General features: G+C 34.9%; 5 protein-coding genes, 1 long non-coding RNA gene and 1 other non-coding gene across 7 annotated transcripts; 3 read left to right on the forward strand and 4 right to left on the reverse strand.

The window, feature by feature from the left end:
- Positions 1 to 13,423: 13,423 nt before the first annotated feature.
- On the forward strand, positions 13,424 to 15,832 carry LOC145014159 (trihelix transcription factor GT-3b-like). The gene is made up of 2 exons (XM_078972529.1): positions 13,424 to 13,861; positions 15,143 to 15,832. Exons 1-2 carry the CDS (start codon positions 13,586 to 13,588, stop codon positions 15,698 to 15,700), a joined length of 834 nt encoding a protein of 277 aa, XP_078828655.1. The 5' UTR covers positions 13,424 to 13,585; the 3' UTR covers positions 15,701 to 15,832.
- A 34,572-nt stretch (positions 15,833 to 50,404) lies between these two features.
- On the forward strand, positions 50,405 to 52,513 carry LOC145018142 (uncharacterized). The gene is made up of 2 exons (XM_078976053.1): positions 50,405 to 50,495; positions 50,817 to 52,513. Exon 2 carries the CDS (start codon positions 50,819 to 50,821, stop codon positions 52,421 to 52,423), a length of 1,605 nt encoding a protein of 534 aa, XP_078832179.1. The 5' UTR covers positions 50,405 to 50,495; positions 50,817 to 50,818; the 3' UTR covers positions 52,424 to 52,513.
- A 5,452-nt stretch (positions 52,514 to 57,965) lies between these two features.
- On the reverse strand, positions 57,966 to 60,615 carry LOC145014438 (sn-2 acyl-lipid omega-3 desaturase (ferredoxin), chloroplastic-like). Its single transcript, XM_078972802.1, has 8 exons — positions 59,948 to 60,615; positions 59,591 to 59,680; positions 59,345 to 59,411; positions 59,171 to 59,263; positions 58,896 to 59,081; positions 58,726 to 58,806; positions 58,483 to 58,620; positions 57,966 to 58,386 (listed from the first exon to the last, which is right to left on the reverse strand). The coding sequence occupies exons 1-8, from the start codon at positions 60,469 to 60,471 to the stop codon at positions 58,204 to 58,206; spliced, it is 1,362 nt and encodes a 453-aa protein (XP_078828928.1). The 5' UTR covers positions 60,472 to 60,615; the 3' UTR covers positions 57,966 to 58,203.
- Positions 60,616 to 81,217: 20,602 nt separating this feature from the next.
- Positions 81,218 to 87,598, reverse strand: LOC145014925 (transducin family protein / WD-40 repeat family protein). The gene is made up of 23 exons (XM_078973370.1): positions 87,405 to 87,598; positions 86,645 to 86,769; positions 86,460 to 86,544; positions 86,324 to 86,377; positions 86,020 to 86,111; positions 85,803 to 85,903; positions 85,589 to 85,664; positions 85,034 to 85,466; positions 84,621 to 84,950; positions 84,341 to 84,547; positions 84,170 to 84,274; positions 83,991 to 84,063; positions 83,793 to 83,920; positions 83,391 to 83,691; positions 83,137 to 83,321; positions 82,945 to 83,069; positions 82,743 to 82,860; positions 82,610 to 82,665; positions 82,255 to 82,535; positions 82,094 to 82,174; positions 81,827 to 81,930; positions 81,684 to 81,746; positions 81,218 to 81,592 (listed from the first exon to the last, which is right to left on the reverse strand). Exons 1-23 carry the CDS (start codon positions 87,465 to 87,467, stop codon positions 81,485 to 81,487), a joined length of 3,294 nt encoding a protein of 1,097 aa, XP_078829496.1. The 5' UTR covers positions 87,468 to 87,598; the 3' UTR covers positions 81,218 to 81,484.
- Positions 87,599 to 87,807: 209 nt separating this feature from the next.
- TRNAA-AGC (transfer RNA alanine (anticodon AGC)) lies at positions 87,808 to 87,880 on the forward strand. Its single transcript has one exon. It is a non-coding gene; the product is annotated as a tRNA-Ala (tRNA).
- A 14,286-nt stretch (positions 87,881 to 102,166) lies between these two features.
- LOC145013950 (uncharacterized) lies at positions 102,167 to 104,107 on the reverse strand. Its single transcript, XR_013665322.1, has 3 exons — positions 103,996 to 104,107; positions 102,708 to 102,778; positions 102,167 to 102,281 (listed from the first exon to the last, which is right to left on the reverse strand). It is a non-coding gene; the product is annotated as an uncharacterized LOC145013950 (long non-coding RNA).
- A 2,841-nt stretch (positions 104,108 to 106,948) lies between these two features.
- LOC145016126 (uncharacterized) lies at positions 106,949 to 108,966 on the reverse strand. The gene is made up of 3 exons (XM_078974538.1): positions 107,835 to 108,966; positions 107,148 to 107,745; positions 106,949 to 107,057 (listed from the first exon to the last, which is right to left on the reverse strand). The coding sequence occupies exons 1-3, from the start codon at positions 108,964 to 108,966 to the stop codon at positions 106,949 to 106,951; spliced, it is 1,839 nt and encodes a 612-aa protein (XP_078830664.1).
- Between the last annotated feature and the right edge of the window lie 11,559 nt (positions 108,967 to 120,525).

Raw genomic sequence — 120,525 nt, forward strand, 5'->3', positions numbered from 1 at the left:
TGAATTCGTTTTCGTTCAGGTCAATGAAAATGTTCTTAATATAATCGTTAATAGGTATGAATTTTCACTAGAAACTTCTACAATTAGGGCACCATCTAGCTTTTCTATAGGCAATGCTAGTCTTTTACCAAATTTATGTGATATAAAGGAGTAATTCACTCCGGAATCAAACAATAAATTGGCAGGAAATCTATTTACTAGAAAGGTACCTGATGCGACATCCATTGCATCTTTTGCGGCTTCCAAAGTCATTTGGAAAGCTCTGGCTTTTGGCTTTGGCAGAAGATTAGGCTTTGCTACACCCTTATTCTTTGGGCAATCCTTCAAAATATGCCCATCTTCATGGCACCTATAGCACACCCTTTTACTTATTGTATAGTTGCTGGTATAGTGCCCTGGCTTCCCACACTTAAAACAAGTTACTTCTACGTCACATTTTCCATAGTGCTTTTTCTTTCATTTGTCGCACCATTTGGCTTCACCTCCTCCAGAATTCTTTGTACTAGATTTCAAGAACTTTCTCTTCATGTTGGAATTTGATGACCCATCAAATTTCCTTTTCTCATCAACCTCCCCTCTTGGTTCTCCACATTCTTAGCAGCCCAAATGGCGGCTTTCAGATTGTTTGATTTCTTGACCATTGGACCAAAGTCTGTTGCTAATCCGTGCGCAAACTTGTTAACCTTGGAGAGTTCGGTTGGAACTAGATATAGAACAAGCTTCATTTTCTCCATAAAACTTACAGCATATTTAGTAACGCTCATTTTTTCCTTCTTCAAATTCTGGAATTCATTGATGATTTCCAGAAGATCCTAATCCGAGTAGTATTGCATCTTCAGCTGTACCAGAAAATCTTCCCATGACATCTTAATAGCTTCTCCCTTGGGCATCGAATCAACTAGTAGCTTCCACCAATTCAGTACTCCTGATTTTAATAGAGGAATTGCGAGAGCGGTTTTTTGCTTGTTACTACACTCGCAACTTTCAAACATTGTCTCCATTTCGAAGATCCAATTCATAACTTCCACCGGTGTCGGGCTTCTAGATAGGCACGGTGGTTTGGATGCCATAAAATCCTTGTATTTACATCCACGTCCGTCATTTCCTTCATTCTGATGGTTTCGTCTAACTATCGGTGGGTTGGCTTGACCAATAGCCCCACTATAGTTTCCTTCTTCTGACTGCCCTTCATTCAACTCGGGTTGTTCAACAGGCACCGAAAGTTCCTCTTGGTTCCATTGAAGTAAACGCCTTGTTTGTTCCATTTGGTGATCCAACATCATCTGCATCATTGCTTGTACCCTAGTCATCATCATTGGCTCAGGTGTAGCTGCTACAATAGGTGCCCGCTCCCTCTCTTGGGGTTGAGGTTGTTGATTTCTATTTGCATTTCCGGCTCCACTCCGGGTTTTCGCTATTATGATATATATACCAAATAAGGTGAATTTAGATCTTCATTACTCCGAAAAATTATATGTTAGTTCTAATATCGTAGTCGTAAACTTAGAATCCTTAACATATAAGGTTTCCAGATCAGGTCGGCAACAGACCATATATCCGATCAGGTAATGGCATATATGGCAAACATATAGCATTTAGCACATAAAAGTATTTTAGACATCTTTCCTAAAATATATCAGTGCTCGTGTCTAAAATATGGTAGACACTCATCTCACGATCATTACTTAGCATTCTAATTTTAAGTCTAGAAATCCTACAAATTCCTAGTTCGCTTAAACTAATGCTCCGATACCAACTGTGACATCCCTAATTTTCTCAGCCAAAAAAGACCGATTTAGTTTATGCTTTTAAAATAACATCAGAGTAATTTTCCAAAAGATGTTGCAGAATTTGTTCCCAAAACAGAATATAATAAAAAATTTAACCAAACATTTTTTAAAGAAATAAATATTTACATTATATATCAAAAACCTCGGGATGTCATGTTCTGAAACAGACCAAAAGTATAAATAGTAAATTATAAGCCTTACACTAAATATTTACAACTATTGGCTTATAATTTAAAAATCACTCTTCAACCTCGAAACTACGCTCGGGGTCCACTAACTGTAATACAGAAAACTGAGTGGGTTAGGCTTGGAAGCCTGGTGAGCATATAGGGTTTCCAACCCACAAATAAATAAATTTATTAATTTCATTAACAAAAATAAATTTATTAATTTCATCACCCAACAATAAATTTGTCAATCCAAAATAAATTTATTAATTTTATCAACCAACAATAAACCTAATTACTCATTCCCGTTATCCTCACTTTACGTCCCTAAACACCTATCACAAGGGACCTAGTATAAGGATTTTCATCGGGGGACAACACTGATTTAGGGAATTCCTCAGCAATTTATGTCAAATAAGGAAACCATGTGGGGGATGGAGTATACCATTGAACACTAAGTTCACAAACACCTACAGGTTGCGAGCCTACTAGCGTTCCACTGGAGTGTCTAGAAAAGTCTGTGGTCGTCATCTATACTCCATTAGATGACTAAAACAAAAACAATATCGAGATCTCTCATCATTTTAACACACACTAGCTATTTCATCTACCCATGTTATACCCAACATATTTGTAGATAAAAATACATATACAGTTTAAATCATTTTAAAACATGTATAAAACATTCATTCAACACCCATCTCAAATAAACAAACAATATAATTACACATAACACATATTTTAAATAAACTACTTCATATTTATGTGTAAGGTGAAAGTGACTACACACTCACTTGATAAGACAATAATCGGGCAGATCGTTTTCGATAAAAACTGTGATGTTTTCTAAAAAACCGGGCTCCACAGGGGCAGAGTTTCAGCTCAAAAACTCTTTTTCTCGGGAGCTTTGGGGCTCTCGGACTTGCTTCGGGTGTCGGGATGATACCGGGATTTCGGGGGTATTTCTTGCAATTTAAGAGAGAGTTTAGGGGTGAAAGATGTAAAGAAAGTAAACCAAATCCGGCTGCCCTCGAGCTCTATTTATAGGGGCTGGAACCTGGAATTACGTTGGGCGTAATATCTTCGTACGTTGGGCGTACTGCGATGCGGTCCAATACGTTGGGCATACACCGAGTATGTATGGCGTACTAAGTGGATCAGATCGGATACGTTAAGGCTTCAGACTCGATGCACTCACGTGATGGAGTAGGGTGACGTGGCCCAACTCAGTCCATGAACACGGGTATGTTGGGCGTACTCTTGTACGATAGGCGTACTCGAATTTCCAAACTTCTAAAATTTGTATCATCCGCATACGAGCTACGTTTTTACGTTCTTTATATCCACACGTAGGTGAGACTATGCTCTACAACTTTTTTTTAAACTCGATCGACTAATTTTGACTTTACTTTTGAAGTTATATTTTTAACAGGCCGGGACAGAAAAAGTCCATTAAAACTTCATAACTTCTTCATCAGACGTCTGTTTTCGTCTGTCTTTTTACCGTTAGACTACAATCACCAAGATCTTTGATTCTCGTTTAGATTGTTTCGGCTAAAAGTCACTGAATCTAAATTTTGAGTTTTTATCTGTTTACTGCTAAGTTGAAACTTAGAAAAATCATAACTTCCTCATATGAAGTCAAATTTGAGCGTTCTTCCTATTCACGCTCTCGGTTTAACGAACTCTATGACTTTCCTTTAGATCGCTAAAGCTAAAAATCACTTTATCGTAAATTCACTTTTTACGTCATATAGCGTTTTGCCGCTTTTATCGCGAAACTTCGACATGTCATAAATTCTTCGTCATAACTTGAATTTCGGTATTCTTTATATCACCAAAATCCTTATTTCAACCACTACAACTTTCTACATAGATATCAGCTTTATCTAATATTTATTTTCGACGTTCATTTTTATTCTTAATTCATTAAATTATAATAATTAAGCAAATAAACACATAATTCACATAATATTTACATAATTCCTCTTTATTACTTCAAAATGAGTTACAAAGGTTGAACTAGACTAATACACCATCATTAATGTTTTAGCCCAGAAACACGGGCGTTACAATTCTCTCCCCTTATGATGATTCCGTCCCCGGAATCACACATCAGCAAATAAATGCGGGTAGCGACTCATCATGTCACTCTCCGTTTCCGAGGTGAGATTTGGCTCATTCGCATGTTTCAATCGCAGGCGTTACAAAGGTTGACCTAGACTATTACACCATCATTAATGCTTTAGCCCAAAAATGCGGGCGTTACATCCGTATTCATGGATCTCATGAACCGTGTATGTAGGCCAATGCTAGATCGGTCTGTGATTGTATCCATTGATGATATCTTGGTCTATTCTAAGACCTAGGAGTAGCACAAAGAGCACTTGAGGGATGTGCTAGAGACTTTGAGGTGGGAGATACTTTTCACAAAGTTTTCTAAGTGTGATTTTTGGTTGCGCAAGGTGCAATTTCTGGGACACCTTTTCAACCATAATGGTATTCTGGTCGATTCAGCTAATGTCAAGGCCATGATGCGATGGGATGTCTGGAGGTCTCCATTTGAGATTCAGAGTTTTCATGGTCTGGTAGGTTATTATCGAAGGTTTATCTAGGATTTATCCAAGATAGTTGTTCCTTTGACTCAGTTGACAAAGAATACGGTTACACTTCATTAGGGGGCTTGATCAACAGACAACTTTTGAGACATTGAGACAACGGTTATGCGAGGCACCGATTTTGACCCTACCGGAGGGTGTTGAGTATTTTGTGGTTTATTTTGATGCGTCGATCACATATTTTGGGGCAATGCTGATATAGAGCGGTCACGTGATCGCTTACGGTTTGAGGCAGCTGAAGCCTCATGAGGCAAATTATCCGAAGCATGATTTGGAGCTGAGGGACGTAGTTTTTGCCCTCAAGATTTGGAGACATCAACTTTATAGGGTCCACTTTACCATTTACACTGATCACAAGAGCCTGAGCTACCTGATGGATCTGCCAAATTTGAGTATGAGGCAGCACCGATGGTTGGATGTGGTGAAGGATTATGATTACGAGTTCCTTTATCACCCAGGGAAGGCCAATGTGATGGCCGATGCTCTCATCTGCAAGGCGGTCGCATCTCCGATCAGGGATATATGTTTGAGGATGACAGTGATTACTCCGCTATTGGAGCGGATTCGGGAGGCTAAGATCGAGGTTATAAAGGTAAAGCACTGGAAAAGTGAGCATATTTTGGGCCCAGTGGCTTCCTTCGATTATGATAGCTGAGGGTTGTTGAATCTTCATCGACGGGTTTGGGTTATGTATTAGGGTGGTGTGCGTCATGTTTTGATGGAGGAGGCGCACAAGACTAGGTTCTTGATTCATCCCGGGGTGACGAATATATATATATATATATATATATATATATATATATATATAGAGAGAGAGAGAGAGAGAGATATTCGTCCTGATTATTGGTGGCCGTGCGTGAAGCAGGATGTGGCTTGGTATGTGGAGCGGTGCTTGATTTGTAGAAAAGTCAAGGTCGAGCATTAGCAACCTCACGACAAGATGAAGCCATTGGAGAATCCCATATGGAAATGGGAGGATATTACCATGGATTTCATCATGAACTTATCTCGGACTACGCACGAGGCTGACTCGATTTAGGTCATCGTGGATCAGTTGACCAAGAGCGCACATTTCATCCCGATTCAGGAGAGGATTTCTATGGAGAAATTGGTTGAGTTATATATTAGGGAGGTTGTCGAACGATATAGGGTGCCAGTTTTTCGGTGGTTTCAGACAGGGATGTCAGGTTTACTTCCAGGTTTTAGAAGAGGTTCCATGACGTGTTGGGTACTCATTTCCATTTCAGCACAACATTCCATCCGCAGACCGATGGCTAGAGCAAAGGGCTATTCAGACTTTAGAGGATATGCTTCGGGAATGTTTTTTGGACTTTGGTGGGAGTTGGGATACATATCTTCCTTTAATGGATTTTTCGTATAACAATAGCTATCATGCTCTATAGGAGAAAATTCAGGACCTTGATTTGTTGGGGTGAGGTCGGTTAGCAGGTTATGGGGAGTACCAAGGTGGTACTTAAGACCATTGATTTGATCTAACAGGTTCTGAGCATCCTCCAGATAGCTCATAGTCGGCATAAAATTTATGCTAAAAGATGTCGATCAGATCTAGAGTTCTAGATGGGGGATATGGTTGTCCTGAAGGTGTCACCTTGGAAAGGTGTCATCCGATTCAGGAAGAGGATTCCTTTCAGGGTTTTGGTCCGGGTGGGCTGGGTTGCATAGGATCTTCCAGATGAGCCAATCTAGATCCATAACACGTTCCATCTCTCTCAACTACGTAAGTGCTTAGTGGATGATTCCACAGTGGTACCGTTGGAGAATATTCAAGTGGATGACCGTAGGGCTAGCAATTCTCGACACGACCCACAACACGACCCATGACACGACACAAAATAAATGGGTTTGGGTTGAGTTTTTTAATCCGCCAACCCGCAAACCCATCAATCCGCCAACCCATTTATTAAACGGGTCATATATAGGTTTCTCAAAAAATAAACGGGCTGACTCACCAACCCGTTTATATTTTTAATTAAAAACATTATTTTATTTTTAAATGTATTTATGTATCAAATATTAATATTTAATAAGTATTATATAATATATATACCATTAATTCATAGACCATTTGACGATTTCGACATTTTGACTCGTGGTGGATGGTCTAAAGTCGTAAGTCGTAACCTATAAGGCTAAGTCTGTAACATGTTTCTATGAATGTTTTTAATTTTTATTTGGATGTTTAACACTTATATGTCTAAAATTCGGACCCACGAACCCAAATTTGACTTACGAACCCGCCAACCTGTAAACCTGTATAAATAAATGGGTTGGCGGGTCATATATGGGTTTATGTTCCAAACCCGCGAACCTGTGACCTGCCAACCCGTGACCTGTATATTTAAATGGGCCATGTTTGGGTTGACATATTTTGATCCACCAATCCGCCAACCCGCGACACATCAACCCGAACACGACACGATTGTCAGGCCTAGATGACCGCCTGAATTATATTAAGATATCAGTGGCAATTCTTAACCGTAAGACGAAAACTTTGAGGAACAAGGTTGTTGAGTTGGTGAAAGTTTAATGGCAGTATCGCAAGGGTTCTGAATGGACGTAGGAGCTGGAAGATGAGATGAGGGAGCACTATCCACAATTCTTTGGAGCAACGGACTTTGAGGACGAAGTCTGATTCAAGTGGGGAAGAGTTGTAACACTTGAATTTGGTAAGTTTCATATTTAATCTATGTTCTAAGAAGTTTGCAAAATTGGTACTTAAGCTAGTACACGGGGGATAGTGAGTGGTACACTTATCGTACTAGCCTATTATGGCCGCAGAGCTCATCCACATATGTTGGGCGTACGTTGAGTACACATGGTGTACGTGAGCAATTATGAAACCCTAATTTTAGGGCTTACACCCTATATAAACCATATGATAGCCTCATTTTGTCATGTTTACGCAACCTCCATATCTTAAAAACCCTAATTTCATCCCTTAGCCCTTATGTGGTGCTTTTGAGCTCTTGTAAAGATCTTTGGTGTGTGTTTGTGCATCTTGAAGTGGTAGAAGGAGAAGATTGATGACTCATCCTTTGGAGAAGATCTTAGAGATCCAGATTTAGCTTCTCCATTTTGTGACTTTTGAGCGCAGAAGTTTTGGGCCAACAGCCAGAGATTTATCTATGAGAATCAACAGTTTGAGGTGAGTCTTCCTCACTGTGTTTATTGGGTCGACGACACCAATTCCAACGCATGGTTTTTTTTATATTAGGGTGCTAGATGTCTAAATGACTCTTGCATGTGTATGTTCGTATGATTAGTAAGTGGGCCCCATTGGATAATCAGTATGTTATTACTTGTTATACTTGTATGTTGTATGTTGGGTGGGGTCCATTGAAGGAGTTAGGGTGAGGCCTGCTATACTTAGTGGGCGGGGCCCGTTATACGAGTTAAAGCGGGGCCCTACCCAAATCAGTCTTCAGCAATCTCGACCTCTAAACGACAATCAAACATCCCTAATGACTCAGAAAACCTCTTGCTAAGAGCAAGAGAGACAAATGATCGAGTAGCCTCCGAGTCAAATAACACATGTACTAGAATGTCGTTTACATGGAACGATCCTAAACAAAAAACATAAACATAGAACATAAATATCATAAACGACATGTAATAAGAGTTAGGGAGGAGAAAACATACCCGTTACCACATCCGGTGTAGCATGCGCCTCCTCGACGGTTAGCTGGAAGGCTCGACTCCTCACCACTGGAGCATTTGTCTTGCCTTGTCGGCCATCCGTGATTTGCAGGGTCGCTGGAGCTGGCGCCGCTACTGGTGCTCCTGATGCCAGTCTTGGGCAGTTGGCCTTCTTGTGGCCCTTCTTATTGCATTGAAAGAAAATCAGGTCTGATGTCTGGAGAGTGGGGGTAGGGGCAGTACAATCCGTACCAAAATGCCCAAGCTTTCCGTACTTATAGTAGCCCGATGACCCTAGTCTACAAACCCCCTCATGTGCCTTGTCGCACTTCCCACATCATCTCAGGCCCTGCTGGCCCTTCGACCTAGTGTCGGATCCCTTAGGTTTCTTCCCAAAACCCTAGTCACCTGCCCAGCCTATGCCGTCCTCTTCAGGATGTTCTCTATATCAATCTCCCCTCTCTCTCTCTCTCTCTCTCTCTCTCTTTCTCTCTCTCTCTCTCTCTCTCTCTCTAGCTATCATGTCCTCCAAATTTGGGCATGCTGAGTAGCTGACATGTTTCCTGATGTCAGCTCTCAACATGTTATAGTGTCGTGTCTTCCTTATCTCCTTGTCCCCCGAGTACTTAGGCACCAGTAAGGCCCTTTCCCTAAACTTTGTAGTAATATTTACCACCGACTCAGTCGACTGTCTCATCTCAAGAAACACCTTGGACAGCTGCTGAATCTCCACAGTTGGCGCAAACTCAGCCCTAAAGTTGGTCACAAAGTTCGACCAGCTAATAGTCTCAATGACTGGGGCTCCCAACGAATCACTGACCGCCTCCCACCAGACTCTAGCTCTGTCCCTCAAACACCCTGCAACATACCAGACCTTCGACCCCTCAGGATAGAAGCTCGTCAACTGTGCAGACTCGATGTATGCAATTGACCTCCTGGCTAGAATACGGTCCTTCACCCCGTGGAATTCTGGCGCACCACATCCCCTGATATCCTTAAAAGAGAGTGTGCGTGTCTCTGACTGGCTAGATGCCATGTCACTCCTGAATGCCCTGTGACACTCCTCTATCAGCTCGATGATCCCTTCCTTGATCGACCCAGTACGGAACCCAGACCCTCCCATGCTAGGTCAGCAGCCCACGACTATTATACTTAAACAAGGCCACCTGGCCTATGGTCCACTCACACATCTAGCACTCCTCCTTCATACCCTCAACTTGGGCCTCTTGGATCCGCTCCAAAAGTGGAGTCACTGTCGTCATCCTCAAGTAAATGTATCTGATCGGGGCTGCCTTGCGGCTAAGCGCATCGTCCATAACATTAGCCTTCCCCGGGTGGTAGAGGATCTCACAGTCATAATCCTTCACCACATCTAGCCACCGACGCTGCCTCATGTTCAGATTTGGCTGATCCATGAGGTATCTCAAGTTCTTGTGGTCCGTGTAAATGGTACAGCGTACCCCATAAAAGTAGTGTCGTCAAATCTTGAGGGTGAAAACAACCTCCCCCAACTCCAGATCGTGCGTTGGGTAGTTCGCCTCGTGAGGCTTCAGCTGCCTCATGAGGCTTCGCCTAGTGAAAGTCAATATCCTGGTTGACTCTACTCGCCGAGTTGGTCCATCAACTCCTTGAGTTCCATAATCCATAAAACCCTGAAATCTCAATCCTACGCGTCGATTTCTTTCATGAACTCGTTGAGTTCCATGATTCATAAAACTCTGGAAACCTTGATCCTACTCGTCGATTTCTTTCACGAACTCGTCGAGTTCTTCCTCATAACATAGTCGTGACCATTTACTCACAACTCGCCGAGTTCCTCCTTGAACTCGTTGATTTCTCCTTTATAAAGAGTCGAGACATTTTTCACACAACTCACCGAGTTCTTCCTTGAACTCGTCGTGTTCTTCAATCTTCAAGCCTAAAACATGTCCAACTCGCCAAGTCATCTCCTAGACTCGACAAGTTTGGCCAGTAATAGAAAAAGGTTGGGGAACCATGACCTAACTTACCGAGTTGTATGAACAACTCGTCGAGTCCCCTATAGCCTAATTTCATACAATCAGTTCTAGTTAGGTTCAATGCTTCCAAACTATAGATCTGGTTCCCTAGGGTCGATATATCACATAAAGTTTCTAACTTTACATTCATGCGTGGGTTTTTTAGCTCAGAAAGCCCTAAAAAGTGTTTCACAAGTTGCATGGGACTCCCATGGCCATAAAGTTGGCACCTTTATGCCATGGAGTCCCTCAAAGGCTCTAGATCTAAAGTCATGACTCGAAAACATGCTTGCATCCATGAATGGTCCCAAAATAGGCTCCTTAAAGCCCTAAACTACTCCATGATATCTAGTAAATGAATAGTCAACGTATATACTTTATACCTCAATAAGGCTGCTTTGACAACGAAATCTCTGGATCAAAGGCTTCTTCCTTCAACCAAGCACTTCTAGCTTCCACTCCTTCAAGGAAATACCAAAGAATCACTCCCTTTTCACACACACACACACACACACTCAAAAGGCTCAAGATCATGAATTAGGGTTTTACTGGATTGAGGGAGGCGATGAGGGAGGCCATAATAAAGTGTTAAGGTGCATAAATAAGGTGCAAACCCTGAAAATTAGGGTTTCACTCTGGCAGCCCTACTCGTCGAGTTGAGGCTGCTCAACTCGTTGAGTAGACTTCAAGTCCCGCGTCCAACATCCGTTCCTACTCGATGTGTTTAGAGCCTCCAACTTGTCGAGTCCCTTTGCAAAAATGAATGATTTAGTTTAAAATATACACCAAGATCCGGACGTTACATAAACACACTACAAGAATACCTTTTTCTATATGCATTCATTCCTACAAACAATGTGCTATTTCATGATTCATGGTGTTCTTATTACAAAACATATATGTAAACATAGAAAAAAAAACATTTCACAAGTATTCTCATTCAAAAGCATTTATATTCACAAAATAAATCATTTTTCATTAATCATATAAGTGTGACATGTATCCAAGTAAAAGATGCATATATACTCACCTTAGTACCTAGGTATGTCTAACTATAATATATTTCGCTTGCCCTTTGTCTTGATCACCCGCACTTACTCCTTTAATTCCTATAGATTTAATTCATTCAAGATTAACAATTCAACATCACATATGATTCATACACATAGCAAGTTCTTACTTGTTTTTGTATTCAAAATTTTGGTAACATTTTACAATATATCTTATGTTGTTGAAACTATTTTCAAACTCTTCATCATTCCATGGTTTACTTGAATTTACCAATCCAAATACTTAACATACAACAACACAATATTCAATATCAACTATATAGACACTATCGTTAAAATCGATATCTATTATATGCAACGTTTCGCCTACATAATTGTCATTTATGTAAAACTTCCCGTAATTATCACACTACAACCTTACCATTCACATCCAAATCTTCCTAATGCTTATAAAACAAGACACAAATCTAGAAAGCACTAAATCCATTTTATTCTATCATTGTGCACAAAAGTCTTATCAATTATATACATGGTTCTTGCATGTTTAAACATATACAAATGCTTACACGAGGATCATACATATGACATTAACAATACAAAACAAACAAGTGAGCCATAAATACCATTCATTCAAACGATTTCAAACTCAATGACCATTTCTATAAGAAATTCCTCACAAGCATTTGTTGTATATTTTTGTAAAGCACATGGACTATATGTAAAATTTTGTCTTTAATAAACAAACAAACATTAACAAGATTGTATATTTGTTTTGTTAATAAGATATTCATTAACAATGATCGCATTTGTTTATTTATGTCTGTCGATGTTCATTTGTGTTTGTTAATTTATATTCATTCATTAATTTTTGTATGTTTATGGTTGTTTATTATAATCATAAAATTGGAAAAAAAGAATTCAAAAATTATTAAATACTATCGATCGTGTATCACAAATGATATGTGGACATCATATCAAAATATTCATGGTAGTGTAGATCTTGGTTTTAAGCTTTACAATTTCTTATTGAGTTTTGTTGATCTGCCTCCACTGTATTCTTATATCTATGAATTTAAGTGTCTAAAAAATAGGAACATTTACGTTAGTTTGTACTGTTCATTTATGTTCGTTTATTATTTGTTGTTTAACATCCTAATTAACAAACACAAAAATAATAACTTTTAAACAACCAAACACAATCACAAACTTGTGTTTGTTTATATGCATGCATTTGTTTTTTTTTTTTGAATTACAATTAGTTTGTTAATTTGGTTAAACTTAAACAAACAACCCTAATTTTTTTTTGTTTGTATTTGTTTTACAGCTCTATTAATAGGTATTATCCAAAATCCGATTTCCCAAAAGAATTTGAAAATTTTCATGATTAATTAGAAAAAAAATTAACAAAAAAGCTTAAAGCTGATATTTTTAATGTGTCTTGTTGAATTAGTTTATTTTAAGTATTTGACATGTAGATATATATAATAAAACAATTAAACTAGAAAGTACTATTTAATTTAATTCATTCGTAAGCATGACGACGAGTAGGGTAATGTGAACAAATGTGTATGTATTAAGAATAAAAAGAAAAAGGAAGTGAACAAATATTTAGAGAGAGAAAGAGTACTGGTTTAAGTTTCCGCGTAGAAGGATGAGAAGCGTTTGTTTTGTCCAGGTCTTTTCCACTCATTTCATTTTTATTATTCCATATAATTTAAATTTAGACAAAATAAAAATATATTTCATTTATAAATTTACAATACTTACTTTGATATAGAGTTCTACAAACATTTCAGTTAAAAACTGAACTAGATGGCAAAGCATAAAAATGTCGGCCAAGATCTCTTGTAGGCCTATTCATAGTACACCAAAATCTAAATTGGTTTTACATGTAAGTTTTTTAATATTTAATATAAAAATTAAATAATGATTATTTTTTCTTACAATTATTATCTTGTAATGAGATCATAAAATAATAGAAGTATGTTATTTTATTATGAAAAATAATAATTTCTTCAGTATGATTGAAATGAAAAAAAAAAAAAAAAAAAAAAAAAAAAAGTTGATGCTAAAACAAATAAACAATCATCAACTTTTTTTTTAATTATGTGAGAGTTGAAGATGCACTTCTTACTCCTATATAACATTATGTATTTTTAGTGTAAAGGTCATTGGGTCATACTGTTTGACCATTTTAGCCACGTATAAAGCTTTCTACTTCTCCATCGATTCATTCTTCTTTCTCTCTTTCATACGCAGGAAAGATCTTTTTCTTCCTTCCCAATTCATCTACCAAACTACCCACAGTTTTTATCTTAAAGATAAACCTTTTGCATATCTATATATATGGACCCTAGCCACCTTCATCATATGAGTGTAAGTGTGGATTCCGGTGGCCCCAGTGGTGGTGGCGGCGGCGGTGGTGATAGGTTTCCACAATGGAGCGTACAAGAAACAAGGGATTTCTTGATGATAAGAGCGGAGCTGGATCCGACGTTTATGGAGACAAAACGCAATAAGCTTCTATGGGAAGTTATCTCTACAAAGATGAAGGAGAGGGGGTATAATCGCAGTGCTGAACAGTGCAAATGTAAATGGAAGAATCTTGTTACACGTTATAAGGTATGTAATATGTATATATTATATAAGGTGTGTGTTTTTAATTAGACTTCTCTTTTCGTTGTTTCTGGAAGTATGTGAAGATGAGAAAGCAACGTACGTTCATGAATCTTCTATCTTATGTCATGAGATTATCCCATAATTTATAAGCATGGGATTCAAAGTCACAAACCGTGGAATTTGACAAAATCTTCATTTTTCTCATATTCATACACAAAAAGGAAGAACTTAATCATATTAATCATCATAAAAGAAGCGCAAAACTATAGATGTTATGTTTTGAATTTTGTAGTAGCAAATCGATGAAAAGTAATTTAGAGTTTTCACAACGCGTGCGTTGAAGGGAAAACCCCTTGATCACATACATATATTTTAATCTGCAAGGAAAATTGTATGATTCTTTGTCGATAAGAAAACTCTGTTGTATGTGTATACTTGCTAGTCTTACAGGATATGTTAGAACTTAGAAACAATCTTAAATGGACAAGACATGTGCCGATTTTGTTCTGATGGCATAATTAGTTTCATGGACAAAATAAATACTTGTCATGATTGAGCATCTACAATCTATAATGATGAGTTTAATGGAAGAGTCTAATGATGATGTGCTAAATCTAGTTGTTAATGAATGGAAGAGTCTAATGACGATGTGCTAAATCTAGTTGTTAATGAATGGAACTCTATTTAGATATGCTATTTTACTATTCAAGGGTTTTGAAGTTGAATCACTATTGAACTCTTTAATGAAAAAATAAAGTTTTTTTTTTTATTTTTTAAATAAATATTGTGAATTAGATTTTGTAATGTTATATTGAATTTTATAAGGTTCAATGGATTGTAACAAAAATTCTATGTTATTGTATGAAATATAAAAAGATGATGTAAAAATCCATTAAATTCTATATAATTCAATGCATTAAGAGTCCTAGGTCTTAGATTCAAAGTCGTTGAACGTGGAATTGGACAGGTTTCCCATTAACAATAAGAGAGATGTTTGTTATACATGAAATGTTGTGGGTTAAAACCGAAATTGTCTCTAGGTGTTTCTCACTTCTATTGAAGGGAAAACCAACAAGTTTTCTTTGTGTATAGTCTAGTTCAAATTGTCTCTTAGAAAACAAATTCTATATCGTGTTAGAGTGATCAGAAATTACATCAATTTTGTTGAGGTTGATTTAATTTGTTCCTATGGTCTAGTTTCGTAAACAATTATGTTTTCTTGTTGCTTAAGGAATTGAAAAGGAAGAAACTAATGATGGGTTTGTTGGCATGCGAAACATTTAGGGTTTGGAGATGATGGAACAAGAAGGTACGAGGCAACAATTTCCATTCTATAATGAGCTGCAAATGATCTTCACAGGCCGAATGCAAAGGATGCTATGGATGGAAGCAGAAGGCATGGCTGCAGGTGGATCATCAAAGAAGAGATCAGTGATGCATTTGTCTTCAGATGATGAGGATGACAATAACGATGAGAGTGATGTGGATAAGGTGATCAGTGGTAACAAGAAGAAAAAGAAGATTTCAAACACCACCACTTCCAAAAGCAATCCTGATAGTATAATAATTAATTTAAAGGAAATATTGGAGGACTTGATGAAGCAACAAATGCAAATAGAAATGCAATGGATGAAGACGTATGAGGCAAAGGAAGAGGAAAGGAGGATGAAGGAGATGGAATGGAGACAAACAATGGAAGCATTGGAGAATGAGAGGATTATGTCTGATCGAAGGTGGCGAGAGAGGGAAGAACAACGAAGGATCAGAGAGGAAAATAGATCAGAGAAACGAGATGCTCTTATAACTGCACTTTTAAATAAGCTTAGACAAGATGATCTATAGGATAAAATTCCGTTTTGCTAAGAGGGAAATTGTGGAAAAGCTTGGATATATTCAAAGGTTAGTTTAATATATCGTTTTAGACGGCTAAGATATATGAAGCTCTTATAAATATTTGTTTTTATTTCATATGGATTTTTGTTCTCCAATTTACTAGATGTTTTATGTTAGAAAAATTAATGTTGATTAATAACTCACGAAGGCAAAATCTGCTATTACTAGATACATATATAATATATATGTAGACATATTTAGTCAAATACTACTCTCAATGGACTTGATATCCAACATAGAAACTTTTAATTTCATATACAATATCAAGAGGTAATTTTCGATGGCATATTCCTGGGAAATATAGCATAGAAAAAAAGTCGACAGAATATTACCGACGGTATTACGACAAATTTATGAAAGAACTAAAGAATTAGCTTTTGACTTTTTAACTTTCCTAAGAGATCACCGATGAAATTTGAAGTTTGATTATCTCACCATCTTCAATATATTTCTAACGGAATGCCTATACATAAACACAATGATAGTTTTAGTGATAATTTATTGGGCAAACGGAGTTTTCAAAAAAAAAATATCGGATTTACCCATTGACGTGTTTTAAATCCAGTAAAATTAGATGTTTATTTAATTTGTTCAATTATATCCATTTAACCGGTTTCCAGGTAACCTAACATGTCGGTTACCTGATATATGTAAAACCCTTAAGTTATTAAGTTTTCAAAAAATGTTCCGATTTACTATTACTTTTATTATTATTTTGATTTTGATTTTGATTCTAATTATTATTATTATTATTATTATTATTATTATTATATGTTTAATACGTTTTTAAAATGTATAAAAATATTTTATAAATGTATTTTTAAATACGTAAATTTATAAAAATATTTGTATACATTTAAAAACTTATATAAAAGTATATTTACTTCTATTTAGTATTTAAAAATATATTTACTTCTATTTAGTTTTTATATACATTTGAAAGCTAATGTACATCTTTATATATATATATATATATATATATATATATATATATATATATATATATATATATATATATATATATATATATATATATATATATATATATATATATATATATACTTCTATTTAGTTTTTATATAGTTTTTATACCACATATATATATATATATATATATATATATATATATATATATATATATATATATATATATATACTTCTATTTAGTTTTTATATAGTTTTTATACCACATATATATATATATATATATATATATATATATATATATATATATATATATATATATATATATATATATATATATATATATATATATATATATATGAATCTTTAACTAATATTGGAACAAAACCCTACAAACCTCATTTTTCTCAACGATATGATACCATTCTAGCATATTTTCTTTAGCCAAGTTTTCTTTTAATTAGTCAAATAGTAATTGCATTTAATTAGGAAGCCACGATTCCATTATGGATCCATGTTTCCCATTTGCTAGTTGGTTGTAGATAGCATATTTATATTCCATGTAAGTTACTTTTGAAGCATAAAATGAATATTGAGAAAATTGCTACAAACAATTTGTATCTTCTTCTATTTTCTTAGGAGATTAACCGACTCTAATAGGTTTCTATCAATGGTGCTTTCATTCCCGTGCATCATTCCTCCCCGTCAAGATCCATCCACCAATGTCACACAACCAAGTATCCACAAGCAACTCTCCACACTCATCGCTATTTCCACCGCTAATGTTTATCGTCTTGATGTAATTATCACACAAATGGCCACTATCAACAGCCTCACGGGTGTTCAAACAAAAACCATGACCTAACTCCTCCCGCCTCCATTTTCGCTTCCTCCACCGAATTAGCAACCAAGGTCGCCGCCGCCAACATCTTGTAACGCCTGATTCTTGGTATGCATTTTATTATAATTTATTCATTTTGAAGAGCTACTCGACGAGTTTGGAGCCCCAGACTCGTCGAGTAGAAATGGGATTGGACGCGGTATTTATGTCGCCTACTTGACAAATTGAGAGCCTCGACTCGACGAGTAGGGTTGTCAGGATGAAACCCTAATTTCAGGGTTTTTCACCCTATTTAAGCATCTTAATTCCAACTTTATGGCCTCATTTCCAGCCTCCAAGTCCCAAAACCTAATTCACGAAACCCGAGAGCCTTTTGTGAGCTTGTGAGCCATTTTTAGTGAACTTTGTGTGATTTGAAGCTTGTAGAACAAAAAGAAGCTAGAGGATTCCAGGAGAAGATTGTAGATCTAGAAGCAACATCTTATCATCTTCATTTTCTGGTAAGCAAGCCTCAACCTTGCTTAGTAGCTTGTTAGATCTCCTTCTTATCATTTCATGGGGTTTTGGTTCAAGAAGCTTAGTGCTTGGGATATGGACGTCCCAAGTGATATACTTTTCAGATCCTAGGTCTAGAAGGGGTTTCATGGCATAAATGTGAAAAATTTATGACCATGGAAGCCCCATGCAAGCTTTAAGGTGTTATTATGGCATTTTAAGCCCCAAAAAGGCCTTGCATGAAAGGAAAGCTAGAAGCTTTACTTGTTCAAATGATGTCTAAGGCCTAGATCTATGGTAGTATGCTTTAGTTTGAAGTATTATCTCTTTTGGACCAAGATCTATGTCCTAGAGGACTAGGGTTTTAGCTAAACCCATTAGGAAGGACTAATAACGGGTAAAGTTGGAAACTTTACCATTAAAGGGCATTTGTAGTATGTAGATGAAGTATGGAGCTTAGATCTGAAGATTAGGGGCTTAATCCTTTAAGATAGCCTAAACAGACTAAGGAACTCGGCGAGTCCAGAGAGGGACTTGACGAGTTGAGTTGTTTTGTCCCGACGTTGTACAAGGTAGAACTTGGTGAATCTGTGAAGGGACTCGACGAGATGATTCATCAAATCGAGACTATGAGTAGCCAGGGAACTCGAAGAGTTAGGGGGGGGGATGACTCAACGAGTTGGATCACGATTTCAGGGTTTTTGATTAATAGAACTCGCCGTTGATGAGTCAACTCGGCGAGTTGAGTCAACCCAGGACGTTGACTTTGACCAGAATGTTGACTTTGACTAAGGGTAAAATGGACATTTTACCCTAAGAAGGATTGTCAAATTTTGATTAAGTGTTATTGTGATAATGATAGCTGGGGAGTCGTTAGAACAGCCGTCAGAGATTCCTCACACGAGATTTAACAACTAGCTTACGTGGTGAGTTTTCCTCCAATAGGAACGGGTCAAAGGCACCAAGGTTGGCCCGTGTATATATGATAGTATGTTCCGGATTAAGGTTTGATGTCGGGTAGGGCCTGATGTAGGTTTATATGCTTTCCGGATTTTGATCCGATATCAGGACGGTACCCGAAGAATGTTAGTATGTTTGATGTCTTTGTGATTCTTGCATGTATATGTATTTGTATGTTCCAGACTACGGTCTGATGTTGGGGTGGTTCCCGAGGAATGTTTGTATGTTTCCGGATTTTTATCTGATGTCGGGCGGGGCCCGAGGAATGTGAATATGTCTATAGTTAAGTGGTTATGCTTATGTTATGTGTATTAATAGTTATGCTCATATGTATGTCGAGCTTTACTCGATGTTGGGCGGGGCCCGATACCAGATGCGGTCTGATGTAGGGCGGGGCCCGATGCTAGACAAGTCGATGTATGGCAGTGCCCAATGTAGCGGGGCGGGGCCCAATGTATGTTATATGCGATTATGTGATTAAGTGTATGGTAAGTGGTAGTTTGGGGAGACTCGCTAAGCTTCATGCTTACAGTTTTCAGTTTTGGTTTCAAGTACTTCCGCTAGTAAGGGGAAGAGCTCGGGATGACTGCATAGCACACACCACAACGTTTTAGCCTGGGAGGATTTACTTTGATATTTTGATACATGACTTGGATATAGTGTTTTGACATGACGTTTTGAGTTATTACCACTTATATTTTTATGTGATGATTGGATTACTATGAGTTTATATTGATTTAAAACGGAATTATTGGACTATATTTTTAGGGTGTTTCAAGTTGGTGTCAGAGCCTTGGTTTGAGGGATTTTGGTATACTCTTGAGTGTATCTGGACTCATACTGACGACTTGGTATGAAAATTTTCAAAAGAAAATCATTTTTATAAAAAGAATTTTTAAAAGAGAAAAGCGTGTTGTGCATGCAATCAACTGAGCTCAATTAACTACTCCCAAATTACCCATACAAGTTTATGTTATGATATGCTTATGAGAACTGCATGCTAGATTAGGGATAAGGATCTAGGAAGGATGCCTTATTTACCTGTTATATGTATATCATCTTTATGAACTGCATGCTAGTACAGATTAGTCAGTGATATGATGGCCTGATTGGAATACGCATGATTATGTTACCCAATGCTCGAAATTCTTTTATATTTCAAGGACTAAATAATTTTAGAAGGTTAGATCTAGCTCTATTTCGCAACTCTTATTTGAGTCCAACCGTTGTATGGTAGGATCTCTCATTCGAAGAATTATCTAGTCTTAGTGATATGTAATGGTATTCACGAGCTAGTTATGGGGAGATAGCAGGGACTTCTTATGTAGCTGATAGCGAAGAGTGGGTTGGTGATTACCCTAGGGCAAGCCTAGGATGAGATTAGCGTGAGAACATCTGTAGTTGTCAAAGGGACTTGGTGGAGTCAAGGAAGTTCTTGAGGAAAGTACGGATAGATGTGGAAGGTAGTATGGGCCCGTACTACTGAAAGCAGAGGATCCGTACTCGAATCAAGGAAGGCTGAGATGAACCTAGGGAACTTGTAGCATGTGAGATCCCTCGAGTTATGATGTGTATACTGATGTTCGTTATGGTGTATTTTTAGTATGGTGATGCTACGCACTAGGCCAGTCGACAGTTCAGGTATCGGTGAGGGATCAGGCTCGGGCTCTGGAGACGGGCAGCTAGGCGAGTAGACGAGGGAGTTCATTTTGTCTGAGGTCACACGTAGTATTCTAGATCAGACTCCCGTGATCTTCGTCACGATCAAGGAGGGTATTTTAGAGATTTTGGATGAGAGACTGAGTGCATTCCGCACCGAGGTGGCGGCCATGATGGGGTCACGCACACTGACATTCAGGGAGTCTAGGGCTTACGGAGCTCTCGATTACCATGCAGCTCGGGACCCCATTGCTAGCACTAGATGGTTGGCTGATGTCGCTAACTCTTTCCGTACCAGCAGATGTCCTGAGGGGGACAATGTACAACTTGATTCCTATCTTCTAACGGACAGGGAACGTGATTGGTGGGAGGAGGTCGGGCGAGCCATTGGAGATGATGTAGTTCTAGATGTGATGACTTGGAGTGATTTCTCGGACAGGTTTAGGGATGAGTTTTCACTTGTGATAGAGGTGCAACAACTTGCGAGGGAGTTCCAGGACATCCAGCAGACTATGGAGAAGGTGGTCGAGATCACTGTTGTGTTCAGGGAGAGGGCCATTCTCGTTTCGCAGTATGTGGTGGACTAGGAGATGAAAAAGGTCTAATATCATGAGATCCTTTGGAGTAATATCTGCTAGTTTGTGAGCCAATCCAGTTGCAATACGTTGGAGGATATGATTTCTAGGGCTTGGGAGAGGGAGCTGGATTTGGAGATGGAGAGGAAGAGGAAACCAGATGGGATTCAGACAGGTAGTTCGGGCAAGAAGCTCAAGGTATCAAATCACAGATCGAGGAGCCAGCAGGGCCGCAGCCGGTGTGGCAAGTATGGCAAGATGCACAAGGGGGCATGTAGGGTAGGGAGTTCGGGCTGCTTCAACTGAGATCGAACTGGTTACATGAGTTGGAATTGTACAACTACCACCACCATAGTAGTTTCAGATCTGATTTGTTTTCGGTGCAATCAGAGGGGCCACCAAAAGGCCTAGTGTCCAAGTTTAGCAGCAGCATGACAGGTTGTTGCACCTGCTCCTACCACGTTGAGGATTACAGATGGTGGTCAGGGTCGGGTAGATGCGCCTACGGTGAGGAGCAGGGCTTTTCATTTTACTATAGAGGAGGCACGTGCGGCTCCCGATGTTGTGATGGGTACGTATTCTCTCCTTATCTCTTTATTTTTATTGATTATCGCTTATATTTACTTGTTTTGTTATAGGATCGTTCTTAGTGAATGGTATATCAGCTTTGGTATTGTTTGATTCGGGGGCTACCCGACCTTTTGTGTCGCTCGCGCTCAGTAAGTGATTCGTAGGGGATCCAAGGGAGTTGGATTGCCCACTTGATGTGGAGATAGCAGATGATAGGACCGTTCGGGTTGAGAGGGTGCATCGGGGATGCATACTGAAGTTGTTCGGTGAGCAATTTTCCATGGATTTGGTTCCCATTCCCCTGTGAGGGAATAAGGTTATAATGGGTATAGATCGGTTGAGACCCAATGGGGCAGTGATTAACTGCGAGCAGCAGCTAGAGAGAGTTCGGACTCCTAGTGGGGTAGGGTTAGTGATTCAGGGTAAGAGGCCACAACGTGGACCGAATGTATGCTCAGCAGCGAGAGAGAGGCGTTACCTTCAGCATGGTTGCAAAGGGTATGCCGACTATGTTATGGATACCCGGGATAAGGGTAAGGTGACAGTGGATGTTGTACCGATCGTGCGAGAGTACCTGTATGTATTCTTAGAGGAATTACCTGGGATACCTCCGGAGAGACAGGTTGAGTTCAGGATTGACCTAGTCCCTGGTGCGGCTCTGATAGCCAAGATACCATATCGGTTGGCTCTTCCCGAGATGCAGGAGTTGCCTATGCAGCTGCAAGAGTTGCTAAACAAGGGATTTATCAAGTCGAGTAGTTCACCATAGGGATTCCCGATCTTGTTCGTGAAGAAGAAGGATGGGTCACATCGGATATGCATAGACTACCAGGAGTTGAATAAGGTAACGGTGAAGAACCGTTATCCCCTTCCGAGGATTGATGATTTGTTTGACCAGCTACAGGGCGCATCTTGGTTCTCCAAGATTAATCTGCGATCAGGTTATCACCAGAGGCGTGTCAGGGACGAGGATGTGCAGAAGACAGTTTTTAGGGCTCGCTATGGTCATTATGAGTTTGTGGTGATGCCATTTGGGCTCACCAATGCTCCAGCCGCGTTCATGGACCTCATGAACTGCATGAGTAGACCGATGTTGGATCGGTTTGCGATAGTTTTCATCGATGACATATTGGTTTACTCCAAGACTCAGAATCACCTGAGGGAGGTGCTAGACACATTGAGGAGGGAGAGACTTTTCACAAAGTTCTCCAAGTATGAGTTCTGGTTGCACGAGGTGCAATTTCTAAGGCACCTTGTCAACCAGAAGGGTATTCAGGTCGATCCAGACAAGATAGAGGCAGTGATGCAGTGGGAGTTTCCGAGATCTCCAACTAAGATTTGGAGTTTTCTTGGTCTAGCAGGTTATTATCGGAGATTCATCCAGGACTTCTCCAAGATCTTTGTTCCTTTCACCTGACTGACCAAGAAGTCGGTTACATTTCGTTGGGGGTTTGAGAAGCAGGCAGCCTTCGAGACTCTCAGACAGAGGTTATGCAAGGCATTGATTCTGACCTTGCTGGAGGGAGTCGATGACTTTGTGGTTTATTGTAACGCTTCAGTCACAGGAATGGGCGCGATATTGATGCAGTGGGTTCATGTGATAGCATACGCTTCGAGGCAGTTGAAGCCTCATGAGGCTAACTATCCGACGTACTATTTAGAGTTGGGCTTGTGGTTTTCGCCCTCAAGATTTGGCGGGATTACCTCAATGGGGTCCATTATACCATTTACACTTACCACAAGAGTTTAAAGTGTTGGGTTTTATGTACTCTAACTTTCCTATGGTGCACATACAACCCTAATGCTTTGGATGTAAGTTTTCTCTAATTATACATGCAACATTGGTTTCCAAAGCATGAAGCCTAAATTAGCATACATAATTTAACATATGAATCATAAAATAAGTTAGAAAGTTACCTTTTGATGTAGCTAGTAAGACTTTGGCCTTGAAAGAACATAGCACCCCAAGTTTTGTGCCTCAAATAAGTTGCAAACACCAAATAAACAACTATATGGATATGAAAGAGGATAAGGAGACTAAAAACCGATTTCTCTTCTTGGAATACAAGTAGTCGTCGATTTTAGGGCTTAGCTCAACATATATATACATATATATATATATATATATATATATATATATATATATATATATATATATATGTGTGTGTGTGTGTGTGTGTAGAATATCAAAGGTCATGTGTAACCCTAATCCATACACATTAGCCCATGATCCATCCATTTTATTTGGATAAATATTTCATGGATTAACCCATAAGCCCATCACAAATCAAACCATGGAGCATTATCCTACTTTATATGTATCAATTTAATTAGTCTCTTTTGATCACTAAATTAATTATTAATTAATTCTTGATCAATACTAATTAAATAATATGATTCCTCAATTAATATATTATACTTATAAGATATTAATAATTCATAAATAGCCTCTTACTCAAATATCCATCTATTAAATTGTTCTGGTGAAGGCAACTTGAAATGGTTCATGCTACTATCGGGTCAAGTACATACCAATTATAGTTATGGGCTTAGACACCTAATCCAACAGTCTCCCACTTGGATAAGTCTAATAAATATAATTTCCAATGCAACTTAATTTCCGATTAGCAATCATAGCTCTCAAAAACCCGTTGTCGAACTCTGACACGTCCATTAGATAAGTGATCATATAATCCTTTGTTTTACAAGATATCATGCGGACAAATACATGGAACATAGTCATACTTATTGTCCTGCAGTTTGTTTCCAGATTTCCGATTTGTCTGACAAAGAACTTAATTGAACACATCAATAGAGTTCTGACCGGGCCCGACACATAAGTCAAAACAAAATCATCGAGGGGCCTAAGTAATCTAAACAAAAGTCATAGTAATGGTAACATCGAACTTGTGCATATAGAGAATGTCCAAATCTGACTTCATATGAGGAAGTTATGATTTTTTGAAGTTTCAACGCAGCTGTGTTAGCACATAAATCAAAATTAAAACCGTTTGATTGTTAGGAAAAACGATCTAAACGAGAGTTAAAGATCTTGTGACTAGGATTTTGTGGATATAAAGACAGTTGAGAACAAATGTTGTACGAAAGAGTTATGATTTTTATACTGACTTTAATGGTTTAAGCCTGTTAAAAATATAACTCAAAACATAATTTAAGAATTATCCGACAGAGTCTAAAAGGAAGTTGTAGTACTCGTGAATAGTTATGCGTAGATATAAAGAATGTCGAAAATGGAGCACATATGAAGAATATATATATTTTTGGAAATTTGGAAATTCACTCGCGCAAGAAAAGTGTGGTGCACGCTTCTAGAAGGTGTAGGCGTTGACCAACGGAAAGATGCCATGTGTCGCGAGGAAGTCAGCCGGCCAAGCCAGGGCACGACATGCTCTTGGTCTAGGCGGGGAGCGCTAGTGTAAAATTTTCCCTATAAATAGCTTTCTACCCTCACTTCTTTCCTCACCTCACCAGAAACTCTCCTCTGGAAATTTCTTCTCTTAAATCCAAAAATTCTTAGTATCTAGGATATTTTGGCAAAGATCTAAGGTCTCTGAGGGCCTGGAAAGTAGGAGTATTTAGGTTAACTTATATTTATAATCATAATTGTTGTTATGAATTTATAAATAAGATTTATCAATGATTCTAAGTCATAATACCGATTGATCTACTTATAGAGATGATGTCTATGCTAGATTTAGTGAGGTATTTAAATTGGGATTTCCAATCAATATATTCTGTATACTAAACAGACCCTACCTCCGATACGATCTTACATAGTTGCTCTTTACTTGATAGATCTTGATGTAGACATTTGGATTGTTGAGGAATCTAGACTATCATTAGTCACCAAGACTATAAGACTAAGACTTAGTAATATGTACCTAGGTCATTTCAAAGGAAAAGCTAAAGTGTTGGGTGAAACGTTGCTCAAATTTCAAGCCATCATTTTTTAGCAAGTGAGTGCATAGCTACTTTCATCTTACACAAAGATATGAAGTATTTAGATAATTAAATGTTATATGTGCTTATTATCTATAAGTAATATCTTCTATGTTAGATGAAATAATATAAGATGTTCTTTATATGATTTTTACCATATATGTATTTTTTGTACTTATAATATATTGGGTAGTAATAGGTGATGTAGATGACAGATAATGAGGGTAATGGGTTGTAACATCCTCATTTTCAACCAAAATTCTTTCTTTACCATATACCATAATAAATATACTGAAGCCCCACCAAAACTACGTAATGCCCCCCCCCCCCACTAAGCATATAAAACGGCCCCCACCCAAACTACCTAATAGGCCCCGCTCAATCTACATGACGGGCCTTGCCCGATGTATATTCATAATGGGCCCCGCCCAACATACACAACCATATTACACACATAAAGACTACATTTTTAGGTTCTACTACTACGGGCACATAGAGGCTATTCTTTCTACTATACTATCGATTTTACTTTACTAGCTCTTATAACCTAACACACATGGATATGTATTGTAATATATAGTATAGTGAGGTAACTTACTTGGACAATTACTCAGATGATTAACAGTTATCTGGGCAATTCTACTGGCGATCCAACTAGCTGGTAATGCGTCTAACAAGTATTAACCTATAATACTATAACTTCTTAATCCCTATGATAACCCGGTACTAAAAGCTAGATCTTTCACTAATCCTAATGAATATTGAGAGTTCTATCAAATAAGGAGCAGTCAGCCAGGAAAGTTGGGAAGCAAGATCATTTCGACATATAGCCTTTTTGAAATCTAACAACAAAGCCAACATGACAATTCTACACACATTTCTCGTATGCAGATCAATCAGCATTATGACTGCAATTGATAATAAATCATATAACAACTACTATGAATATAAATATAAGTTATGATTAAAGCGAAATAAGTGTAGCCTGATCCTAGAGAAAACTGGGATTTGTGTAGAAAGGACTTCGACCCGAGCACTTCTTTATGCCTGAATCTTGGATGCCGCAGGGCCTTGCTAAAGTACTTAGAGACAAGAAAGTATAAGGGTTAGGGGTGCGGGATGGTCTCAAAGGATTTTGAGGGTGAAGGGATTAGAGAATGAGCAGCAGAATGCTTTTATTTATAGGAGATTTTAGCATGCATGACATGCACTTCCGTCGACGTCGCTCTTCCGAAATGTTTCCACATGTCAAGCTCTATGTGGTCCTCGTAGCCACCTTCTAGAAGCGCGCGTTGTGCGTTTGTGCGCGTGATGCAAAACACGAATCTTATAAGTTTTTTTAACTTCTTCATATGAGCTTCGTTTTTGACGTTCTTTATATCCACGCGTAGTTATCGACTAGATCTACAACTATTATTTAGACTTCATCGACTAATTCTCACTTTATTTTTAAAGTTATATTTTTATAGGCTTAGACTGTTAAATTTCGTATAAAAATCCTAACTCTCTCTTACGATATCCTTTCTTGAATGTCTTTATATTGATGGATAGGTATTGATGAGACCTTCAACTCTCATTTAGATTGTTTTTCCTAACAATCAATCGATCTTAATTTCGGTTTCTGTGTCACAAGTTGTTGTGTTATCCTCTTATCAAGTCAGGTTTAGACGTTCTTTATATGCATGCTCTCGGATTTGCGATTACTATGACTTCCATCAAGACTAATTATCCTAAAGAGTCCTCCAGAAAAAAACATCTATTTACATAGTTGGTCGATTATACAATAAGGCAAAAATGGGGTGTTACAACTCTCCCCCTCTTATAGAGATTCCGCCCCCAAAATCCTACTCCTAACACACTTTAAGATAATGCATACACGCTATCCTACTGGGGCTTCATGAGATCAACCTAATATCTAGCCACCGTTGCCACATTGAATTCATCCATCTATATTTAGACATATGACTTCACTTTCTACCATAGACGTACTCACGAACTGCTCGTGAAATTTTCCAAAACAACGAATTTGTCGGTCTGAACTTCCAAATTTTACATGCTATGTTTGACGGTCACTTTCAGACATAAAATGTCAATACCATCTACTGGTTATGATGTGGTTAACTATGTAATTTTATCTACGACATCCTGACGGAATCCATTTTCAGGAACATGCCTCTAAAAGGCTTATGACATGTCCTTAAAGCACTCATGAATCTAAATTACAAACGGTATTACAACCTAGTTCAGGTGTTGCAACATCCTGAATTTTAACCAAAACTATTATAACATGTTTACTAGCTTGAGAACATTGGAACCAATACTATAATATTGGTGACAGACTCATTATAAGGCTTATTTTTTAAGCTTTTCAGGCTCCAACTGATCTAGAGGTCCTTAACCTACACTGTACGAATGTTAAATTCTAACAGACCTCCTACGCCATTTATGAAGGTTGGAATTCAATCTTAGTTTTCTATCAACTCCTACGTTTATCGACTTAAAGGAATAACTAAACCAAACATGTAGCTCACCTCGAAGACCAGTGATGCATATACAGTTGAACTCGATTATCTATTTAACATGATTCTTAACTAAACGAATGTGTCTAGGAATTTATACTAATTGCTTACAATCCTTTTGTGTTCTCTACCCCCAATGAAAACCTTTCATCCTAAAATCTTGAACTGATCCTCGATAATGTTCTACCATCTTATTGCAAAATTAAACCTCAAAGGAAATCCTTAAATCTTTATCCTTGCATGTCTATCTTTTATTGACATCTGACGAGGTGTCTTTACAACTGAATCTCCAACAACTACTACTAATTATGTAGTTTTAACATTGATTCACTCCTAGAATTGATCTCTTTCCAATTTATGCTAGGGACTCTTACTTAGTCTTAATTGCTATGGAAAATCATTAAGACCGTTTAGTTGAACCTAGATGAACTACTTGATCTATCAACCCTATCATGTATATTGTTGATACATCTGCAACCCTTGGAAAGTACGATTGCCTCACTTAATCGACATGGTCCCTCCAGAATCATCCTCTTTTAGGTGTTTGTATACGCATATTAGATGATGAACTGCAACATTCGCACTACAAAAATGATTTCTCCTTGACCTAGATCCTATGATTTTCATCTTTTGGTATAGAGCAACTAAGTCCTTTCTACGAGCTTAACTAAGCTTTCTAAATATGATGTATCCCTCGAGTACTCAATGTTATCTATGTCCAACTACATCATCTATTGAATTACTAATCCTATACTGTGAGGATGAATTCCTTATTTGTGAAGGTACGCACCTAGATGGTTCTCTTGACTATCTGATTTGTACCTGGGAATTTGGCAAATTCCTATATCCTATCAGACGCTTGGAAGGAAAGACTAACCTTTACTTGAGAAGAAAGAAACTCATAACCTATGGGTAATCTAACAAAAGACTTTTTTTCTTTTGTTAATCTCACAACGAAATCGAAACTAACAACCTCCGCCTACTTGTGCCACCACTCTCCTGGCCCTTGACATTGAAGTCAAAATTCGAACTACTTTTCGCACTTGGGTTCGACCCATCATTTTTTGCTTTCTATAACTAGTTGAAGCCTAAGATGGCTCCTTTTGAATTTGAAGAAACTCATGGTTGTCATATCTAATGACATTCTACATTATCATCGTGGTACTGATTATGCCTACTGCAAGTGATTTTCTAACATATCATGACCAAAACAGGATAAGGTCATGACAAGCACAATTTTGCCTAAAAACGTGCTAACGCACATGTATAACTAATCACTATAAGGGGTTATTACTAGTGTAGTTGAACTACTAGCAACAATAATGATTGTTGAATTCCTTCCATAATTCTTGTTCCTTTGGGACAGTCACCTTGTCGTGTCCCAAATGTCCATCTTCATTCTCACGACTAAAGAAGGTACTATATCACTCAAGGTTCTCAGAAGCAACTCACTTACGTAATTTTACTTTATTCGGACTCGATCCTTCATGTCCACTTAGGCCCGAACTTAGAATCACTTTCCTAGATAGCACCATACAACGGGTAATGACGCAAAATGAATTCATAATGTTAGCCAAACTATCTCCTAACTACTAGTGACTTAGAAAATTTGTGACTCTTCCTCATCCAAGTGCGAGTATTATGCTTTGGGTATTATAGGCCTCCACTACCTTTCACATCTACTCATACTTGTCCCAAAAAATATCTCGTAGTTTCAAGTCACTTCAAAAACTACACACGATGACTGCTAAATACACACACACACACACACACACACATATATATATATATATATATATATATATATATATATAAATGTGTCCCATGATCACATTCAACAAGTTTTCCTAAAATCCACTAGGACTTTACATCTTTATTGATACTCTATCTACCAATATATGCCCTATCAAACATATATTACACAACTTAGACTCTCTTTCTAGGATTCCTTTCCACTTCACCCTACTATTAGCCGATGAATAGCTTCCACCAATATTAAGTAACTGTCGAATGAATATGATTACATGCCTCTAAAATCAAACAGTATGTTGATAGAAAGATTCGACATATGACAGTTGGACTCAGACAAGAGTTTTGCAATAACCCCAAATCAAGCAATCTGAAACTATTTAATTCTGGGAGTATGCAACCTAATGTATTTGTCAAATAACTAAATAATATCAATATAGGTTCTAAGCAGCATACTTTTAACAATACCGTTAACTTTCAAGTATTCAAATAATATTTAAAATCAAAACATACTTTTAACAATATTAATCCATTTATAATTCAAAACAACATCAGGAAACTAATATTCTTAAAATCTCACATTAAGAGTATGTGACAAGGACCTAATCTTCGACCACGCTAGTGTACAGTCATGCTAAAGCCTCATTCACACCATATATCTGTAATAATCATTTTATAAAGGAAACGATAAGCACGAAGCTTAGTGAATTCCAACTCAACATAACAATAGAAGTATTACACCCTACTCCTACATTACATGCCATCAACAAATATGCAAACATCCATATAACATATAAACATCAAGATCATACATCTCGTGTATATTTGGGAACACATCCCAAACAAAACCCAAATAAAGACTCGATATTCAGCCATCATATCCATGGAGTTGGCGTTTTCTTTTTCGGTCCCCCTGACTTGGCATAATGGCCTTCGATCAGTCGACGTGGTATTCAACCATCGAGCCCAAACATATCATGCATATACATTCACATAACAAATAAGAGCATAACATATAGCTCATGCAACAAGTATTACTTTATCTATCAATCATATAGTTCCTAGCCACACCTGACCTAACAGTAGACATATAATACTCTAAGGTTATGAAGTAAGGAACTCACCTCCAATAGAAAAACACTCTCCAAAGTAGCCCGATACACCCTTTACACTAGGTCAACCTTCAATCTTCCTAATAATAGCAAACAAAGTTAAATTATGGTCCTTTGATATCTTAAAAGTACAATGACTCGTGGGTTATTTTTTCATATTTATACATAAAATTATGGTTTGTTCGAGACCTGTTTTACCCCCTTTAAACACCTTATTTTCAAAACTGTTTTACATACATGAATTTCATGTCGTTAGCATTAAAAGTAGTATTTGCACACCTCTGTACGATTTTTTACAACTTTTGGCGATTTTTACAAAATTGCCTCGCAAAACAGTTCATTACGGACTAGTGTGAATAAATGATTTATTTCACCCTAGTTAGAGGCATTTTGTCCTTAGGTCAAAAGTAATAAAATGTAGAGGACTAAAAAAACTCTGGGATTTTTTTAACTAAAAACATTTTCTCATGATCGAGATATGGTCTCTCAAAGATATGGATGGATTAGGGTAAAATCTTGAAATCACGGCTTTGTCTTTTTAGGGTTAATTTGACATCTTAACCCATTAAGACCCAATTCAAAATGGTTTTTTTCTGGAAACAAGTTCTTCAAAGAATTAAAACCCATCAAGTCAAAATTCCAACAAAAGTTCCAATCCCAACACTCCAAAGTTCACTGCTTTTTAGGAGAAAAAAACTAGATTGTCATAATTAGGGTTTTACAACTAAGGTTAGGGTTTTGCACCCAAAACAACCCCCTTATCACCACCAAAACCACAAAATGACTTGGAGTGACACCACCTACAGACACCACGACAGTGGTGGTTGATGGTGGTTGCCATCACCATGGTGGTGGTGGTGGTTTCACATGAAGAAAAGAAAAAGAAGGATTTTTTGAGAAAAGAATGGGAGTTAGAGTGTTTACTTGCTTGATCTTGCTAGCCACCTACTAGTACCTTTTCCTTATTTAATTTACAACTTTCCCCTCTCCATTCTCCCCCTTTGATCACCAGCTTCTTCTTCCTTCCCTCCCTTCTTCCTCTTTGTGGCCGTTCCTCTCCATAACACACACCCACACATTTTTGTTTGACACTATGTTAACTTTCACCCTTAAATACTTAGGCCCTCCCACAAGGCCTCATAAAACCAATCCAATCCCTCTTATTTTCGTAAATATAGTCTTAAAATCGAGTTTAAGCATTTCCCCCCTCAAACTTTTCCATAATGGTAGTTTTAGTCCCCAAAAACAAATTATTTTGCATCCATGAGTTTCAAAGCTGCCAAATTCAACCCTTCCTTTAGAAAATAGATACTAAGCCTCCAAAACTCATCTATTTATTATTATTATTATTATTATTATTATTATTATTAATCTTTCTTATTCATTTCCCTCATTAGTTTTTTTATATACAATTATAATAAGGCGATGAAAAATGGGGTGTTACACAATAACAAAAAAATCCTTATGGCTATAGGGCATCTTAAGTATCAGACAATTCTATCCTACAGTTCCTGAAAATATCCCTAGCCTACATACTAGCATGTATTTCTAACATTTCACTTATCACCAATCATAACAAATATGAGAATATTTTGGGAATCACTTTCCTTTCTGAGATTTGGATAATTGTATGCATCACATTCTTTCCTTTGTATTCTTTTAATAAAAAGATTTATTAATTACTTAGAACCTTAGTGTGAGTTTGGAATCACACTGGTGTTTATCAAGTTCACTCAAACCAGGGCTCTAATACCAACTTGTAACGTCCCCATTTTCAACCCAAAAAATTTTTTTATTCAATATATCATAGTATAATTATATCATGTGGAAACATGTTGCGAATGTGCATGTGTATAGTCGAACCTTGCCCTTCTCATAAATCATTGAGGCTCCTGAAAAACATTTATAAACAACTGGTAAGCAGGAAGCTTAGTGAGTTCTCCAAAATACCATATACCACAATACATATATCGGGACCGACCAAACTACCTAATGGTCCCCACCCAATCTACAAGATGGGCCTCGCCCGACGTACGTACATAATGGCCCTTGCCCGACATACATAACTGTATTACAAACATAAAGACTACACTTTTAGGTTCTACTACTACAAACACATAGAGGCTATTCGTTTTACTTTACTAACTTTAGGTACACTAACATTTAGGACCTAGAGACTATGCTATCGGTTTCACTTTATTAGATATTATAACCTAACACATATGGATATGTATTGCAATATATAGTATAGTAAGGTAACTCACCTGGACAATTACTCATACGATTGACACTGATTTGGGCGATTCTACTAGTGATCCAACTGGCTGGTAACACGTCTAACAAGTATTAACCTATAACACTATAACTTACTAATCCCTGTGAAAATGGTAGTGAAAGCTAGATATTTAACTAATTTGAATGAATATCAAGACTTCTATCAAATAAGGATCAACTAGGAATGAAAGTTGGGAGGCAGGATCATTTCAGCATATAGCCTTTCTGAAATCCAACAACCAAGATCACATGACCATTCTAGACACCTTTCCCGTAAGTAGATCAATCAACATTACAACTGAAATTACTGATAAATCTTATAATAGAGACTATGAATATAAATATAAGTAACACTTAAAGAGAAATAAGTGTAGCCTAACTTACAGGGATCCTAGCAAAAATCAGGATGCGTGCAGGCATGACTCCGACCCGAGCCCTTCTTTCTTCCCGGCTCTCAAATGTCGCAGGGCCTCCCTAAAGTAGCCAGAGACTAGAAAGTATAAGGGATAGGGGTACGGAATGGATTCAGAGGATTTTAAGGGTGAAGGGATAAGAGAGTGAGCAACATAACAATGTTACTTATCAGAGGATTTAGCATGCGTGTTGCATAATTCTGTCAACATCGCTCCTCTGAAATGTTGTCACATATCAAGCTCTATGTGGTCTGCGTAGCTACCTTCAAAAAGTGCATGTTGCGTGTATGCGCCCGTGACACAAAATGTGGATCTAGTAAATTACATAACTTCTTCATATGTGCTTCGTGTTTTACGTTTTTTATATCCACATGTAGCTATCGACGATATCTACAATTTTCATTTAGACTTCGTTGGCTAAGTCTCAATTTAGTTTTAAAGTTTTATTTTTATAGGCTTAGACTTTTATAGTTTGTATAAAAATCATAACTCTCTCATACGATATATGTTCTTGACTGTCTTTATATCGACGGATAGGTATTGATGAGATCTTCAACTCTCGTTTAGATTGTTTTTCCTAGAAATCAATCAATCTTAATTTCGGTTTCTGTGTCGCACGCCAGTGTGCTTCAGCTTCTAAAAATCATAACATCTTCTTATGAAGTCAGATTTGGACATCCTATATATGCACGCTCTCAGTTTTGCGATTACTACGAATTTCATTAAGAATATTTATCCTAAATAGTCCTCCATCAAAAACATCTTTTTACGTAACCAGACGTTTATATTATATGGAGAAAATGGGTTGTTACATGGCTAATGAGAAACGAAAAATGATGAGGGTGATGGGTGATGAGAGATGAGAGATGAAAATGATAATAATAAGTCACGACTTTAACAATACTATTGTATTAATGGTGTAGTTATCTAACATAGTATAGATGATGACCATAGACTATTATAGAGAGTCCATTCAAACACAAGCAGGTTCACAACCTTTAGGTGACGAGCTATGTGTTCATACAATGTACTCTAGCCCGTACTGACATGTATTGTGGAGGAATCCACAAAGAAATATTGTCTACTCGATGTTGCACGATGATTCTTAGGATAGATCCTTGTAGATGATTATATAAGAAAATGGGGATAGGTAATCAGGTTAATCGTTTGATGTGAAATAGATAATTAATCAAATTAATTATATTATTGTAGGTTGAAAACCCTATGTACTCACCACTCAGTTTCTTTGTATCACATGTAACGGTGCAAAGGTACATGGATAATAATGTCTGGATCTGATGAGAGATTCATGAAGATGTTGGCCATTAGCATAATAAGATGTTGTAAGGCATGTAACGACTATGTTTATGATTTTATTTATTATATCAGTTATGATATTTCAAGTTTCTAATAATCAATGAAAAAAAATTCTTCAGAAATAATTTTTATGGGACAAATTCCGCATTTATAATAAACATTCTATATTAAAATAAGCATAAAGAAATGGTCATTTTGGGCCATGAAAGTGGAGATGTCATAGTTGGTATCAGATCATTAGTTTAAGGGAACTAGGAATACTTTGAGGATTTATAGACGTAAACTTAGAATGTTAAACGATGGTTGTGATGTATGTCTATTATATTTTAGGTAGTATGCCTGATTTAACATAAGCACTAGAATACATTAGGGTATATGCCTTATTTGCTATTATATGCTAAATCATTTGTATTATAGCATGCCTTAGGTTGCCTACCTAGATTGCTATTACTTGATTTAAGGTTTGTTGTTGACCTTGATTTATAAACTTTATGTGTTCATCATTCTAAACGTATAAATTAATGTATTATAACCAACATATAACTTTTCAGGGGTGATAAACTTTATGTGTTTATCATTCTAACCGACATACTGCTTTGAACAAGATCTTCTAGATATCAGTAATGAATTCTAGAATATAAAGAATGGCAAGATGAGTGTTAGTGAGTATGTTGCAACTTTTACTGAGAAGATGAAGCTATCTCCTTACCTAGTTCCTACTGAACTTTCCAAAGTAAATCATTTTGCTAATGGACTACCAGCAGACTTTGCTCCAATAGTGAAACTAGCAACTACTCTGAAAGCATCCCTCTTGGTAGCTTGGAATGTAGAGACCTAGATAAGGGAGAAGGTCTGGAAAGATCTTATATGAGAGAGAAAAGGAAGCTTCAGGGATCTTCAAGGTCCGATAAGAAAATTATATTCTCAAAGTTTTCCCTTAAAAACAAGAGTTATGGGAGTAACAACGAAGCCAAGTCGTGTGAGATGTGAAAGAAGAAACACTTTGGGAGATGCGATGGAGAAGTGACCTACTATAAGTGTGGAAGGGTTGGTATTTATTCCAAAGATTGTACATTTAATGACAAGATATGTTACTTATGTGGAGATAAGGGGCATATTTCAAAGGATTTCCCAAAGAAAAATTAATCAGCAATGCCAAATGTGTCGCTGAAGCTAAAGGCAAGAGCATTTCATATGATCCTTGATGGAGCAGATGTTGCTACAAGAGATCAAGAATAGTTAGTTGCTTGTCTAGAGTTTGGGATATGAAGAAGTCATATAGATAGTATTATAATATGTAGCCTAATTCAACACGCATAAAGTGTGATAAACTTGAATAACATTGTAATCATTTTCAAGAAGTAATACAATCTCTAATTATATTATACTATTTGATGGGTTAAATTGCTATATGACTTTCTCGTATGGTGACTTGGAGAACTACGAGACAATTATTGGGACAAGTATAAGTAGGTTTGAAAGGTAGTAGAGGCCTATACTACCAGAAGCACATGCCTCTCACTTGGATCAGGAAAGATGCACAGCGTTATTGAGGCACTAAGAAAATGAATGCTATTCCGACTTTATTAGTCATAAAAAATTGAGTCCGATTATGATAAATTTACGAAGTAATCCATGTGTGATGTAGTATCCAGATTTAGTAGAGAGACTGAATAAAAAATAATCGAAGTGATCAACAAAATTATTGTAGCCATCATTAAGGCTAAACCACCAGTACCTAGAAATGCTATGCAACACCCTAAAATTTTCAAACTTTTTCAAACTGTAAAATGTTATGGTTTTAACAAAATCATTATGTGTATTAACCCACATTTAACAAAAATCAGTCTCAAGAAAACATTTATGATTAAAACATTGGATGTTACAATTAAGCATCATACAAACCATAGCAAGCAACTAAGAATTAAATTGGTACAATAAATAAGGAACTTAACAAGTTCCACTCCATTCTCTATCTTATAACTTGTACTTCCATCTATCATCTTTTTCTTTGAATACAACCTGGGATACATGGCATTAAAAAAAGATGCATAAGACAAAAATGTCTCGTGAGATACGTGGGTTTGTGACCCAAAAAATTTCAAAGTATTTACATGAAAAATCATTTCATACATAACATAACATAGTTTTAGACCATAAAACCTTTACAAGAATTTTCAAGGAAAACATCAAAATATCATTTCTTATATTATTATTTCATTTCCAAATACATCTTTCCACATTCCTTTCTCTTTTATCATTAAGTGCTAATTTCAGTATTAATCTGTTGTCATTTATACTTAGGGTATCGCCTAAGTCTAGACCAAGGTGGAAACAACAAACCAATCCACCAAGACATCATGCTAACAAGGACATCTATTGCGTGAAGGGTGGGTGTCACCCCCGTAGATTCATCTAGATCCCGTTACGGGGACAACATGGTTCGAGCAATATATTCTTTTCTTTACTTTCATATTATTTTATTACTTTCCATTTCTTTTCATTACTTTTCCATTTATTGTCATTACTTTCCATGATTTACACATTTCATACCTTAGTATCAAAATACTAGTTTCCAAAATTAAAGCATTTGTATTTCAAAACATTTCAAAGACGTTATCAAATATTCGTTCTTCTAAAACATTATTTGCTTTCAAAAACATTATTGCCTTCAAGGCATTCTTTCCAAAAACATTTAACACTTTCTTTTCAAAACATTTCATATATCAAATCATTGGTATTTCATTGTAATAAAACCACTTTGCCATGTACCCTAAAGTGGGGAAATATCAACACATACTCACCTCAATCACGAGAATCTTAGCTAGTCCTCCCCGGGTTCCTTTCCTTAACGCAACACTCTTCAAACACTGCATATACAATATATAGAAAATAAGTCATTAAAATGACTAAAATACCCCTCACTGGCTCGAATACTAAATTTTATTGCTTCAAACTATTCCTTATGTAAAAATATGAATGTTGGCGAAAATCGTGTATATATCTGAGTCCATATGAAAAAGTTATGAAGAAAACAAGAAAACCTCTAGTAGAGACTTCCACGGACCATGGAAATTAAGGTATGAATATCTACTAGCCATGCTTTCTTGTCTGCACACACACAAAACTCGATTTTTCTGAAAATAACACCCTACTTTGCCTAGTTCTTGAAGAATCTTTTCCTAATCACTTTATACCATTTGTTTAGGTTCTCATACATGATTAGGAGGTGTTTTATCATCCAAAAACACTCCACGTAATACAATAAGTGCTCATTGAAACCATTTAAGAACATATTGGTTCTCATATTCCATAAGAAGGGTTAAGTAGCCAATTGTTCAATTGAGCATTCAAAACTCACAAGGTTTTTTCCTAACTTATTGAACACCCATATGAAAGTTGTAAAACATATAAGACCACCATTAATCTCATTGCAATTACATAATATCATTTCTAGAGTGTCAATTCATATTTATAAGGTTTTTTCCTCAATTCCATTCCATGTTTCCTAATTGGCCATTTAAGTCAAAACGATCACTAGAGCTAGAACTTCACTAAAATCCATTCATGTCTACTTTGCAATATAATTTCTCGAGTGTCAATTCATGTTTATGAATGTTATTCATTTTTAATATGTATATCATCACGTAGTTATCCTTAGATTTCCCAAAATGCCCCTATGGCTAAATTTTTCATGAATTCAACTAAATACCATTCAAGTTTTCATGTTTTTGCATTCAAATCATGTTATTAGTATAAACTCATATTTACGAGTATAATACACTCATTAAAGGCTTACAAACATAATATCCCTTTCTTTTCATCACATATTACTCAATTCCATTCCAATTCTAAAGTATAAATGATTATACCATCATGGATGAATTTTAGGATTCTAATTGGATTTGTTGCTATCAAATATCATATATGTCATAGAATCCAATCCCATTTCATCATCAATTGAATTATCCCTAATTTGGGTTTTCTAGGGTTCATGGAGATTTTTACTAAGATCATCAAATCCATTAATGAGATGATTAGATTAAGATTAGAACCATGGAAATCACTTAAAGGAGGTTAGAAACAAAAACCTTGGTCATCAAATCGAACTAAATTCGGAACTGAGGTTCATCCCTACATCAATTTGAGTTCTAATCTAAAAGACGAGAGGATTTTTACCTTACAAGCCTTAATTCATTCACTCATTTGCTTGATTGACCAATCCACATCTTGAATCAAGCCCTAGAAGATGAAGGAGGTGAAAATCGCTATTATCCCTCCCTTGGAATCTTAAAACATGATCTAAGAGAATAAATGGGGTGGTTGCATCTTATTTATAAATATTTTCATAATTGGTCCCTCTAGTTTGCATGTTTTGGCCAAAACCCACCAAACCTCAATATTTGTGATTTTAACTTAAGTTTTTACATAATAAGTCCTTCTTCATACCTTTTATAAACTTAGTAGTCCCTTCCATTAATTGAGTTCACCCTTTGGTCAACCTCACTTTTCCAACTTGATACTTTTGGTCCTTTAACTTTTAAAGTTTTACTATTTTCAATTCTAGCTTTCTAAACTTCATATCAATTAATGATATGATTATTCATGGATGATTTAGCTATATAAATCATTTTTCATTTATTTTTTTTAGTTTAAAAACCTAGTCTTAAAATTTTAGGATGTTACATGTTACCTACAATGATGTGGTTGTACCATATTAGAGCATAAAGGAAGGTGTCTTCCATGCTAGAGTTTGACTCATAGAGACCTGAGTCTAGCCATTGCATCATGTGACATAAGGCCATTAGATCATGAAAATTCAATTCATTAAGGTATCTATAGTACATACCTTATCATGGATCATTTTATTGGAGAAGTAATATGAGTCTCCGATGAAGGTCGAATTTGTAATTCAAATGTTAGGACTAAAGGTCCAAAATAGAATGATGAGAAGGTACAAGTTTGAGCACCAGAAGTAGCTAAGAATTCCAAGAGCTTGATGAGGAAGGCATAAGAGTTACGGCTATAGCTTAGGACAGAAAAATAACTTGCAGATCATCATCCATCCATATTTTGCTGATGATTTTGGGAAGTAATCATCCCAAGAAGGAGATAATTGTAACGCCCACAACTTCGGGCAAGAAAATTGAGATATAATAAGTAATCATTATTATAATTTAGAACCCTCAAATAGGGAAATCGTTAGTCATGCGCGTTGCAAACTACATGTTATAAGCCTTTTTGGAGATTTACCGATAAGCGATAAAATAATGTTTTCAATAGAAGATTATTTAGGATAAATAATCTTGATGAAGTTGTATTAGTCAAGATGGTGATTTTGTAGTTAAAAGAAACACTCGAATTTGACTTCGTATGAAGAAGTCATGATCCTTTTAAGTTTCACGTTCAGCCCAGTATGGCAAAGTGTGTCGTAAAAGTCAATTTTAGATAGGTTGTGTATTAGCCTAAGGTGTTGTTTGTTTTTTTGGAAAAAACCTCTTCAAACCTCTTACTGCTGCACGGCGCAGCACACGTGCAGCACTTTTCATCTCGTAGCTTTTGTTTTTTAGAAGTCTTCTGAGTCAAAAACCTCTGCGCGTGCTCTGTTTGGCGCAGCACTTGTACTGCCTCTTCCAACCTCTTCTTCTTCTTTTTTTATTGCTGAAATTTTGATTATATGTTATTAAAATTTTATTTCATATTTTTTTTCCTTTTTTTTCGTTTATTCTTATTGAATTTATTTTTAATTTTTTTTATATTCAATAATGATAATTTCTTGATGAAATATCATTATTTTTACTGAAAATATCTTTATTTTTTGTTGAAATATCATTCTTTTTTACTGAAATATCATTCTTTTTTACTGAAATATCATTAATTTTTACCGAAATGTTATACATTATTAAATTTTGCGTATTAAAAAGCTATTTTCGGTTTATAAAATTAGTTTATTTTGATTTTTTTATATTTGCAGCAGTATGCAGATGTTAAAAAAACAAACACGCTTCTTATTATAGTCTGCAGCCGTTTGGTCCACCTCTTCTACTGCAGAGGGTTGCAGAGGTGGTCCGCAGACTTCATGAATTTTTGCTTCAGAAAATCAAACAGCACCTAAGTAATCTAAATCAAAGTCATAGTAATCATAAAAGTGAACTCGTGCATATAAAGAACGTCTACATCTGACTTCATATAAGGAGGTTATGTTTTTTTTTTGAAGCTTCAGTGCAGTTGTGTTACAACAAAAATCGAAATTAAAATCAGTTGATTGTTAGGAAAAACAATCTAAATGAGAGTTGAACATCTCGTGTTTTGGAGTCTGTTAATATAAAGACAGTCGACAACGGATGTCATACGAAAGAGTTACGATTTTATACGGACTTTAACAATCTAAGCTTGTTAAAAATATAAATTTAAAATAAATTGAGAATTAGTTCGCGTATTCTAAATGAAAGGTGTAGTACTAATTGATAGCTACGTGTGGATATAAATAGAATCGAAAATGGAGCTTATGTGAAGAATATATGAATTTTTGAAACTTTGGAAATGTGTGTGCGCACGAGAAGCATGATATGTGCTTCTAGAAGGCATAGGCGTGGACCAGCGGAAATATGCCACATGTTGCGAGGAGGGAGGCCGACCAAGCCAGGGCGTGGCGCGCTCCTGGTCTAGGCGCAATGAGCAAGTTCAAAATTCTCCCTATAAATAGCTTTCTACCCACAATTCAATCCTCACCTAACCAGAAACTATCATATAGCAATTTCTTCTCTTAAATCCGAAAGTAGGAGTATTCAGGTCAAGATTCTGTCTACAAACTTTTCAGATTTTTTTCAAAAATCTATGTAAGTTAAGTTACAATTATATTGCTTTCAATGTATTTACGAGGTTGATGTCTATGCTTTCAGTGCACTTATATTGCTTTTAGTGATTCCAAGACATAATACTGATTGATCTACTTACGAGATTGATGTCTATGCTAGATTTAGTGGGGTGTTTAAACTGAGATTTTTAAAAGTATACTATGTATACTAAATGGACCCTACATCCGATATGATCTTACATGGTTGCTCCTTACTTGATAGATCTTGATGTAGACATTTGGATCGTTGAAGAATCTAGACTATCATTAGTCACCAAGAATATAAGACTAAGACTTAGTAATATGTACCTATTTTATTTCAAAGGAAAAGATAAAGTGCTAGGCGAAGCGCTGGCCAAATTTTAAGTCATCCACTTTTAGTAAGTGAGTGCATAGTTACTTTCATCTTACACATAGATATGAAGTATTTAGACAATTAAATGATATATGTACTTATTATCTGTGATTAAGATGTTATGTGTTGGATGAAATAATATAAGATGATCATTATATGATTTTTACCGTATATGTATTTTTATACTTATAATATATTAGGTAGTGATGAGTGATGAGAGATGGCAGGTGATGAGGGTGATAGGTGATGAGAGATGACATATGTGATGGGTTTTGGTCATAAGAACATCCTATGTGCTCATACAAACCCTAATGCTTGGATCTAGGTTTCTCTATTGTACATGCAAGTTATCCAAGACTATAAACCCTAATTCTAGCATTCAAGTAATCATATTAACATGAGAATAGGTTTAAGATCATAACTTGATTGTTATGTAGCAATAACAATCCCAAATCTCCTTGTATTGACTTTAGAAAGCTTAGAGTCATAAATGTCACTCCTCTAATGGTTCACAAACACCATAAGCAAGAGGATGAAGAGGAGAGAGGATGGAGGCTGCCCAAAAAACGTGTGAAACCCTAGAACAAAGCTTAGCCACGTTTTTGGGTCATAAGGGATGTATATATAGTTAGGCTATTAGGGTTATCTAACAAGGAAACCCTAATTTGGATGCTTAAGCCCTAAGCAACCCATGGACCCCCTTTCCTTAAGGCCTTGGACGATTTCTCATAGGTTTCCCCATAGAATTCGTCCACCCCTTAATATAAGGCAATCCATGGCCCAAATTGCAATTATCTTATAATTACAATTCCAGTCCCTTATATTTAATTAATCTCTTTTAGTCACAAAACTAATTACCAATTAATTATTGACTAATATTAATTAAACAATATGATTTCTCCTTTAATATATTATTCTCATAATATATTAATAAATCATATTTAATCCTTTCTCTCCATAATTCATCCTATCAAGTTGCTTTGGTGAAGGCAACCCAAAAGGACCATGCACCATCGGGTCAAGTACATACCAAAATAGTTATGGACTTAGACACTAGTCCAACAATATGATGAGGGTGATGGGTGGACCTCGGTTATCTCCTTGCAAACTCTCACCTCCATTACCTCCTAAACCTGTGATCCTATTCGCTTCTAGGGTTGCTATTACATCGGCGATGCATTGGGCTACTAATGCCTCAATCGCGGCCGAGTTCATAGGTTTTAGATTAGGTTCGGGTTGTCCAGGGTTTCTTCATATGCGAGTCATGACTCTAAATTTTATGGCATATGTTAGTTGTTATTATAAGTTTGAGTTTTGCTTTGCAAATTTAGTTAAAAGAGTTAACTATATCAAGAAAACAAATAAAAAAGTAACACAATATACAATAAGATCATATATATTTTCCATTAACTTTCACAAATTTTTACATCGGATTTCCCAAAAGTGTACAATGATGTGGTTTGAACAGGAAAAACATCTATTATACATGAAAAAGACATAGCAGTATCCTATTATATTCTATACTACTTTTCCCTCCTTAAAACCCAAAAGTTATAGTCCCTAGCTTTCCTTAGCTGGAACTATCTACCACATGCCAAAACAAACCACTATCCAAGCCACTAACGGTGCCAACTGGTGTTGTAGGCAACTAATCATAACTTCCATAGTAGCGGCACCTATCTCTGACACCATCAATCTCAACTCTGACTCCCTCACAAGATGCTTTAAACCCTCAATACGATCTGATGATACTAAACCAGAGAATGGTTCTCCTTCAGATGTTCATATGCGTGGAGGATCCTTATCTCATCTATATCAATCCCTTGCTCCAAATCTCTAACTCTACCAAACAGTAACTTAATATCCCTACTTAATGAATCATGATCCTCCTCTACCTAATGTATATGATCCCTGTGTCACACGACTCATGGAACTAACACCGAGATTGCCCTATCCATGGGATCCTATGGAATGGGATCGCGTAGAGGTGCATTAGAGGATTCTTCGACCATGTAAAACCCAATACTCTCCTCCATGGTCCACTCATCCACTTGTGGAGTCTATTTGTGGGTGAGGTAAGGCTTCTTTGATGACTTAGGTGATGATGGAGGCGAGGCTGCTATTTTACGGGATGGAATGGGAATAGACTTTTTGGGAGTGGTTATGATCTTCGGTCCTGAAGAATGACCACCGAAGGATCAAATATAGGATGAAGGTAGTGGAGCAAAAATCTCTAGGGATGACTCCAAATCAGAGTGTCCTTATCCTGAGTCTCCACATGGTGATCATGGGAAGATGAATACAGGTAAGGTGATCTATATGTAGGCATTCCAACGAACTCCTCTCCATGTTGCTCCTCATCCTCGATGGGCTCTTATTCGTCTTCAAACGGCTCATCATCGGTTGATATTGGGGTAGGGTTAAAGGCATCGTTGGATCATAGTCATTATCTATCTCTAGCGTGTGTGGCACACCTTAGCCCTCTTCTGGGTAAGGCTACGACACCCAAGCCCATATATCCTCCATATTACTCTGATATCCTACATACGACATCAAACATGAAGATATTTATGAGAGATAGTATGAGAATCATATAATACATATAATTTCATATTATAAGTATATAGTAGATAGTACCGCTTCTCTACATGGGGGTATGTCGGACACTTGTCTCTAATATGGATATCCTCGAGGTGTACCATGCCAATACTAAGTGTTGAATCCTTTTGTGATAGGTCTTGGCCTAAGACTCTAGTCTTCAGAAAATTGATCTAAGCTACCGATCCAAAGATCCTCAAGTTGTAGGCCTCGTCCTAATTTCCTAACTAATCGTACTAAGCTATCGATCCATAAGTCCTCAATCGTTTAGGTTGTCAACTACGGTATCCAGGTTCAGGTTGTCAACTACAACATCCTTGTTTAATTTAGGTGTGCGTCGTTCGGACCATAAGAAAACTTAGTTGCGCATTCTAGGTCTAATTATGGTACGACCGCGGTACTGAAACTAACCCAAGCTTCATTTTTTACCTAATTTTAAGTTGTGATTTAATTGAATGATTTTTATAATATACATATATGTTTATAAGAATTTGTATAACTCTTTATCTGATTAGTGTTTGATTAGGATATTTTTATTAATTCTATGTTTTGTACTTTGAGACTATCAAGTAAGGATCGTCTATATGAGAAGTGCCGGAGGCTGCTGCCATTTTATCATATAGCCGTTTTGAAATCTAGCAACCCAAGCGACAATTCAAAGTAGTTACCTCTCTGGTAAGTAATCTATCCGTATGGTAAATAATAATAATAATTGTATTGGGTTTAACTAATTTAGAGTATGCGCCCTAGGTTATAGTCGTAGTTCCGAAGGAATTACTAGTTCGCTATAAACTGTAGCTCTGATACCAATCTGTCATACCCCCGGCCGATGGCAGAAACGTCGGGCTGTGCAACATAGGGACAACCGGATCGAGGCCTTAAAAATATATTGAAAAATACACATGATTATATAACATAAATGGTACGTTTATTTATTATAAATTTATTCGGTGGTTACATTGTTTGGTAGATCAAGCACACAACCTAAACATAACTAGAAGGTAAACAGACATAAATAACTCCAACAAGCTTCCTTGACAACATCCTCCTCCTCCTCGCTATCCTCCACACCCATCGCCCTGAAAATACATGTATTCTAAAAACGTCAACATAATATTGGTAAGTTTGCAAATTTTTATAGTTTTCTACTTTATTTGTTTGTATGATAATAAGAATCTTTTTTCTTTTTAGAAAAACCTTTCTTTCTTTGTTAATATATTTTACCAACCTTAATTTACTATCTTTATAGGATATTTTACTAATCCTAACTTACTATCTTTATAGGATAATTTTATCGACCCTATCTTATTATCCTTATGTTTTAGGATGTTTTACTAATCTTAACTTGTTTTATTAACTACTCAAAGATGCCCCTCTCAGGTAGTCGGATCTCTAAGGCTTTCGAAATGTATTACCATGAGCCCCCCATAATCGACGATGTAGACTATAATTTCCCCCGCACGATGCTTCGTCGAACGTCTAATAATGAAACCTTATATAAAGAAAGTTATCTAGTCGAGATTGTAGCTAGCAATCACAGGTGGGGTGTCAAACCTCGTATAGATCTATACATATCTTTTGGGCTCTCGCAAGATTAACGATTATAGGTTTGGTAGCTTAATTTAATCAAGGCTATTGGATGAATAATAACAGCTCACTAACACATGTAACCTTAGATGTTTTATATTTTCTTAAATTCTTTAACTTAATAACTCCTATAATTATCCCTATATAATTCATTTACTTTATATTTGATAATTATAATTTATAGATCTCATATATATATATATATATATATATATATATGTGTGTGTGTGTGTGTGTGTGTGTGTGTGTGTGTATTATTTTACCACATATATACCCTAATTATGGTAGAAAACATGATATTTGGGTAGAGTAACGACTAGGTACAATGCATATCCCTATAATTGATCAACATTACTTCTAGTACTAAGTTTTCCTAGGAAATCGGTAACCTTTAGGTAAAATCTTTTCCTAGACTATTAGGCATCATAACTCTTAGGCATAATATCATAGCTTACAACTAGGTAGAGTATCTATGTCTATATTACCCTAGTGTTTTTATTTAGGTTGTTTAAGCTAGTTTTGACTTTCATTTATATGCCTAACGGGGGTAAAAAGAAATGATTTCAACTAAACTTACACATCATAAGATTATTGAGGATTGAAATTAAAAATGATAATTGGAAAAATCTACAACGAGTAGAAAACGTTACTTTTTAAGTGGGAAATAAAGAGAAAAAAATATCGATGCAGGAAATAAAGAACCAAGAAGTACATTGATATTAAGGAAAGACAATAAAATTCAACAAGAAAGAAATATGGCATGTAGCCTTAGAAACGTGGTGTGTTCCTTGATCTGTGTGACATGTCGGTTGATTCGGGTGGCAATACACATGGTAGGAGCTGGAGACACGTGGTAGGAGTTGGGAATATAACACTATACGAAGCTAACTCTTGGCAAGGATGCGATGCGTCCCTTTGGAGGGTGTGTCATGCAGACACATGACAACCCCCATAAGTACTTTGAACCCGTATTTCGGTGTACGCTTTTTTGATGAGAACTCCGAGCACTTAAGACACGCCGTATAATTTACAAGAGTACGTATTAATGTCAATATACAAGGATTCGATTACAAAGCGATATAATGTATTCTCTCGTCCTATTATTTTATAGTTATAGTTATGTAACTTCGTTACGATAAGATTGTTAGAACCCGAGTTGGATAGTCAAGTTTATAATATGGTGTTATTGTGAACTCAACGATAATTTTGACATTTGAATTCAAAGGTGGAATTCTTAATCTGGTCGGCAAGGTTTATAAATCCTAAGTTACGAGATGATCAGATGTGAGTGATCGAGCTTATGGCTTACATAGTTAAGTCGTTTAGTATTCATATTATGGGACTTGATGAGTATGGTAACATATGGCTGTCAGGTTAGTTAGTGGTCAATTAAAGGATCACTATAGTAGTTAAAAGTGGTTTTATATAAGTTCTAAGGAACTTGGTACGTTGTATGAATAGGATTGGATAAGTTGATAAGTGGAAAGCAGCACAAGGCTTCAGATCATGACAATAGTTAGTCTTCATTAACTAGCGAGGTGAGTACATGCGAATTTTCTGGATACGTTGCAAAGTAATTGGTTTTATGTGAAAAGTTTGAATATGTCACTAGGTGTGACTATGCTTGATCATATGAAAAACGTTTTATTGTTAAATGTTTCATAATATAAATCGTTGTCTTCCTCGGTTAAGGAAAAAGGGAATTATAAATTATATGATGAAATTCCAACTTGTATGTTATATGATTGGGAGGTTAGAGCTTTGGTTAAGCTCAAAAATCACATAATTGGTTATTTGATGAGTATGGCAACAACCTATATGTCAATTGTTATTGTGAACTCTATAAAGAGTTGATTGGGTAAAAAGCCTATATGTGACTATATGTTAGAAACTTTATGGAAAGTTGTTTGTGAAAAAGGGCATAAAATGCATATAAGCGATTAGGATAGAGTAAAATAAGTTATTGAACTGAAAGTCTGAAGCTCTAGTGTGTGTGTGTGTGTGAGAGAGAGAGAGAGAGAGAGAGAGTAAGATGAAAGTAAGTTTGAAGCTTTATAGAAAGCGTTAAGTGAATATAAGTTTGTAGCTCTATAGAGAGCGTTGAGTGAATGGAAATTGGAAGCTCTATATAGAGTGTTTGGGAAAGGCTTAGATTGCATTACATGTTGTGGATGGAAGCTTGTGTCAGCCACCAAGGAGGACTCCACGTAGATAGTGAGTTGATAAGGTTTTGCATTCATGGTTACAGGTCTCCATGTGGTGGCGTGGATCTGATAAAGTTCTCGGTATCAGGTCTTCATGGGGTTACTAGGGAGGACTCCATGTTGATAGTAATTGATATGGATTTATCTCTCAAGACTCAGGTTCCCAATCGATTGGGACTCAAGTGTGATCCATAAGGGTTGCCAATGGCCACTGTCATGCAGTCGATATGTTCTTTCATGGTCGTATGTGTTAGGATTTTATGTGTTAAGACCTTATGTGTTAGGATCATATATCCTAAGGTATTTGTGAATGATTCATGTAAAAGTATTTAAAGTTTAGTAAAGTGCGATTCAAAATTCATGTAATTCATAAGACTTCATACTTAAGCACTTGGTGCTATGTACTCAGGTACTGAAATTGAGATAGGTTGTGCTGCCAAGAAGTCTACAATTGAACTAAAGAAGATTGTATAATCCTTTTCTCTTTTACTATAGTTTTTTATATTATTTTGGAACACTAAAGTTATTAACTCTGTTAATGATTTGAAAGTTTTTGTAAAAACACGTTTTTATTGGTAATAAATGGTGTTTTAAAAGTACGGTGTTACAAAATCACACCAGTCTAAACACAAATAAGAAAAACCACATATGTTAATCGGAAAAATCGCACCAACCTAAACACAAATCGAAAAGATCACAAATGCTAATAGAAAATATCAAGATTGTTAAGGATCAAAATCAAGATGCTAGTTGAAGTAGACAAAGATGGAGGAGGGTTTGCGATGGTTTTTTGGTGTCGTACCACGTATTCTTTACGATTTCTACAACTCTAAACCCGTAACGATTTAGGCTTTTTAGGTTCATCTAGTTTAAGTACAAGGATTGTAATAATGGAAGAATGTGGCGACACGAGCTTAGGAATGAGGTCTCACATATGAAAAGATTCGTGTTGTAAGAATCATGAAAGAATAGGAAGAATACTTGCTTCAAAGATAGATGAATGCTCAAAGAAAGGTGTTTTGAGTTACAACTAGAAGTCAGAACAAACCTAATCAAGATGAGCAGGCGGAGTAGCGACGTGCTTGGGTTGTCTCTTCGGTGCTTTCCAGCCAACGAGAATTAAATGAACAACGTAGTGTCGAAGTATGTAAATTGGAAAGTGGAAATGGAGAATGCAAATTGGAAAATGCGGGGCATTGAGGACCAGATTGAGACTAAGGTCACGTGATGTACATCTGAAGGGTTGGGTACTTGGGCTTCACTTCACGGTTCACTACACAAATGATTGGGTCGGGTGATTAAATGAGTTTGTGGTTTTAAATTTGTACTATATATATATATATCCTACGGTCCGGTCCGATCTGGTTTTATACAACTTGAAAATTTTGAAACTGTAAGTCAAACCATTCTTTACATTTTGAAAAGTATGAAGACGCCAACCAAACTGTAAAGAAAACAGCAAACCACAAAACCAAACCGATGATCAATTTGACTGATTGTACGTTTTCAGATCGATCAGAAACACCCTACTTTAGATGTTCATTGGCGTATATTTTATTATATAAGCCTACTTCCATTTATATTCCATTTATTTTCGAACACCAATGGGAAATGAAATTATTTAAAAGAAAACAATAATAAATAAAAAACTTGATTAAGAAAAACTATAAAACCATATTTACGACTACAATCCTGATTCTTGATAGGAGCCCTAGTTCTTGAATAACAGTGATTGCTCTGGCGCTAGACGAACCGGCTGCTGCTGTTGCTTATCAGGTAAATCCTCCAATTTGTTTTGCATCTTGTTGGCTGGTTTGGTGGATGTAATCGGAGGCATAAACTACGGCGAGCGACTAAGCTCGAAATTACAAGATTGGTTTTTTCTTATAAGTTTGGAATTTTCTCAATGATGTTTGTCTGTCTTTATTTTGTTTGTACCGATACGAAGAGAAATTGGTTTTGAACAGATACGTAGAGAAAATTTGAAACTTTTTTGTGAATGAATGTTCGTCTGTCTTGATTTCGTTTAGAGAAATTTTGAAAGATTTTGTGGTTTTGAAGAGATTTAAAGGTATATATTTTGGATGGTGTTTGAAGGAATGAGACGAGAAGTAGAAGATGTTGTGGAGTTGATGCAGCATATACAATCACGGTTGCCGATGACAGAAGCGGCCCGCACGAGCGTGTTGTCCAAATCATGGCTACGCGCGTGGCGTACCATCCCTACCCTCAGGTTTCGTGTGCGCAGCGAACAAAATGGAAAGAGCATGAAGTTGGTGGACGTGGACCACACTCTGATAAGGTATCTCCATGACAACATACCAATCGAAAGGTTTTGGCTTCTTATCGACATTGAGAACCAGGAGTCAGCTTCTCATGCTGAAAAATGGATTGGTTCTGTGGTGACTACCAAAGCTTCTTGTCTCAAAGAGTTATCCCTCTCACTCTACCTTTATGGTGCCCCGTTTACATTGCCAGATGAGATACTCTCGTCGGGTGAAAACGTGACTAAGATAGAAGTTTTCTCCCCGCTTAGGTGCCATTCTGTTGTTTGGATGACAACGACTACTCCTGTGATCAACTGTGTGTCCCTACGAGAACTTGACTTGTTTGGTGTGCGTATAGGTGAAGAGGCACTCAATCACATATTCTCGTCTTGTAGCTTGCTTGAGAAGATTGTGCTTATAGATTCTTGCAAGGGGCTCAAAACCATCAAGGTTAAAAGCCTCCCGTGTCTTTATGAATTGACAATATCCTCAGAATATGATGATTATGATGGATATATTGCTTTGGAAATCAGTCATGTCCCAAATCTTGGGGTGTTTAGCTGCGATTTACATATATCTTTTCCTATCAACGATTCAATATCATTAGGAAGCAACGTGACAAAGTTAAGGCTAGGTGGTTATGGTATGGTAAGAAGCAACGCGTGTCTGAAGATGATCGAATCGGGATTTCCTTTTCTCGAGAGTTTGACACTTGATGATATGACATCTTGGAAGTCGGAAAGCTTCCATTTCACATGTGCTTCCATCAAGAAATTGACCCTGAAGGAGTGCCTCTCCATGCTTACGGACGTACAAGTTCATGCACCAAAATTAGAATTTTTCTGGTTTCATGGGGTCGCATTGCCTCCTACTCTCTTGTTTCCGGACTCTACTCTCTTCAAGAAAATAGTTGTTTCACTCAAACTCGACTCTCCTGTTGATGCTTATTTTTTCTTGAAGATGAGGGAAGCACTCGCGTTATCACGCAGGTGTGACATTTATATAACAATTTACAACTATACTACTACTATGATGCCATTGGACATCGACATGGATGATCTAAGAACAAGGCTCCTCATGTTTCCTCCTGCTACCAACGTGCAAAAACTCGAGTTTGAAGCAATAGAGGATGAATGCCTGTGGGAACGATCCCCATTTTTTGATGCCTTCTTTGAGATTTGCCATCCCAAGCATGTAGTTGCAAAGCCAGACGCATGCTTAAGACAAAAGAATCACTTTTGCAGACTCATGCTGAGGGAGTTCTTGGAGAAGAAGACGACAACCACCACCAACCCTTATTGGCCTCACCACCTCAAACACGTTCAAATAAGAAGGAATTCTTATGAAAAATGGGAAACCCTGACAGATTCCCACAGAAGCTTTCTAGACGGGTCGACTCCTGGTGTCTTCATGCACTTCTATCTAAACTGGCATTAATTACTTAACCAACATGCATGTCCGACTGCTTTGTTTTGGTTATTTCTTTTATTTTACTTTAGTACAATAAATATTAAAACAAGCAATGGATTAGTAACCGTTTTTCTATCAAAACCGGATGTAGTACACGTTTCCTTTAATCTAACTTGCATAACCTAAAAGTTTTCGATAATTTCATTTTTGTTTGAAGTTTTATTAGTAAGACAAAAATGTAAAAATGGTCCTTCTTGGGAAAATAAGCCACCTAAAGTAAATTACTATTATTTGTAAGAAAATGGAAGTGCATTGCTATAATAGATGAAAACTAAACCTCAAGTACGAACCAAATTTGTAAAGACCAGCTATGCTCAGGGACCAAAAGTATAATTGACAAAAAAAACAACCAAGTTTGTTCAATATCCGGCCGGCATCTATTTTAAAAAAGTAACCCGATATGCTTAAATATTGTTCAAACTCCAATAGACCCCGGTTGGCTTAATCTTGTAAAAATCCAACTTGTCTTGATAACCAATAGGTTGAAACTAATACCAATCCGTACATTTTCTTAATGGATTCATCTATTAGAAATCTAGTGATAAAAACTTGTAAACCCTTGTACCATACGTAATTGTTAGAAAATTAGGATAGAAAATATAATTTTTGACAAATAACCATTCAAATTGCTTTACATGTAATATAAAAAGAATTAACCAAGTGAAATGAAGACCACATTAAAGCTTTAAGGTAATTAGAGGTATTCGTTTGGATGGATCGGTTTGATCCGATCCAATTAAGTGAATCCTAATTGATTTTGGTTTTCAAATCATAAATCCAAATAATCCAAATTAAATTGAAATCTGATCCAACCAAATTATAATTAAGTTTGATCAGTTTTTAAAACCCGAAACAATTTATAACTACATATAATTAGAAAATTATCTAATTTTATAGAAAACAAAAACAAATTATTTAGTGTGGTTTAACATTTATAAACAACTACTAAAAATATATTATAATTTAACATTTTATAAATAAAAAAAGTTTTAAGAATTTATACAAATTAAGGTTTTTTATTAGGTAAATTTTTTGGTTATTTCTTATCAAAAATGAGAAACCCTGACAAGCTTTCTTGACAGGTTGACTCCTTGTGTCTACATGCACTTCTATCTAATATGGCATTAGTTTTTTTGGTTATTTCTTTTATATATATATATATATATATATACTAGGGATCTGTAAGGTCATTCTTAAGATCTTTTGGAAATTTCTACAAATCTATTGGTAAGATGCTTGTTATTGTTATTACTCATTTAACTATCAAACACATATCAAAAAACATACAGGCTATTAATTATAGAAGCGCATTCTCTTAAATGTTTTTTTATGTAATTTTATATATTTCAGCTAGTTTTACCAAACGTTATTTTTTATCAGCTAGCTTTTCAGCTATTGGCTAATTTTTTATTTAACAGCTAACTTTTCAGCTATCAGTTAGTTTTTTAACTAAAAACTAATTTTTTAGTTAGTACGTCAAACATAGCATTATTATATCTCAAGTTTGATTTTATATTTGAATACTTTCGGAATTGAATTGTAGCATAAATTTTATCGGGGAACGTTGAAATTGAAAGAGTAACACCTGTTATTAAGTGAATTTGGTTTGGTAAACATTGATCTAAATAGTTGCAACTAAATTCAAATCTAATCTAATCCAAAATAATAATTTGGTTTTGACGAAAACCAATCCAAAATCCGGATTAAATAGTCCATGGTAAATTGTCCAATTGGACAATTCCGCTTTATCCAAATAGTGAAGAGCCCTAACACCTGTTATACCCGTTTTTTTTTTCTCTTAAACTGATAGACCTCACCCTATGCAGCTTCGATATATGGAAAGTTTGCGTCCTAATTTCATCTTTCTTGTTCATCCATGTGTCCTAATTTCAAGACGAGTGCCATCTCATCTCAAGGAAAGTTTCATGTCTTTATAGTCTACAACAACAAAATTCACCCTTGCCGACAGTTTTGAGCTATGTTATGTATAAATGCTTAACTATGGAAGTGGGTTTGCTCTCTCTCTCTCTCTCTCTCTCTCTCGGGTGTGTGCAGAGAGAAAGAGAGAGAGATTATTTAAATAAATAAATAAGTATTGGATTTAAGAAAATTAAAAAATAAGAATAATAAATACCCCAATATGTATTAAAGTCATTTCAGTTTACTGAATGAACAAATCCTCAACGAAACTAACTCAAATTGATCATGAATCTAAAAAAGTTGAGGTTTAAACTTAACCACGGAAAAAACGCGTACTACATAGATTATTTTTGCAATTTTGTCTATGCACTTTGATTTATACTGTGGTTTGTGTTTCCTGAATTTTGGTTTCCGTGATGTGATTTGAATTTGTTAGTTGGTTAGAGTGATAAGCATGAGAGAATACTCTTTGTATTCTTTCTATTTTATTTTTATTTTTTAATTTTGTTTACATTATTAACTAAATGTGGTTGTTTAATTAGAAATAAATATGTAGCAGTTGAGATGATTTCTTATAAGTAGTGTGGTGTAGCCAATGTTGAACTTTTACCAAGTTAACTTTATTTCTGTAGGTCATCGGTGTTACACGTGTGTGAATTGTGCAATCTTTTATCATTTGAGATGATAAACGTACATGTCATATGATTTTGTGTTATTTATTGAGTGATAAGTGTAACTATATCATTTGTTCCTAAAAACAAAAGAACCTAAAGTTTTTTCTTGTATCGTCTGGGTCATATGGGTTCATTCATAAATGCATTAAAATAATTTATTAAACATATATAATTATAACCACCGAAAAATAGATAATTGTTTATGTTTATTGATTTGTATTCATAAATGATACAACTATATTTATAAATAGTGAAATCACTTTAAAACGAAGTCTTATATTAATGCACGACTATAATCGACCTTTTTCTTGTGGGTCGAAATATATTCAAAAAACTATATTATAAATGAATAACACAATAAAAAATTATAATGTGGTGATTTATTACCGTCCTATAATCATAAATAAATACGTTACAAACAAAAATTGAAGTAAAATAATTAACTTTTATTTTATAGTCACAAATAAATAATCAAGTACAGTTATAATCGAATATAACACAATACAATGAAAATAGAGTATAATATAGTTTTAATCATAAATTATTAAAACATAATCTCTTATTGATTTTTTTGTGTATGGGATCTTTTCGTTTGAATTAGGCTGTTTTGACAAGAACTTAGCTGTATATGATGCGTCCCCTCATCTATTGCTCTCTTAAATTGTTTCTTAACGTACCAATAAAATGTTTCATTCTGATTATTTTCTCCCATTTATAACCGATAACAAATTAATTTGATACTATTTTTTTATCCGATCTAAAATTTTAGGACATTTCTGCAAAAAAAATATAATTATTTTCATTTTCTTATATTATTATTTTTAATATTATATAAAATTACAAGAATGGGTTCTATGGTATATCAAAACCTGCATGTTTAAGCCTAAAACATTTGGACTAACACCAGTAGTCCAAGAGTTAATTTTTCTTGTGAATTTGATCCAATTTAGTTTGAAATTTTTTGTAAAGACGATTTTTCTATTTTGTTATATATATATATATATATATATATATATATATATATATATATATATATATATATATATATATATATACACACACACTAAACCTCATGAAACTATGTCATTTTATTAACTAAAGATTGCAATTAGGGGGTCATGATGAATACTTGACGTTGCAGATTCAATATTGAAGTAATAATTTTGATAGGGAAACAAAAATGTTAATTATCGTTGACCTTCATGATTGTGGAAAACAGTAATGTTCTCTGACGTAAGTAATAAACGATAATGGAGAAAAGAAAATAGGGATGTTAAATGATAACAGAGGAAAGAAATACAATAGGAAATTATATATTTACTTAGTGAAAATTGAACGAGTTATATTTACTAAGATAAAAATGCATAAATTTAAAGGTTTAGGTGGGATTGTAATATATATATATATATATATATATATATATATATATATATATATATATATATATATATATATATATATATATATATATATATATATATATATATAGAGAGAGAGAGAGAGAGAGAGAGTCAAGATCAAATAAGAAGGAAATTTTTGGTAGGAAGGTAAGAAGTTTTTTTTCTACATATTTTTTTCGCGAACAAACAAAATGAATCATTAGATGATTCATTTGTAAGATGATTCACAAGAAAAAATTATCAAAAAAACATCTCGATGATTCATTTATATAATGATTTTGTTATTATTCACTAAAATTATCATAAAAATGAATTTTTTCTTAATTTACTTAAAAATGAATCATAAAGATGTTTTTTTGGGAATTTTTTCTTGTGAATCATCTTACAAATGAATCATCTAGTGATTCATTTATTTTGTTCATCAAAAAAATATGTAGAAAAAAAACTTCTTACCTTCCTACCAAAAAAATTTTTTTACCGGATCTATATCCTATATATATATATATATATATATATATATATATATATATATATATATATGTGTGTGTGTGTGTGTGTGCGCGCGCGCGTGCGTGCGTGTGTGTGTGTGTGATATCTTGAGTAAAATCCAAAAGTTTTGATCAAGTTTATGTTTTAATCTCATTTTTTTTACAAAAATCTTAAAAACCGATAAAATGTTGCATTTTGATTTTAGTTCTAACCGATAACAAATTAACTTGAAACTATATCGTTAACCGACCCAAATTTTTAGAACTTTTCTACAAAAAAACTATTATTTCATTTTCTTATTATTATTATTATTATTAGACAAATTTATCCCTATGGTTTTTGCCGGAGGTCCGATTATGGTTGCTATCGTTTTCGATGGAGGTCCGATTATGGTGGGCTGAGATCTAGGGGTTTTCGAGAGAGATATACATTGTCTTCGACAAATTAAGAGAGAGAGAGAGAGAGAGAGAGAGAGAGATCTAAAACCCTTGCTCCTCCAACGAAAACATCAGCTAGTTTTTTTTCAGCGAGACATGAATGGTTTGATGAGAGTGGCGACTCCTGAGAGGCTCTGATTAGGGTGTCAGCTACAACAACACAATATGTTGGCTCGAGGCGAGATACATCTAAAAACTATTTATGTTTTACGGTAAGAGAGAGAAAGAGAGAAAAATCAAATTGAACCAAACATGGAAGAAAATATAATTTTTGAACAACTAATGTTAGTCCAAATATTTTTAGCACAAACATACAAGTTTTGACATAACACAAAGAGCCATTATTGCAATTTTATCTTAACATTATTATTTTATTAAAAATGAAAATAAATATATTATTTCTTAAATATAATAAATACATATAAACATATTTATACCAAAACATGTAAAAAATAGGTATCAATATAATAAATACATATAAAAAACTTAATTATATATTTTATACCTCAAAAAACGTTTTTAAAGTTTTTTTTTTCTCATTTAAACATATTTACACCAAAGAACATACAGCTCATTACAACACACAACATTAATATATCATTTGCTTTCTATTTTCCTTCCACCAAAGCCAAACTAAATATTACATATAAAAATAATAATATACTAAATAATAAAATAAAGTAACCGAACAGACTCATCCCATAAACCCTATTCGAGCTGTCCTAATTTAAGCGTTGAATCAATCTCTTTTTCATAAGAAAAAAAATGTTGCTTGAAATAACTATTCGTCATCCAATCAAAAAAAAAAAAAAAAAAAAAAAAAAAAATCACCTATTTTGAGAAGTGGTAAGCTTAGGGTCAGTTTGATAGTACAAGACATCTCCAGTATCACTAACATAATGGTCTTTCTTCAAGCTTGAGATTAATTCACCAAGTAGGTGGAAAGGTAAACCCCTTGACTTTTTCGGTTCCCTGTAGTATTTCCCAAGCACTGGCTTTGCAGCCTCCGTCTATAAACGAGAAACAAGTAATAAATGTTGAGTAAAATTTAACTTCATGGTCAAAATTACAGAAAAGCCCATGTGATCTTTAGAATGTATACTCACTGCCTCAATTAGGTGATAATGTGGGATCTGAGGAAAAAGATGGTGAACGACATGAGTTCCAATGTCATGATGAATATTATTAATCCAACCATAATCACGATCAATTGTGGTTAATCCTCCCCTTAAATAACTCCATTCCTAAAAAAAAAAATCATGAGTGTCTATGTTTAAATAGTTGTTATGGTTTCACAAAAAAAACAATACATAACCAAATTTATGAAATTATGTAACAATAAAAAATACCTTTCCGCGATACCAAGGAAGTTTATCTTCATGACCATGGTGATGTAAGTAAGTAACAAGATCCAACCATATAACATTTATCTGAAATCAAAGCAAATGAGAAGGTAAAAACTTTAACAACAATTAAAATAGAAATATAAAATTAAGGGAAATGGAAAAATATTAAATACCCAATATGGAATGCCATATAGTTTTAGCATTTGCATTGGGCCAACAACAAAGTTTAAACCAAGAAGCAGAGCAAACATTGCAGTCCAACAAATTGTTGAAGTCATCACGTCTTTTTTCTCAACGGGAACAAACAAATCACTACTTGGATCAAAGTGGGACCCACTCTTTCCCGGAGATCTATTCCACTATATAAGAAAAAAAAAAAAAAAAAACAAAATATATATATAAATTATTTGTTACAAATTTACAACAATTGTATCATGTTGTAACTTACAAGGTAAAAGGGATAAGCTAGCATTGGAAAAGGGAGGGTGAAACGAAGTGTACGTGTCATCCAATCCAAACTCTTGAAGGTTTTTTCAGATAACTATAAATAAAAACAAAAGTGGGAAATTAATTGATAAATAAAGTTCAAAAAAAAAAAAAATACAAGTACTAAAGAACATACCGGGTGCCATGATTCGTCATTTTCAACGTGTCCATGGTTTTGATGATGTGTTCTATGGCTGATTCTCCTGTAACATTCGTTTATTTTTTGAAATCACAATTAGTAATTATTTATAATCAATTAATCATAATCAAATTTAAACCTTGTCATTTTCTTCTTTTAGAAGTCAATGAGCTAAAAACCAAAATTGCATATTGAATAATGAATAGACTAGAAGTGGTCCAATTGGAGTTAGTTAAAACATACCATCCATGATAAGGCACGAGAATTGAAGAATGTAGAATATGCCCAACAACACTATTCAGCTTAGAATTGTTTGAGAAGCTACCATGGCCACTGCAAATTAAGAATATGAACAAAGATCAAAAACCCATTAATTCAAGCATCCCCCTTTTGACTAATGTAGTCAAATGGTTGATTATAGTTAATCCTATATTGATGGCTAAAATAAGTCATCAAGAGTCGTTTTCATATGAAATGTCATAACAATTCTTGTTTGATGTACATCTAGAAATTTGCATACCCAATTTCAAACCTAAAAAACGACTAGTTTGACCATTAAAGTCAAAACGAAGAACAGAAAGATGAGAAATTATAGATTACCAATCATGGCCAAGAACAAAAAGAGCCCAAAACATGGTCCCTTGAGCAGCCCAATAAAGCGGCCAAACAAGCCAATTGTTGAGATAAGCTGCAGCTGCTGCTAAACCAAGAACACAAGCGACATCCCTTATCACATAACTCATAGACCTCCATGGATCCTTCACCCAACAATGTTTCGGAATAGCAGCCCTAATATCAGCCAATTTGAAAGGCGGTGGTGCCCCTGCGTCAAATTTCTCTTCTTCTTTCACAATCTCTTCATCAGAATTGATTCTCTCTCCTCTTTCGCGCTCTGAATTTTCCCCATCTATCGATGGTATTTTAAATGGAGCACTCACTTTAACCTCCCATTTGGAAAACCGATCTGGGGTCGTCGATCTTGATGAAAAGATTGCAATTGGATCCTTAGAGGGTAAAAGGGTGACAGGGTTCTTGTCGTTTTTATGGATAAACCCTCTTGTGGGTATGGCAAGAGATTGGGAAAAGGGTTTAATGCCGCACCCTGATAACACCAATCCTGCCATTATGAGAGAGTGGGAGACCAAGATAGATAGTGGTCTCTCTTCCTAAATCTCTCGTCAGTCGTCCCTCAAACCCTAGCTAGATATTTGTAAAGAATGTTTATATATATAGGAAGAGCGAATATTGGAGGCATACATTGAATGAAGGTCCAATGGGGATAAAGTAGATATTGTGGGTGGTGGTGTTGTCGCTAGTAGAAAACTAGAAATAGAACAAGAAGTTGGAATCTCTTTTGGTAGATTGATTAAAAATTTGATAATAGGATCAAATGCGAAACTATGCAATGCATTTTATTCTTTTCTAACTTATTTAATAAAATATGTACTATTGATTAGTCTTTATATTAAAGATAGTATAGAACATTATGACTTTTTTTAATAAGTATGTATCTAACAACATTTATAAGGAAAATTAAATAAACTAACCTTTATAAATGATGAGTAATTTAATAAAAATAATTAACTTTTTAAAAATTTGGAAAAATGGCCACCATCTTGAGGATATGGTATTAGGTATAAGCATTATTCATTCGCAAAAGTTGGTAGTAGGTGTAGTTTGAAATTTAAAATCTGACATTGTATATTTCATATTGATCTAGTTAATTTCGAAATACGGTAGTCAAAACCGTACATATAAGATTGGCATTCCATAAACCAAAAAATTAGGTTTTCCTTCCCTATATAACATGTGGTATTTCACTTAGTTATCAACTAACAACCCTCGGCAGAAGCATGAATTATAGTTGTAGTTGCACCTTGCACCAATAGTTGAATATATATTTTTTAGTAGGTGCACCTTAATAGAAAAAGAAATTACACTGCGACATAAAATCGAGTGGCCTCCCATCTAAATCTGTCAATTCTTACAACTAGAATCCATAATTCTCTATTATAATTGTTTGAAGATGAGTATCTCAGATAACGAACACAAAGAATGTTTTATCAACTTGCATGTTTACATGCACAACCGTGGGAGGATGAACATCATATAGGTACACAAATATCAAAATTGGTGTTATGGATCATTTTCCAACTTTGTTTTGTGCCTATTGGATGTATGGTAAAATATTTTTTCTTCAAATTTTAATTGTTTATTTAAAATTTATAATGTTTTTACAACTAAATATTTTATTTTTTTCAAAAAAAAAATACAGCATGTATTCATTGATTGTTTGATGTATGTCATTTTTATATATAGATAGTGATCCTTTAAGAGAGGACTACTGTGACATCCCCTATTTTCTAGAACCGAAAAAAAAAAAAAAAAAAAAAAAAAAACTTTTTTTATGCTTCCAAAATCATATTATCTTTATTTGCATAAAATCTCAGTATAATCATACATTTTTGCGAAAGGGAAAATGACACATATGCCCTATGAAGTTTCTAAGGTTTACTTTTTTAGTCACTTAACTTTTTAAGTGGTTTTTTAAGGGAACAAATTTGGTTTTGTCGGGTATAACATGTCCTTTTTGAGAATACTACAGCTCCCGGCACAACAATATTCACTCTTATCGACTACCGAGCGCTACGGTTTCCCCCATAGTCCTACGACACCCCCTCACTGACTTGTGAATGCTACGACTCCCCGCAATATCACAACACTCTCTTGCTAATCAGTGAATACTACGGCTCCCCGCAGTTCCACAACAATCTATCGTTGACTAGTGAGTACTACGGCTCCCCGCAGTATCACAACACTCTCTCACTGACTCATGGATGCTACGGCTCCCCGTAGTCTTACAACACTCTCTCGCTCACCGACTCACCATGGGCTCACTCCATGGTTTTCCTGATAATCCTAAGCGACTACTCCCACTCGGATCCACTTGCTCACTTATCACCCCATAATCTCATCATCAAGCTATCACTACACTAAGTTCACCAACTCATGCTCCGTAGCTCAACATAGATATGTGCTTACACCCACCCAGCTTATGCACCACCACTCTTGATGTAAGTTCTTGTAGGCAATGCACTAGTCTCATCATTGATACACCCTTAGACAATCCCACTCCAACGATAAGTAACTGACGAGTTCCCACTGGAACAAAAGTCTCTAGGTACCCTACTTTCCATCCCACAACTCGAGTCTCAATATGAACAAAAATTAGGACCCACTTATCTTCCACTTACGCAACTCGAAACCTCAAAATACTCCCATCTCACAAATTTAAACACAGAGGAATTGTCAACGACTGAAAACACATTGATGAAAATCCAAAGCTCCACCCTCTACTGATCACCACCCATACGAAAACTACTCATACCGACTCCGAAATTGGTTGACAAATCAATTGTCGTCCCTCCTGGAGTATAGATCACAATCTATACCTATACCCGCAAACCTCATCTATTTCACCCTGAACTCAGTGACACAACCGCCTCAAACTCAACATTTGCAAACCCGGAAATCCCTAGCCACAATAAATTCTCTGACCAACATCCACCTGTCGTGGATTCGATCATCCTTCCTTAAGCACATACTCATATATCATCCCGCCTTGCACCTCACCTCATCCACCAATAACCCTCGTCTCATGTGTCCGCACCGCGAATCTCCATAACCAGTTCTCTAACCACACTTGAATGGACCGATTATCCTCTCAATAAAATACTCAATTCTCCCCCACTCAAGGTTCGAACCATCACTAATTGGCATACCAACAATCTACTCCGTAGACTGTTTCACTAGGTATATCACAATTGACTCTTGGAACGTACCACGCAATCACTTCAATGATCTTCGCGATTGAAACCAAACAACTCCAAATATCCCATAACTCAGACAAAAATCTCATAATCCTCCCAATGTGACTGCGTCTAGTCATCTCGAAGCCTCATATCGATATACCGTCGGATACCTTAACTGTTCCAAATTAGTCCTGACTCTCGGTCCGAAAATAATGCACTATCATGTACTTCGTCTATGACTCCTCGACCAACCTACCATCACGGAAATCATCATAAAAGCAAGAGACCTCACTTTCACAGTCGATACACAACGTAGACAATGAGGGCCACCTCCCCGATATACTCCTCTTAACCACCTAAAACTACCGCTAGAAGTATACCTCCCTCAATAAGGCACCTCCCTTGTAATACCCATAAAATTTAAGCCAAATTAAAACATTTTAATTCATTTAAAAACCATTAAGTTCATACATCTTGTTTTCAAAATAGTTTAAACATCAGAGTATCCCCTAGAACCATATCACATAAATCATAAAACATGAGGAGCGGTACGATCACGCCTTCGCCTTGCCACGATCTCCTGAAGTACCTGAAACAAAACACTGAACTGTAAGCCCGAAAGCTTAGTGAGTTACCCCCAAAATACCAACCACACATTAACATACTCATAACATATCACAATTAGAACAACATGCACATCGGGTCTACTGTGTGACTGGTCCGCCCACATCGGGCCTTCAGTCCACCTGGTCCACCCTCCGAGTCTACAGTATGATTGGTCCGCCCACATCGGGCCTTCAGTCGGCCTGGTCCACTCTTTGAGCCTCGACACGTCTGGTCCACCCTCTTGGGGCCTTCAGCCTATCCGGACCGCTCGCTAGGCCTTCGAAATATCCAGTCTGCCATGGGTATGTTGGCCTACAGCACAAAGCAGGACCCGCCTCAACCCAACCCCCGTCAAACAACCATGTGTACATAAAACAATTAATCACATAACAAATCCTTAACCAGACAAACAGTCTAACAGATCACATAACATATCGACATCCTAACCAGGATTCTGACCTAACCGGTCACTAGCATAACATTATCCTATATCCCGGGTACCGACCTTAACCAGGTCACTAACATAACACCATCCTAAATACCACGATGCAGATCTAGCAAATCAATAACATAACAAACAATACCCAGGATTTTCATCCGATAAAGGGTCGGTCTTGGTGCTGTAGACCCTGTCGATATAGTGAGGATAACTCACCTGCAATTTCCGACTAAAAAGATAAGACCAAGCTGCTCCGACCACCGCCACGAACTTCACCACATAACACTACCAAAGAACCAATTCCATAAATACCAAAATTACCAAAATACCCTTGGAAGTCAAACTGGTCAACTCTTGGTCAAGTCAAAGTCCTCAGTCAAAGTCAACCTTCCTGGTTGACTCTACTCGCCAAGTTCCCATACCCAGAAAACTCTCATAACACAACTTAACTCGTCAAGTCGCCCAAGACTTGCCGAGTCCAACGATCTCTGAGTCTCATCCTGTCCGACTCACTGAGTCGCCAATCGACTCACTTAATCCAAGGCTTTAACCAAAAGAGGTTGGGGTTCTGCGACCTGACTCGCCGAGTCCAAGAATAGACTCACTGAGTCCAAGGCAATCTTCAACAGACTCGTCGAGTTGTTCTTCCAACTCATCGAGTCCTTGCACGTGTTCATATAACTCGTCGAGTACACCCATGTGACTCGTCGAGTCCCTCCAGTTCTTAATCCATTTAGAAGATTTTCGAGCCATGCAAGGGCTCCAATCTATAGATCCACCCTTCTACAATCTATCCCTCACATAAAGTTGCAAACTTTACACCAAGGAGATATAGGCCCAAAAAACACAACGGCTAGGGTTTAAGACAAAGGGGCTTCACCAATAACTCTTAGACAGGAGCTTTATGAAATTTTGGACCATCACAAGCCTATATTCGAGGTAGCAACCTCAGATCTAAGCCTCTAACTCAAAATAACTCTCAATCATACCAAAAATGCCCCAAATCTCAAACGATAATAGATCTAGATGCAAAAGAACCCAAACAACAGATTATTACCTCCAATATAAGCTCCAACTGAAGTAGATCCCGGATCTACACCACTCCTTTGCAGCAAGCCTCTTGATCTTCAAGCCCCTTTCCAAGATTTTCCCCTCCAAAGCTCTATTCTCTCTATTAATGGAAGCTCACTCGTTTCTAGGGTTTCTGGATCTCAAAAGGGTAGCAAAGAGGCTAAGAGTGGGTTATAATGTGCTTTATATAGGGTACAACCCCCGGGATTAGGGTTTTCTCTCTTCAGCACCTACTCGTCGAGTCCAAGTCGCCGACTCGGTGAGTTGGCCACTTAAACCCGCGACAAATCCCGCTCCGACTCGGCGAGTAAGCATGCCTACTCGTCGAGTCCCTTTCCTTAATTTACACTTTGAGTCCTTCAACAGTACCTCTGGAATTTGGGGTGTTAAATCCCTACTCTCTTTTATCTTAGACCCACAAATAACTCTCTCATGGAATAAGAAATACCTCGCAGCAAACATGTTGCCCAAAATACTCTTTGAAAAGGTTGCAACCCTATGCTACCCCACGGGGTTTACCTCCAAACTCTGAAACTGGATGCTCGTCATCTATTTTGCTTCTCCCAGGAAATGGGGACAGCGCAACTCTTGCCACGAAAGGTGACACCTTATCTATCAGTCGATTGCTCATCTCAGACCGCGATCCTCTAATAAGCATCATCTCTACTCATCCTTGAGTCTTGCAACTCCAACTGACACCACCAAAAATCTCTCGGAAACTAACTCGACTTCCTTCTCAAGGTATGCTCCATTGAAACTCATTCGACATGGCCCTATGGCCCCACACTCTATCACATCTGAACTCAGTCTAGTCAATCACAACGGGATAACTGGTAAAACAAGAAGCACTAACCACCACGAATCATAGTACTCGTACCATGTGATCACCTCTCGATCTGCTATGAATCATGGTACCCAAACCATGTTATCTCCTCTTAATCTTCTACGAATCATGGTACCCAAACCATGTTATATCCTCTCAATCTGCTACGAATCATGGTACCCAAACCATGTTATCTCCTCTCAATCTGCTACGAATCATGGTACCCGAACCATGTTATCTCCTCTCAATCTGCTACGAATCATGGTACCCGAACCATGTTATCTCCTTTCAATCTGCTACGAATCATGGTACCCGAACCATGTTATCTCCTCTCAATCTACTACTTAGGACCTCTGGAATTCTCCCTGTTTCAAGTACGGGTCCTCTGCTTTTAGTAGTACGGGCCCATACTACCTATCACATCTACCCATACTTTCCACACAAATCGTCCTAGATTTCCTAAGTAGCTGTTGAACCTTCTCGGTCACCAATCCCGTTAAACCTGGTCGCTTCACAACGAATACTCTCCTCTATCAGCATACTCATCTGACTAAGGTAACTCCCTAGGCTCTTCCTAGGTTCTCACACTTCTCTGCCATCAGCTGTTGAAGAACTCCTTATGATGCCAGCCATCCACCTCCTGAATATCATCATATTCACTTAGTAGCTAACTCCCATCATCAAAAGTTCCACAAAGCATGAAGCAAGCAGCATTCAGGTATCGAATATTCTCCACCAGCACGTAAAACCACTCTAGGTTACAACTCTATTTGATCTACTCACACTCAAAATGTATCACCAAACTCAAGCAACCCTACCTCTCGCAAGTATCTAACTACTCCCTCGGTAGGCTTCTCCAATGCTCATCTAGGTATCTCTCCTAGATTACTCCTCTACTTAAAGCTCTTTCTAAAAGATTCCTGCTGGATACTCTTACTCCGCACATACTCAAAGCACATCACAAATAACAACAATTCCTAGGCTAAGGCATCACAAATCATGCATCTCTAGCCCTAATATATGAAATACCTAGCATATCTTCTAGCATGCATCACTAATATCTCAATAATAACTCATAACACAAATAAGTAAGGGTATTTTGGGAATTCATCGTTCGAGCTCTGGCTGATTGTACACACTGCTCCTTCTCGTTTTTGTCTTAGAAACTTTTGCTCGTTTTAGAAAAATAATTTCTCTTAAATTTTTTTCTCAAATCCTCAGTTTGAGTCTAGATATACCCGAAGGTGCATCTGAATCCCTCAAACCAAGGCTCTGATACCAAGTTGTAACACCGTAAATTTTCAAACAAAATTTTCATTTTAAAATCACATAATTCTCTTAACACATTTCACAAAAATCTAATTGATTTAATCTACAAAACGCATCTCCATAATTGTTTGATTAATAATCCAGGATCCTCAAAACATAGCTCTTTCTCTAGTGTGTGCAATCAAGCCAGTGCCTTCTCGCGATCCTGAGAAAACCTGAAACACATATCACATAACATGGTAAGCACGAAGCTTAGTGAGCTCCCCAAAATACCACACATATCTCAATAGCTTCTCATGGCTATACTTAGATAAGACCCTTCGGCCAATGTGGCTCAGTGGGACCCTCCGGTCCCAAAACTCGGGTGAACCCTCCAATCCTAACTCAATAAGCTCATAATAGTAATACTTAACATAAATCACAAAGACATAGTGCAAAATATCACATTACGTAGGTAAGAACATAAGACATCTCAGTCACACAAAGATTCCACTCATGGTAAGTATAGTGAGAAGACTTACCTCAAATGATGAACAACCCATATAAATGTTGATGTTGCCTACCGACCTTTATCTCTGATCCAAACCCACAATTAACCCAATTAGGAACTAAGTCCAAACTCTCACTCATTAGGTCTAAAGGTAGTCCACTAACGATCCTATCAATAACCTAAAACCCATTGGGCCCGCCAAGGCCCAATAATAAATGGGCTCCTTTGAGGCCCAACTCTCAAATCAAAAAAGGCAAGCCCAACTCAAGGGCCCAAAGCGCACACACACACATACACACACACACACACACATATATATATATATATATATATATATATATATATATATATATATATATATATATATTCCTCTAGTAAAAACTCTATTGCAACAAGCCCAAACTTCAGGCCCAACACTCAAGGCCCAAAATGAGACTTAGCCCAAAAATTCCACTGTGAGGTTACGCGGGGCATACCTCCTTTGGTACGCTTAGCGTACTCACGAATCCTCATTGGCCATTGGGGACACTTGGTCAGTACGCGGGACGTACTGGAATTACACTCAGCGTACGACCCAACTTCACTCTTTCTTATCATTTGGTATTAATTAGTTATGACCTTGGCTCATATCCCAGATCTGGACTCCCTAATAGCTCTTACTCCATAAATTCAGTGACTTTAATCCTTTGCATGGCTGATAAGGTCACAAACACACAAAACTCTCATTTTCTTAACTCAAAATGCTCATAAATCATGCATGGCTTGATTCTAACGTCTAAGTCTTGATTTTTATGACATTACACCACCAGTTACACTCAAAGATGTTGATCATAGACTCTGGAGCTCAAATATCACATAAAGTCTCCAACTTTGGGACAAAACCCTAAAATACTCTACTAAAATGCACAAATCAAAATAGTGAGAAAGCTTAAAGCTTTATACCTCTATATGAAGCTCCCAACATAGATATGCTCAGATCCAAGGGTCTGGACTCTCACTCCTTCTTCTCCAAAGCTTCTTCTTCATTCCAAGAACACACAAAAACAATCAAAGGCTCTCAAATGCACTCACAAGCTCCATGAACGAAGGTTTAGGGTTTTAGAGGGTTTGCAATCTAAGGATGGTAGCCAAGAATGAGGCCATCTCATTCTTTATATAGGGACACCCATCAACTACGGTTTTTCATTCAGTTCCTAGTACTCCCAACATACTAGACGGCTCCGCTTAAAAGTCACGCACATGAGTACGCTAAGCGTACACACACTGTAACATCCGAAATCCCGGGTATATTATTTTAATATTTTATTTTTGGAATTTGTGAAGGAACTCGGCGAGTTGATGCTTAGACTCGCCGAGTAGGGTCGCGGTTGATCATCCGGGTTCGCGTTGGACTCGGCGAGTTCATGAGTGGACTCGGCGAGTCCATGTTGTTTAATGAAACCCTAATCCTCCGGGGTTGGAGCCTATTTAAGGGCACTCTTAGCCTCCCATTGCGGCTACTAGTTCCTTGAGAGCACCCTAAGTGAGATAGATCGTTTGAGAGGAAGAAGAAGCCATATTGACCTTTCTATTTTTGGTTTAGCAAGAAGAAGGTGATCAAAAGAAAGAGGAGACTGAAGAAGGTGTGGTTCTAGTGGTTGCAGAGTTCAGAGACGTCAACTTGAGGTATTTATTCGGATCTTCTTCAGTTTTGGTATTGATACCTAGAGTTAGGGTTTTCTATCCACCTTTGAGGATGTTTATGTGAAGCAATTGGTCCCTTATCGAGTTTATGCTTTGGATCTGGACTCAAAGAGGTCCAGAGACCTTAACCCTTGGAGATTTATGAGTTATCTTGGGAGTTATGAGCTTAGGATGCCATTTTTGGGCTTAAATCTCCAAGTGTTACCATCTAGATGATATATAAGTGTCAAGGTCTGAACTTTACGTAATTATTATGCTTGGGAAGGACATATCTATGGATTTGAGGAACATATCTAACCTCAGGAGATCAATAAATTTTGTGCATGGCATGTACTCGCCGAGTTGTTCTTGAGACTCGACGAGTTGAGTCGGGGTAGCCCCGCGATTCTTAGCTGGGGACTCGTTGAGTAAAAGGAGGGACTCGACGTGTTAAACGGGATTAAAGAGTTAAGTGGACACAGGTGGACTCGCCGAGTTGCCCAAGTGCACTCGCTGAGTCGGGTCAAAGTTGATCGTTGACTTTGGTTGACCTTTAGGGTTTGGTCAACAATGAGGGCCTTCGAGCCAAAGGAGGGGTAAAATGGTCTTTTACCCTTCTGAGGGTGCTTAGAGAGAGTAGAGTCTAGTTCTGAGAGTTATACTTATGATAGTATTACTTTATGTGTTTAGGCGGGGGCTAGATTGTATTTCTACCGAGTCAGTGATTTACCGGGACATCCTACGAGGTGAGTCTTCTCACTATACTATACCTGGAAGGGTACCTATGTGTGACCGAAAGGTCTGGTATGCTATAAGATATATGCAATGTATGTGATTAGTTACCCATTTTGTATGTGTTATGTATGTTATGCTTGTTATGGGCTGGAAGGCATTATGTTATGGGCCGGAAGGCATTATGATGTAGACCGAAAGGTCAGGGAGTTTTGGACCGGAAGGTCGACACGGGTAGGACCGAAAGGTTTACCGGGTTGGGATGGAAGTCCCCTGAAACACATGGATCGGAAGGTCATGGCCTGGAAGGGCGTATGTGTGTAAGTGGTATTTTGGGGAACTCACTAAGCATTTATGCTTACAGTTGTTGTGTTATGTGTTTCAGGTACTAGCGAGGACCGTGGGAAGGCGCCGACGTGATTCGTACACACTGGAGAAAGGATTTGATTTTTATGATCTTGGGATACGATATGTTTTGATAATCATTGTTGAATGTTTTTGGAAATATTTTATGTGAAAATGGTTGTGACAAAAATGAAATTTTTGTTTTGAAAATTACGTTGTTACACACACGTACACACAACGTACTCAACTGCCACCTTTCTCACTATAGGGACTTATCCTGCCAAAACTCCAAACTTCCATAGCTTCCTTGATATAACTTCGTTTCCAAGGAACCTCACATCCATGGAAAGGTGACAAGATTCCCTACGCTTATAGTAACTCATCGCAACCCCGAGGCTTCCTCATGCCTGAGTTGCAGCCCACGAACCCTAATCACGGACAATCTGAGACATAGAGGCTTACGACGTGAGAGCTGATGCAACCCAAGCCCATGATCTTTTAGGGTTTCCTTCGTATTTAAGCATCTATAAACTTATTTTAGGGTTTCTTAGCAGCCCCAAACCCTCTTTCACCTCATAAAAACCCTAGTGGTCATCCTTGCTTGATCTTTGGTCACTTTAGAGCTTTTCTTGGCTTGGAAGATGGAGAAAAGAAAAAGAAGAAGAATAAGGTGATCTTGTGTTGAGGCTTGCAAGGAATCATCATTATCATCATCTTACATTGTTGTTGGACCTTTGTAAGTGTTAAAGATTCTTCCTTTATTGTTATATGAGGCTAAATCTAAGTTTTGTCCCACTTTTCTTTATGGTTGTGCAAGTTTGATGGATGGAAACCATAAAGTTGGCAACTTTATGAGTTATTAGGGTTTTATGATATGTGATGTGAATTAAGAGCATTTGATTTGGCATGCAGAATTAAAGAACATAAAGAACATAGTGATTTAGGTGCTAAAAGATGTATTCGATCATGGTAAACGAGTACAAAAAGGAACTAGGCTAGAACTTCAAAAATATCTCACTAACTAGTTACTATGAACTATATCTCTCAAGCACACCTCTACAAGTGGTATGAAACCCACTATATATAGAGGTGTTTACATGTCTCTATCTCTCTCTCTCTCTCTCTCTCGCACACACACACACACTCTCTCTCTCTCTCTTTCTTTCTCTCTCTCTCTCTCTATCTATCTATCTCTCATGTCATAAGGCATCACTACCACATGTAAGTGGGTCTACAAGAGTCAAGCCATTACAAAGTCATCCATGCATAACTTTGCACCCCAACATTCTCTCCCTCAAAGTTAGGAATGGATGACCCGATTCAATCTTCCAAAAATAAGCAACTTCACGAACCAAGCCTCAGGCGTGACTCATGAAGAAATGAACTTCAAATCTTCAATTCTTAAATAACGTTCCAGTCTGAGTTCTAAAATGTGAGACCGTACAAACCAAGCATCAAAAGGCAATTAGGAGTATCCAAACCCCCACAAGATTACCTAAATTTAAGCATAAAAGCACACCCCAAAAATCTTTAATAAGTCCAAACCCATCATGAACCAATCATTTCCAAATCTCCAATCAAATCACTTCATAAGCTTCATTGCTCAAGGCCACTTCGGTCTTCAAGTCTGCGTAATATGAAAAAATAAACTTTTGAATTCTCATATTTAATTCTCTCCCCTTTTTATAATCGAAAAATGATTATAAAACCAAAAAGGAATGAGAAAACGCTCAATTTGGAATTATTCTATACAGAATTCCCACTTAACACATGGCATAAACATTTTGCATAAATCCGAAAAATCCAAAAATATCTCAATTTTCGAATATGATTTATTCACAGACCGCCTTTGACAAATTTTCCAAAAATTGGGTAGAAACTATCAATTTCAAAATTCTGCAGTGACTCGATGCGCTCAAAACAACCTGAGATGCGAAACTTTACCCCAATTGCAAAACTGGGCATAAAGTGTTAATTCGCATTAACTGCAAGGACCTGTTTTAAAAATATTCTCATTTTCAATCCAATGTTGAAACTGGGTAAATTCTATCATTTCCTATAAACGGTAGGGATTCGAAATGAAAATTCAACATTTAACACCATTTTTGTTCCCATGTCCAAGAGACCAACTTTATGCTGAAGGCGCAAATGAGAGACAAGTTTCTTCAGCACCCTATCAATTCGTGAAAATGACAATGTTCGACTCTATACATGTGCATTCTCAACATGTTTCCACATAATGTGATTATACTCTGATACATTTTAACAAATAAATAAAAATTGGGTTGAAAAATCGAAAAGTTATATAAAATAAATAAATAAAAACTACAAAAAATACCACATTCTGAAGGTGTGTCTCGTATTCCAGAATTGTTCTATTCTAAATTAAGGAAAATCGTTTGTAAACTAAAATTCAAGTAAGTTAAATAGTAGAACTAATCTGATTTGTTAAATCCATGCTATAAAAAACTTAAAATCTTCAAATTTTTTATAGCAACAAGTTCATAATATCACAATGTCCGAAATGTTGATTCCGATTTTGTTGTGTAGGCCTTGTATATATAACACAATGCTATTGCAAAGGCATTGACCTGCTCAAAATAGCTATTCCGGAATATATATATATATATATATATATATATATATATATATATATATATATATATATATATATATATATATATATATAGGGTGAGATTCAATAGATAACCATAATTAACCAAGGAACCAAGGAACCAATCGTGAGCATCGAAAATCATAACGATCAACGGCCAAGAAAATAGATGTACACTTTTATATTGGAAGCATACACACTGGATTATACCAAAAAATCCATCTTTTACAAAAAAAACCACCACTTTTTTTCGTTTAAAATTTTTTTAGGCCATGTTTTTATCAAAAAAAAAAAAAAAAAAAAAAAAAAAATCGAATATACCGTTCACGATTTTTCGTCTTCTTTCCATAGAGATCCATGAAGATATATAAAAAACGAACTTTTTTTTTTTCGAAAAAAATCCACTTTATTTTCTTTAATGAAAAAAATTAAGGTCTATTTTTTATAGAAAAAAAATTAAAAAATATATCAAAATTCATATTTTTTGTACTTTTTAAATATAGATTCATATTCATATTAAAAAAAAACGATATTTCAGTTTAGATTCACATTGTGAACTTGTTCAGATTTTTATTGTAAACCTATTCAGATTCACATTGTGAACATCCTCAAATTCACAGTGTGTATAATAATAAATCAGATTGACAATGCGAATCTGAACTGATCGGAGCTTTTTCACATTGTGAATGTTAAAATTTAAAATATTTACAGTTTAGATTCACAATGTGAATCTACACTGATCGAGGTTTTTTTTTTTTTTTTTTTTTGTGAACATTCTCAGATTCATAGTGTGCATAATAGTAGTTCAGATTCACAATGTGAATCTGAACTATTCAAGATTTTTCATATTGTGAATATTAAAAATTGAAATATTTACAGTTTAGATTCACAGTGTGAATCTACACTGTTCGAGGTTTATTATTATTATTATTATTATTATTATTATTATTATTATTATTATTATTATTATTATTATTATTATTATAATCGGTGTTGATTTTTATTAATAGAGTACAAGAAACTAATACTTTTGGTATACTTAGTTTTTTTTATAAAAAAAAATTAAATATTGAAAAAAATAGGAAAATTAAGTGGGTTTTTTTCGAAAAAAAAAGTTCGTTTTTTATATATCATCATAGATCTCTATGGAAAGAGGACGAAAAATCATGAACAACGGTATATTCAGATTTTTTTTTTCGATAAAAAAATTGGCCTAAAAAACTTTTAAATGAAAAAAAAAGGAAGTGAGTTTTGTTATAATCCAGTACATGTGCGTACATTATAAAAATTTACAACCTTTTTTTTGCCATTGATCGCTTTAAATTCCGACGTTTTGGATTGATTAATTCGTTCTTTAAATAATAACGGTTCTCTATTTAATTTTTCTATATATATATATATATATATATATATATATATATATATATATATATATATATATATATATATATATATATATATATATATATATATATATATGGTTAGGTTCATGTGCGACAATCTAATTTTGTGAGACCGTGAGACGCATTTTTTTTTATTTTTTTTATTTTTATTTTTTTTAGTTAATTCAAGTTCCGAAAATGATATTTAAAAAAATAAATTTTCTATTTTTATGTTTATTTTGCATTTTAAAAATTATTTTTTGAATATGCACAGTGTAATATTCTATTTATAATATTTCACGCATTTTAAAAAAAAAGGATTTTTTTTATTTATTTTATTTTATTTTTATTTTTTTTAGTTAATTCAAGTTCCGAAAATAATATATAAAAAAAGAATTTTTAGATTTTTCCATTTATTTTGCATTTTAAAATTATTTTTTAGAATATGTCAGTGTAATATTCTATTTAGAATATTACACGTATTTTTGAAAAAAAAAAAAAAAGGGATTTTTTTTAATTTTTTTAATTTTTTTTAAATTTTTTATAGTTAATTCAAGTTCCGAAAATTATATTTAAAAAAAGAATTTTTGGATTTCTCCATTTATTTTGCATTTTAAAATTATTTTTAGATTTGGTCTCACGGTCTCACAAAATTAAAATGGTCTCAAATGAACCTGAACATATATATATATATATATATATATATATATATATATATATATATATATATATATATATATATATAGAGAGAGAGAGAGAGAGAGAGAGAGAGAGAGATCCGGTAAGAAATGTTTTTTAGTAGGAAGGTAAGAAGTTTTTTTTCTATAAATTTTTTTGACGAACAAAATAAATGAGTCACTAGATGATTCACAAGAAAAAATTCCCAAAAAAACATCTTTATCATTTATTTTTAAGTAAATTAAGAAAAAAATTCATTTTTATGATAATTTTAGTGAATTACAACAAAATCATTGTATAAATGAATCATCGAGATGTTTTTTTGAGAATTTTTTCTTGTGAATCATCTAATTATTCATTTTTTTTGTTCGCGAAAACAATATGTAGAAAAAACTTTTTACCTTCCTACCAAAAATTTTTCTTCTTATTTGATCTTGACTCGATATATATATATATATATATATATATGGAAAAATTCAATAGAGAACCTTTATCTTTATGATAATTTTTTATTTTTAAACAAAAATATATAATGAAAAAAATTGGATCATGTGCATTATCCTCCCTCAACAGCCCCATGATTCTAAGGATGAATTTTTTTTCACATTTTATGGTAGAACATAATTTCATAGTTATGAGGGATGTTATATATCAACAAAGGAGGTACCGAAAATGGTATCGGGTACTTCGAAAACTTAATTATAAAGGTTGCCTATGAAGAAGAAAAAAATATAAAATGGGTCAAAATATGAAAAAAAAATAATAATAATAATAAAATAAAATATACGGAAAACTAGATGTGTGAAATTGAAAAAAAAAAAAAAAAAAAAAAAAAAAAAAAACACTATTTAAGACTTATGGAAGAAAATGATCATCTTGAAAGTAACACAAAATGTTACATGCAATAGTCCAGTAATACAAGATTCCCATAAAATACAAGCCATCCTATGATGAAAAATCATAACAACTTTACGGCTCGTGACCTCTATAGAAGTAAAATGATATGTTGTTATAAAAACATACAAAATAAAACCCCCACAATCTACTTTAATAAATTGCATATCCATAGGCTTTCGTTGGATGTCCGCATTTGTCTATTATAGAATGTGATCTAAGAGTTACACAAGTTTTTCTTCAAAGTTTATGAATTTGTTTTTGTCCTCAATCTCTCAAAAGCTCTCGACCTGTTAAGACGATCGTATATGTTGACAATCATAGTACCGATTCGTAGCTTACCTAACAACAAATGGAAGCTCAAGATATTTATAGAAAAATAGATATGTCTAGTGTTAATAAATATCCAAATTAGTTAAATAATAAGTATAAATAATATCTAAATATAATCACTTGGTCAACTAGACATGTGAAAGACCAGATCGAGAAGCACATACGGAAGCAAATAGTTGATCAATCTTCATCGTCTCTGAAATAAAAAATCATTGGCATGATCGTTAACTGCTAACCTTCTGCCCACCTCTCCACAATAGTTGAATTAATAGTATCATAAGTTGTATAAAGTTATAAGATAGTATAACATTTTAAATAACAATATTTAATATGTTCAACTTTTAATAAGTACCCAACTCTTAACGACTTTGAAAACCAACCCCACTTTATCACATCCAAATACATAGTAAATCTTAAAATATCATCCATGTCGGTTTAGGATAAAGCCTAGGACGACTAGAAGGTGAGTATAGACAAGTGTAATAAAGCTCTCGTCTATGACATATTTCATGGTCTCATTCGGTAATCAGCATAAACATCTTTGCAAGATTATTTACATCTTTATTATAAACCTACAATAAAAGAGTGTATATATCAATTATGTGAAATTTATTAAAAATAATACAATGAAAGTTATGAAAATTTATTTAGACCAAAAACAATGATTATGTTGTACCGTTGTCCTTAATATTCGAAGGGAAATATATATGAATCATATATAATTCGGAAAGAATCCTTGTAGTAGCTTATTGGCAGGGTCCGTGAAAAGGGGATATACTCATATGTTAGGTATATAAGAGAGATCTAAGTTTTTGGAGAAAATGGTGAAATTGGAAGCAAAATGAAGATCTAGTGGTGTTCTTACGTCAAGTCATCTATAGAGATTTCTAATATAGTTGACCTGACCTTTGATTTTTCAATAAAGTTAATACATTAATCTAGTGGTGTAATATCATTTCATATATTCATGAAACCATCACTAGTTCTAGTTATTTATATTTTAATAAATGGACTAGGTGAATGTTATGATTTGAATGTAAATTCGTTGATGCAAAGTCAAACCATGGTATTAAAATATTCATTTGAATCAGTGTGGATTATTAATGCATTAGTGGAGTTTTTTTAGTCAAAATGATTAGATCACCACTGAATCCATTTGGTGTAAAATGAGTAAACTAAATAAGTTTAAATTATGTTATGAAGTTGGGTTATTTCATCATAGTTGGGTTATTTTATCATAGTTGCAAAGCATAAATGAAGCCAAATCTAGAAGTCAGTTTTCAAGTTTTGAAGGTTAAAGTTAAAATATAGGAAATGATATCTTTAATTCATGATTGATCAAATTAATGATGATGTTAGTGAGGCAATTTGATTTTTGGAACAAAGCTTTTAACTTTCACTAATCATACTTAGTTATTAGAGTCTGGGATTAGAGGTATTGAATTCAAATGATACAAGTTATGGAAGCATGTTTGGATTTAAAACTCATTTTGTGAAGGTAATGTTTAATTACACGATCAAGTCCAACCCATGAGAAAATTAACTCAATAATATAATCTATTGTTTGGCGATATGATTTTTTTCACTCTTAATCTGTTGAAACTCTAGTTGCTTCCATTACCCTTCCATGAATTTAAGGATAATATGTAGATTATAAAATAAAGTGTTATAGTTTAGTTACTTTAATCTAGGTGATTAGAAAGTAATTAGAAGTTGATATTCTAATCAATGTTGGTCTAAGGTGACACATGGACAACCAAAAATCACTAGGAGTGGAGTATAGTATTCACATCAAATGAGGTAAGTTTATTACCAAAGAACACATGCCTTAGGATAGTGTTTAGTGTCCTTTATTCTAATTATACAAATACCTTATTTTACCCATCAGTTATGAGTTGTTTGGGCTTTGATATTGACTTTGGGGTTTGGATTTAGAGCATATGCATTGCATCCTTTTGAAGTTGTAGAATTAATCTCGATGAGTTTGATGATGTTTTAGCAATTAGCAATGTTTATCTTTGAAATGCTTATTTGCTAAATGTATTGATTTTTTTTTATAAAGTGTTGAGTTTGAAATATCTTTTGGGTTTGCAATATGTTTATATCACACAAGTCTCGTTACCCCTAGCATTGTTTAACCTCGGTAATGCTCACTATGCTTCCTAAGTCTAACCTATCTATTTTGACTATTGAGAGCTTAGGTCAAAAAGTTCACCCCTTATGGAAGCTTAGTTATTTTATGTCTGACATAGCCAAAATCACAAACTAGGAGTGAATTTGGAACCAAAACCAAACCGATCCGAATATAATAATAGGATTTTGAAGAACTGATAACTGAACAGAATACCCATATATGGTTCAAGTTCGGTTCTTCGGTCAATACGGTCATCCCTAATGGAAGCTTAATCATTTTACGTCTATTAAAGGCCAAAATCAAATTGTAAAGGCCATCAATGTTACAATTGAAAAAAGAAATTTTTATTAAGAAAAACCATAAAACGAACAAAATGCGTAATTTAGGGGCCGTTTAACAGTTGCTAACTGTGTTCGTACTGATCGATTTAGAACTTCTAATTGAGTCCACATCTGATTGAAATCATATTGTTTGCTGATATCTTTGACCAACTATAGTGAATGATAAAAAATTACAATATTAGGCCTTGATGAGAAACAACAATTGTTCATTAATTATTTACTTATTAAGTAAAAAACAATTGTTCGTTAATTATTTTACTTGTTAAGTAAAAAAAACAGACACTATCATACAACAACCTTTTGCTTGTTCTTAAAATATTTATTGTACATTTGAAAAAATAGAAAATAATGAGCATACATAATTAATAGTATGCTTTTTATTTCATAATAACTGTATAATGTAAATTTACTTCTATGTTTATGATATTATCAATAATAAAATATTTTGTTACAAATTTTATAAATAGCAACTTTTTTTTTGTGTGTGTGTTAGTAAGCACAGTTTTCAGGCATTAGTCCATATATATATTTTGATCTATTCAAGCTTACAAATCGAGCTGTAATCTTTTAGTATCAGACACGTTTTACATAATACTAGTAAAAATAGTTCGCTGCTATTATGATATTATCTGCAGTGAAAAAAACAGTAAAAGTCAACCGTTTCCTATTCAAACTCATCTCCTTCAAACTCTTCTGCATTATCAGCATCATCATCATCATCATTATCATCTGCATCATTGTTAACATCTTCTTTTTCATTCTCAATCGATGTTTTCCCAATCACAATAAGATTACTACTTATCTTCCTGATCACATTATACTGCAAAAAATGCATCATATATATAAATACCAGTTGTAATGATATGAAACAAAGAAAATGAATGAAAGGGGGGCAGAATTTAAGAGCTTAAACATAATTCTTGCCACTATAACCTTATACTAGTTCAATGGAATAGCTTTATATGGATAAGCAAGTCAGAAGCAACAATTAATCAAATTTTGAGTTGGATCATTTACATAAAGTCCTTAACGCACTTGAAGTATTAACATGTGGGAGAAAATTCTCTCACTTTATATATGATTCATTCAAACAAACCTCAATTATTAGGGATAGGGAATCAACGATGTATATGATTAGATGATAAATGAAAATCAAACCTCAACCAGCATTACTGACAGGACAACATCAGATATTGTAAATTATCTCTCTTCCATGGCTGAATCGATCATGTAAATCTCCATGAACATGACCATGTATTGGCTTTACATACCCATCTCCCCCTTTATCCGACATGCCTTCAACACCATACCCACCATTCACCATTCAACAATACTTCAAATATATGTCCAATTTCAGAAAACGAAAAAAACAGAAAAAAAGCTTGATTTCATGTCCGATCATATATGATTTCATGTCCGATTTCAGATCATACAAGTGGAGCAAGCTCCTAATTTCAGATATGATTTCATTTTGCATCTAATTTCCGAAAACGAAATTTAAAAAAAAAAAAAAAAAAGAATGCAGCTTGGCCATTTCCCCTTTGAGCGGTGATAAAGCGTTAAATCTTCCGGTCAATCACATTTTTAGGTGGACCGAGTAAGACTAAGGATTTGGGTCAGTTATTGCTGAGCGAGTCAATAGTTTTCGGGCTTTATCAAACGGACTGACTCGGACCGAGTCAGCTAAAATTACTGACCGGACCCAGTAGCTCACTGTCAAAACTCAAACGAACCCTTACTCTGTTTCGAGGAAAATAGATAAAGCATGGGCCCTGGATCATGAATAACAGTGACTGCTCTCATCCTCGACGAACCGGCTGCTTATCAGGTAAATCCTCCAATTTGTTTTGCATCTTGTTGCCTGCTCTAGTGATGTGTTGTTATGTGTGGGTTTGAAGGGATGAGACGAGAAGTAGAAGATGTTCCTGAGTTGATGCAGCATATACAAATTCCCATAGAAGCCTTCTGGCTTCTAGTGTCTACATGAACTTCAATCTAAAGTGGCGTTAGTTAACCAACATTTTCTTGTTTAAATTTGGAAATGATCGTGATCCTTTGGTATATTTTCTTGTTTAACTACCCAACTACAAGATCAGTCAAAATTTGTCTACTAGTGGTGGAACAAAGCACTCCCTCGCTCTCAATTCACATAATTTTAACCTAACTTTTCCCCTCAAAATTCATGCATTCTGCCGACCAAAATATTCTCCTTTAGTTTTTAAAAAAATATTAATATGACAATAACTTTCTTACACAATTCTATAACATTCATATTATTACCTTCTTAGGATTTGAATTCATATAATTATCTAATATGTCATGAACAGACCCCATACACTTGTTGACATATTGCTGACATATTACAGAAGTGCCTACTTCTACAACAGACTACAACTCCTTTGTCTCTTCATATCAACTATTCAAGTTTTATGGTTGGAAACAAGATTCATAAAATGTCTCTGTGTAGTTTTTGATATGTTTTGAATGAAATATGATATATTGGCAAAAATGATCATATTTGCCACCATTTTCTGCGTTCCATAGCCTTTACAAGCTCATTTGCTAAGGATGCAAAGTCTTCGGCTTCATTGTTCAGATCTTGGGCCCTTCTGCTGATTCTCTGAAACATAAAAAGTTAATTAATATATCTAAATTATGAATTATGTGAATTAAGTCACAATCTTGCATTCGTTATGGATTGGAGATCCTACCTCAAGCTTCTCCTGGCGTTCTAAAAGCTTGTTTCTTGCTTGTGAAGCCACTGAGGAAGCATCCTGTAAAGAAAGAAACAGTCACATTTTATTTTATTTTATTTGAATTGAGATAAAATGGTGTATTTAGTAGTATTTAATACCCCAGCCTTTCTATATGTAGCAATGATCTCTTCACGTGTCCTAAGTCGGGGTGTGGCATCAGAATTGTCTCCATCAAATAATCTTTCCCTGTCACTTTTCTTTCCTGCATCATCAGTTGGGGCAAAAAATAATTAGGGTATCTTTGTTTGAATGGAAGGAATGGAATAAGCCATTCCATTCCTACCCCAATTCCATCAACTTTAATCTGTTCATTAGAGGTCAAAAAATATAGAACAGATTGAAGAATCATTTCTAAACATACATACCAGTTTCCTCATTTTGTTTTGAATGCGATGAAGTAGTAGGCATAGGCATGGATACAGGTTCTTCATCAATTTCAATGTCATCTGCATCATTAATTATCTATTAAGACTAAATTCATGCTATAAAAAATCTTTTAAATGGATTATATAATAGACATAGGTACCTATATCAAGCTCCACATCTTCCTGATCATCAGTAATGCTTTCAACTGGATCTGGAAATGGATTCTTTGAAAAGATTTTATCCAAATTACTAAAACTCGATAAAAAATCTGCAGGAAAGTTGATGCCATTTTTCGCTTTTCCTCCCTTAAATCCTTTCAGAATATTCACAATTGATCCATGGGTACCCTGCTTTTTTCTTTGTTTTTGAGAACTGCTAATCACAGCCTCTATTGCAGCTGCAAGCACTTTATCATGAAGACAAGGCAAAGATTCCAAAACCCTAATTCCAATAAACACAACCACATCATCATTATCTTGAAATGTAACAAGTGTCACAAATTAAAGTTACAATACCTGAAATCATCACCACCATTTAGTAGAGAGATAAACGCCACTTCAGATCCATTTATCTACATAAATAAAGAAATTTAATGGAGAAAAGAAAACCTTCACTAATGAGGTTTTAAGATTTCTAAAATATTATTACCATGGAAATCTGCCCAGTTTCTGTACAACTCATAGTCCTTTCCATGTTTGCTTTGAAACTCCACCTTAATATTGACATCAATGAGGTTACTTTCACCACTTCTAGATCTGGCAATGATCTGCATAAAAATAAGTGTCAACATGACATATTTTAATAACTTTATATACAAGCATCTTATATTTTTTTAATGCAATAGAGAAACCTGATCTCTAATTCTCCAGATTGATAGAGTAACACCAATCCACAAGTTTTTTCATCTTTTTTAAAAGTTGAACTCCAACAACAAGGCTTTGCAAGTTTTACTTTGCACAATGTTTGTTCGTTCCCCTATAAAAATAAAAGTTACTATAATGACATAAAAAAGTTGAGAAAATGAAGGGCAAAATGGTCACACCTGAATCACAGATTTTAAACGATATAATCGTAGTGCATCTTTTAAACAAAGTAAAACAAGTGAATCCAACTGTTTTGACTCCTTTTGGTCAACTGGACTATGTGGTTCATTTCTGGATAAAACATCTTTGGTCAACTGCTTTGACTCCTTTTGGTCAACTGATTCAACCATGGAAGTACTCCCCTCTGAAAAAAAAAAAAGTGTTTATTATAATATCTCACTTTCATTTTACTATTACAGTAAATTATACTTACCTATAACATGCATTGAAATAGCAGTTGTTTCCTTTTTCAGTTGCATTGGTTTAGAGTTGATCATGCGATAATCATCACAACCAAATAAATACAACTTTGCATCCTTGGTGAATATGAACATCAAACTCTCTACAGGTTTGTTTTTGTTAAGATCCTTTGATCCCAAATCTTTTGGGCTCTTAACATGTCCATCATTATGCAAAAATGACTTCCACATCATGGAAATCACTGGACTTCTAGGGTTAGGTAAAGAGTCACTCAGGAACAAAACCGAGAATAATTTCACATCAAGCACTGCAACCTGCAACAAGGGTATTTCAGTCAATAGTTGGTAAGACCATGTAGAGGTGTAGAAAACGAGGAGGGCATTTACGTCTTTTTGCACATAAAGAGTAGACTTACACGACCACATTCATGTGCAACTGCTAGCTTAGCTCCATGGTCCATATATTGAAGTGCTTGAACAGGAGAATCAAGAAGGTGGAAACACGCACTACACTTGGGCCCACCATTTTCAGCTTGTTTGTGAACTGAAAAAAATTTAAACATTATGAAAATAAAGAAAGATATTAAAAAACATATACCTAAAACAAAACTTACCTTCTTGTTTTATTGCTGTGATAATGTGTAGGGTTGTATCTTTTGAACTGGAATTGAGGTTATATACACGGATCTACAAACTCAAACAATTATGCAATTAGTTTAGGAAAATAAATATCCATTAAACACAAAAGATAAATAATTAAATATTAAATATATAACATAGAATCGTCTCTTACCAAACCAAGTTGATTTCCAACTGCTAAACCTGAAGTCAATGAGCAAAAGTTCAATTCTGAAACTGGAGCAGTTGACCCTTTCACTTTCACTTCCACATCTTTCATCTGTCAATTGTGTCAGATATATAAATTCATATTCTACTTTTTAATTATCACAAAAGAGCAACTCACCTCCCTTATAACACACAATATTGATAAGACTGGTGACGTGGCATCCCATATTCTAACAGATCCATCATTGTATCCAGCTATGTAAATTCTCTCTATCACATAACCCTCAGGAGAAGACAACTGTTGTACAATGCCTCCAGACACAGGCCAATTTCCACTTCCATTCATAAATTTTGATGTTGAATTAACTTTCATATTTGTAGCTATCTAAGTAAACAGAATTCTAGTTAATAATACAAAAATGAAAAAACAGAGCCATAAGTGTAGAGCATGTAATTACCTCCAAAAGGAAGTTTGAAGTGTTTTCAGTGGCAATAAGTGAACTGAGGTTTGATGCAGTAAGGATAGGATCAAGTGTAGGTATGACTACAGGACACTGGATAGAATTCAGAGTAATTCTCTTAGCATGTTCAGAAGTCAACGCAGTCAAACTCTCATGACTGAAGAATTGAAGATGCCCAGGGTTTGTGAGTACTAATAAATCAGTTCCAAGGTTGTTTATAGGATTTGGTAATAAACTCATATCAGCAAATGATCCAATAAGAGTAAGCTCAGCACGAGCTACACATCTTAGGGTTTCCATACCAGGGCTCCATTCAAGACTCAAAACCTGTATATTAATTTCAAAAGCTTGAGCATATGAATAAATGGGAACTCAGTTTGATCTGTTAAAAGTTAAAAGTTAAAACTTACAGTTAATACTTCATCAGACCCTATTTCATCGCCTCCATAAACAAAGAGTTGACCATCAGAGTCATTTTGGGATTTACTGTTGGCTGACCAGTGCAAGACAATTACAGGTAATTTTCTTTCTGCAGATGACAATTGTACCCTTACAACATTATTATTTGATGCTCCAGATTTTCGGGTTTTACTTGAAGTAGTAGTTGATGTTTTCCAAAACATGATATCTCCATCTATGTATCCAACAGCAAGAATGCTGCCATTAGAAGAAGCCCAACAGAGAGCAGTTATCTCTTTCTCCTCCAGATTGTGTTCAGGTTGATCAGAAGAGTCAACAACTCCATTCTTTAGTTCAAGAACATTATCACCTCTAACTACAACCACTTGAGATTCAAAGACATCCCAAAGAATGATTAATCCACTTTCGTATGCGATTAAAACTCTGCAAAAGAACAAGCAATTGGATATTTATTCAGCCTGTATATGATATTTAGTGAATGTAAGCAAAAAAGTTTTTTTTTAAAACGAAAAAGGAGAGAACTTCAACCAATACTTGTATCTTGCCTATTTCCAGAAGAACATGGTTGATGAAGAACTCCAACAACAGTCCAATGATCTGGAAATGATGATCCAGCTGCTTCTGTAGAGTATATTGGAATATAATTATATAAAGTATTGTAATGTGTTAAAATGAAGATAGAGAACTCACATTTAAGCATGAAATTTATAAAGAAATAATTCTAATAGTATTTATCAATGAAATGGGAAGAGATATTACCAGTAAGAGATTTGGCTGAAATATGATATGGCAGCATCAAAAGCTCTGCATCTTCCTCATACTTCAAAACAGACATCAACCCATGCTCATCTCCAACATACCTGTATATAGTAACAAACTGATTAAAGGTAGATTTTTCAAAGGGCAATACTGTAAATTAAAGTATATTGGTATTTCTTGCATCAGCCAATTAAATTATTTGTCAGTATTATCATACATGAAGAAGGAGCCATGTATCAGAGAAAAACTTGTAATGTTGGAGCTCCATTGCAAACTAGAGGCTACAGATCTATCTTCCAAATTCCACACCTACAAAAAGAGCATCAAGTCTGAAACAGAGGTTGTATTTTGATAAAATCATTACCATGGGACTGGCCAAGTGGGACCCTGATAGGAAAAAGTCAAACTTTGACTGTGAATGGAGTTTTCCTGCTTAACTCAGATCACAATAAACCCAAATTATCTGGATTGGTAGTTTCTAGTGTATTTTGAAAAATGAGAAATAAGAAACTAGTTGCTACCTGTATGTCATTGTCATTGGATATGCTGATTAAAAACCCTTTGTTGGATAGAAACTGCAAGAGAAACACAATTAAAGATATTAAAAAAGATCATAAAAGATTTATCTGTTCCATATCCTTGAAGTAACTAACAAACCTCCAAATACTTGAAAGGTAACTGCTTTGGAGAAATTAGAAGTCCTTCAATGTTATCCCCACCAATCACTTTTATTCTGCCATCTCTGCAAGGAATTAATTGGAAAAATGGTTACTAAATGAAGTTGATTCCAATTAATTCCATCTTTCATAATTCTATGGAGGGTGACAATAGTAAAAACTTACAATGTCCCAATGGCTAATAACCTCTGAATGGGATCAAAGGCAAGAATTGATGCAGTAGATGGGATACCATAATGTACAGCTATTTGGAAATCCAATTCTTCTTGTGTGAGGCTCCCCCTTAAATTCTGTTTTAGACAACAAAATACAAGGTATCAACCCAAATTTCAGTGATACTTTCTTTTCTAGAAATATATGTAATACTAAATGAGTGAAAATTTCTAATTGGAAAAATTGTCTTGTGATGGAACATAAGCACTCTCTCCATTAACAAAACCTACATAATTTTGAATTGAACTGTTCAAGTTAAATTGATGCATTCTATCTAGACTCCAGAAAAGAACAAAATATTCTGGAGTGGTTACTATAAACTTTTAACGACACCTTAACCTTACCTTCCTACAGAAGCATATAATACTAATCTTGTTAGGCTCCAAATTCATAAAAAAAAAAAAAAAAAAAAAAAAATCCCTAAAAAGTTACAAACTAAGGCACAGTCCATTGGAGAGACATAATGCTAATTCAGTGTTCACTAGATAAGTTACAATTCAAATAAAACAAAATTATCTGATCAGTTCATCAATCAGCGATGAACAGATTCACACTACGCTTACATACTAAACCACAATAAAGATCTTGAGTGAAATTTTAAAATATATATTAAGCACAATTACTTGTTTAGAACCTTCAACAAAATCATCATCTTCATCATCATCAAAATCAAGGATCGGTGATGAAGTAACATAGTGAGGAGAAGGCTTACCTGATGATGATGATGAAGATTGTGAAGCTTCGTAGCTTTTTGCAACAGTTTCTTGGCAAACATGAGTGATGATTGTTGTGGTTTGGAAAAATGTTTGAAATGGTATCAAGCAGTGTAACGAAGAATGCTTTGAAGTCTTCTCCGGTCTCCAGCTGTTTGGATTTGAAGAAAAGAAAATTAAAGAAATAAAATATTCATTATACAAATTACAAAAGAATAAATAAAGGCTACCAAATAACAACTCTCTAAAAAAGCATATTATTATTATCCGATTGATTTTAAATTCGTTTTACGCTTGTCATTCCCACTTCCCAGGGGTGTTTTTTGCAATTTATTCAAACAAATAGGTGATTAGAGTAATTAATATTGTTGATATAAATTTAATCAGACAATGTCAACAAACGGGGATGTAGCTCAGATGGTAGAGCGCTCGCTTAGCATGCGAGAGGTACGGGGATCGATACCCCGCATCTCCACTTTTGAACTATCTTTTCTAGTTTTTCTTCCTGAACAAAGTTAGTTTTATGAAAATTCTCTTATATTTTTCTAATAAAGCTAGATAATGTAGCACAATTATAAATCTAAAAGATATCTATATAATATTCAGTAACAGTGTTTTAAATAAAATCAAATCTTTGATTAAATTGATTTTTATCACTATCCAAAATAACTACGATATTATCTTTAGATTTCTAATTTTATTTTGGCTTTACGGTATTTTACTCAATCTAATATTCGTTGGGTAGCATTATTTTTGGTGATCGACAATAATTTATTTGACTATTAAACAAACTTTGTTATATACCTTTTTGTTTTCATAATCCCAATATATTACTATTGAATTTGTATAAAAATCTCTATTTTCTTAAAACATTTCAAAATGGGAAACTATATTTAAAAGTTATTTAAAGGGAAAACACTTAGGTGATTATATTTTCGTTTTGTTCACGTTTACGACTTATAAGGTAATTTGCTATCTCATATGATAATAGTAATATGTGAATATATTTAATAAGTTAAGTTAAATGATCAAATAATCAAATATATACCAATGTCTAACCGTGAACATCATGTTATTTAGCATGATGGTCAAATGTCAGCCCATTGATGACAAGATCCTTGCTCTGGTATTTGAGTTTGACAACTTCGTTTTAATTTCTTCATTTTAATTTGTTGTCATTTATTATTTTTGCTACCTAGTTTATTGATATTTTGGCAACACAGGTACCTATGGAACATGGTAGTACGTGAGATCAGTAAAAAAAAAAAAAAAAAAAGACCAAGGCCTTGCTCTGGTATTTGAGTTTGATGACTTCGTTTTAATTTCTTCATTTTAATTTGTTGCCATTTATTATTTTTGCTACCTAGTTTATTGATATTTTGGCAACACAGGTACCTATGGAACATGGTACTACGTGAGATCAGTAAAAAAAAAAAAAAGATCAAGGCCTTGCTCTGGTATTTGAGTTTGATGACTTCGTTTTAATTTCTTCATTTTAATTTGTTGCCATTTATTATTTTTGCTACCTAGTTTATTATTTTTTGGCAACACAGGTACCTATGGAACATGGTAGTACGTGAGATCAGTAAAAAAAAAAAAAAAAAAAAAAAAAAAAAAAAAAAAAATAGATCAAGGCCATATTCATCAAGGCCCTCTAAATGGATGTTAGAAACACAACTACACCCTCATATCTACCCTAATAAAAGAAAATAACATTGCCACATGTCATCACCTTATTTAATATGCCACATGGCATTTAATCTATTTTTCCAATTACTTTTAATTCCACTTGGCAAATTCTAATTTTTTTGCTCACATAAAAGCTCACATAATTTTTGCAAGGGAGGCATTAATTTCAAATAAACCTTCTTAAATAACATTAACACAATTCTGTCAATTCCTTCTTAAATAACATTAACACAATTCTGTCAATTACAAATATCCATTGGTCGTGTTTGGTGAGTAAGCAAGTCAAGTGACAAGTCTATGTATTTACACGAAAAACAAGTTATTCAAGTTGTTGCTCCATTGCAATAGTGAACACCATTTCCATTTTCATTTCCAGATACCAATTTCCCTTTACCTTTCTGTTTCACATGTTACTGTTTCAACCCCCATATACGTATTGATCGATCATCACTTTCCAAAACTTTTAATTGTGGCATGATGCAAGAGAAATTTACAATAAAAAAGGAAGATATTTGTTTTCATGGATTTTAATTTTTCTATCTTTATATAGTAGCTTAATTTATGGAATCCTCATTTACGTTTTTTTTTTTCAATTTGATTTTATAATGTAAGAAGTTAGTGCCTAATATGCAGGAATTACTATTAGAATGACAGAGCAATTATAATCATGAAAAAATTTGGTCAGCAGTTTCAATATCAATATCACGCTAACTTGGGAAACATTTCAAAGATTGATTCATGACAGCTAAAATTTTGGATTACTCTATAATTTCAAACCAAACTTTGATATCCTTTCCAAAAATAATTATTATAAATTACTTATTATGTCTAACTCATTCTAATTCTTCTGATTTCACTGTCTCTTGAAATATTGAGTTTATTACAACATCCTGTTCCAAATTTTTGCATCATCACAGTGCAAAATCGTGTTTTCAATCACAATCACAGAGTTCAATCATTTCTGTAAGTTTATAAAAAACTACTTTCAAATTTTTTTTGTTTATCTTTTGTTTCTTTTTGTGTTTTTTTTTAATGTGTGTTGTTTTTTTACATCAGTTTATGTTTATCAATGTGTATGTGTGTGTACCTACTTAACAGTTTTTATGTTCCTGTGTGTCCAACTTGATGATGAATTGCAGAACATTACAACTGACCATTCTTTGATAATGAACTACTATACCCTGTTTTCCATCCTAAGTCCTTGCTTTCAACATTGGGATTCAAACCTGAAACCATTTACAACAATCTAATTAAAAAAAATAATTAATTGTTATGCATCTTTCTTTTCAACTTTGTTGTTTGATGTGTTTTCCTACTTATTTGAAAGTGGTTATATTTGGTTTGTGTGATGGAATGGAAACAGGAAAAATAATGAAATGATCTATTATCACTATTATTGTGACTTTTTATTGTTTTGATGTTCATTAATGAAATTGAAAAATACTAATACTTTTTGTTGTGCCCAACTATTTATGATTGATGTATGACCAAGGGTCCAAAACTTTATTCATTCATTCAGTATAACTTAATTCAGTGGCTTAGGGAAAGCCCTTTGTAGTGTTAAAACTCAACATTTATACCAGTATCAAATTATCAATTCCCAGCATGTTATTCATTCAGTATAACTTAAGTCAGTGGCTTAAAAAAAAGTACATGTTGAAGACAATATAATCAAACTATGGTGTTATTTGTTACATCATGCATCAAATAACCAATAAAAAGCAACCAGTCAAGACGACACAAAATATTAATCGTGCAATACTTCTTTATACACCACATTTGCTGTATAAACCCCATCACCTTTTGAATTTTCGTTAGGCTTTACTAATACTTTTGTATTGCAACGTGAAACCCCTCTGGACAATGCAACATAAAGTTGTCCATGCGAGAATACTGGTTCTGGAAGATAGATACCTACATATGGAATTGTTTGTCCCTGAGCTTTATTGATTGTCATTGCAAAGCACAATCGAATAGGAAACTGTTTCCTCATTAGAGGATCGATGGTTGCTACTAATTGCTTGTAACTGGTATTGGTTTCATATCGATGGATGTGGATTCACATATGAAATCAATTGTGTTCGCATCTATGAAATCAGTTCGCATATGACATCAATTGAGTTCGCATTTGGTTTTGTGGGTCAAAACAGTTCGCATAAGAAGTTCACGATTTGTTTGAGGTTAATTGATTTTGATTTCGCAAGCTTGGAGTCGGAGATCTGGATTGTGTTCGCATCTATAGAATGCGAGGACAATTTAATGGTGATATTCAGTTCGCATTTGGTGACACAAGTACGTGGTTGATGATTTTTGGTTGGTTCGCATTTGAAATTAGTGGGTTTCGCATTTGGCTTCGTATCTGGGTTTCTCAAACAACTGAAATGCGAATATGAGACAATTGATTAATTTCTCAGTTAATGCGATGAAATGCGAATGAACTCAAAGACGGATGGATGCAAGATGCGAAGAATTTGAATGAAAATGCGAAGTTTTTAATGTATAAATGCGAATTGGGGAAGAAAGCTTAGAGTTTCGCATTTGGCACCTGATCTTTTCAAGAAATAATATAAGTGGTCCAACTTCGCAAAATGGGGTCATTTAATCAGAAAATCGATCATTCTTCAAATATGACATTTAATCAGAAAATCGATCTAAAAATGAGACATTTGGTGTTTATCGATTTTTCAGGGTCGACGGGTTGTATGAAAAGCGAAGGCTGAGTAATTGAAAATTAGAGGATCGATGGTTGTTGCTACTAATTGCTTGTAACTGGTATTGGTTTCATATCGATGGATGTGGATTCGCATATGAAATCAATTGTGTTCGCATCTATGAAATCAGTTCGCATATGACATCAATTGAGTTCGCATTTGGTTTTGTGGGTCAAAACAGTTCGCATAAGAAGTTCACGATTTGTTTGAGGTTAATTGATTTTGATTTCGCAAGCTTGGAGTCGGAGATCTGGATTGTGTTCGCATCTATGGAATGCGAGGAGAATTTAATGGTGATATTCAGTTCGCATTTGGTGACACAAGTACGTGGTTGATGATTTTTGGTTGGTTCGCATTTGAAATCAGTGGGTTTCGCATTTGGGTTCGTATCTGGGTTTCTCAAACAACTGAAATGCGAATATGAGACAACTGATTAATTTCTCAGTTAATGCGATGAAATGCGAATGAACTCAAAGACGGATGGATGCAAGATGCGAAGAATTTGAATGAAAATGCGAAGTTTTTAATGTATAAATGCGAATTGGGGAAGAAAGCTTAGAGTTTCGCATTTGGCACCTGATCTTTTCAAGAAATAATATAAGTGGTCCAACTTCGCAAAATGGGGTCATAAAAAGACAAAAGTGCAGAATTTTCATTTCGCATCCCTGTAGTCTTCGCAAAATGGAAAATTTTACCCAGTTTCGCATTTGGGGTAAATTTTTTTGAGAAATTGGAATATTTTCAAACTTTTTTTCTTAAAAAAAACACATTGTCTTCGTCTAAGAGAGGGAGAAAAACGATTAGGGTTTATAAGGGAAATACTTCATGGCAGTGGGATTTATAGCAGGGTTTATAAGGTGGAGAGAACAAACACACGTCTGCTATGAGATATTTTAATCAGCTGCAAATGCAACATTTAAAGGATATTTGTTGAAGCGTATTAGGATGAAAAGGTTTTAAATTTTGAATGACCATGAAATTAGGATTTTGCTGAGAAATATAAGGAATCAAAACAAATTTAAAATTTAATATTATTTTATTAATGGTTGTTTGTAATATTAGCTTAATCGTTTGTACGTCTTAAAAAAATAATATTATTATATTCAATCTATTTATAGAAATAGTTAGATTTCTTTTATAAGTAGTAAAGATATGTGAATTTTATTACACAGGGGAATTGAGATAATATGGTTTATTTGGTACAAAATAAATGAATAATGAGATAAGGGAGATAACAGATTTGATCATTATACTGTAATAGAATTAAGTAAAATTTATAGAATCATAGGACCATTTCTAAATATTTTGTACATACATTTAGACTAATAGGAAACAAAATAGTGAACATCACATACTACTTCAATCTACTTCCAGTTAAAAAAAAATACATATAAATATACTTGCTTATTCATCATTTGTTTTTTTATGTGTAGCAAATTTTAATTAATTTGTGTTTAATGTTTACATCATTATTGTCGTCATCATTTTAGAAATATGTATCCTTTTATTAGGGTCGATATATTGAAATAGTAACTTTATTCATTATAGGTTTTTGTATTTATGTAAAATTAATACAAAAAAACATGTAATTCTTGACATTTTATATTAATTTTTTAATAAAAACCCGTGTAATACACGGGTCTCACACCTAGTGTTTATATATTCAATTAAGGTGCAATTTAAATATATTTGGAAGTATTTTATTTAGCATAATTATATTGGTTAATATTGGGATATTTTAATTTGATAGATCTTAGATATTAGAAACATTTCCTTTTTGTCAGACTTTTGTTATCTGAAAATCGGGTTTGATCCATTGGGCCATTGTATGGTTGAAGGTTAAACATTGATTGATTGTGTCATCGAGGCTAAGAATTTCTTTTATAATAATATTTAATAAACAAAAATGAAACCAAGAAATAAACAAATTTTTATTATATTCTTAATAAAAAGTTGGGTTTATATTTTCACTAATGAACATTCGAAAACAGCGATTTGTAGGTTTAGGTGATGTAGGTTTAAACCAAACATGTTTTCAAAAAAACAATGCATTTTCTTCAACCCAAACGGATTGTTGCAAGAGTTATATGAATATGAAGCATTTACTTAAATAAAATACACGTATTAATTTACCGTTTACTAATATGGAATTTGAAACTAGAGCTAGTTCCTTATGTTGGTGTTAATATATTTTAGTTAGTCATTTGATATTAAGATTATATAAAAGTTTAAAATTTTGTGGTCATGTGTTAAGCAATTTTTGTGCTAATTATGTGTCATTTATTTTTAGAGAAAATTGCATATTTAACCAAATACATTAATTACTTTATGGAAAATAGCCAAAAAAAAAAAAAATCCAAATTACAAAACTAGCCCTTAAAATCGCAGATGGACTAAGTCCATCTGTGATTTCGCATTTCTATCTGCGAACGTACAAGTGCCTAAAGCACATCGGCACTTGGACATTTGCAGATGAAATAGTCCATCTGTGATTTTGTACATTCCATCTGTGATTTTGTAGCTATTTTGTATAAAAGGTTTTTTTTTCTTCATTTTTCACTATCTTTTTTAGAGAAACTTTCTCTTTCCACCTCCCGTCAGTTACAACGCAAACCAAATATTCATTCATTTTTTAGAGAGGTTTTAAACAAATTTTCCAAAGAAATAACAACAAAAATGATAATTTTTTGAAAATTTTTATATATAATAAGGTTGTTTTGTAGTTAAACCCTATCAATTTCATAATCAAAATAGAAAATAAAATTAAAAAACACACACACACACAAAATCGCAGGTGAATAAAGAGGAAATTGCAGATGGACATAGTCCATCTGCGATTTTATGTTGGAAAGGGGTTATATATACAACGAAAAAAAAAAACCACCTGCGAATGTACAAGTGGCTAAAGCACGTTTGTGTTTTATCCATTTGTATGTTCGCAGATGGAAACGGCGAAATCACAGATGGATTGTACCTATCTGCAATTTTAGTGGCTAAAAATGTAATTTTGGTTTTTTTTTTTTTTTTTTTTTTTTTGCTATTTTCCACAAAGTAATTAGTGTATTTGGCTAAATTTGTAATTTTCTCTTATTTTTATTTAAAATGATTAAAAGTATAGCTTAATAAATAAGCACCTTAAGTATATAATATTGCTCACATTTGATATAATTACTTGTAAATGAATATGTAAATGAATTGAATGTTCATGAATCGTTTTAAAGAAAGTTTGTTTATTTTCAGTTATTTTATAAATAAATGAATATGAACATGATTTTTGCTTATTTATTAAATGAACGAACACAAACAAAAGATCTTGTTTGTTTATTTATGTCCTCAAATATACATTTAAGTTTGGTTATTCTATTCTATTATATAAACATCTAATATGATGCAACTAGTGAAACAAATGAAAGTTGAGTTTACAAGAGTTATTTAAGCTTTACAACTTCTAACATATGATAAAAATATCATAAGTGCTAGTGCTAGGTATGATCAACATATAACAAGTGTGACGATTAAGTTTATCGTCCTAGATTAGGCTCCTTATGTTCATTATTTTATTTTATTTTTTATTTATTTTTCATATGTGTCCATGTGTGTTTAGATATGTTCATTTAGGTTTGTTTTATCTTCCTTCATTAAACATTTTAACAAACACAAACCAACAAATACAAACAATGTAGTTTGTTAGAAGAATGAACAATAAAATATGTTTGTGTTCATTTTATTCATTTACCACCTAAATATAAAATAATAAACAAAGATATTCATAAAAGTTACCATCCAAATTCTAGAATATGTGAAAATAACATAACATTTTCGGTTTTACCCAAATGACCATGTTTGAAGTTGTACATTTTGGACTAACTTTACATCACACTATATTTATAAGTACGTTATTCTAAAAAAAACGTATATTTTGGATTTTGGACTTCGGATATAAAAACAAAATTCCAAAATCCGATGTACAAATCCAAAATTTTGGAAAATGTTTTGTTTTTTTTTTTTTTTTTTTTATCAAATTTAACAAAATAAAATAAAGAAGCACATCAAATTGTAAATAGATATGATAGAAGGACCTTAAAAATGACATTTGTTTGAAAATTGATGATTATATTAAACATTTCCAATATTATGGATAAAAAGACTTTTTAAATGTTTGGTACAAATAAAAAAAATACATATTATATATTTATTTAAATCTGAAATAGTCATTCTAAAATAATGTTGTTTCTCAAAAAGTAACATAATTAGACATATCTACAAACAAAATATAAAACCGAAGACAAACAAATACATGATAATAGATTCAAACTATTTCAAATTCCAAATGTTTAATACTCAAATATCCTTAACAAGATTCAATTTCTTCCAAAACATTATGCAAACTAAAACTAATCATTATCTAATGATCAAAAACACAAAATTTAATCTCATTTTGGTAGCTATGTTCCTGAATTTAAATTGTAGAGTTTTTTAGAGTGGCTTAGAGTTGAAACATACATGAGGCATTGAAAGAGAAAGAATCCATGGTAGGTCCTGAGTATGGAGTAGCCAATGATGTTCCACACGCTTCTCAGGGTTCAGGCAACCGCAGTAGCACAAGACCCTAACAACACCGATAAGAAGGCATCATTCAGGAAAAACATTGGGTATTAAGTACGGACCTTTTTGATGTGATATATCACAAAGTATTGTTGATCCTCTTAAAATGAAGTAAAAATATAATAAGACACCAAATATTATGGAGCTTTCCCTTTTAAAGTACATAACCTTATATAAGAGAGTCTAAAGACTAAATATATGGGTAGATAAGTACCCTAACACCCATGTATGTTTTTATTTTTAATATTTATTTTTAATTTTTATTTATTTATATATTTCACTGTTTATAGTGATTTACTCTATCATTGTTTGACTTTTTTATAGGTTCTGCGATCTATATATGTACACTATGATATACCATTTTTTTTCTTTCATATTGCTCACTTTGACTCACACTCTTTGTTTACCTCATTTTGGTTAATATTTTTGCACATGTCGGATTTCATTTTTGTGATGCAATCGATCTATCCGTAAAGAGAGGATGATTATGGACGTCTCACCTCTTTTACCTCATTTTAAATGGGACTTCCGGGATTTCATGTTTTTATTTGAAATTTAATTTCAAATTCATGTTTGAATTATACCATAACTATAATAACATAAGTAATGTAAGAGAATGCTAATGTGGATAAATAACAATAAATTCTTATTATTTAATTATTAATTTGTTTTTTAGACTTAACGTTTTTTTTTTCAAATTCACCTTTCTTAAAAAGGTATAGAGGTCATCAAGTAAATTGTCTATAAGTCATTCTAGTGGGCTAGTGGCAATCTTAAGCCATTTTAAGCTAATTTTATCCATGTGGTGTAAATAATGTCCATCTAGACATTTTTATTTGTGTAAAGCAACAAAATGTTCAATCTTAACGCCTTTGTTTTTGGGTTCTACTTAAGGAGAGATATGAACGGATATGGAGAGAATGTGAGAGATATCGAAGGAAAATTGTGTTTCCGAGTTTAATTGATGGAAGGAAAGTGATGGATGGAAAGTGAGAGAAAAGAAAAGTTTTTTGAGTCATCCAAAATTGAACGGATTCTTAAAGAAAGTAAGAAGCAAAATCTTTCAGTTACATAAACTTAAAATTTTATTTTTATTTTCTTTCATTTCCTTCAAACTCAAAAACACGGAATAAGTAAAATTTTTCTTCCTCTCTCTTTCTTTTTGTCAATACTTTTCTTTCTGTTTATTTATTGAATTACAAAAAAAAATCAGAAACAAGGCATCAATGATAAGAAAAGCATAAAAGCACTAACAAAACAAACAAGGTTTAAAACAGATTCAAGTTCTAATAAGTAGAAGTCACAAAGAAAAAGTAGTAGCGATAACCAATTTGTCCTTGTTGGTTTTAGTTAGGATTTTTGTGTTTGGATGTGAATTATGTTAAATTTTCGTCTCTGGCTCTCATGTATGTTGATTTTAGTTATGTTTTTCATCGTTTCTTCAATAACGAAATAGTTAATAATGTTCTCAATCCATCATCTCAAATGGTCAATGTTCATAGTCTTCAATAATGAACAAAATTGTCTCCCAATTATCGTAGTTTCTCCATTGTGGTCGTAAAGAAAGATTGAACCCTATATATGGGCTATGGTTAACTGATCACCAAATATAACCCTTTCTATCATTTAATAATCAAAAAGAGCTAAATGGATAATGAGAAGGAATTTATATTTCGTTACTAATTAGTTATTAAAAAGACTTAATTCACCTTAAACCTTTCTTATATCAACACCAAATTTCCTTGATGCATTGCACACCTAAGAAGCCTTCATTTTTATTGACTTTCCTCCTTGGCATGTTGTTGACGACATATTTAAAAATAAATAACCTCTAGAGAATTTATATTTAGACACTAAGCAATAACATATACATGACAATGGCATCAAACAAAATGGCGCGTAACGCAATTTCATAACGCAATTTCATACGACATGTCGATCAGCTTCGCCATAGATGGAATTGAAAGAGAAAACAATTCGAGTAGAGAGGTGTCCGTAGAAATTTGTCTTGTAGTTAAAAGTGTAACAAACCAATCGATGCAGTTTATTCATGTACGTGCACACCCTCAACGTTTTGGATCAGTTTTATTTTAAGTAAATACTAATTTTTGTGCTCCAGAATGGGTGCAAAACAATTACTAACATACTCATATAACATAGTATATTTTTACTCTAGGTAATAAAAAGACTTACCATTTGATATGGATATCACAAAACCAGTAGTAAAAGATGATAAATATGATTAATTTAGATGGATGCTTTTCACATAAAATGATAATTAATTGAATTTTTTTTAATAATAAATGATTTTAAAATTTTGGAAATTATTTTGTGTTGGCTTGGTAATGTATGGATTTTACATTTTTTTGTATTGATCCTTTAGTTAACATTCTTTGGTTTTCAAATAATGAAATTTAGAGTATACACGGGTTGAAGATAAAAGCATATTACTTAAAATAAAAAAATTACAGTTTGCACATGTTACTATATTATATAAAAAACAAATCACCTAAAATAAAATCAGTCCACATATTGTTATTATATGCAATTAATCCTAAGTTTTCTTACATTAACTTTCTTTGGTTTTCAAATAATGAAATTTAGAGTATACACGGTTTGAAGATAAAAGCATATTACTTAAAATAAAAAATAAAAAAAATACAGTTTGCACATGTTACTATATTATATAAAAAACAAATCACCTAAAATAAAATCAGTCCACATATTATTATTATATGCAATTAATCCTAAGTTTTCTTACATCAAATTAGATTTTTTTTTATCGACTTGTTATCCTTCATTCATTACTAAATTCATAAAAAATATTTACATAGACGTTGCGGGTAAACGAGCAACAAGTTGTGCTGCAACCCCTTTTTGGATAGCAAAATTAATTTCTTTTAAAAACAACATTTATAGATCTAAGAGTCATAATATTACTATACATGACCCGTTGGACTCTATTGAGTAGCTCCACAGCTTCTGACGCAAGGAAACCGAAAGTATTAAATGCAAAGGATATAAACGTGTGTAGATTCCTAAGGTATAGATTTAACATATATAAGAGGTTAAGGAAACTTGGTTTAATTTTGAAATAAACCACCAAACTATATAAATTTTGTTTTATTTTTATGTACGATTGAATTTACAATAACCGGTTACAATATTATTTTACATAAAAAAAATAAATAATTTTGATAGTAATATATCATAAATAACTAATTATATACCTGAAATAAATTTTGTTACCTTATATAATAATAATTCATGAACCCTTAATTAGAAAAAGAAAAAAAAAAAAAAAGCCTCCTATTTAATTTTGGGAACCCATGTTGCATTTGGTTGCGTCTCCACTCTCTACATATCTTCTTGATTGGAGACCCTGTTTACTTGTTTCTAATTAATTTTTGAGTCATAAATTAAAATTTCATCTTAATAAAAAAAATCAAAATCTATAATTTTGTTATATAAAAATAGATAACAATATTGACAATATCTTTTAGTTTTTTTTATATAGTAATAGGTTGGCTAGGATTGAGATGTTAATAAAATGATAAACTTGGTTGAGTTGGAAAAGAGAAAAATAGAAAGTGATTTTTTTATAGAAATATTAGATTGAATTAGTTTGTTGATAAATATATAACTTTCTTTTTTGGTTAACTTTTTAGTTAGTATTTGTTCCCAATTAAAGAAGTTTTGAGATGGACTCGAGTGATCTACAAATCTATTTATAAATGAAGAAATTTTTTTATCACATGTCATATTCTCATTCAATTTGTCAAATGTTATTTTTTTTTTATTATTTTGAATTAATTTTTTCCACATGTCATTTTATGAGTTTTTTTATTTTATTAAATTCCACATAATATTTCAATGTAATAATTACAATAAATGCAGTAATAAATAGATATCAATTTCATTAATGAATTTACCTTTTAATTTCAAAATTCTCAAATTATTAATTTCTTTTGTTTATTTATTTAAATTGTTTGTTTAAATTTAAAATATAAAAAACAACATTTCAATTTTAATAATTTAATATTTTTCTTATTTTCTTATAAATTTAAAGTTCTCAAATATTTATACTTTTATATCTAACTTGTTTTTTTCTTTAAATTAACTCATGTAATACATGGGTCTCACAACTAATATATACAATATAGGGTTTAGGTACTCTTTTGTTCACTTAACTTTTGGTTTTGTGCTCATTTGGTCACTTAACTCTTTTTAAGTTTTAAAAGGTCATCAAACTTTTGATTTTGTTCTCATTTAGTCACTTAACTTTTGGTTTGGTCACTTAACTTTTAGATTTGTAATCATTTAATCACCTAACTTTTAAAATTGTTCTCATTTAATCACTAAACTTTTGAATAAAATTAAAAGTTTAGTGACTAAATTAACACAATTTTAAAAGTTAGGCGACTAAATGTGACCAAACCAAAACTGACGTGACTAAATGAGCACAAAGCCAAAAGTTTGATGACCTTATAAAACTTAAAAAGAGTTAATGACCAAATAAGCACAAAACCAAAAGTTAAATGACCAAAAATGACCTAAACTCTATAATATACAGCAACGAAGTTGTGTCAACATTACTTAGTATATATGCATAAATAACTTAATTTATATAAGATGATATCGTATGATTCTTGACTTCTTGTAGATCTGGATATGTCTTTGCTTTTCAGAATTTTAACCATTATGATTATGCATTTATTTGTTCTTATGCATAATGCTATATGTTGTCAAGTGCCATCCTTTTTGATGATTGTTACTGCACTCAGATTTTGTTTTCAACTTTAAATTTAACCATTCTTGTGGATTTGTTTTTTCTCTGAGATAGTATTAGTAGTAGCAGTAAAAAGTAAAAACAGCCAAAAGTATAGCAACAACTATGGCTCATAGCTTGCAAAACCACTAAAAACCTGAAGTCATACAATTGTGACAATGTTTTTGTGAAATTTATACTCTCATACACTTGGAGGATCCATTGTCTATTGGAATCGAAACGTTTTCAAAGTATTTCTTTTTGGTATTTAATTAGATGTTAACTTTTTTTATAATTCTAAGTTATTTCAAGTTTTTAAAAAGAATCAAATATTAAGGAAATACTTTAATCTTTTTTTTAAACGACAAAATTATCTACTAAACATATTCCCAAATACCACATATGTCTCCCAAAAGACTTGAACTCGTTACCTCTCATTTGAAAGGATCACTCCTTACCGCTAGGCCAAAGACCTTTTGGTAAGCCATCAATAGAGAATTTTATGAGTTCGAAATGTCTTCTCCGAAATAGGTGTATGAAAAGAGTGTTACATAAATTAATCCCGAAATGCACTTTATGAGAAAGTAATTCGAAATGACAAGTTTTAGAACATTTTATGACATACCTCTTCGGATAATCTGAAATTCTGAAATTCAAGTGCTTCTAAACATATTGTTTCGGATTAGACAAATACTCAAAAGTTTAATTGGTAATTACCTATATTCCAAATAAACGCATGATCGATTTTGTGGTTATCCCAAATTTCAAATATACTAAATTGTTTCTTGTTTTCGACAAACATGTTAGTCTGCGAAACAGAATTTGTAGCATTGTTTTATGGCTTCATTAAAATGAATAATTAATAAAACCATTATTAAACATATTGATCGTGTGACACCCATTTTTTTTTTTTTAAATTTTAAACTTTTAAAACGCATCTTAAATTAAATTAAAACAACTGAAATAGTCATAACATAATGCATCAACTTAATAATCATATAAAATAAGTGCGGAAGTAATAATAATAATAAGGTCCCAACAAAATAACTAGTAGCGATGTCCCGATGCTCCATGTCAAGCCTTAGCCTCTTTAATCTTAACACCTGAAAAGTTATAAGGGAAAAACGTAAGCACGAAGCTTAGTGAATTCAATCACAGACATTGTACTAACATTCATATTTACTAGCCCTAATCCATTTTCCAATTATAATGATAAAGGCAAAGAACGAATCAATGTCTATATTACGAGAAGGACTTGTAGGTTTGAACCGCACCGGGAAGATCCCGTATCATTTGGCCCTAATCACCGCACCACACGAAGAGTATTACGTTGGTGATCTTACCTACCCACCGCACCGGTAAATCCGTATCCTTTGGTGGTGTCCCCATATCCATAATTAGTTACATACAGTGCACATGTACGAATTAAAACAATACTTATATAGTATGCTTTTATAATAAATTCAAATAATCACACACGAGCTAACTAGCAAACACAATCATCAATACAACGATGTGAGAGAACTCACCTTGAGTGAGTATTAAAGATGGCTAACAATCAAATAATGCTACCAAGCTTGAGCAAACTTCAAAACCTCACCTAAGAAGGACTAAAGGTTAGAATGGAGAAGTAATGAAGCTACGAGTTGAGAAAAGAGTGATCACAGCAAGGTCTCTAAAACAGACCTGCTGTTCAAAACGGATTTACTCCAAAATCTAAAACAAAAACATAGCTTTAAATAAATTTTATAGGAAACTATAATTGCTTAGGATTCCAAAAATATAAAGAACTCATTCTAACTCCAAAAGATGAATTAAATATGAATTTTACAAAATGGTGTATCAATCTGTCTCCAACAATACAGTCAAGTGATGTTGGCCAATTCTACCCAACTTGTGAGTAGAATTCGTCCAAAACAAAATTAAGAGAATTAAAGGACATACAAATGAAAGTCTCAGAGTTGGAATTGAATGAAAAGCATCTCTCAAACTCCAGATATAAAATTCACATTGTGGACAATCACAGCACTAGCAAAAGCTGGTGACTGCCCACTGACCTGGAGTGTGGATCCATTCTAACCAATTTATAATTGGAAATAACACCCCATATTCTCCAGATCTTAAATTCATAATATAAGGAACATATAGAAACTTGGAATCACTTTGGATCCTTTTCCAAGACTTAGAAATGATGAAAACAAAATGACATATCAGAACAGACCCAGATCAGACCTAACAGAAAAGATTCCATTATTTCACATAGATAAAGCCCTTATCAGCGAGGTTGGCCTGATTAAGAAAGTTAGCCAACTCAATTTGTGAACTTTTGGAACTGGTTTGGGGTCCTTTTGAGTTCTATAGCTCCAGATATGATTTTTACAATATGACTACAGATCTGATGGAAAACAGAATCGTAGCCACCCGTGATTCCTTTTTGGCTTATCCATCCTTCTCCTTTTGAAACACATTTTAAGATGTGTTCATCATCCCAATTCAGTCCCCATGATAATGGTGGTACTAAAAAGGGTTAGGGATCATTAGGATTTCATTTAGCCACAAGGATGTAATAATAATCAACATGAAAATAAACATAAGCACATAAAATCATCATTCTCCCTTTTAGGGTTTCCATGATCTTTTGCCACATGTAATCCCCTAGATCCATCATCCACCATATATGGGGTGAAGATAGGATCTTGAGATGATGTATAACATACAATTACAAATAAAATAAGAAGGAGAAGAAGTGAAGATGAAATCATAAAACTAGAACAAGGTTATGAATCAAGTTGTAAGAAAGGATAAGGAGGTTCATACCAATACGAATCAAGGCTGGAAATGAACAAGAATTAAGCTCCAAAAAGCCCCTTGGCTGCTCTTGATCCCAAAGAGAGAGAGAGAGAGAGAGAGAGAGGGACGATTTTTGAGAGAGAGGGAGGGTTTAGAGTGTGTTCCAAATGATTCAATTTACACATTAAGTACTATTTACTAGATGGACTCTACAAATAGGCCCATAGTCCATGGACTTCAATAAAAGGAGTTTACAAGGTGATAAAAAGAGTCCAATAACATAAAAATTTTAGGCATTGGTTAAATAAATTAACCCAAGGTTACAAGGATAATTAAATTAAAATAACCAAATGTACCGAGAAAAACCGGGGTGTTACAACTCTCCCTCACTAAGAACGGACTTCGTCCTCGAAGTCAACACCTAGAAACAGATCTGGATAATGAGCCCGCATCTCGCATTCCGGTTCCCAAGTCCATTCCGAACCCTTCCTATGTTGCCACTGCACCTTAACCAGGTTTATAGTCTTGTTGCGGAGAGCTTTCGTCTTTCGTTCTAAAATTGCGATTAGTTTCTCAACATAATTGAGACGCTCGTCAATTTGTATGTCCTCCAGTGGTATCACAGCGGTCTCATCAACAACGCATTTTCGTAACTGAGACACGTGGAACGTATTATGAATTAGACTAAGCTCGTCAGGAAGCTCTAAACGGTAAGCCACCTTCCCCACACGAGCTATGACCTTGTAGGGTCCAATGAATCGGGGTCCGAGCTTTCCCCGCTTCCGAAATCGAATCACACCTTTCCAGGGGGAGACTTTAAGCAACACATAATCTCCCACCTGGAACTCAAGATTGGAGCGTCTTTTGTCGGCATAACTTTTCTGACGACTACTCGCTGTGACCAAATGATACCGAATCACTTGGATTTTCTCCGTAGTTTGTAGCACAATATCGGTACTCCCAAGTACCCTCTGCCCAACCTCGCCCCAACAAACGGGCGTCCTGCACTTCCTCCCGTACAAGGCTTCATACGGAGGCATTTTAATGCTCGAGTGATAGCTGTTGTTATAAGAAAACTCAGCTAGATGTAGATGGTCATCCCAACTACCCCCAAAATCAATCGCACACGCCCTAAGCATGTCCTCCAAGGTCTGAATCGTCCGCTCACTCTGCCCGTCTGTCTGCGGATGGAAGGCGGTACTAAAATGTAATCGTGTGCCTAATTCCTCTTGAAACTTCCTCCAGAACCGAGAGGTAAATCGGGTGTCTCTATTGGAGACGATAGAAACGGGCACCCCATGTAATGAGACAATCTCCCGAACAAAGATCTCGGCTAATTTCTCCGCCGATGAGCTCTCCTTTATAGCCAGAAAGTGAGCACTCTTAGTCAAACGATCAACAATCACCCATATCGTATCTGATCCTCGGGCAATTCTAGGAAGTTTTGTAATGAAGTCCATGGTTAGATGCTCCTATTTCCATTCAGGAATCTCCAATGGTTGCAACTTCCCATGCGGTTTCTGGTGTTCCGCCTTGACCTTCCGACAGGTCATACATTCTTCCACAAATCGAGCCACATCATTCTTCATTCCATGCCACCAGTAAGCCTCATGAAGGTCCCGATACATTTTAGTAGCACCAGGATGGATAGAAAATTTTGACTTATGAGACTCATCCATTAGGGTTTTCCGATTTCCCCCGGTATATGGAACCCAAACCCTACCGTAGCGAGTCAGCAAACCCCGCCCGTCTCGTTCCATCATCTTAGGCAACTCTTTTCCAATCTTCTCACGCCTGATGTTTTCCTCCAGTATTGCCGTCTTTTTGGCGTCCCAGATTAGATCTAACAAAGACGACACCATCGTGATCTGGAGACACTTAGCTCTAATCGGTTCGGCAGATTGTTTACGACTGAGAGCATCAGCTACCACATTAGCTTTACCGGGGTGGTAGTGAATTTCACAATCATAATCTTTTACCACATCCAACCATCGGATCTGCCTCATATTCAAATCCCATTGCTCGAACCAATATTTTAGACTCTTATGGTCAGTGTATATGATAAACTTCACTCTATAGAGATAGTGTCTCCAAATCTTAAGAGCGAAAACAACAGCCCCAAGCTCCAAATCATGAGTGGGGTAGTTTCATTCGTGGGGTTTCAGCTTTCGGGAGGCATAGGATATCACCCTATCTCGTTGCATTAACACGGCACCAAGACCTTGAAGCGATGCATCACAGTAAACCACCATATCCTCAACCCCATCAGGTAAGGCCAAAATTGGAGCTTCACACAATCGCTTCCTTAACTCATCAAACGCCAGTTGCTGCTCCGGGCCCTAAACGAAATTCATTGATTTCTTGGTCAATCGGGTGAGTGGTAAGGCGATTTTAGAGAAATTTTCAATGAACCTCCGGTAATAACCGGCTAAACCCAAGAAACTGCGAATTTCAGAAGGTGTTTTCGGAATCTTCCATTGTTTAACCGCATCGGCCTTGGCTTGATCGACCTTGATACCGTGTTTGTTTACCACATGCCCCAAGAACTGAACTTCTTCCAACCAAAATTCACATTTTGAGAATTTAGCATAAAGCCTTTCTCTTGCCAGAGTTTCCAGAATCTCCCGAAGGTGTTGCTGATGCTCCTCTTTGCTCTTAGAATAGACTAAGATATCATCTATGAACACTATGACCGAACGGTCAAGCATTATGCTACACACCCGGTTCATGAGATCCATGAACGCTGCGGGTGCATTGGTGAGCCCAAAAGGCATCACCACAAATTCAAAGTGCCCATATCGAGTACGGAATGCTGTTTTCTCAATGTCTTCTTCACGAACACGCATCTGATGGTAACCAGAACGTAAATCAATCTTGGAAAACCAAAATGCTCCCTGAAGCTGATCGAAAAGATCGTCAATACGTGGCAACGGGTACCTATTCTTTATCGTGAACAAAACGGATTTTTCCAATGTATAAACTAAAAATTCCAACGGCTTTGGCTACTAGAGACTTGTATGTAACTATTGAGAGTGAAGATATTATACACAATGTGTGTATTCCGCCCAAAAGTGCGCTTGTTTAGCTCCCTATAATCAATACACATTCGCTGGGATCCATCTTTCTTCTTCACAAAGTGAATAGGAGCACCCCAAGGCGAGCAGCTTGGCCGTATAAACCCTTTATCACTTAGTTCTTGCAGTTGATCTTGGAGCTCTTTCATTTCAGGTGGTGCCAAGCGGTAAGGAGATTTCGCTACCGGAGTCGCACCTGGCACCAAATCAATGCGAAACTCCACTTGCCGAACAAGTGGCAAGCCAGGGAGTTCCTCCGGAAAGACATCGCTGAAGTCGGAAACGATAGGAACGTCGTCTAGTGCTATAGCAGAAGAGCAAGAAGCCATAGCCAGACGGGGAATGTCCCCCTGAATAATAAGTTCTCCACCTCTAGGGTTTCGAACACGAACTTGCTTCTTACGACAGTGGATTTCCGCATCAAACGCATCAAGCCAATCCATGCCTACGATAACGCAGAGCTCTCGCATCGCAATAGGGATAAGATCAATAGGGAATTCAATTCCAGAAAACTCGAGAGTGCAACCCCGATAGACATCGGTGACATAAATATTGCGGTTGTCGGCAACTTCGACAACCATTGGGCGAGCCAACTTTCCGATACTACACCCCAGACGATTAATAAACGTGCGAGATACAAAAGAATGGGTAGCACCCCTATCAAACATAACAACAGCAGGCTTGGAATCTAGCAAATAAGTGCCTGTTTTACCACATACGATCATGTAAACAATTCTAACTACCATTTATTAAATAATGGCAGGAGAGAAAAGAAAAAAAAAAGAAATTTACCTGCCACTGTTGCGGTAATCACCGGCTCATCCGCAGTCATCTGGTGAGCACGACCTCGTGTCACCATAGTGGGTCCCTTAGAAGACGTTGCAATTGCAGGATTTGTACCCCCGCTTCCTTTACCAGCCTTCAACTTCGGGCATTCGGGCTTCTTGTGTCCCGCCTCGTTGCAGTGATAGCATACGGGAGCAGCAGAAGTAATCTGAGGAACTGCACTCGCAGGGGGAGCCCTACAATTCTTCCAATGATGCCCTGGCTTTTTACAGTTGTAGCATATCAACGGATTTTTCTCGCCCTGACCTGAAGACGGCCTGTACTCATACCTTGACTTACCACCCTGCTTTTGCTTTTTCTGGGCATCTCCGGATGACTTGGAGGAGGTGTCATTGGCCTTCCTCTTGGTCTGGGTCTGCAACTCGATTTCCCTCCTCCTTGTTGCATCCATGATCGCGGATAAAGTCGGGAACTCCTGCATGCTAACGAATTCCCGAATCTCGGTACGTAGAATGGTAGTGTATTGGCTGACCAACCAGGCCTCGTTCCCAGCAAATGAGGGAAAAAAAGATAGCATCTCCAAGAACTTGGCGTTCATGTCGCTAACAGACTCGGTAGTTTGCTGTAAGGCCATGAACTCTTGTTGCATCCGCTGCTGCTCCACCTTGGGCACATATTGTGCCTCGAACCTCTCCACAAATTGGGCCCAAGACATGGCCCTCACTTCTTCCTCGTTTAATAGAGCGGTGATGGTGTTCCACCATGTCTTTCCCCTTTTTCGCAACTGATTCATGGCGATCACAACTTTGTGCTGGTCCGGACACCCAACAGTCATGAAGGCGCCCTCAACATCTGACACCCAATGCTTAGCAGCAACTGGGTCGGATTCACCATTCCAAAGAGGAGGGCTACACTTGCTGAACTTCTCGAAGTAGTATGCCGAATCCTGAACGAGCGGAGCCGGTAACGCTCCCCCAGGAATAGCTGCGAGGCGCTCATCCAGAAGAGCTTTGACCTGATTGATTATGTCATTGTTCACGCCCGGGATTAGTTCATTGAAAGCGTTATTGAATTCCTCAGCGACAATATTCCTAACTTGCTCCATTTGGAGTTGATTAAGGCGAGCAGGCGGAGCCATCTGTATCCGTAGAAGGAGGAAAATATTTAGAAATAATTCAGCCTAGATATTTCTAGGAAGACGAAACACTCAGCTTGCCGAAAAATTCTCAACCTTGCCCCGACCCGAAACCGGCACCGATGTTTCAAATAGTAGGGGCCATTCTACTATCTTCCACACAAGTTCCAATTTCGCAATCGCGTCTAGTTTCAAAATTTCCAGCTCGCTCTAGCCGTTAATTTTACATCTCTCTCACATGTTAACATTAAATAAGTGTGTAATCTAGCATTTTAAGACTAGTAGAATCCAATTCATAGTCAACAATTTAACTTAAACATTTAACATAAGAAATAAGGCTTACTTGGCTGGCTGACTGGCACACCGCGACATCTTTCACTACTAGTCTTTAGAAAGTTTGAAAAAATCTTTTAAAAAGAGAATAAACTATTATAGAGCCTCAAATTTGAGTCTAGAACATCCACAAGAATGCCTAGTTCTCTCAAACTGTGGCTCTGATACCAACTTGTGACACCTTTTTTTTTTTTTTTTTTTTTTTTTTTTTTTTTAATTTTAAACTTTTAAAACGCATCTTAAATTAAATTAAAACAACTGAAATAGTCATAACATAATGCATCAACTTAATAATCATATAAAATAAGTGCGGAAGTAATAATAATAATAAGGTCCCAACAAAATAACTAGTAGCGATGTCCTGATGCTCCATGTCAAGCCTTAGCCTCTTTAATCTTAACACCTGAAAAGTTATAAGGAAAAAACGTAAGCACGAAGCTTAGTGAATTCAATCACAGACATTGTACTAACATTCATATTTACTAGCCCTAATCCATTTTCCAATTATAATGATAAAGGCAAAGAACGAATCAATGTCTATATTACGAGAAGGACTTGTAGGTTTGAACTGCACCGGGAAGATCCCGTATCATTTGGCCCTAATCACCGCACCACACGAAGAGTATTACGTTGGTGATCTTACCTACCCACCGCACCGGTAAATCCGTATCCTTTGGTGGTGTCCCCATATCCATAATTAGTTACATACAGTGCACATGTACGAATTAAAACAATACTTATATAGTATGCTTTTATAATAAATTCAAATAATCACACACGAGCTAACTAGCAAACACAATCATCAATACAACGGTGTGAGAGAACTCACCTTGAGTGAGTATTAAGGATGTCTAACAATCAAATAATGCTACCAAGCTTGAGCAAACTTCAAAACCTCACCTAAGAAGGACTAAAGGTTAGAATGGAGAAGTAATGAAGCTACGAGTTGAGAAAAGAGTGATCACAGCAAGGTCTCTAAAACAGACCTGCTGTTCAAAACGGATTTACTCCAAAATCTAAAACAAAAACATAGCTTTAACTAAATTTTATAGGAAACTATGATTGCTTAGGATTCCACAAATATAAATAACTCATTCTAACTCCAAAAGATGAATTAAATATGAATTTTAAAAATGGTGTATCACTTCTGTCTCCAACAATACAGTCAAGTGATGTTGGCCAATTCTACCCAACTTGTGAGTAGAATTCGTCCAAAACAAAATTAAGAGAATTAAAGGACATACAAGTGAAAGTCTCAGAGTTGGAATTGAATGAAAAGCATCTCTCAAACTCCAGATATAAAATTCACATTGTGGACAATCACAGCACTAGCAAAAGCTGGTGACTGCCCACTGACCTGCAGTGTGGATCCATTCTAACCAATTTATAATTGGAAATAACACCCCATATTCTCCAGATTTTAAATTCATAATATAACGAACATATAGAAACTTGGAATCACTTTGGATCCTTTTCCAAGACTTAGAAATGATGAAAACAAAATGACATATCAGAACAGACCCGGATCAGACCTAACAGAAAAGATTCCATTATTTCACATAGATAAAGCCCTTATCAGCGAGGTTAGCCTGATTAAGAAAGTTAGCCAACTCAATTTGTGAACTTTTGGAACTGGTTTGGGGTCCTTTTGAGTTCTATAGCTCCAGATATGATTTTTACAATATGACTACAGATCTGATGGAAAACAGAATCGTAGCCACCCGTGATTCCTTTTTGGCTTATCCATCCTTCTCCTTTTGAAACACATTTTAAGATGTGTTCATCATCCCAATTCAGTCCCCATGATAATGGTGGTACTAAAAAGGGTTAGGGATCATTAGGATTTCATTTAGCCACAAGGATGTAATAATAATCAACATGAAAATAAACATAAGCACATAAAATCATCATTCTCCCTTTTAGGGTTTCCATGATCTTTTGCCACATGTAATCCCCTAGATCCATCATCCACCATATATGGGGTGAAGATAGGATCTTGAGATGATGTATAACATACAATTACAAATAAAATAAGAAGGAGAAGAAGTGAAGATGAAATCATAAAACTAGAACAAGGTTATGAATCAAGTTGTAAGAAAGGATAAGGAGGTTCATACCAATACGAATCAAGGCTGGAAATGAACAAGAATTAAGCTCCAAAAAGCCCCTTGGCTGCTCTTGATCCCAAAGAGAGAGAGAGAGAGAGAGAGAGAGAGAGAGAGGGACGATTTTTGAGAGAGAGGGAGGGTTTAGAGTGTTTTCCTTGTGTGTGTTCCAAATGATTCAATTTACACATTAAGTACTATTTACTAGATGGACTCTACAAATAGGCTCATAGTCCATGGACTTCAATAAAAGGAGTTTACAAGATGATAAAAAGAGTCCAATAACATAAAAATTTTAGGCATTGGTTAAATAAATTAACCCAAGGTTACAAGGATAATTAAATTAAAATAAGCAAACGTACAGAGAAAAACCGGGGTGTTACAGATCGCTTACACACCAATATGGAAATCTTTCTCTCTCAAAGCAATAATCTTGTGTTTGATTCACTGATCTTAAGAAATCCAAAAAAAAAAATAGTTCCATTAATAACACCTTTGATTGACAAATCCTGGATTTTATTGATTTTTTAGATAATGCCAATAAATTTAAATCTCGTTTCATGATCAAGTTTAAAATGGGTCAACAAAACTTAGGTTCCATTCCGTTAATACAAGATAGATACAAACTAATTCAAGATCTAATTTCTTAAGATTCAGAATTCTTTATCAGATTTCAATTTCTTCAAAAACATTCAACAAAACTCTAATGTCTTCTCCAGATCAAAAGCAATTCAAATGATCTTGCCTCATTTTCATACTTGTTTTATAGCGGGGCTTATAATTGAAACATACTGTTACAAATAGTATTCTCCCATGAACTGAGCCGTATTCCATTATTCCAAATAAATACATGTATAAGAGTATTGGGCTACGTACAAAACAAGGGCCAACAATAAGCAATGCAAATAAATGGGCTAACTATGAATATTATATGCAAATATAGATATATACACTAACAGACACCCGTAGTATGAACGTGAGGTATCGAACAGACATCCTGACTAGATCTGAAATCAAAAAATAAAGACGACGGAAGCGCCTTGGTGAAGATGTCAGCATACTGATATGATGAGGGTACATGCAAAACCCGAATATGACCCATAGCAACTTTGTCTCTGAAAAAATGAATGTCAATCTCAATATGCTTTGTGCGTTGATGGTGAACCGGATTTGATGATAAGTAAACTACACTAACATTGTCTCAATAAACCAAAGTAGTAGATAGGAAAGATAAAGCAACTCGTGTAACAAGTTGCCCAACCAACACGTCACAGCAATGACATTCGCAACACCACGATACTCAGCGTCGGCAATAGACCGCCTTGTCTCTTTTAAGACAATTAAAGAAGATTTGTAGTAAGAAAAACACAGCAACCAGAGAAGCATCCATGTAAGCAACTAACCCACGAGATGGAGAAGCATAGACTTATATGCCAAGGTCTAAAGTACTTTGTATCTATCTGAGAATCTACTTAAGCAGAAAAATATGGATCCCAAGGGTCACGCATGTATAAAAAGACCTGCTGAACAACATAAGAAATATCCGGATGGGTGAAAGTTAAGTATAGGAGTGCACAGGCGAGGCTGTGATATAGGGTTGGATTGAAGACTGGAGGGCTCGAGCCATCAAATTTGGTAGATGTATCGTCTGGAGTGCGAGCAAATTTGTAGTTAGACATGTTCGCATGTTCTAAAATGTATGTTGTATATTTATACTGAGATAGAAACATGCATTGTCGATCTAGAGTAACAGAAATACCAAGAAAATAGTTTAGTATAACTAGATTTATCATGGAGAACTCAAACCGTAAGGTTGTAATAACTTGTTGAAGAAGACATGTGGATGAGGCCGTCAAAACAATATCATCAACATATAAAAGTATATACGCAATGAGGTCACACTATCTGTAGATGTATATGGAAGAATCTGATTTGTTGTTTGTGAAACCAAAACTGGTGACAAACTAAGCAAATCTATGATACCAGGCACGAGGTGCTTGCTTGAGCCTCTATAAAGATCCCTAAAGGAGACAAACATGATCTGATGTAAATGGATTATGAAAACCTGATGGCTGGTGCATGTAGACTGTCTCTTTAAGGTGACCATGAAGAAAGCTATTCTTCACGTCCAACTAATGAATTGGCCAGTGATAGGAGACCACGAGAGAAAGTACAGTCCGAATAGCCTGGTTTAACAACCGAGCTAAAAGTCTCGTCACTATCTACATTAGGCCGATGAGTACACCCGTTAGCAACTAATCGAGCTAAAGATCCATTTGCATTAAAATTCTGCTTGAACAACCATATACAATTAACTATATTAGCATTACGAGGTCAAAGTACAAGTACCCAAGTCCTGTTAGAAATAAGTGTTGGATTAATGTCTAAGTCCATAACTATAATTGGTAAGACTTGACCCGACCCGGCATGGTCCATTTGGGTTGCATACCATCATGCACTTGGATAGACTATAATGAAAGAAATAAGACACTTATGGTTATTAATATATTATAAGTTATAGTATATTAATAATAAGAATAATAAGATTATTTAATTAGTATTGATCAAGAATTAATCTAGGATTAATTAAGTGATCAAAAGAAGACTAATTAAATATATGGGTTGATTGTGTAAATCATCCATACTTATATAGTGGGCTAATGCTCCATGGATAATCAAGTTGGGCTAAAACCCATAGGATGGTCCATGGATGCTCCATGGTGTATTTGAACCCATGGATCCAAGGAAATGGAAAGCCATGACAATTAAGGATTTACCCTAATTGTAACACTATATAATGATATTATTCTTGACAAAAATCGGCCACTAGAGAGTGTAACAAAGGGCTAGCCGATTTCATGAAGTGTAGAACTCTCTCAAGTTATTCTAAGTGTTTTGATGATTGTGATTCCATTTGAGGCTTCCACACTATTGGGGCTAGGCACTCAAGCTTCATGAAGACTTTCTACATCAAAGAGGTATGTATTCTATCTTGTTATATTCATGTTTTGTATGATAGATTAGGATAATACCTTGTATATTCTTATTTGCATGTATAATAGAGAAAACATAGATCCAAGGTATTTAGGGTTGCATGTACACTTAGGAGTGTTAGAATGCTCAAAACCCAACAGTGGTATCAGAGCGTAGGCTTGTTTTCTTGTTATACTTGCAAATGGAGCTGAAAAATCGAGTTTTGATGCTGTCAGCCCAGCAGACTCGCCGAGTCCATGAAGGGACTCGACGAGTCCAAGGCAAAATGCATCCAACTCGCCGAGTTATGTTCATGCACTCGACGAGTTGGACCCCAAACAGCATATTTTCGAGGTTTTTGGCTAGAAATGGACTAGGAACATTACCCTACGTTGTTTTTGAACTTATAAACTTGTTTTTTAATGTGGTAATGTTCATGCTAATCCATTTTCAAAGATAATTGTCAATAGATTCATGTTTTGTATTAGTTTAAGGTTTAGACTAATTACATGAAGAAGTTTGATATGAATTATCTTGTTCTTATGAGTTGCTTAGATTAATAGAAAAGTTAATTGAAATAGTTGTTTTCAATCCATTTTAATCTAAGAGTTGAGTATAAAATGTGTTTGTGTAACTTGTCCTCAAGTTACATGAAGAGTCACATTAAAGACTCATAAAACTCATAAAAGTTGGTAATGGTTACAAAATGAAGAGTCTTGTGTCATTGAATATTTTTTTTTATGACTCCATAACTTGTCCTCAAGTTATGGAAATTCAAGAGTCACTTCATTAATAAATAAATAAATAAATAAATAAATAAATAAATAAAGTGTAACCTTAATTGATTCCATAAGTTATAAAAATAAAGAAAAGATTAATTCTTTTATTAGTTTAAAGTCTTCCATAAGTTATGGAACTTGAAGAGTTTTTTGGATTAAAACTACTTTAAACACATAAGTTATGGAATTAATTAGTTTTGAATAGTTTCAAAACTTGCCCTCAAGTTTTGGAATTTGAAAAGTTTTCTCTTATGAATACTTTAATTCCAAGTTAGCCCTTAGAATTCTAAAGAGTTAAAATTCAACACTTATACTATTTATAACATTAACGGTTAATTATTATATATATGTATAAGAACAAGTCGTTTTACCGTTAGTAGGCCTCATTCACGAAGCCGGTCTATAAGGTGGGTATAAGGTTGTTGCCTATAAAATGGCGACTTAATGGGTGTCTACTCTCACCCACCGCTTGCTTGACTGGTGGAGGGTCGTTAGCCGAACGGGTAGGACAATGACTTTAAATTCTCCCTTCATTAAAAGTATTAATGATAAATACTAAAGTAACTAAAATCTTAATAATTCCCAATCTTAGTTACTTTAGGAAAAATGTGAATTTGGTGCTAACCCATGGAATTCACACTTTGTACCTTACCAAGTCGTTGGTGGAGCGTGTGTGGTTAACCGGCACACTAACTTGAACTAGTAAGGACCACGAAGGGTGACTTAATGTTTTTCATAGATCAATGGAGCGTGTGTGGTTAACCGGCACATTGATTAGGTGATAATATTAAGGGTACCAAGTGAATTGGTATGGTTATTCACACCTTGTTTTGTGATCCTCGGCATCCCAGTCACAAAATTTGAGAGGGCACACTCGAGATTGAAACATGCCATTGAAAAGTTCAATGAATCTCAAAAGATTTAGGAATTTCAAATCCAATTAAAACCTAATAAATTATTTCGTTTTTCATGGTGGAAATTGGTGAATTGTCATTCACCTACCTTCAAATATTTTATAGCTTGGATTACGGCATCCCTCTTCTAAGTTATAAAATAGTTTGTTGGGTCCTAGCCTTAATATTTCATATTGGGTGTCATATTAAGGACTTTAAATCAACTATCTTGAATATCTCCCAAAACATGTCTGGTTTAGACATTTATGATCTTCCCAAATCTCTTGAAGATGATGTTCCTCAACATCATGCTTCACTTCCTTTATCTCCTCCAATTATTCTCCCTCACCCACAAGTTCTTGAAAAGTTTAAAGTCACTCAAGCCCTATTGGCAAGTTAAGGTCTTGGTGTGGTCACATCTTGGAGATGTAGTCACATGTTGACAAGACGGGAGAGTTGGGTGTCAAAGTCTCGTGAAAGTTGGATGTTCAATCACTTTCTTAGTAACATAGCGGGTCACTTTGGGACTACTATGAGACAGACTATGACACGAGCCTTAATGATCTTATCTATTTGCTTTGTGCTGTGGAATCAGCAATGATTTGGAACACTAGTAAAGCAAATTTTGTTAGAAGATCAACTTCCCAAACCTTAAATGGACATTGGCAATGGTAGCATTGGATATCTAGAAAAGCATTTCTCTTCCCAATGGAAAGGGATCGGCCATAGTCAACTCGGTTGACCAAATGGTAAAGAGAAAGGCTAAGTCTGAGATAGTCTCATGTACCATTATCAAAGGGTCCATATGTTTATATTGCCAAAGAAAGGGGCATTGGTTGCGAAGCTGCCCTATTTACCTGAAAGGTCATAAGGTTGATCAAGTCAAGAGGTTTGACTCTACTTCGGGTAAAATACACTGTATAACTCTATTAAGTTCCTATTTGGAGATTCTTATTACATAATGTGGATGGGTCACATGCTGATGTCTTTTAAGAATCAAAGAAAAGATAGGAAACTTAAAGTAAGTATATGCTGATTCTGATTGCGAAGATGGGTTTCGATCGCATGGTTCGGTAATCAGAATTTTGAGCTGTTGCTTAAGAGTTATAATATATTGCTTATGAATAGATAACAACAAGTTTTTCATGTGGATTGTAAGGATAAGTTTTTCCGCAAAGTTTTAAATAAAAGGAAAAAAAAAGGTTTTAATTTTATTTATTTTAAAAATATCCTTACAATGGTATCGGTGGAAAATTGTTGCTTATATGTTTCCAGTAATAGCAATATTGGAAAGTGGATTCGATTCTTTCATTTGTGGTAGTGTCTGAAATTACCAAATGAAGAAAGTTTTTTTTCATCACCCAAGTTTCAATTGGACAGAAACTTGGAATCATACAAGTTGTATTGTATGATGAATGAGAATTTTCATCTTTGAAAAATTAAGACTAATTCTTTGATCACATGTATATGTGAGTCAATTGAAGGACTAAGGAATTAGGTACACTGGGTGTGCGCTGGTCAAGGTCCACCACAAAGATTGATTTGTCATGATTTACTAAAGATTAGTAAATATGATTACACTTATAAGGTTAAGTATAATTCTGTAACATTGGAAAGGATACAATGTATGACAAAACGAATAAGAAGAATTAAATTAGGCAGAAAGATAAAAGTATCTCAAATCTGAAAAGATGGGAGAGTACTTTAGTATCAGTTTTATGATCATCTTAATGATTTAGAAACCATATCACAAATTCATACTCTAAGGACGTCTTAGTGCATTGTTATGGCTAAGAAGAGAGGTTATGAATTGTTGGATTAGTTAAAATCAAGAAGATGAGTCATACTTCATTTCAAAACAACTCTTAGAGTCACACTCCAAGATTGTAATATTGAGTGACATAAAGTAAGGTTTAAAACACTTATCAAATGTAGTGTAAAATGTTTTCTACTCTTGTACATTTGAGATTGGTAAGATGTGATGTCTTGGATGAGACAAAGACCAACTAAGACCAATTGTGTGAAGTGTTAGTCTTGATAAGAATCCGCACTATCCCTTGAATATTTGTTTTGTCAAGGAATGGTTCTTGACTAGGAAAAACTTATATGTCAAGAGAACAGTGGGAGCCTTAAAGATCCTGAAAGAGTTTCAAGATTTAATCAAGAGTGAAACCTGTAATTCATCACTAGCACACGACTTAAGGTTTGCAACCTATCGTGTTGACATAATTATCATTTCTGTACCTACTTCAAATAAGTTGGATTTACATGTGAGTTATCAGAGTTCAACTTGGAAGCATTGGTGGGCCTTGTGTTACCAAGGTGACAAGAAACTAAGATTGAATAAGTTTAATCCATGTAGGGCTGAATTTGTCACTAACCTTATCTTGTGATTATGGTTTTGACAAATTCGCATGGATAGGAACTCATACACTATAAAATCTAAGTGTCATAAGGTTTCTCTCCGATTCATGAAAATGATGGTGAGGAAACGCTTTCACTAAATAGATTTAAGTAGATATCAATTGTGTCATTTGCATTTTCAAAAGTCATTAGTGGAGCGCGTGTGGTTAACCGGCACACTAACATGGACTTGTGAGAAATGGCAAATGCCTAAGCAATTGAGGCTATGATTACGACATCCCTTTTCATAGTTCTTGAAATTGCTTAGACACACAGCTGAGCTATCTACGGAAAGGTGTATGAATCTAAATTTCAGAAGTCCAGCAGATTTCTGGAAATATGTCAAAGCTAGTGGGAGCATAAGTGTTATGCTGATAATCATCATGTTAGTGGGAGCATGATTATTATGATTAGTATTGCAAGCTAGCAATGTTAATTATAGAAAACAAAGTTTCAATCCGTGAAGTTGCAGGGGTTGAAAAGTTGTTTTGCTATAATTAAGGGAGAGGAAATTATACTTCATGTCAATTCTAAAGCTTTTAATCATCTTTAGTCAAGAATATATATGAATTTTATGTCTGAATGGTTCGACTTAAGGAAATTCTATATATATTGCGTTTTCAAAATTCGATTATGATTACGGCATCCCTCTTCATAGTTAAATTTTGAAAACATGGCAAATGAAAAATATTGTAGCAAAAGACTGGTCTAGTGTCATGTCTTTATGTCAAACATCATGAATAGTATCCCATATGCTTCGGATATAGGATCGATTTCATGTGCTATAATATTCATCCTTTCTAAATTTTCCAAATGCTTAAGGCATTTAGAAGGGAAAAGTCTAGAAGTGGATATGACTAAAGTGATTAAGCAATTGTCGAGGACAATCTGAGGTTCGCCAAAGATTGGTTGCTCAGGGACATTTGGAAGTCTAGTGTTAATTTTGGTAGGACCATATTGACATTTTCTGAAAAGAGGTAACTCTTGTTCGGAAGTGATAGTCAAATGGGACTATGGAAATGTCTCCATAGGTGGAAGTTATTAAATCTATGTAAGATTAGGAAACTTAATGCAAGAAGGATGTTCCCAAGGAGCTGATCTCCTTTGGAATGCTCTGTAATGGTTGTTGTCAAGTCTTTCTGACTTCGTGCATAATCATTACAAGAGGATCAATGCATATAAGTTTAGAATCTAACAGATTTCAGTAAATGACATGAATTTGGAATTCTTGCATTTACAATAAGGATTTGGGATTGTGAAATGAGTATCATTGGAATCATGTTCAATTGATCTACATCACAATGTAAGGATCATAAACAAACATAGTGTGCATACTTGGGGTATGGCATAACTGTTGTTTAGAAAACAAAGTGTACATGCTAGGAGCATGGGACGACTATTGTTTTTATTCAAGTCTTAAGTTGATTATTTGAAACATTGAATAATGTGTAATCAATATGGTGATAAATAAAAGGTGGTTTTATTTATATTCAAAAGGGTTCTGAGACCATATTAGATTCGATTATTATTGTGTTTCACTTTGCATGTTTTGACTTCCAAAATAGCTAGGTTATTCTTTTCGAATGACTAAGTTATTTAAACACTCCACAGTCGTTCATATGTTGGAAGTAGGTATGAATCAAGACTGTCATGAATCGGGTTTGTAGATGGCTAAATGAGTTTAGTCATGGCAATGGTTGCTACAACATTCATGAGTGCTCATAAGTTATGAGTATTGGAATAAACCCACGCTCACTTGTATCACTTCATGGAATTTATCTCGAGTGATCGTGAGACGATAATATCATATAAATCTTCAAACCTAGAGATATGAGTTGTTACCTATGAGTTGGTTGTGCATTGATTGCACGTAAACGCATCAGTAACTTGATGTTATAAAACGTGCCTTTGTGTACAATTCAACAAGTAGTAGAACAAGCATATGAGTCGAAGTTTATCTGTTCCTTCTAGAAATAGAAGCGATATCTGGGCCCCTCGATGATTTTGTTGTGACCTATGTACCGGCCGGTCAGGACTGAATTGATGTGTTCGATTAAGTTCTTTGTCAAACAAATC

Source organism: Lactuca saligna, chromosome 9 (assembly GCF_052625555.1).
Source record: "Lactuca saligna cultivar CGN05327 chromosome 9, ASM5262555v1, whole genome shotgun sequence".
Taxonomy (NCBI): Eukaryota; Viridiplantae; Streptophyta; class Magnoliopsida; order Asterales; family Asteraceae; genus Lactuca; species Lactuca saligna.

Coding starts and splice junctions, on each gene's coding strand:
- LOC145018142 (XM_078976053.1), top strand. CDS start 50,819: ATGAGACGAGAAGTAGAAGATGTTGTGGAGTTGATGCAGCATATACAA.
- LOC145014438 (XM_078972802.1), bottom strand. CDS start 60,471: ATGGCAGGATTGGTGTTATCAGGGTGCGGCATTAAACCCTTTTCCCAA. Junction 58,807..58,895: donor TATATGGCATTCCATATTGG/GTATTTAATATT, acceptor CTTTGATTTCAG/ATAAATGTTATATGGTTGGA. Junction 58,387..58,482: donor ATTATCACCTAATTGAGGCA/GTGAGTATACAT, acceptor TCTCGTTTATAG/ACGGAGGCTGCAAAGCCAGT.
- LOC145016126 (XM_078974538.1), bottom strand. CDS start 108,966: ATGGCTCCGCCTGCTCGCCTTAATCAACTCCAAATGGAGCAAGTTAGG. Junction 107,746..107,834: donor GATTACCGCAACAGTGGCAG/GTAAATTTCTTT, acceptor GTGGTAAAACAG/GCACTTATTTGCTAGATTCC. Junction 107,058..107,147: donor CAAGAACTAAGTGATAAAGG/GTTTATACGGCC, acceptor TATTGATTATAG/GGAGCTAAACAAGCGCACTT.
- LOC145014159 (XM_078972529.1), top strand. CDS start 13,586: ATGGACCCTAGCCACCTTCATCATATGAGTGTAAGTGTGGATTCCGGT. Junction 13,862..15,142: donor ATCTTGTTACACGTTATAAG/GTATGTAATATG, acceptor CGAAACATTTAG/GGTTTGGAGATGATGGAACA.
- LOC145014925 (XM_078973370.1), bottom strand. CDS start 87,467: ATGTTTGCCAAGAAACTGTTGCAAAAAGCTACGAAGCTTCACAATCTT. Junction 84,064..84,169: donor TTGGAAATCAACTTGGTTTG/GTAAGAGACGAT, acceptor TTGAGTTTGTAG/ATCCGTGTATATAACCTCAA. Junction 81,931..82,093: donor AAAACAAAATGAGGAAACTG/GTATGTATGTTT, acceptor CTGATGATGCAG/GAAAGAAAAGTGACAGGGAA.